The sequence below is a fragment of the Ovis canadensis genome, chromosome 12 (genome assembly GCF_042477335.2).
Source record: "Ovis canadensis isolate MfBH-ARS-UI-01 breed Bighorn chromosome 12, ARS-UI_OviCan_v2, whole genome shotgun sequence".
NCBI lineage: Eukaryota > Metazoa > Chordata > Mammalia > Artiodactyla > Bovidae > Ovis > Ovis canadensis.
Window position 1 is genome coordinate 35,240,239 of NC_091256.1, and position 144,179 is coordinate 35,384,417.

The window sequence follows — 144,179 nt, forward strand, 5'->3', positions numbered from 1 at the left end:
TAAGGGTCTGCTATTTACAAGATGTTCCAAGCATGTTCCATGTGTTAATACACTTAATCTTTTCAGTGCAAGGACTAGACACTATCACTATCATCTTAATTTTACAAATAACACAACAAAAAGATTAGACGAACTGCTCAAGTTCATACAATGAGTTGGAGGCAGAACTAAGATTCAAACCCAGGTAGTCAGGATCCAACTCCTGGAATTAATGTGATTTACATTTTAAAATGATGCCTCTTGTAAGAAATCTCTATAGAAGAGCAAGCACGAAAGCAACACTTTAGAAGCTATTATAGGACTCTTGAGGGATCCTATAATTATTTTAAAAATCATAGCAAATCTGATGGATAGAAATGATATGTCTGGCATTTTATTTGCATTTTTAAAATTAATAGTGAAATTGAATATTTTTCTCAGTGATGTTGAATATTTATATTTTTTTATTTTTTTCTTTAGGCCATGCCTTGTGATATGCAGGATCTAGTTCACTGACCAGGGATCAAACCACAGGAGCACAGAGTCTTAACCACTGAAAGACCAGGAAAGTCCCTGGATATTTGTATTTCTATGGTTATTTGCAGGTACATATTCTTCATATGATTTTTTCTGTTGGGATTGTTTTATATTTATTTCTGAGAACTCTTTGTATATTAGCTATATTAGCTTAAATGCGTAAATTCCTTTATATAACATAATTTGCTGAGGTGAAAATATAGTATTAGTAAAACTTCCCAGCTTGTTGTCTTTGGTATTTTGACTTTGTTGATTTCTTTTTTTCATACATTTCATCTTATTTTTATGCAGCAAGATTTCATTTTATTTTATGGTTTCTGAATTTTCTGTTATACTTGGAACAGCTTTCTCCATCACAAAATTATAAAAGTACTCACCCATATTTTCCTAGGGCTTTTATGTTTGCATTTCTTTTTACTTAAATATTTGATTCATTTAAAATTTATATTGGAATCAGGAGTGAGTTGAGATGCGGCTTAATTTATTTTATAAATTACTAACAGATTTTTCCAACATTATTATAAGCATACTCCATCTTTTTTTGCTCGGATTTGAAATCCCATATTTGATATAAACTAAGTTTACATATATGTTGGTATTATTTTTATATTCAATTCTATTCCTGCCTGAATACTAGACTGTTTTAGTGATAATGATTTTATAGTTAATTTCAATATCTGTTAAGATAAATATACCTCTCTCCATTAATCATCCTTTTTAGAATTTTCCTAGCAATTTCTGCTTGTTCATTCTTTAGACTACATTTTATAATAATTTTTTTGGCTAAAAGCATTTTGTTGAGATTTTGATTGGGATTGTAGAATTCTATAATTTTTTTGTAGAGTGATTTAGAGAGAACTGATGTCTTTCAAGATTAAATTGCAGCTTTAACTGAAAGGTATCATCATTTCGTTAATTGTGCAATATTGCTGTTATGTAGCTACTAATATGTTGCATGGGGGGAATTTCCTTATTATCATCTTGTCTTCTCTTCACTCCTCTCCTCTCCACCCATCTCCACCCTCCCCTCCCACAGAAATTTCAGAGCATACTAAAATAGGGACTTTTCAGTGCATTCTCTTGAACTTAAGCTTTCTTCTTTTACTTGCTCTGCTTTATCTACTCCCCAGAGCTGGGGGAATGGTTATTAATAAGTTCCAAATCTTAGTTCCCAGAAGAGGAATGTGTATAAAAGAGCAGATTGGTCCTTAACATCTGTAACTTTCCAGCTCATTGTATGATTAGTCTATGAGCAAGCCACCGGGCATTTTTTTTCCAATCTGAGACTTACTTCACGTTAGCGCACTTTTGTTTTACAACACTGTTTCCAAGTTTATGACTTTCTTGCTTGAGCCGCTTGTTTCAATCGCATCTAATATTTCATCAAATATGGTAAAGAAACCATGAGAATGAATTGATGCTCCTTGCGAGCCGTCTGAAGCAGACACCGCCAGATTGCTGTAAAATGGCTTTTCATTTTTAGCCCTTCTGAATTGTAATATGTTTCTGAGGCCAAATTCTTTGGGGAAACATTATGACTTTTTAAGGTCTCCAAACTTTATGCTTCAGTACAAAAGGCCTAAGGGTGAGGATTTTAAATGGATGAAGTGGAGAAATTTGCACTTCCTTAAGCAAACATATAGCATTTCCTATCATGTGTCAGAAATGAAAACAAAAAATACAAACTAATTTGTCATGAAATTTTCCCTTTTATAATTCCCTCTTTGGTGCTTTTTCAACCTAACAAGTCATATTTTCTCTTCTTTCGTGTCAGGTTTATAGCTTTGCTGGTCACAGTTTCAATAACCATGATGGACGATCTTCTGTTCTATATATCATGTACAAGTATTCGGCTTAAAAGTATCTTTGTGTTCACAGCTTGCTTTCTGTCACCTCCCCGATCCCTCCTCCCCACTGCATATGCACATGGCGTTATATTATATGCGCGGAGAGCTTTGGGGAAAGCTCATATTTAGGAACATTAAGTAAGCAGAGGATGGCTGCTTATTTGGGTTGAGACTGACCTCACTATGAAATGAGGCAAATTGTCATATTTATGACTCAGGGTAAGTCAATAATATATTGGCGTTCACATGTGGAAACCCATTTATTCCCCAACATGTGGCCTCACTTTGCTTTTCTCCCAAGTAGTGGTTTTCACCTAAGTATGTTTTTTTATTTTTTGCTCTTTTTCTTTCTCTTCCTTCTTTCATTTTTTTCTTTATTCTTTCTCTGTCCCTCCCTTCCTTCCTTTCATACTTTCTTCCCCTTCTCTCATTCGTGAGCCCCCAAGTAAACTTGGTGGGATTTACAGCATTTCTATATAGCATAAAAAAAGCCTTCTCTTCAGATAACTGAAACTATTATTTCCTTTACCCTCTTATTTCCACCCTCTGTTTGTTAGACCCAGGCTTACACACATACACACACACACTGAAAAGGAAAATTACATGGTGGATAAATGCTATTCACAACTATTGCCTGGAAATCTGATCCTTGGGTTCTTTGGAATCTGAGTCAGTATCATTTGTTTTTCTTGCTATACTGCATCTCTGTAAATTACAGCAGGAGAAATGAAGGTCATGTGGTTTCTGATTTACTGTAGAGAATATTGAGAAGGGAAAAAAAAAAGCATCAGAGTAGTCATTGATAATCAAAAAACAGAAAAACCTCACTGTGAAAGTCTTTATTCTTACTAAATTTGGTCAGCTGTACCTTCCTGGTCCCCCAGCTACAAGGCCCCCATTATCCTTAAATCTATTTTTATAACAACTCTATTTTGCAAGTGGGGTTTTGGTTGGGAAGGCATACAGAAAACTTTACATCCCTTCCCGTCTTCCCAGTGTGTCTTGGAAATCAAGTTTCTCTTCCTCGCTTTTCTAGTTTGGCAGATTTGTGGGGTTTGGGGGCAACTCTTTCTGTACCATCTTTCTCCTCCTTGTATTTAGATTCTAGTTTGGATTCCACAGGCTGTTTGTGGCCAGCCACCCTCTTCCCCTGCAAATCGTGATGTGCAGATGTCTGTACTCATTTAGGGGAGAGAGTCTTGCTCTAGGGGAAGACCCAAAAATGCTGAGATGGTCTTTGTTAGCTGCTATCATTCTTGATTTTCCTCACCAAGCAGACAGCAGTGCAAGGTATTGGAACAGCTGTCCAGACTCTGAGCATACTTAGTGTTGATACTAAATGTCGTAAACACATTCAACCACCATTGAAATCAACAGTGACTTCTTTATTTTGCTCTAAGCAATTCTAAGTAACTGGTTGGGGTGAATTTTCCACGTTTACCCCTTAGATTCAGGAGGATTAAATTGTTAAGCATAGAACTGGGCTGGGGGAGATGGGTTAAAACATTCATCTGTGTTTACTCGCAGAGTTAGAGAAGGAACTTATGGTTACCAGTGAGGAAGGATGGGGGAAAGGGAGAGTTAGGGAGTTTGGGATGGACATGTACACATTGCTATATTCAAAATGGAAAACAAACAAGGACCTACTGTATAGCACAGGGAACTCCGCTCAATGCTATGGGGCAGTCTGCATGGGAGGGGAGTGTTCAAGGGAGTGGACACATGTATATACGTATGACTGAAACTAGCACATTGTTAATCAGCTGTACTCCAATATACTTCCCAGGTGGCGCTAGTGGCCAAGAACCCACCTGCCAATGCAGGCGACGTAAGAGATGTGGGCTTGATACCTGGGTCAGGAAGATCCCCTGGAGAAGGGCATGGCAACCCACTCCAGTACTCTTGCTTGGAGAATTCTATGGACAGAGGAGCCTGGAGGGCTACAGTCTGTAGGGTCGTAAAGAGTCGGACCCAACTGAAGTGACTTAGCCTGCATGCATACCCCAGTACAAAATAAAAAGTTAAAAAAATCATCTGTATTGCTGCCTTTCTGGTTCCTGGGAGCTATCTCTCCCCACAGCCTCTGTTTCCAATCTGTGATTTCAAAGAATTGATTCTCTCTGAGGTCATTTCCTGTAATAGCCCTTGATGCCCTGTTTTTTGTTGCTTGGTTGTTTCAGAAGGGAATTGGGTAGGATTTTCTTCCTACCACATTTTCAACTCATCCTCTGACTGCAGCAAAGAAGAGAACTATCTGGGGAGAATAATACTCAGGAGAGACCTAGTTCCCCTAATGCTGAAAAGAAGAGAGAGTAAGGCCGTCTCCACAGATCATAAAACAAAGCAAGATTTGGCAGCTCTCCAGCTCATTCGATCTGAGTTAAACAGGGGTGAATTTTTTATGTTTTATTTTTGGCTTAACAATCATAGAGTTTTTGAGAAAGTTGATTATGGTGCAATTACTGATCATTCTAAAGACAATCTGTTGTGTTGTATCATGTAGCTTAAGAAGCAGATATGAGTCTCAAGAATTTCAGTTGTGTGACTAATTTCTACCTAAAGATTTTGCATGTGAGTAAAGCAAAAAGCTATCTTATCATGAAGTATGCATTTGTTAGGGCTTTGGTTAATTTGATTGAAAGGAATAATCAGGCTTGTAGAAGCTGAGCTCAAGCTTAGTTCAAGGACTTGATTTACCTGTTTGCTCTCATTTTGAAAATTCACATTCCTTGGCTAATACAATCTAGATTCACGCTCAAAAGGGCTAGACTCGGATCCTTGATGACAGGAATCATATTTTAGTTTTTGTGTCAATAGCATAGTGCCTGAATGTAGTAGGTGCTTAGTAAATATATTTTGAAAAGGTATGTAATTAAATAGTGGATCAATTCATTTTTACCACCTTTTTACTGTGATAAAATATACATAACATGGGCTTTCCAGGTGGCGCTAGTGGTAAGAACCTGCCTGCCAATGCAGGAGACATAAGAGACACAGGTTCAATCCCTGGGTCGGGAAGATCCCCTGGAGGAGGGCATGGCAACCCACTCCAGTATTCTTGCCTGGAGAATCCCATGGAGAGAGGAGCCTGGCGGGCTATGGTCCATAGTGTCACAAAGAGTCAGACATGACTGAAGGGACTTAGCACACACTCACACATAACATGCTAAGTCCCTTCAGTCGTGTCCGACTCTGCTCCACCCCCATATATGGCAGCCCACCAGGCTCTCCCATCCCTGGGATTCTCCAGGCAAGAACACTGGAGTGGATTGCCGTTTCCTTCTCCAATGCATGAAAGTGAAAAGTGAAAGTGAAGTCACTCAGTCGTGTCCGACTCTTAGCAACCCCATGGATTGCAGCCTACCAGGCTCCTCCACCCATGGGATTTTCCAGGCAAGAGTACTAGAGTGAGGTGCCATTGCCTTCTCTGCATACATAAGATAACATGCACTGTTTTACTTATTTCAAGTGTGTAGTTCAATGGTATTAAGCACATTCACACTGTCATGCAACCATCACCACCATCCATTTCCAGAATTTTTTTTCATTCTCCCAAACTGAAACTTTATACCCATTAAGAAATAGTTCCCCATTCCTTCCTACTCCCATCCCACTCCCAGGCCTTGGAAACCACCATTCTACTTTCTGTCTTTATGGACTTGGCTACTCTAGCTACTTCATGTAATAGAATAATACAGTATTTGTCCTTCTGAGTCTGGCTTATTTCACTTAACACATCTTCAAAACTCATCCATGTTGTAGCATGTCTCAGAATTTCCTTTCTTTTGAAGACTGAATCATATTCCATTGAATGCACAGACCACATTGCATTTATCCAGTAATGAAAGTTTGGATTGGTTTTATCTTTTGGCTATTGTGAATAATGTTGCTGTGAACTTGGCACATGATAAAAATTTTACCATTTTTATAAGAAATAAATCATTGGTCAGAAAGAATTCACATTATAGGAATCACTTAAATCTATTAATGTAGCTGAAGTGCTTAAGCCATTTTCTGGTCAGTTTGGTTTGTCCTGGGACGTCCACCTACCCGAGAGTGAACCCTATCAGGGTAACATTCTTGTCATGTCAACCTTTATACTTTCAGCATCTGACTAGAGCCTGGCCAAAGATGGCTGAGCAGTGTTGTTGAATGGAGTTACTAGAGTTAATGATCAGATTTGTACTTTCAGCCTCAGAGAGAAAAAAGAAATTAAAGCTGGAATACTGAGTATATTTATTTTTATCTATGCTTTCTTTCTTTCCCACTAAACTGGATATTTTCTCAGCATAGAGACCAGTTTGAAATCAGATAACTTCTATCTTTTTAAATTACGTGTTTTCATAAGAATGTCTAAAACTAATGTCATTTGTTCATCTTTATACTGGCACCTAAAGTTTTGCATAATATGTTAAGCAATACTATGAAAATTACTTGCGTGTTGCAGGAATTGACAGTTAATATGAAATTGTTACCTCACTATTTTGGCATGCCAAGTTGCTTCAGTCGTGGCTGACTCTTTGCGACCCCATGGACTGTGACCCTCCAGACTCCTTTGTCCATGGGATTCTGCAGGCAAGAATACTGAAGTGGCTTGCTATTTCCTTCTCCAGGGATCTTCCTGACCCAGGGATCAAACCTGCATCTCTTTTGTCCCCTGCTTTGACAGGCCCATTCTTTACCACTAGTGCCACTTCCAAAAGTATATAGCATAAAAATTTGATTCTACCATCACCTACTTACCTATAGATAATTAAGCCCTATTGTGACAGTTGGGAATTCTAGAGGTTCTTCTTCTTCCCTTAATTTATATTATCATTCCACTTCTCTCACAGAATTTTGAGCTAATTTAACAGTTGTTTTATGGTTATTGAACACCATACCACTCTTATTAGCAACACCATATCTTTCAAATGTTTAATTTAAATTTTCAGTGCCCACAAGGCTCCATGTTGGAAACAATTTCTGCTGTGTTGAATCATTCAGTTATCACAAACATGATTAGTGCATAGTCAATCAAAAACCACAATTATATCACAATTTTAAAATTACTTATGATCTTACAATTTATGATTATTACTCATACAGTAATACAAAATTTTATGGGATGTAAATTTCTTAATGATAGGAGATTTAAAATTCTCTATTTGTTCTCTTAATTACCAGACAAATGGAATTCAGAATCAATACTATTTCTATTTTTTTATTTTAACAGATGTAGCATTGAGATATTTTGTTCTCATAATAAATTAGATGGGAATGAATGCTTTTTGATTTAAGTGTTAAAAGGCAATTAAGAGATCTATCATCAAAAAATATTTTAAATAATTAATCAGATGACAGTTCAGTTAGGTCCTCCTTCATTTTCTTAGTTTTTTGGAAGTATAATTCCTTACATTAATTAATATAAATATTAATTTAATTATATTAATTAATATAATTAAATGCTAATATTAATAATTTCATATTTTAATTAACCAAATTAACTTATTCAATCACTGATTTTTTGACAGCCATTTCACTTTTGAGTTTTAAAGATGAATTAAGAAGGCAGGAAAATGTACCATGACTTTGTGCTTGGGTATTACAAAGTTGCAGTTGCCTTCAATATATAATTTTTTAATCAGCATTTTTTTTCTTTGCTCTTGCAGAACTCCTCCTTAGGAGCAGTTCATTTATTTATTTATTTATTTTTTTGGAGAATAGTTGGAGGATGGAAAAGAACAAGATCATTATACAAAAATCTTTACCTCACTTGCTTTTGCACTCTAAAATATATCTAACTTCAGAACATCCTAAATGGGTTGGTAATACTTAGGGTCTAATGCCACACTTTGCTTTTATGCGCATAAGTACGTAAGATAGGAAAGCATGAGGCACCCTCTCACTGGTTTAGGTGTCTTCTACAGGCACAGGAGCCTTCACCAACGCCAGCATTTCAAATGGTCTGTTTGACGGGGGAGGGCTGAAGGATTTCACACCTCAGGAAGACGCACCATCATAAGGTTCAGGATCAGAGGTGTGTCTGTCTTTTGTCAATTGGCAGAAGGAAGAATGGACAGGAAATGCCAACTCCAGACATTTCTTCAAGCAAAGAGATTTTTAAAAACCAAATATGGAAGCTGAGAAACGGAAAATGGATTCTCTTAAAATTACCCAAGTCAATAGCCCCTCGGACAGTGTATACCTTCAGGGCTACTTATATTCCAGCTTAATCGCCACTGTCTTCTGTTCCTCTCCACCATCATTTAGCTTAATAAACACTGATACTTATGAGGGCGTCACAGCTGTAAATTCCTTACTGTCATGATACTATTTCTCATGAACTTGTTAGCTCCATGAGTTACTACAGATTGCATAGCTCTGGGTGACAGACACTTCATTCATTCATTTTTTTTTTTTTCATTTGTTAATTCGGCAAATACATGAGAAATACCTACCATTTACAATTCATTGTAGCTTAGCTAAAGATAATAACGAAATAAAATAAGGAGCTCCTATTAGGAATGAGAAGGCTTGTACACAAACAACAATTATACAAATCAGGAATTGTCACATTGTTATGTGGGGAGTTGAGAGGAAGAAACAATTACGGCTTGAAGAATCAGATCTCAAGAACGACAGTGTGCGTGTATGTGGATAGAGGCAAAGCCATCTTGACTTCTAGAAATGCTACTTGAGGGATCTGTTGGCTCAGTCTTCCTATTTGAAAGGCAGCACTTTATTTAACCTTTGTAATTTACATGCTCAAGCTAACATTTGTGACTATGTATATAAAACCTTGAAAGTGAATTCACTTAGTCCCTACTTATGGAGTCAATTGAATCATGTTTTATTTCTTTTTCAGCTGAGAATAGGCATATAGCATCATAGTCTGTCAGTTTCATATTTATTGGGGGAATATTTTCAGATCAATCTTTCCTCACTGGCTCGAGAACACATTTACTTTTATTTCATGAACTCTACTTCAACCAAAAAAAAAAGTATGATGCTGACTCAGCACACAGAGCTACATTTTATACCTGCCAGGCTGTATATAGATTTTTATAAGGTGAACAATGGTTGTATTTAAGTACCGATGGGGTAATCATGAAGTCTTCTGGCAGTATCCTTTGGAAACTGAATCCATAAATTTTATTAGTATTAAATGTTTCTAATGGGAGTTGACAAATAGTTGAATGGGATAGTCTTTTCTCTGTTCTTGGCAAAGAGAGAGGGAAGAAAAAGTCCCTATTACACAATGAGAAATGCATTAATGCTCAAGCCCATTCATCTCAATTTTGCACAAATATAATTTAAGACCTTTTACAACTGTTGGTGAAATTACAGTGTGCTGTGGGGAAGTTGCAAAATTTTTATGGACCTAATAAAATTGTCATTGTAATACCATTATAGGGTGCTGGGACAATATAGATATTTGTAATATCGTACTCCCATGCCAAACTGAAAAGGGAGATAGTAAGTTTGATTGGAGGCAAATGCTGAATAGGGCTAAAATCCAAGTTTGTTTGATAATGAAAATCTCCCTATTAGTGTTTGGTATCAAACGAAATTGCATGAGTGATTAGGCATTTTGACTGGCTGGTTTTATAATGGACCAGATAAACATTATCAAGCACAGTCTATAAAATAAGTTATTGTTGAAATAATCATGTACTATCTTCGGAGAAATTTCAGAATAATTTCCATTTGTGTAGTTTCTGCTTTTTTACCCAAGTGTGATTTCAGAAATACACTCAGTGGCCTTTTTCTACTCTCACGTTTAACACACAGCCAAAAATCTCCTGATGGTCTTTAGTCAGACTAAAAGCTTTTGAAAACATCTGATAAGAAATCCAGTCACTTTGATGCATGAGGTCAAAATAAACAGCCCTTCTTGTTATCAACACTTCTGGTGATGTCAGTTAGGAGAGCGCAGTATAAAACAGCTCAACACTAAAATCTTGAAGACTGAGAAGAGAATTTGCAGCGCGTGCCCCTACTGGAGCTGTGGCGTTTTTTATATGACCACTGCCTATCCTGGGTTCACGTCCAAAATCCACAACAGAATCAAATGGATCAAACATTCAGTTTCTCCAAGGTGGAGTGTGACATACAGCATGCACTCTAGCTGTGAAAGACATGATGTTTACTCGTTTCTGTTGATGGACCTCAGCTGAGGAAAGTGATACAAACACAAGCCATTAATACATCATTGGCAAAGTCTTTCATTTGAATCCCAACAGCCTTGCCATTCCTGAAAAAAAATTAGTTTGATCTAAACCTGTTAATCCTATTCCCCCTTAGTAGTGATTAGTCTAGGAATGGGCCCATTGACCCACTGCCTTTCAGTGTTCCTTGAAGATAAGTGTCCTAGTACTTTCTGGGGTGACCCAGGAAGGACAGTCCCTTTCTCTCTTGTGTCCAAGTGTGACCCATGGAAAAGCTGCAGCCATCTCACTACAGCTGAGGATGAGGCAAAACAGAGAGGAGACTGGAGCTAGGAGAGACACAGGGAAGACCCGGGACAGAGCTTGACATGATCTACCTGCCTTTTCTCTCGTGGGCAGACATCTGGGGCAGGAAAGAAACTTGGCCAGGAACAAATTTGTAGAGCTATGCCACTTGTCAGTCACAGAATCTTTTGGAAAAGTCTCACTCTCTCTGAGCCTTGGTCTCTACGACTATGAAACAAGGATACAAAAAGTACCTACTTTATAAGGCTGATTGTGAGCCTTAAGTGAGTGCATACACGTGGGCTGCTCAAAAGAGTGTCTGGTACACTGTGGATGCTCAGTAAATCCCCACTATACTTATTATTTTTGTTATGTGAAAAATGGTCTTCCTTTATTGTTTAAACCTTTATGAGTCAGAATTTTCTGTCATTTTAAAACAGAAATATTTGGCAATTTCACATAGCATCACTGATACATTGGTTTTGCTCCAAGGTCATATTTTTAAGGAAGACTCAGCTCACCAACCTATTTCAATGACACCTACCTCTAGCCTTGCCTGCCTCCTCCCCTGACTTGTTTATCCCTAAAGAACCTATTATCAAATCAATAATATACTTTACTTATTTATTTGTTTGCATGTTGTCTTCCCTCATGAGGATGTAAATGTCACAGGGGCAAGGGTTTTTTGCCTTTTTTTTACAGCTTTACTCCACAGTGTCTAGGTTGAGTACCTGGTGCAGAGGAGGCACTCAATAAACGTTTGTTGACTGAATAAATGTTGTATCATGTGCAGTTTGGTAACACTGCCACAAACAGGGCAAGCAAACCTCTACACCCTTGGATCATAATGGTGACAGACAGGCAGTGAAGTCAATGCTTCTTCCTCCAAATAGAAAAGTGAAACAATTTAGGTAGCTTAGGGCTTCCCTGGTGGCTCAGAGGTTAAAGCGTCTGCCTCCAATACGGGAGACCCGGGTTAGATCCCTGGGTCGGGAAGATCCCCTGGAGAAGGAAACAGCAATCCACTCCAGTATTCTTGCCTGTAGAATCCCATGGATGGAGAAGACTCGTAGGTTACAGTCCACGGGGTCGCAAAGAGTTGGACACGAATGAGCGACTTCACCTTCACCTTCGAAAGTTATTGAACACAACACTCACTTTCTGGGTCAAGCCTCTACTCTAAGGGAGAAATTATCAGCATCTTTAAGGGTGGATACATCATATCAGTTTGTGTGGGCTGCTAAATCTGATATCCATTGGGTAAGGCAACAGTCTGGAAACTGGGGCAGAAATTGATGACAGAGTTTTAGGCAGAATTTTTTCTCCAAGAAACCTATTTTTGTTCTTAAAAGCCTCGAAACTGACTGCATGAGGCCCATCCACATTATTGAGGTAATCTCCTTTACCTAAAGTCAACTGATTGGAGATGTCGCCACACTGCAGGAAGTAAGTGGTAGGCATAATCTATGCTTCATCTGTATTTACGGCCACTCCCCATTGCTCACATTATCACCTGAGCTCCGCTTCCTGTCAGATCAGTGGCTGCGTTAGATTCTCATAGGAGTGCAGACCTACTGTGAACTGTGCAAGTGAGAGGTTTGTGTGGTGTGCTCCTTATGAGAATCTAATGCCTAATGATCTGATTCCACGCTATGGTGAGTTGTATAGTTATTTCATTGTATATATCAATTAATAATAATAAAAGTAAGGTACCTAAAAATTAATGCACTTGAATTATCCTGAAACCAACCCCCTCACTGCCCTGATCCCAGGAAAAATTGTCTTCCACAAAGACAATTTGTCTTCCACAAAGACACTGGCCCCTGGTGCCAAAAATGTTGAGGATTGCTGCCTGACATGATTTATCTCATTTAATCCTCACTGAAATCCTGTGAGGTGGAAGCTACTGCTGCCCTCATTTTACAGTTTAGTCTCTTGGGCCACAAAGCCCTTAAGATCATGAAGCATTTCTAGTCCTTCCAGTGTACTCAAGTTCAGAGCTTTATTTGAAATGGATTCTAAAGAAGGGCCAACTGTTAGACTGGCTGGGATTCCTTAAAAGCTTTGCCTTCCTTTTTTTTTTTTTAAAAAAAAAAGGCCTGAGAGGGCTCACTTTGTCTATCCAAAGAGCAATAAACCTGTGTCCTTTCATTTCAACCCCTTATTGTAATGCTGCCAAGACCAAAACACCTTGGGTTGGAAACCTGACTAGGAATACATTATGATCAAAAGTGGCTCCATCTTATATGTCACAAGTTTTAAATTTAGGGTTCATTTCAATGTTCATTTCAATCTGGAAAAGCGTAATTTCATTTGAAGGAAAAAGAAAACAATCACTTTAATAAAAGTCTTTATGAACGAGGTTCAGAGTGCTTCTTGGACAACAAATGACTCAGAAAACAATGTTGTGGTGAGTTAAGTGTAAATGGGTCAGAAACATGCAGATTAAATTTCCCTGGAAACACTCAAGGGCTTCCAAAATTAATGGGGGGGAAATACTTGGACAATGTATAGTTTAGACTTTATGCTTTTAATTCTTTTTTCCCCTTTTCACTCTGCTGATTTAATTTTCTTCTCCAAAACACTTCCTAGGGTGACTTCATTTCTTGCGGTCAGGATGCTGTCAGGCCAAATTGTCATTAATCCTGGTGCGTTCTGGGTGGCCCAACCTGGGTATCAGCTGTATTCTTTCTCTAACCGTAGTTCGCTTTTCTCTCCACTACGTGTCTTTCAATACAAGAAAGGTATAAAAATAAAAACACAGTTCAAAGTCTGTGCCAAGCTTTGGGGCCTTGTGAAAGTCCACCATTATGACACTCGAGAGATAAATGTGTGGGGTTCTCATATGTTAAAAACTGATAAATCTTTTGTGCTTTAACTCAGAAAATACAGCTGTGGATATGGATGTGATAGGAGGATACATAAATCAAGATTTGAAGATTCATAGGAGGGACTTTTGAAAGGCCCTCTAACCCATTCCCAAGCCTCAGACATATCTCAATATAAAACATGACAGAAACATAATTATAGTCCCATTTCTTAAATGATGCCTGAGATAAATTTTCTTCAACATACTTTAGAAAAATATCCCTATATATTTTTCCTCCCCAGAAGTCCCCATAAAACTAACCAAATTCCATTTTATAGGAATTTAGGTTTATTTTCTTTTTTCCTGTCTTTGAAGGAGAACACACTCTGCAACACTGGATTGGTGTCCATGACTTTCCTTGCTTGGGCCTTGTCTGACCTTAGTCAGTGAAGCTTGTCAGACATTTCTTTCTTTCTGAAGATAATAATGCTGACAATGCTTGTTTTGCAATTCTTCCTGCCATATCTACAAGCAATATCCTCTCCAACATCTATTAAATCCTTTCCATCACAGCACATTATATGATAGAAAAAAGCAATTTACTTTATTTAATGAGTGTCAAAGTAATGGAAAATATGGTAGCTGCCTCCTAGAGCTTAGAGTTTGGTTGGGGTTATAGAATTCACATGCATGGTTGTGTGACAGGGTTGGCAAATCTCTCTAAAGGCAACCATCAAGTTGGACAAAACTGATAAAAACAACTACTTCTGGAACTCAACCAAAGGTATGCAACAGTATGATTAAGATGGCAACTTACCACAAATTGGTGTATATAATCAATGCAGTCTCTATCAAAATACAAGCAAATATTTTTTGCAAAAATTGACAAAATTCTCTTAAAATTTATAAGGAAAGACAAAGGACCTAGATAGCCAAAATTAGTTTTGAAAATAAGCACAGACTCAAGGCATTATTTTACCTCATTTCAAAACTTACTATAACGTCTTAGCAAAAAACAAAAAAATCAGTGTGTTATTGGTGCAAGGATACACTTAATAACCAATGGAACAGATTTAAGAGTCCATAAATAGTTCATTTCATTAAAGGGTAATTGATTTTTAGCAAAGAATGCCAAGACAATTAACTGGGAAACAGTAGTCTTTTCAACAAGGATGCTAGGATTATTGTAATCCTTGTGGAAAAACCTGGACATGGAACCTTCATATCATATGCAACATCGACTCAAAATGGATTATAGATCAAAATGTAAGAGCTAAAACTATACAACTTCTTGAGGAAAATATCAAAGAAAATATTTGTGATCTCGAGTAGGAAAAAAATTATTAAACATAACTCCAAAACATGATCCATAAAAAAACCGATAAATTGAGCATTACCAAAATTTAAACTGTTTGTATTGCCAAAGACACCATTATCCTAATAGAAAGACAAGACACACAGAAGGAGAAAATATTTGCAAGTCATACATATTTTTTCATAAAGGACTAGTACCCAAAATACATGAAGAACTCTTACAACTCAGTAAGATAAATAATCTGACATAAAAATAGGCAGAAGATCTGAGTAGATATTTTACCAATGAAGATATTCAAGTTACTAATAATTATTGTGAATAAAAAAAGTTGAACATTAGCTTATGAGAAATGCAAATTAAAACTACAATGGTATACCTCTATATATTGATTAGAATAACTATAAAAAAGATAAAACCAAGAGTTAATGAGAAAGTAGAGAGACTGGAACCATTATGCATTGTTGATGGGAATATAAAATGCATAGTCACTTTAGAAAACAGTTTGATAGCTTCTTTAAAAGCTAAACATAAATTTATATGACTCATCAATTTCACTGTTAGGAACCTACCCAAGAAAACATGTCCACACAAAGGTGTGTATATGAACATTCAAAGTATAAAATGGAAAAATCCAAATATCCATAAAATGATGACTGATGTCAGTATAAGGCAGTACTTATTTATCAATAGAAAGGAAATAAGGATTCTACTAACTGACATGCATGAACCTCAAAAAATGATGCTGACTTGAAGAAGCCAGATATAAACAGCTGCATATTATATGATTCTATATACATAAAATCTCCAAAAAAGGCACAAGTTTAGCGACAGGAAGCAGGACATTAACTGCTTGGTGCTGAGGAGAGTGGTGGGAATGAACTACAAAGGGCATGAGTACACTTTTTGGAGTTTAAGGGAATGTTCTAAAACTGGATTGTGGTGTTGATTGTTCAACTCTATAAATGTGACTTAAAAAATCATTGAAATGTACACTTATAATGAGTAGATTAAATTGTAATTCAATAATGCTCTTAAAGAAGCAAACGTGATATATATACCATTTATCAGACATAGTACTAGGTGCTGGCAACAGAGAGAAACTAAGTCAGAAAAAAATCCTGCCATATGGGGGCTTATAGGCAGCCAGCGTCTCTAAGGATTGTGAGCAGGTTGGCCTGCCTTTGCAGTTTCTGAAACAAACGAACCATGTTAAATGCACTATATTCTTCCTGCTTTCATGGAAAGTGAAAGTGAAGTCGCTCAGTCATGTTCGAAAGTGAAGTCGCTCAGTCATGTTCAACTCTTTGCGATCCCATGGATTTGTAGTCTACCAGGCTTCTCTGTCCATGGGATTTTCCAGGCAAGAGTATTGGAGTGGGTTGCCATTTCCTTCTCCAGGGGATCTTCCTGACCCAGGGATCGAACCCAGGCCTCCTGCATTGCAGGCAGACTCTTTACCCTCTGAGCCACCAGGGAATCTTACGTTCTGTTTGTAGAGGTTTTGGGGAAGATGGAAAATAAGGACATAAACATGTAAATATATAACATTTTGCTGCTGGTGCTAAGTTGCTTCAGTTGTGTCCGACTCTGTGCGACCCCATAGATGGCAGCCCATCAGTCTCCCCCGTCCCTGAGATTCTCCAGGCAAGAAGACTGGAGTGGGTTGCCATTTCCTTCTCCAATCCATGAAAGTGAAAAGTGAAAGTGAAGTCACTCAGTCGTGTCCGACTCTTAGCCACCCCATGGACTGCAGCCTACCAGGCTCCTCCATCCATGGGATTTTCCAGGCAGGAATACTGGAGTGGGGTGCCATTGTCTTCTCCCAGATAACATTTTAGGAGACAATAAAAGATGTTCATAAAACCTGATCAAAGAAAGGAAATAAAAACTGTTGAGAGGACCAGGAAGAGGTGTTATTCTCAACAGGATGGTAATGGAAGGTCTCCTTAGTAGGGTAATATTGGATTAGAGAGATCCTGGAGAAAGGGAAGGAGAGCCACACCTTGTCCAGGGGAAAGAGCATTCCCGGCAGATGGAACTGAGTCCAGGACATTCGTGTCTTCTTTGAGGACTGGCAAGGAGAGTGTGGCTGGAACACACTGAGTGGAGAGCAAGGAGATACAGTTAGGGAGCTGGGGCAGATCACTTAGGACAATGATATGCATTGTAGGACTTTAGATTCTGCTCCAAGTGAGCTTAGAAGTCATGGGGAGGTTTGTTTGTTTGTTTTGTATGTCTCTCATTAAAGCTGTAAATAATGAGAGACTTGGGAAGATTTTGAACAGAGAAGTGAAATGATTTCACACACTCCAGTGGTTCATTTTGGGCTTCCCCTGTGTCTCAGGGGTAAAGAATCTGCCTGCAATGCAGAAGATGTGGCTGGAGACCCAGGTTCTACCCCTGGGTCAGAAAGATCTCCTGGCGAGGGAAATAACAACCCACTCCAGTATTCTTGCCTGGGAAATCCCAAGGACAGGGGAGCCTGGCCGGCTACAGTGCGTAGAGTCGCAAAACAGTCAGACACAGCTTAGTAAATAAGCAACAACAATGGTTCATTTTGGCAGCTGGCAGAGAATAGGCAGTAGATTGCAAGGCTGGAAGCAAGAAGCCCAACTTGGGGAATTGCAGTCTTCCAGGAGAAAGATGCCAATGGCTCAAATCAGGTCTTAGCAATTTACACGGTGAGAAGTGGTCCTGGTATACTGGGACTCTAGACCCAACAGGATTTGCTGGTGGATTGGATGACTGGTGTGGGAGGAGGAGGAGAGGCAAGGATGGCCCCCAGGTTTCTGGTTGGAGAACTGAACTAGGTTATGAAACAAATGTTCTTTGACTCTGTGCGACCCCATAGACAGCAGCCTACCAGGCTCCCCCGTCCCTGGGATTCTCCAGACAAGAACACTGGAGCGGGTTGCCATTTCCTTCTCCAACATGTTGGGTAGGATTCTACAAAATTAATCATATGAAATAGATACCCAAAATCCTAAAAAAAAGAAGAGCAGAATGGGATGCCAGAGCTCTCTTTATACAATATTTAAGTCTAATTATGCAGAGCTGATGACTTTAGAAGCACTGGTCTTTGCTCTTCACACTACAAAGAATTTTCCCCACTATCAGGCAAATTCCTGACATTTTAAAGATGGTGGTTGCCATCTTTATTCTTTGGCCTCAACAAGCATTTTTTCCACCAGATGGCAGCACTAAAGTTCAGAGGCCTTCAGCACAGAGCCTCTTTAATGAATATAAGTGAGCTGCTTCAGGCCCCCTTTTCAGACAAGTCAGACTTTTTCGTCTCTTGCCTACCTCTCCTCCTCCACTGAGGGCAACCCCTTCCAATAATCAGCCTTCTAGATGATACCAGAGGCTTTTAACGTCATAAGCTCTTGTCACATTACTCAGCAATCTCAAGTCGCCCCCAGGAAACCATTTCCTGGAGGCCTCTTTTTTATTTGTGTTCATTAACTCCACTCTAATACATTCTCTTGGAAACCACAGTTTAATAAATTTCATAGCGCATGACCAGCGGACTTAATGAATATTAGTCACTCGAAGCAATTTTTGTTTATTCAGCTTCTCTTGCCTCCCCTCCCTTCCCTTACCCCAGGCTTCATTCTGTGGAATGATAATAATACACAGAGAGCCGACCAGCCACAGCTGACTGAAAACAAGGAGTAAAAGGATCTTTCTGAACTCACACCTGCTTTAAGATTTGTTATCCTTAAAACGAAAAGCTGTAGGGATTCACTTGGCTCCTTCCTTGTAGCTCCCAGGGGACCTTGCTATTAAACCGCAGGGAGGAGCCCAGCCTTCAGAGCACTTAAAAGTACTTATGTCAAATCCATCCCATTCTTCCGGCCTCTGTTCCTCAATCCCGCCACCATTCCCAGGGGCTGGAGCACATTACAAGGCATTCACTTCATATGAATGGGCACAAACAGACTTTTTCACCATTTAGATATGTCTACATTTGCAGGCACATCCTGTAGGCTGCCTGAAACAGCCTTAATTTCAATTTACTGTCTCCCCATGGACCCTGCCATTCTCCCGAACGTGGAAAACTCAATGGTCGTTTCTCCTCCCCGACCTCTCACCCCCAGCCTCTTGCTACCCTCCTCCTCTTTCAAGGAAAAGGCTGTACTGGGAGGAACATTTTGCTCAAGATGAATAGAATGAAGCTTTGATGCTTCTAACAGTGCATATGATCTTTTACTTAAAAAAAAAAAAATAATGAGCGAGCAGTACCAGATTATCACATTTGGAACACGTTCAAAGTCAGTGCACAAGATCCAGTAAAAGCCATCTTGGGCCCCCTGGAGCACTGCTGTTCAAGAGAGCATGAAATCGTAGCCCTGAAATTTTGCCTTGTCCGTTTCTCCTCTGCTAGGGCTAACTCTATTTAATGTTTTGATATGGAAATTCTCAAATGTATGCAAAAGTAGAGCTAACAGTATAGAGAACCTCCATGTATCTGTTCTTCAACTCTTACAATAATGGACATTTGGCTAATCTTATATTATCTAATCCTCCCGCACACATCCATATCTTCTTTATCTGGAGATCTAAACACAAATCACAGATATTTTTTTCCCCCTGTAAACAGCATGAATTGCTAACTGATAAGGGCATTCTATGTTTATCATCATCACTGTACCCATATCATACCTAAAAAATTAATGATAATTTCTTAAAATCATTTAATACCAAATCCATACTTACTTGCCCCAGGGGCCCTCAAATACATCTTATAGTTCAGAATCCAAGCAAGTTCCACTCATTCTACTAGTGTTGCTTCTTAATCTTTTTTGTTCTAAAGAGTAGTTGTTCTGCTTTTCCTTCCTCTTCTTCTTCTTCTCCTTCCTCTCCTCCTTTTCTTCTTAAATTTTATGCTGTAGATTTGTTAGTGTTACCCCTATTTTTGTTCTGTAGAAATGAACCGCACTTTCCATTTGACTGATGGCTTCCTTGTGGTGTCATGTAACTTGTTCTTATACTGTTAGGACTATTTATGGTTGAGAAAATTTTGGCTGAGTTCTTCAATCTTTAAGTGAACAAGAAGTATACTGAAGTAGCTAAATGGATTTGACTGTTAGGGGAGATCATCATTTTGCTTTGCCATCCAAAGCTAGACTTACTGTTAATTCATTCAGTCTATATAAATTAGCTCCTAGACTATACCAAGCAACCTGCTGGGACTTGGAAATGCAGAATGACCAAGAGCAGAGGGGATGAAAGATAACTGAGAAAAAATAGGGATACTATCCTCATGGAACTTAAGGGTCATGAGTTTTAAAGTACTACTTAGACGCTTGTATTGAGTTCCCCGAACGCGTTTGTCAAGTCCACCAACTTATCGACCCCTCTCAAATGTACTGAAGAATATTGAGCATGAAGTGATGAGAACTACACTAAAAATTAGTAATAAGAAGTCAGACACCAACTCTCCTGGGCCTTTGGATTCCAATCATTAATAAATTAATTTTAGATCTCAAACGTCAACAGAGGTGGAGCAATACTTCTAAAAGAATTAGGCAACTTCTGAACCAAATTAATATATGGATGTCAACCTTTTTTGGCCTAGGTTACAAAAGAGGTTCCTTAACAGTCCCTTGATTTTGACACTCATCTCCAAGAAACTACCCATGAGTTGAAATTGGAATTACGTTGCAATGTATTGTGCACAGACTAAACACAATTGAAATGAGTTGTGCAAAACATGACCTGTCTTATCTATAAGTGTGTCATAAATGCTGATATTTCAAAACCTATCTGGTTTTATTTTTGTTCTATTTTATTAAAAAAAAAATGCTGGCTGCAACCCTGTAAATGAATTTTATGACCTACCAGTGAGTCAGGGCCTGCTGATTGAAGTGCTGACTTTGGGAATGACATAGCTTTTGGATAAAATAGAGTCATGGACCGTCTGCTTTAGTTACGCAATTGAGCCACGCTCTCTCTCAGCCATCCTCTCACAGAAGCTGAGCTTTTGTGCCTCTGAATTCACATTTGAGAAGGAAATTGGGGTTTTGAATAGTTTTCAGAAACTGTAAAGGTCATCACCGAACTTTTCTTGTTTATTTTTAAAATTTTGGATAAAAGAGCTGACAGGCAAGATGGAGGGAGACACTTGGGACAAAGTAAGATCTTTGGGAATTTCAAATGTTTTATTGATAAGAAGGAAGACTAACATTTTGCTATTTGGCTCCTGCATACTGAATGTTGTTTCAGTGTATCTTATGTAATCTGCATAACAATATGATGGAGTAGCCTTTATCATCTATAAGTCACATATGAGGAAACGAGTTCACAGAAGGTAGGTAACTTGGCTGAGCTGACAGAGTTCACAAGAGGCACAGACTAGCCAATTAAAAAAGACCATATCTCCTGGTGACTAGGGACCCACAGAAGCTGAGCTCAGTCTTTACTTCGATTCCTTGTTGTGCCACTTAGTTGACTCAATCCTTTAGTAAGTGAGGAATAAGATAAAATGTGCTAGTACTCCACACCTAGTAAGCAAAGATTATATATTGCATACATGTATATGAGATATATTAAAATATACATAGGAAGATACATATACACGTCTACATATACACGCATATATATGTATACACATAGATTTTTGTTTCTCGTGATCCCTTGCAAGAAGACAATGTTTGTAGGGATATACATTGTCTACATTTGTCTGTTAGCATGATGCATTGTCAGATTCCCTAAGTAATAAACTCTGAGTGTCAGAGCCCTGCTGGTGTGCGTGCTAAGGAGCTCCAGCTGTGTCCGACTCTTTGCGATCCCATGGACTGTAGCCAGCCAGGCTCCTCTGTCAATGGGATTCTCCAGGAAAAACTGGAGCAGGTTGCCATGCCCTCCTCCAGGGGATCTTCCCAATCCAGGGATTGAACCCACGTCTCTTTTATCTCCTGAATTGGCAGGCAGGTTCTTTACCACTAGCGCCACCTGGGAAGCCCTGCATGGACTAGGCACTATAGTAAACTTTGAAGAGCAAACTAAGAAACATACAAATTCAACAAAATGTGTCAATCTCCAGTAGAGAAGTTTAATAGGAGTCATAATTTTGAGCACTTGCTCATGTCTCATCAGTACTATATTACTTTTTAAAAACCCAGGTATTTTGTTGTTGCAATAGCAACATTGGTCTGAAAATGTTTTAATTATGCATTGTATCAAGAGGCAATAATATGTTGTATTTAAGAGCAAGACCTTTCAAGCTAGGTGCCTGTACCCAAATCTTGGATCTGCATTCACCTGCTATGTGTCATGGATGAGCTAATTAACCTCCCCTCCCCCACAATATTCTTATTTGTAATACAAGGTTGATGATGTTGATTCATGATGATGATGATAAAAGCGTCCACTACCTGGGTTGTTGTGAGGATTAAATGCTTCAGAATGCCTTAAGCACTTGAAACACTACCTCGAATATAAGAAATATTGGCAAATATTATGTTATGGTGGCTCAGTTGGTAAAAAACCTGCCTACCAATATAGGAGGAACAAGATGCACGTTTGATCCCTGAGTCACGAAGATCCCCTGGAGAAGGAAATGGCAACCAGCTCCAGTATTCTTGCCTGGAGAATTCCATGGACAGAGGAGCCTGCAGGCTATAATCCATGGGTCACAAAGAGTCAGACACGACTGAGCACACACGCACACATGATGTTATGAGTTAGGGAGCATTTCCTGTACTTTTGAGAGTCAACTTTCCCAATCTCAGTTGCGAATGAGGAATATCATATTATTTAGTGACATTCTCCAGATAAAAATATGAACAAGTTTATGATTAAACATTTTTATTTCAGGTCCGTCTGTTTTTTTCCCCTTTTCCTTCCTCTCCTTCTGCCCTTTTCTCTTCTTCCTTCTTACCTTTTTTTCCCCTTGTTTCTCTTGTCTTCCTCCTCCTGGTTAATCATTTGTAACAACTTGTCAAAGAGGCAATGCACCTCCCAAGTTGTTTGCTTCAATTCAGTCTCACCTCTTGGCAATGATGATTGAAGAAGCTTTACTCACTTATTCTCTTCTCTTCCAGTGAGGTAAGTAACTTCCATATCTCTGTACAGTCTTTCCCTTGATATTTAGGAGGACCTTTGACAATTCTGAATCCATTATTTCAGTCCTCACACAGGTCACTCTATCTCAAAATCATTGCTAATTGAAAATTGAAAGCCATGTTTATTTGTGACATTAATAGAGCCCCCAAAGGGAAACCAGATGCCCAGATGTCTTCATTCTCTTTTAATCAACTGTTTGTCTTCCTCTGAAGATACATATCTTCTACAACAGCAAACAGCATCATTCATTTTTAAGCAGTTACCCTATGTTTAGCCATATAATAGGACACTGACTTATTGAAACGTTGAGAGCCTCCATAATGCACCACATGTCTCATTAGCAATATAAAAATCTGCTCCTGGGCAGAAGTATTAACTAATAGCAAAATGGACAACTGTCTGTCATATGAATGCACTGCCGGAGTCAGCTACTACATGTTGTATTGTGAAAGGTTTCCTTTAGAACAGGGTACAAGAGGCATATGAATTTGTTTTCCTATGTGGTTCCTCAACATGGGTGGATGCAGACAGCCTTAGAAATGGGTTGTGTTTAAAGAGTTCATTTATAAGCTTATTATTTGCAAATAAAAAGCCATCTTCCAATAATGACAGTGGACAATAGTCCAGAAATCACCTATGAAACCTATTGAAAGAAAAGCTGAAATTTGATAATTTATACCCATTAATCTACCTAAGTAACCCTCTGTCCCAGCATTGAGTTCCTTAGGCCCCAAGAGTTGAGTTACTGCCAAGTTAGTAAAGAAGTTAGGGCTTCCCTGGTGGCTCAGATGGTAAAGAATCTGCCTGCAATGCAGGAGACCTGGGTTTGATCCCTGGATCAGGAAGATCACTTGGAGAAGGGAATGGCAACCCACTCCAGTATTTTTGCCTGAGAAGTTTCCACAGATGGAGGAGTCTGGATGGGCTACTGTCCGTGGGATCACAAAGCACTGGATATGACTGAGTGACTTGCACTTTCACTTTCATGCTTTAGTGAAGAGGGATTGGGATGAGTGGAGGAGTGCATGGCATCCCCAAAGGTGGAGAGAATAAAAATTGAATTTCATGGCTCCTTCTGGGGTCATTGGTAAATCAGAGATCTGTACTCTAAAGACCCTGTATTTACCATTATGTAGTTTTCTATCTGGATTTCTCCATAAAAAGTCTTAGGTATTTGTAATTGAAAAACCTTGTCGTTAAAATTTTAAGAATTTATGGCCACAACTAGAACCCCCCAGGAATAGACATATAGATCTATGAATCGGGGAGAAACAGAGAGTGCAAGTTGCTTGGCATCATATATAGATGGCTTTTAACATTTATTACCTTAATACTGTATTTGGTGAATAGTTGGACTATGTAGTTTATTGGGATTAGTTTGATTATAACTAAAGCCCACATCTTTATGAGGATTCTATTAGTTTGGTTCAGTTCATTTGCTCAGTCATGTCTAACTCTTTGCAACCCCATGGACTGCAGCACACCAGGCTTCCCTGTCCATCACCAACTGCTAGAGTTTGCTCAAACTCATGTTCATTGATTCAGTGATACCATCCAACCATCTCATTATCTATTGTCCCCTTTTCCTCTTGCCTTCAATCTTTCCCAGAATTAGGGTCTTTTCCAAAGAGTCAGTTCTTTGCATCAGGTGGCCAAAGTATTGGAGATTCAGTTTCAGCATCAGCCCTTCCAATGAATATTCAGGACTGGGTTCCTTTAGGATGGACTGGTTGGATCTCCTTGCTGTCCAAGGGACTCTCAAGGGTCTTCTCCCACACCACAGTTCAAAAGCATCAATTCTTCGGCACTCAGCTTTCTTTATGGTCCAGCTCTCACATCCATACATGACTCTTGGGTAAACCATAGCTTTGACTAATCAGAATGATGGCTTTGTGGAGCTGAATCATGAACAGTGTCCTGGAACACAATTCCCTCATTGTGCACTGACTCGTTGGGAAAGACAGTCTCAATCCCACATGTGTCTGATGAGGTGAGGGATGCAGTGTGCACCCACATTCCTGACGCACATTCACAGGCGCAGCCTCTGCCAGGTGATGGCAGTGTTTTTCCAAAGTTGGTACCATGAAAAAGGAGGTGTTCTCACAGTAGACTGAAGGTTGATCAAGTGGTAAAAAGTGCTTTCTGAATATATTTAAGTGCCTCAACACTGCCCTAGAACTAAGTATGTACACTTTACATTACCTGCCAAGATACCTGTGTGCATGCTCAGTCGCTAAGCCATGTCCAACTCTTTCCTGGACTATAGCCTGCCAGGATTTCCCAGGCAAGAATACTGGAGTGAGTTTCCATTTTCTTCTCCAGAGGATCTTTCTCACCCAAGGATCGAACCCGTGTCTCCTGCATTGCAGGTGGATTCTTTACCACTGAGCTGCCTGGAAAGACCTGAGATATTTAATTAGAAATAAATGTAATGTTTTATATGCTAAGAGGAACTGGTGTTTCAGATATTACATCTCTACCCTTGGGAAATTTGTAGTCTATCTGTGCTGAAATGTAGTCCAATAAATACCATGCAATGGGACATATGCTGTAATAGACATATATCCCCACAGGAGGGAGAAATTAATTCAATTTTGAGGAAAGTTGGGAAGACATCATAGAGGCTGTGACATCTAATTTATACCTTGGGAAAAATGAAGGGTTGTTGTATATGGTAAACGAAGTGAGGGACATATTAGCTAGAGAGAACCATGTAAGTGAATATCCAGAGGAAAAGAGTCTAACTTGCTTGGGGGATAGCTAGGGCCCCTGGCATGGCATAAATTTAATGAGGGACAATGAAGTAGGAAAGATAAACACAGGCCAAAGTATAAAAATTCTTCAATGTTATATGCCATGCTAGGAAATTTGGATTTTAGTCCATAAACAATAGAAAGTCATGAAGGTAATATGCTGGGTAAAGCTCCAGAAATGTTGACAATAGAATAGAATATTAAGGAAAGTAAAAAAGCCGATAGGACTAAAACTTTCTGGATTTGGAGCCCCTTGAGAATGGTCAAAAGCAGTTTAAAAGAATGCTTTTGAACTGTGGTGTTGGAGAAGACTCTTGAGAGTCCATTGGACTGCAAGGAGATCCAACCAGTCCATTCTAAAGGAGATTAGCCCTGGATGTTCTTTGGAAGGAATGATGCTAAAGCTGAAACTCCAGTAATTTGGCCACCTCATGCGAAGAGTTGACTCATTGGAAAAGACTCTGATGCTGGGAGGGATCGGGAGCAGGAGGAGAAGGGGACGACAGAGGATGAGATGTCTGGATGGCATCACTGACTTGATGGACGTGAGTCTGAGTGAACTCCGGGAATTGGTGATGGACAGGGAGGCCTGGTGTGCTGCGATTCATGGGGTCGCAAAGAGTCAGACACGACTGAGCGACTGAACTGACTGACTGAACTGAGAACGGCCATGGTCTTCCCCGGTGGCTCAGAAGGTAAAGAATCTGCCTGCAATGTGGAAAACCTGGGTTCGATCCCTGGGTCAGAAAGATCCCCTGGAGAAGGGAATGGCTACCCACTGAAGTATTCTTGCCTAGAGAATCCCATTGTCAGAGGAGCCAGGTGACATACAGTCCAGGGGTTGCAGAGTCGGACATGACTGAGTGACTCACTTCAGTGAGAATGGCCGCATCCCCTAATTAGGCCTATCTAGAAAGCAAAGAAGCCTGGTTCTTGGAGCTGAACTTTGGTATCACCAAAGGCTGTCAAGGCATTTCCATCAAAAGAACAAAGACTCGTCTCCTTCAAATTCGGATTTGAGATGTGCTGATGTTCTGTGGGAAATGGTCCAGATTCTCTGCACCTGCCTCTTAGCAAACTTCTTTGACTGCCTGATAAATTTCCTTCTCCTTCCTTCTCTCTCTCTCTCTCTCTCTCTCTCTCTCTCTCTCTCAGATGTCTGGCAACGTTGATGAACCAGAGGAAGATGCAGGCTTTCTAGCAATTTAGTCAGTAAATTTTCATGGAACAAACGTTTGTTGAGCATCTTCAGTGTGCCACACCCTGAGAAAGGCCTTATGTCTGGTTATAAACAAGACTGATGTGATTGGCTGCTGAATTTTGGGGACACATCATTTATTCATGACTCCACTTTGCTGTCTTATTTTTCCCGTGTCAAATGTATGCATCCATCAAGGCCACTCATGATCTGACTCTATACCTATAACTTCTTCTATATCAGTTGTAATTCTGAGCAACGTGTTCACACTTGTCAGTGTACCCCCTCTCCTCCAGTCAAGTGTGTGCTAGACCTCTTTCCCTAATCCAACCTTCTGGTCTCTCCGTATGTTTTCTCCTTGCCATAAGTCCCTTCTCTTTGCTGAACCAAACCCCAGTCACCATTCAAGTAAACATGTCCATTTTTATTTCCAAGGGCTAGCATCCTTTTGGTTTCTTTGGGATACAGTTTAAGGTAGCAGTTAAAAAGTTGGACTCAGTTAAAAAGTTTAAAAGTCTGATTTATTCATAAGTTCAACAAAGTTAGCCTAGGAACCCAACTAACGTGATTGTCTAAATAGTATTGAACTGTAAGAGGTTTTATAATACTTTTCACACAAATAATACATAAAGACAATAACAAAAATAATGAAAATATTTTAAATCTTAGTACAGTACTTGGAAAAATACAGTAGTACCAGTTACATCACTGCTGCTTTTACACTTGCTTCTGGACATCTTGGGCCTGAAATAAAGATACTATACTACAGTAGTCTATATAGTACTGTTCAGTAAAGTCCACAAAAGCACAAGCACTTATAGAGGATGCATGCACGGGATAATGTATGCCAGACATGGGAACTAGCTTGTGATTGGACATGTGAATGCATGTTCACATCTTTGAAAGATCTTAACATGAAGGTTCATACGTAGAGGACTTACTGTATTTAGGAGTATGGTTAATTCTAGAGGGAGGAAGAAGAGGTGTGTTTAGAGAAAGATGTTCAGAGGGCTTCATCTAGTAACGCATGCTTAGTCGCTTCAGTCTTGTCCGACTCTTTGCAACCCTGTGGACTGCAGCCCGCAGCTCCTCTGTCCATGGAATTCTCCAGGCAAGATTACTGGAGAGGGTTGCCATTTCTTTCTCCATAGGGTATTCCCAACCCAGGAACTGAACCCATGTCTCTCTCATTGCAGGCTGATTCTTTACCACTGAGCTTTTGGGGAAACCCCACGTTGGTGGGAGTAGAGGCAAAAAAGGAAAGTGATTTACTCTGAGATATTTGAGGCTTGCAGCTACACTCACGCAATAACATCTCTCTGGAAATATCTTCACTGTTCAAGAACTTTTCCATGTTCTCAACAGGAAATGATTGATGAGGGATCAGAGGACACTGACAAATACTCAAGAAATGGACTCCCTAAGAGTCTTTTACTGAAGTAGTAGGCAGTGACTGCTGTCTTAAATTTGATCTCCTGTGAATGATTTTACATTCTCTACAGAACTGTAGGCACAGGAAACTCGAAAATGCTACTGTTGAAACTCAGGAACAAGACTGTGTTCTCAGTTCTGGAGGCTCAAGTTGTAAAGAAGAATGGAGAGTTACCCAGAAAGCAGTTTCTATGCTGACGTGCAGCTGAGCAAAGAGCAGGGGGTGTCCCTTTGTGTGTGGCTATAGATTTGTGATAAGAGATTCCTTCTTCAAAGAAACCTGACTTTTATTTTCCTAAATAGTATTATCCACCATTCTCCTTTTCATTATAACATTTGTATGTGATGAGAAACTCATGCAAAGATCTGATGACAGCTCAATCTATCACCAATTGCAACATAAGCCTGAAAGAATGGTGAGCCTCAAGAAATTGCCAGAGTGGCCTAAGAGCCAGGATCACTCTGTTCAACCGTCCTGACAGCAGATTTCACAGTGTCCAGAAGATATTTAGTGTCCAGTGGATATTATCTTCTAGTAATAACATCTCTCAAGCTGGGTGATGGGTATAATGTATTGTTTTTAACATAGTTTTTTATATCTTTTTGTATGACTGAATTATTTCACCCCAAAGAAGGAGTATGTCATTCAATAAGTGTGTACCCTGTAGGAGTTATTTAACTTCTTTATGTATCAGGACCTCATTTGTAAGATGGATATGATGATAGTTTCCACTTTATAGAGGGTTGCGAGGATTGACAATGTAAGTTAATGCCTGCCAGGTGTTTATTTACAAAGTGCTTGACATATACGAAGCACTGGATAAATGTTAGCAATTATTGTCCTCTCTCTCTCCCTCCTGAATTCCCTAGAGTACTTTTGCTGTAAATGATATAATTCAACCAACCATTGTGAATTTTCCTTTACCCTGTGCTCTGTAGCACCCTTAGTATATTCAAATGGGTTAGGAAATACTTATAGGTTGATTGATTGGAATAGTATTTTCAAGAATTAGCGACGCGACCCTCATGGTTTATCACTCTCCTGATGTCTGAATATTAAAAAAGAAACCTGCGAATGTTTGTTACTCTTCTCCTGTAATATGACCCAGGAGATGGCCACTTTGGGCCCAGATTTAAAATATACGAATAAGCAGAGGCCATGCTCATTCACAGTCTTTCCAAAGCCCACCCACCACTTCCTTTTTCCAATGAGTACTGGAACATCACCCAATAATTCAATAAGCATGCACACTTCCCCCTTCTCAAAACAATATTTCTGAGGGCTATAATCTTCTGTTTCACACTTTAAGGAAAATCTGAGTGAACCAGTTGCTCCACAGCCAAGTTCTGTTGGTGATAATCATCCTACTCTTTGTGAGACTATTTTAGGGGTTGCTTAAAGCCACAGGGTGGTTTCCAGAGCCTAGGGCAGAACTAAAATCTCATCCGGAGCTGACTGCTGGGCATCACTTTACCCAGCAGTATTCCATCTCCCAAGCTGTTGCCTGTCTCCGGGGTGGATCCAATCCAACACAAACAAAGGCGGTCCAGAAAGACTGGTGTGAACCCCTCATGTGTGCTTGCTGATCACTCCATTCATTACAGGGGATCTGAAGGTTCTAGAAGGCCAAGTATTTCCACAGGTGTTCCTGGGTTGGAGACCACGTCTCTGTTTCTACCTCTTTTAGTTAGAGTTTGGTAACCTTCTAGTCCTGGGTTCAGTCTATCTAATTTCAAGGAAGCTGCTTAGTTGCACTGCCTTTGCTGGGCCTCATGACTGGGCAGCCAAGGACAGAGTGGGAAAAGGAAAGGCAAGGGGTCAGGATAATGAAGATAAATAATTTCAAGAAGAAACCTCACTTAGTATGATAATTAGGTCTCTGAATTGTGACTGTAAATGGATTATAAATTATGCTAAAAGGATAAAATCAAAGGACACTCAAATGAGTCATACCTAATTTTATGTAATGAATTTGTTGTCTATAAAGCAGAAGCGTTTAAGTAGAGCAGGTGTAGAGAAAGGTCGTGTGCAGCTTAAATCATAAACACCTCATATACTCTGACTTCTCCCATCTCTGCCTCTGTCCTCATCTTCTAAAGTGCACCCCAGTTACATTGAAAACCGACAGGCACATCACTGACAGCAACCACAGAGACCTGTTCGGCCTAGGAATTCCATGCAGTCAGGCCTGACTTCTGTCACTTACCCCAGATGCTAGACTAATTGGCTTGATTCTCAGATGAAAGAATCTACCTCTAGAAAGGCAGGAAAAGTCCTCTTCTGTGACCAAAGTCATTAAACCTCAATTAGGACATAGACAGGGAAGGTGTAGATGAGTCTGGGGTAATTACCAGGCATTGTCTGACAGCTCAGTTCCTGCAGCCTGGGCCAGAGCAGGTGATTTGGAAATGTGATCCCCAGACAGCTGCACATGGTGCAGACTGATTGTACTGCGCCAGCTGAACCTCCCCATTATGGACAGTTCACTGCAGTGTGTGGGCCCCTCACAACTTATCACCGCCTGAAGCTAACCCCACCTATTTCTGAAATAGGTGTTGAACATTTATTATATGCCAGATACTGTGTAGTTACTGGCAACACAGAGCTGAAAATGACAGATTGCTGTCATAGAGCTTGCATTTCAGTGGAAAGGGAAGGTCACTAAAAAGGAAAGTGAATCAGTTAATTTAATTTTTAAAGTTTTTTTTTGGGGGGGGGGAGGGTAGGGTGGCTTTACAATGTTGTGATATTTCTGCCGTGCAAGGAAGTGAGTCAACTGCTTGTATACATATATCCCTTCCCTCTTGGATCCCCTCCCCATCCCACCTCTCTAGGTCACCGCAGAGCCCTGAGCTGAGTTCCCTGTGTGATACATCAGGTTGTCCTTAGCTGTCTATTTCACACATGACTTGCACATATCTCAATCCCAGTCTCCCAGTTCATCCCACCCCCACCCTTCCCCAGTGTCCACCCGTCCATTCTCCATGTCTATGTCTGTATTACTGCCCTGCAAGTAGGTTTGTATGCACCATTTTTCTAGTTTTCACATAGATGCATTAATATACGATCCTTGGTTTTCTCTTTCTGACTTTACTCTGTATGACAAATTCTAGGTTCATCCGCCTCTCTGGAAATCACCCAGTATCATTTCTTTTTATGTGAGTAATATTCCATTGTATATATGTGCCATATCTTCTTCATCCACAAGTTGGTTTTCAGGAGTGGTTAGTGTGATGAAGGAGCCAAAACAGGGCCATGTAATGGAGCGTGTGTGGGGGCAGCTTTAAACAGGGCATTCAGAAGGCCTTTCCAAGGCTTATATTAAAGCTGGGAACTGAGAACAAGAAGATATTAGACATGCAAAAATCTGAGAAGAGTATGCAAAAGCAATGGGGCAGAAACAAACCCATGTCTTTGAGGAACAGAAAGAGTGAGAGAAAAGTGGTTTCAGGTGGATTTACGTCAACTGGAAGAAAGCCATAGAATGCCCTGGTGCAGACCTCTGTACACAGCCCCACTCTCCTCAAACTGGCAAGGATGGTTGAGAGTCATAAGTTGAAGGAGATTCATGTAGAGGTGAAAGACACAGAGAAGAATTCTGAGGACTGAATCTAAGCCCTAGATACTTGGTTGGTCCAGAACAGTGGTTCTCAATCTGATCACAGTCAGTGCTTCTTTTTGTAGCAAATATTTCATAAGATTCTATTTACTATCCTGAAATTGTCAAAAATAATATAAACTGGGGATTCCCTGGTGGTCCAGTGTTTAGGGCTTTGTGTTCTATCTCTGGTCAGAGAATTAAGATCCCATAGGCTGCATAGTACAGCCAAAAATAAATAAATAGTAATATTAACTATTTATATGGAATCAGGAAGACCACAAGAATAAAGCAGCCCCATCTTTTATCTTGGCTACCGTTGCCTCCTCCTGAAACACTGTCTGTTGTTGTTGCTGTTCAGTCACTAAGTCAAGTCCAGCTCTTTGTGACCCCACGGACTGCAGCATGCCAGTCTCCCTTGTCCTTCTATCTCCTGGAGTTTGCTCAAGTTCATGTCCATTGAGTCGGTGATGCTATCTAATCATCTCATCCTCTGCTGCCCCCTTCTCCTTTTTATCTTCAATCTTCTCCAGGACCAGGATCTTTTCCAGAAGCATTGTCTACACTGGACAAATCATTACTCTTCTGAAAATAAGCATTCAATGACTAAAGGAAGTAAGATGATGAAGAACCTCACTAATCACATTTTATCCAAACACAATGTTATATGTCAATTATGTCATCATAAAGCTGGAAAAAAAATGATAAATAAATTAAAGTATCAAAAAATAAACACATAATTAAAAATCAGTGTAATGCCCCAATTATAATAAGAGAAATATTTATAATAAAACAATTTCAAATACATAGTGAACATTTTCTTTCAGCTTTGTAACTTTTTTCAGTCTTTACTGAATTGCTTCTTTACAATATTGCTTCTTTTTTATGTTTTGGTTTTTTGACTATAAGGCATGTGTTATCTTAACTCCCCAACCAGGGACAAAACCCAAACCCCCTGAATTTAAAGGTGAAGTCTTAACCACTGGGCCACCAGAGACGTCCCCTGAGCTTTATAACTTGTTACAGTAATTTTAGGATTTTTGTCAAATTTGGGGAAATTTCTATTAAGCCTCATTCATTTACGGGCTTTAAGATTTCTCGGTGTTACAGGTTTTCTTGTGCAACGACTAATCTTCAGTGCTCTCTGAATCATCAACTTTCATCAACCAATTTTCATACCCCTTCTGTGCTGGATTCTGCAGGACACATGCACACCTCGAGAGGACTCTTGGTCCTGAATCTACATCAGAGTTCAGGTGATGAGGAGCAGTGGGAACTTTCTGAAAGCCAATCCTCCCCTGGAATTAGTTATATAATGGTAACTTACCTATGGGCTTCCCAGGTGGCTCAGTGGTAAAGAATCCACCTGTCAGTGCCAAGAGACGAGGGTTTGATCCCTGGGTTGGGAGGATACCCTGGAGAAGGAAATGACAGCACACTCCAGTGTTCTTGCCTGAAGAATCCCATGGACAGAGGAGCCTGGTGGGCTACAGTCCATGGGGCTGCAAAGAGTTGGACACGACTCAGTGACTAAACAGCAACAACTTACTCATACATGGCAGAGTCTGTGACTCCTATAAACATATTCTACTAAACCTAACCCCTAACTTGGCTTCCCTTAAGCTGGATCACAGAAGTGCTTGTCACATGAAGAGCGGGGAAGTGTGACAGATCTGAAAATAGAGTGGAAAAAGAGATTGGTCTTGACCAATTGAATATGTCACTTTCGTAAAATTTAAGAAACTGCGTGACCGTGTGAGTGCTCTGTGGGTCCTCGCAGGCATACGCATCAGAGGCCCTGGACCTGAAACTCCATTAGCTTCACTACTCATTTTCCTCTGCTCCAGCTCAGCCTCCTTGTGCCTTTGACCCTAAAGCCAGCAAAATCCCAACTCTGAATTCAGACTTCTCCTTCCTTGACTGCTGTCCTGCTGAGCACTGCTGGGGAAAGATAATACCACCATGTATGATGTCCCCTTTCAGATGTCACATTTTGAACCTCAGTTAGGCTCTGAATCATGACTTGAGATTCCATAAGTCTTATATTAGTTCCCACTCCACTTCCCTAAACAGCAGTTCTCAATATATCTCACTGTTCGTAAATACTTATCCTAAGCTGCTTTCTCTCTCTCTCTTTTAAGTTTCTTATAAAGTTTTATCTACATACATAAAGTTTTATGTATATGTGTATATATATATATATATATATATATATATAAAATCTCTGTACCCATCCTTACCCTGTATCCTCGTTATTCAAAGTCCTTTCTCAGAAATGTTCAAGTATGGAATTACATTGCATATTTATTAATTATAATCATCATGCTGTACATATATTCCCATGGCTTATTTTCAGACTGGAAGTTTGTACTTTTTGATCTGCTTCATCTATTTTTCCCACCACCATCCTCCTGCCTCTGGTGACCATCAAACTGTTTGTGTCTATGAGCTACGTTTTATCCTGCTTGCTTGTTTTTGTTTTTTAAGGTTCCACATGCAAATGAGATCATATGCATTTGTCTTTCTCTGCCTGACTTATTTCACGTAGCATAATGCCTTCAAGCTCCATCCATTTTGTTGCACATGGCAAGATTACATTCTTTTTCAGAGGCTTTAAAATTACATATATATATATATATATATGTATATGAGTGTGTGTGTGTGCACTAAGTTGCTTCAGTCACGTCCAACTCTTTGTGATCCTATGGAATGTAGCCTGCCAGGCTCCTCTGTTCATGGGATTCTCCAGGCAAGAATACTGGAGTGCGTTGCCATTTCCTTCTCCGGGGGATCATCCCAACCCAGGGATGGAACCTATGTGTCTCATGTCTTTTGCATTGGCAGCTGGAGTTCTTTACCACTAGTGCCACCTGGGAAGCCTATATATATAGAGAGAAACCTATATATATATATATATATATATATATATATATATATATAGAGAGAGAGAGAGAGAGAGAGAGAGAGAGAGAGAGAGAGAGAATGTTGTTCATTCATCTCTTAAGGGGCATTTACTTTGCTTCCATATCTGGAAGCAAATAATGTTATTGTAAATAATGTTGTAATAAAAACAGGGAGGGGATGTGCAAATAACTTCTCAAGTTAGTGTTTTGCTTTCTTTCGTTAAATACCCAGAAGTGGAATTGTCCTGTAATTTTCTTTTTTAACGGCATCTTTGTTTGGTTTTGGTATCAGGGTAATGCTGGCCTTGTAAAATGAATTTGGAAGCATTCTTCCTTCTATTTTTTGGAAGAATTTGAGAGAGATTAGTATTAATTCTTCTTTGAGAGTTTAGAAGAATTCACCAGGGAAGCCATCTGGTCCTGGAATTTTGTTTGCTGGCAGATTTTGATTATTGATTCAATCTTTTACTAGTAATTTGTTCATATTTTTATTTCTTTATGATTCAGTGTTGAAAGATTGTATATATCTAGGAATTTATCTATGTCTTCCAGGTTGTCAAATTTGTTGATGTATAATTATTTATAGTAGTCTCATGATCCTTTGTATTTCTATGATATTTAGGGTGTTTTCACTTTCATTTCTGATTCTATTTATTTTAGTCTGCTCCTTGTATCCTTGTATAAATGGAAAGGTGTTGTCTTTCTGGCCTATCCTCTCCACCTGTACTCTGCATCATGCTCTGGGGATGTGGATTCTTTAATTATCTTTATTTTTCCATCCTCAACTAATCCCAGTCAATTGCTTACTGTTCTTACCCTATAAATAAACTCAAATATCTTTAAAATTCTTCAAATATCTTTAAAATTCTTCTTGATTCTGCATCCAACACTTTTCTGTTTCGTTTTCCCATTATAGTCAAAATTCTTTAAAAAAAAAAGAAAGAAAAAAGATTGATGCTCATTATCTTCCTTTCCTTACCCACAGTTGCCTCTTCACATAGTCAGATGTCCACTCTCACGACTGCACTGACACTCCTTTTTTCAAGATTTCTAGCTGTTAAAGAAACTTCTAGTTTCTAAATTCCAGGAGAGCTCTACTCTTTAATTCACTTGACTTTCTTGTACATTCGACAGTATTGGTCACTCTCTGATTTTTAAGAAACATTGATTGCTTTATGCCTGTGTTATCTGAATTGTTACAGAAATAATGGAAAGTGTCCTGTCAAAGTATAAATAATTTTATAAGATAAAGTAAAAAATTTTCAAGTGCTTTAAAGTTTCTCTGGGCATTTAACATGTGTACTTAAGAAAATATAAAGGTAGCTGGTATTGTTACCTCTCTTCAGATAACAGATCATCTAAGAACATTCCAATCTCTTGTAATTGTACCAATACATATAAATAATCATTATATATAATTATCATATATAATATATTTTATACATTATACTAATAATATACTAGTATATATATATAATATACAAAAATAACACTAACATCTAACATATATGTTAGTGTTATTTTTAAAAGAATGATTTATGTTTATCCACATACTTATTAATTTCATTGTACATTATTTATTTTTCTATCTTTTGCCTTCTATCTGCACTACTTCCTTCTCCTTTATTAAGTATACATTTTCAAAGTTTCTTAAATAGAGTCCTGTTGATGGCAAACTCTTGTTTTGCTTATTTGAAAATTTCATATTTTCTCTTTATTCCTGAAAGAGAATAAACAATCCTAGAACAACAGCTTTGTTTTCTCAGGACACTGAGTATTTTATTCGACTGCCTATTTTTGCTGAGAATTCAGATGTTGCTCTCCCTCTTTTACCATGAATGTTCTTTTCTCTCTGTCCACTTTTAAGATGTTCTCTTCTTCTTTGGTATATTGCGTATCACTGCTGCTGCTGCTGCTAAATCGCTTCAGTCGTGTCCAACTCTGTGCGACCCCATAGACGGCAGCCCACCCTATCCCTGAGATTCTCCAGGCAAGAACACTGGAGTGGGTTGCCATTTCCTTTTCCAATGCAGAAAGTGAAAAGTGAAAGTGAAGTCGCTCGGTCGTGTCCGACTCTTAGTGACCCCATGGACTGCAGCCCACCAGCCTCCTCCATCCATGGGATTTTCCAGGCAAGAGTGCTGGAGTGGGGTGCCATTGCCTTCTCACTAACGTGCCTTAAAACACATTCTGCTTGAAATTTTGTAGCTTGCCTGGAGTTAAAATTGGTTTCTTTAATCAATTCTTTAAAATTTTAACCATAATATCTTCAAATATTACCTCTCTTGCAGTCTTGTACTTGCCTCCTTCCATAAATTTGATTAGTAATATTTTGGACTGTGTACTGCATGTTTAATATGCTCTTTAATATCTTTAATACATGGAACATTTTGTTTTTGTTCTTTGCTTGACAACTTTAGAACATATAATCTTTGTGAATGTGAGAGCAGACCTCTGCTATTTCTGTTGATTATTGTTTCAGTTTGATGTTTACTTTGTGTTTTAGTATTCATGGTTTTCTTTTCCTTAATATGATTTCATTTTGAAACAATGTAAGATTTAGGTCACAATTCTGAATTCTTAGAAGAAACTTTTTCTCAGGGTGATATTTTTCCCCTTTTCTTACTGAAGAGAAGCAACTCATCCTGGGCAAGATTCTTGGTTTTCTCCCTTGGCTGAGCTGATTTATTTATTTTTACTCTCGTACTATAATAAGATTCTCATATTTCTAAAGCGTCTCCTATTAGACTCTTCCTCTTATTTGCTCCTGCTTTCTGGATGCTGCATGGCTCTCCAGGTGAAAGCTCAAGTTCTCAGGAGCTCAATAGTTATTCCTCAGTGCCAGCTTGACTCTCTGGATCTATACTTGCATTATGATTTTTGCTTCTGAGGATTCCTTACTGACCAGTTTGGTTCATTTGAAAATATTAAAAAAATTTTTTCCAGCATTTTTTTTTCCAGAAGGAGGATTGTTCAGGATATCTAGTGTGTCAAGTTGCTGGAAATGAAAGGCTCTCCTGATTTCTTGATAATTTTTTTTTCTCTCTTGGTTTGAGAATTTTTCTCTCCCATTTGCTTTTCTCAGCCTTTGTTGGATGCTCTTTTTCTGCTCATCTCCCAAAGGTAATTGTCTCACTGTATTCTATCCTTTACCCTTTTCTAATCTGCTTAGAAAATACATTCTGCTCACGTCTTCCACAGTCAGCTCTACACTGACTGTGTAGAGCTAACTTGGGGGAGATCCCAAGTTATGCAGTGTCTAGCCAAATCAATCTTTGAAGCTCTGGATCCTTGCATTTAAAAGCCTGCTTTACTTGGCCTTACCCATGGCATCACAAGGGCAATGTGTCCAAAGTTCACTTAATCACACTCCCCTCACCTTCCTTTTTTTATTTTTTGTTTAGAAAAATGACATCAACATCCATCCTGTTAACCAACATAGAAACGTGGGAAGCATTGAGGACTCCTCCCCCTCCCACATTTTCCATCTGCAATTGATCACTAAGCCTGTTGACTCCACTACCTTAAAACCTCACGTATACCCCTTCTCTACATCACAACTCCCACTACCTAATTAATTAAAAGCTTCATCATTTCTCTCCTAGATTGATGTAATTGCCTCCTAAATGTCTGCCATCCATCCCCAGTCCTCACTGGAGTCAAAGTAATCTCTCTAAAACACATACACAATCATCTCATAGCCTGCCCCTTCCCCTACCTAAAATTCATCAATGACTCTCTATAAGGCACAAGATAAAATTCACATTCCAAGTTCATCTCTTCTAGTCCGTCTTAACCCAGATGGGAGACAAATGGAAATATTTGCAATTCCCCCAGCACATCATACTTTCCATGATGTGCACACGAATTCCTTTGCTTAGAATTTCCTTCCTCTTCTTCTTTGACTGGCTTACACATTTGCACTTAGTAGACACAATGTTCATGTGTCTATTAAGACAGAAATCCTCAAGTCTCCCATCTACCCAACTCTACTGAGTGTTTTTCCTCTGCACCCTTGATTCATTCATTCAAGAAAATGCATTGACTTTGTATTATTTATATCATCTTTCTATGTATCACTATGGTGCTATCTTGGGCTTAGGAAAGTAATAAAAATCAAGAAACAGCACTTATTACATTGTAGTGTAATAAATACAAGGCAGAGAGCACAGCGAAGGGGAACTTGCACCAGCCTTGAATGAAGAGAAAGGGTTGTTCATAAGTTGATATAATTGCTTTCTCTTCTGGTTCCCTACAGGCTTCCTAGGTGGCTCAGTGGTAAAGAATGTGCCTGCCAGTGTAGGAGACTTAGGAGATGCAGGTTCAATCCCTGGGTTGGGAAGATCCCCTGGAGGAGGAAATGGCAACCGCCTCCAGTATTCTTCCCTACGGTTCCTCTGTTCATGGGGTTGCAAAGAGTTGGATATGACTGAGCGCATATGTGCTTGTTACCTACCCTGGATTTTTTTTTATACCCCTAGCAGCCAATCATTTGTGTATGAAATAAATTAGCATATGATTAATGATGAAATTTTTTATTTTCATAAATTTTGCTGATTTAGTTTAAAACAGCCTAGCCTTGGCTTGTTATTAGCATACTAGATATCATGAAGCTCTAAGTAATTGTGTTCATATTTTCAGTGGGGCTTTTCTAGCCCTGGGAAAATGCTGGACTCAATGGGACTAGCTAAGGCCAAATCCAAGAAATGAGATGAACATATATCGAACTATATTTTTAGAATTTTTATATGTTCATTTTTGTTTTTTCTAAAAGGCACTGTAGAAGTTTCTAAAATGTATTCTGTTCAATGGGATAAAATATATTATCAAGGGAATGAAAGAAGGGAATAAGAAAAGGGGTATTACAAATCTGGAATAAGATAAGTAGTTGGAAAGACTAGAAAAGGGCAACCAAATTGACTCTAAGCTTCCTAATGGCCAAAACAAAGAAAGATCATGATTAGAGACAGTTCTCTGTAAGAAAAATAAAACAAACCACTTATTCAGAAAGAGCACAATTTTATCAAAAATTGATTCCCAAGGAATTTCGCTCATGAGCACATAAACTGCTGTGTGATGTGGTAGACAACAGTCCTAACATGAGCCCTTCATTTGCTCCAATCACAGATGCAATGAGTCTGTCTCATTTTAGACTTGTGGGGACTTGGCAGAAAGCCAAAGAACAAGTCAGAAAAAAAGCTGTCCTACAGGGAATAATGTTTGGTGAAGCTCTCAAAAAATTCCAAGATTTTAGAATCAAACAGTGGAGGATTGAGTCTCAGTTCAGTTAAACTCAAAATATGTGAACTTGACCCTTTTACTTAGATCCTTTCTTAGATCAGTAGTAAAAACTGTGATGATAATCCTACCTTATCGGTTCTACAGGTTGGTTAAAATGTCAGATATGTAATAACAACAATCAACATCCACTAAACTCCTCCTCTGTGCCAGGTACTGTTCTAAGCACTTTACAAGGATTATCTGATTTAATTCTCTAAAGTGAAGTCACTCAGTCGTGTCCGACTCTTTGCAACCCCATGGACTGTAGCCTACCAGGCTTCTCTGTCCATCGGATTTTCCAGGCAAGGGTACTGGAGTGGGTTGCCATTTCCTTCTCCAGGAGATCTTCCCGACCCAGGGATTGAACCCAGGTCTCCCGCATTGTAGGCAGACGCTTTACTGTCTGAGCCGCCAGGGAAGTCTTAATCCTCTAAGCAAGTCCATTATGTGGGAACTGTTATTCTCATCTGCCAGCTAGGAAACTCATACTAGAAAGGTCAGGTAATTTGTTCAAAAACACAAAGCTAGGAAGAAGGGAGTTGAGATAATCAGCCTAGACAGACAGACTGTGGAGTTTTATCTCTTAAAGCATTCTGTTCTATGATATTATATATAATTTTAAGGCATCTCTTGATAAAAATCATTTCTCACAACCAGAGTCTTGATAGCAGTTTCATGTTAGCATTATCTCATGATAACCTGAAGAACAGATTTTCTCTGTGCCAATTAAGGTGAGATCCCTTTACTTTGCCAAAGGTAGGGTCATCAAGTTCCTCTAATAAAAATCAAGGAGTCCAATTGAATAAATAGTGCGGGTTACCCTACAGAGCTCTGAGACCAGAAGAGTTAATCCATGTGTCTGCTTACTGTCTGTGGCAAAGACAGCCCTTTGCTATCTACTCACCTCATTTATTCAGTTGACAGACAGCTGCTGGCTAATTGGCCTGCCGTGTTGCCTCTTTGGCTGGTGTGTGTGGGAAGTCAAGTCTGGCAGGAGGCCTTAAACAAAACTCACCCAGCGTGTGTTCAACTGCACTAAACTCTAAAAATAGAAAGCTCAAGCTTTGCAGAACTGAGGAGTTGAACATCCAACCAGGCGATAGGTTTGTCATCTCCAGGGTGGCTTGTGTTTCCTATTAAACTGGGGTTGAAATGACAAGAGGCAATCTTTTGAGCACTCGAGTCTAAACAGAATGGCACATGACTGCTATGTGCAGGGCCGTATCCTGGCTGTAAATCATAACAACAGCCTGAAACTGAGCTATCACAGGCCCTTAAATCTCCAAAGTGTGGCCTGGGTAAGCCATTAGGAGAAGTCAGCCTTTGCAGATATAGGAATTCCATGCCTCAATGCACAAGGTACACCTTCCTATAATCCATGCCTTTGTCTCACCCAAACTTTTTTTTTTCCTGGAATTTTCCTCTAAGCTTCATGACTCAATTAAGGGTTAAAGAAGATTCCATTTTCCACATTACAAGAGAGAAAAGTGGCAGCATATCAGAGAGAGGCAGTATGCACCTATGTTTAAGTCAGCCTGTCAGGATCGACATACTGGCTCCATCCTTTACTAACTTTGTGACCTTGGACAAGGTATTTAGTCTTCATGGGTTTCATTATCATGTTCAGCCTTGGTCTCATTATCTTTGAAACATGGGCAATAAAAGCACAAACTTCATAGAGCGGTTTTGAGACTAAAGTGAGATAATCCAAATAAAGCGCTTAACATATGTTTTAGAGAAAATGCTCAAAAGTTATTTCATCATAATGATTAATATCATGTATCACTTGGAAATATCTTAGTATACTCATACGGGAAGCACTTGGGAGAAAAATGGAGAAGATCCTGAATTATTAATAACTTTAGAAATCCTAAGTGATGCAAGAACTCAGTTATATTCAGGAGTGAAATACTCCATAAAACACTATACTCCCCAGGAAAAGTCTTTTTCATTTTGATAATTGGGGATTTCCTGTTTCTCATTCATGTATCTAAAGGGAAGTCTGCTCTTTAGTATACCTATCCATTCAGGTTAAAGTGGTAAAACAAACTTCCACAACACAGAGAAAATCAAAGATAGCTATCAATACCAATCATCCTTGTCATAAATCTGGATGGACAGTGAAAAATCACTTGAGTACAATATACAGTATTTAAGAAAGACATAATGAAGAAACATAATTGGAACCAGAGGAAATAGAATCACTGCAGAAGACTAGAAGACTAGAAATAAATAGAAAAAATAGAAAGAAAATAGAAGACTAGGAAAACATTCTACCAAGTAACTTCGGGAAATTTTTAATACTATTTCAGCCAAACCAAAGACATATTGTTATGACAGAGAAAATAATCAGAGAAGGAAAGCATTTAGGAAATTAAAACATTAGTGGCCTATAATCAATTTCCAGAAAATTAAATGAAAGGGGTCAGGTAAGAGAGTGGATTTGGATGAAGAATACTGGTTATCGAGAAAGCAAGTGGACAAATCTTCCTAGACTATAAGGCAGAAATTATTGGCCAGCAATTTGAAAAAGTGTAACGAAAAATAAAATTAATAACAATCTGACAACCTGAAATGAAAATTCTAGATTATATCAACAAAACTTTGAGCATAGGTGCAATGGGGGAAGCATGCTGGTGGTCTCATATATTTTAGGAGGGATGGGTTGTAGAAGCTAATATCCATATTGTTTGAAAATATGTTGAAATACAATTAATTGAAATTTACATATTATCATTAGAGGTGTATAAGGAAAATGTACAGTCAAATCATGTGTGAGAGAGAAAGAAAACTCAGACAGGAGAAGCAGCATAATCTGAAGGTTAGGATCATGGTTTCTAGAGATAGATTGATAATATCCAAGCCCGGGTTTGGCATTTAGCAGTTATGGGACCTTTACCAAGTTACTGGATATTCCTAAGACTTTCTTCACTTGCAATGTAAATCAAAAGATATAAAAATTAAAAAGTACTTGGAATATGATTTGGTACACTGCACAGTATAAAATATTCATCAGTTCAGTTCAGTTGCTCATTTGTGTCCGACTCTTCTGTGGTTCCTCTGCCTTTTCTAAATCCAGCTTGCACATTTGGAAGTTTTCAGTTCACATACCATTGAAGACTTGCTTGGAGAATTTTGAACATTACTTTGCTAGCATGTGAGATGAGTGCAATTGTGCAGTAGTTTGCAAATTCTTTCGTATTGCATTTCTTTGTGATTGGAATGAAAACTGACCTTTTCCAGTCCTGCAGCCACTGCTGAGTTTTCCAAATTTGCTGGCATATTGAGTGCAGCACTTTAATAGCATCATCTTTTAGGACTTGAAATAGCTCAGCAGAATTCCATCACGTCCACTAGCTTTGTTTGTAGTGAAGCTTCCTAAGCCCACCTGACTTTGGACTCCAGGATGTCTAGGTCTAGTTGAGTGATCACACCATCATCGTTATCTGGGTCATGAAGATCTTTTTTGTACACTTCTTCTGTGTATTCTTGCCACCTGTTTTTAATATCTTCTGCTTCTGTTATGTCTGTACCATTTTTGTCCTTTATTGAGCCCATCTTTGGATGAAAAGTTCCCTTGGTATCTCTAATTTTCTTGAAGAAATCTGTAGTCTTTCCCATTGTACAGTTTTTCTCTATTGCTTTGCATTGATCACTGAGGAATGCTTTTTTATCTCTCTCTCCTTGCTATTCTTTGGAACTCTGCATTCAGATGCTTATATCTTTCCTTTTCTCCTTTGCCTTTAGAGTCTCTTCTTTTCTCATCTATTTGTAAGGCTTGTAATGGTGCAGAGTTCTGACAAAACGTGGTCCACTGGTGAAGGGAATGGCAAAGCACTTCACTATTCTTGCCTTGAGAACCTCATAAACAGTATGAAAAGGCAAAAAGATATGACACTGAAAGATGAACTCCCCAGATTGGTAGGGGCCCAATATGCTACTGATGAAGAGTTGAGAAATAACTCCAGAAGGAATGAATAGATGGAGCCAAAGTGAAAGCATCGCCCAGTTGTGGATGTGACTGGTGATAGAAGCAAAGTCTGATGCTGTAAAGAACAATATTGCATAAGAACCTGGAACATTAGGTCCATAAATCAAGGTAAATTGGAAGTGGTCAAACAGGAGATGGCAAGAGTGAACATCGACATTTTAAGAATCAGCAAACTAAAATGGACTAGAATGGGTGAATTTAACTCAGATGACCATTGTATCTACTACTGCGGTCAAGAATCCCTTAGAAGAAATGGAGTAGCCCTCATAATCAACCAAAGAGTCCAAAATGCAGTAGTTGGGTGCAACCTCAAAAATGACAGAATGATCTCTATTCATTTCCAAGGCCAACCATTCAATATCACAGCAATCCAAGTCTATCCCACTACCACTAATGCCAAAAAAGCTGAAGTTGAATGGTTCTATGAAGACCTACAAGACCTTCTAGAACTAACACCAAAGAAAGATGTCCTTTTCATCACAGGGGACTGGAATGCAAAAATATCCATACATGTCAGCTATCAATACTACAAAAGGTGGGAAAAATAGTAATAGACAACTTCAAATCACAGCAATAAGTCCAAATATATCAGTATCCATAATAAATGTGAGTAGGTTATATTTTTATGTTAAAACACAATTTGCTAAAGTGAATAAAAATGCAAAAACTAGATATATGCTGCTGGTCCAGGTGAAACAAAATATTTCTAAAATTTTTGATATGAATATAAAGATGTACCAAACACAAAAACTATTAATAGTAGACAAAACTCAAGCAAAAATCATTAAGTGAGATAAACAGAATTCTTATGAGAAAAGTGTACATTCATTCACTTATTAATTAACACTAACATTTATTTTTTTGAGCATCAACAATGTGCCAGCTATTGTCAAATTGCTGGGAATATAACACTGATCTAGACAAACATATTTGCTGCCTTCAAGAACCTTTTATTCTAGTGAAAGAAGATAAGAAATAAATTTATGAATGTATAAATGTAATTGGTAGTGGTTAAAGTGCAATGGCACCCCACTCCAGTACTCTTGCCTGGAAAATCCCATGGACGGAGGAGCCTGGTAGGCTGCAGTCCATGGGGTCACTAAGAGTCGGACACCACTGAGGGACTTCACTTTCACTTTTCACTTTCATGCATTGGAGAAGGAAATGGCAACCCACTCCAGTGTTCTTACTGGAGAATCCCAGGGATGGGGGAGCCTGGTGGGCTGCCGTGTATGGGGTCACACAGAGTTGGACACGACTGAAGTGACTTAGCAGCAGCAGCAGCAGTAGAGTGCTATAATAATCACAAAAGAGATCAAGGAGATTAAAAATGATGAAGGCTTCTATTTTAGTATGGTAATCAGGAATACCTTTCTGAAGAGATGAACTGAATGGATTAAGCAAGTCATGTGAATGTTAGGGATGAGATGGTAGGGAAAGTGTTCCTAGGCAGAGTGAACAGCATAATGTGTTCTCTACACACAATGCACACACAAGTGCAAAGGCCCTGCCTGCTGCTGCTAAGTCACTTCAGTCATGTCCGACTCTGTGACCCTTCCAGGCAGCCCACCAGGCTCCGCCGTTCCTGGGATTCTCCAGGCAAGAATACTGGAGTGGGTTGCCATTTCCTTCTCCAATGAATGAAAGTGGAAAGTGAAAGTGAAGTTGCTCAGTCGTGTCCAACCCTCAGCGACCCCATGGACTACAGCCTACCAGGCTCTTCCGCCCATGGGATTTTCCAGGCAAGAGTACTGGAGTGGGGTGCCATTGCCTTCTCCGAAAGCCCTGCCTGAGGCAAGAACAATTCACCAAAAAGAACATCAAATTAAATAAAGCAAAATCTGCAGGAAATACAAGAAGAAATTCAGAAATTCCATGATGGTGAGTTGGTTTGTCACTGTCTCTCAGAAATTTATAAATCAAACAGCTAAAGATAATTTAAAAATCAAACTAACAATACTAGTTAAATATATATGTATAGAACTTATGAATGAAGAAACAATGCAAATCAAAACCGCAATGAGGTACCACTTCACACCAGTCAGAATGGCTGCGATCCAAAAATCTGCAAGCAATAAATGCTGGAGAGGGTGTGGAGAAAAGGGAACCCTCCTACACTGTTGGTGGGAATGCAAACTAGTACAGCCACTATGGAGAACAGTGTGGAGATTCCTTAAAAAATTGCAAATAGAACTACCTTATGACCCAGCAATCCCACTTCTGGGCATACACACCGAGGAAACCAGAATTGAAAGAGACACATGTACCCCAATGTTCATCGCAGCACTGTTTATAATAGCCAGGACATGGAAACAACCTAGATGTCCATCAGCAGATGAATGGATAAGAAAGCTGTGGTACATATACACAATGGAGTATTACTCAGCCGTTAAAAAGAACTCATTTGAATCAGTTCTGATGAGATGGATGAAACTGGAGCCGATTATACAGAGTGAAGTAAGCCAGAAAAACACCAATACAGTATACTAACACATATATATGGAATTTAGGAAGATGGCAATGATGACCCTGTATGCAAGACAGGGAAAGAGACACAGATGTGTATAACGGACTTTTGGACTCAGAGGGAGAGGGAGAGGGTGGGATGATTTGGGAGAATGACATTCTAACATGTATACTATCATGTAAGAATTGAATCGCCAGTCTATGTCTGACGCAGGATGCAGCATGCTTGGGGCTGGTGCATGGGGATGACCCAGAGAGATGTTATGGGGAGGGAGGTGGGAGGGGGGTTCATGTTTGGGAACGCATGTAAGAATTAAAGATTTTAAAATTTAAAAAATAAAAAACTAAAAAAATAAATAAATAAGTAAAAGCAAAAAAAAAAAGAAACAAGAAAAACAGATTTTCTTCAAACAGATAGGAAAAACTGGTTCTATATTTATGAAAAATATCAATAAGTTCCATAAGTTCAAATCAATAGGTGAATGTTCTCTAATTATAATGCAAAAGTAGATATTGAAAAAAGTTCAATATTATATCCATTTAGAAATTAATAAAAATAAAACTAGGATTTAAGAAGAAGTCATAGTAGTGTTGCAGACCATTTAGAAACATATAAAATCAATTTACTACATTAAAATTTCATTACTCAAATGACTCTGTGTTATTTAGTGCATTTTTTCTATAAAACAAGAAAGAATAAAAATAAAATAGCATTCAATTAAAAATCTTAAAAAGAATACACATGCACTGGTGGCTCAGTGTTAAAGAATTTGCCTACTAATGCAGGAGATAGGGGTTCGATCCCTGGGTCGGGAAGATCTCCTGGAGAAGGAAACGGCAATCCACTCCAGTATTCTTTTCTGGAAAATCCCATGGACAAAGGAGCCTGGCAGGCTACAGTTCATGGAGTTGCAAAAGAGTCGGACATGACTTAGCAAATAACAACAAAAAGTATAAAAAGTAAATGAAGGGGACTAATAAAGGTAAAGCAGAAATTAATGGAATATAAAGCTATGACATTAATAAAAATAACAATCTTCAATTAAACAAAAAAGAATTTTTTTTAAAAACATCAATAAAATAGATAAATATTTAGCTATTTAAAATCACATCATAAATCAACAAAGAAGAAAAAACAGATGTAAAATATTTCCAAATTAGAGAATATACTTATCACTTATTTTTTCTCTTTTGTGAAGGGGACCTCATAGTGTACACAATCTTAGTTCTCTGATCAGGAATCAAACTTGTGTCCTCTGCACTGGAAAATGCAGAGTCTTAATCACTGGACCATCAGGGAATTCCCCAGGGTGTGAGTGTGTCTGCTAAGTTACTTCAGTTGTCTCTAACTCTTTGTGACCCATTGGATTGTGGACTGCAAGGCTCCTCTGTCTGTGGGGTTCTCCAGGCAAGAATACTGGAGTGGATAGCCATAACCTCTCCAGGGGATCTTCCCCACCCAGGGCCTGAGCCCATGTCGTTTATGCCTCCTACCTTCCTTGGCAGGCGAGTTCTTTACCACTAGCACCACCTGGGAAGCCCAGGAATCCCCCTACTTACCACTTTTTCCATCACTGAATTTGGAATGTATGAACCTGATGACTCTAGAAAAATATAAAGCAAGAAAGACTACCATATTTCTGACACCGTAACTGAAGAGTATCAAAAATCGAATAGATAAATGTTACTCATGGTCACACATGTATATATCATAAATAAATCTATGCAAGTAAAATCAAGCAGCTTCTAAAAAAAAAGAAATACGTCATACTAGAATGGCTCAACATAGAAAACATTGATTGTAATGTAATGTTTCACATTTCTAGATTAAAAGACACAAAAATACATAGTAATTAGTGCCCACCTGAAAAATACTCCTACTAAGAATATAAAGAAGTCATCTTTAGTTTGACAAAGGATGATCACCAGGAAAGTCCTGTAAACATCAAACTACAGGGTGAAACTTTAGAAGTGTTCTCATTGGCATAAGAACAGGGTAATGCCCGAGAGGCCACTGAAATGACATTTGTCAAGAGACAACTTGTTGATTGGGAAAATAAAAAGCACTGAGTCAGTCAGCATTCCCACAGAGCATTCTTATTCCATTTGTAGCTTCCAAGTGAGCCTTGTGCATACTTTTTAACCAAAGCAATTACCTGTTTTTATTGTGTGTGTGTGTGTGACACTGTTAAAACTCTCCCTTCTAAGGAAGGAAAGCAGTTCTTTAGGAAAAGGTCTTTTTTTTTTTTTTTTTTTTTGCTTAATTGTAACTTGCTAGACACATTCCTATTGAGCATAGCTCATAAGACAGGAGTGATACTGACTGAACAAATAATAGTTGGCTTTAAGTGCATTTCTTCTTTCATAAGAACAGTTCAAATGCACAATTAGGTATTTTCATGGGCTCTTATGTTCTATGGGGCATAATAGAGCATAAGCTCTATTTTATGGGGTTCCTTGTAAAGAATCTGCCTGCAATGCAGGAGACCTGGGTTCAATTCCTTCTTTGGGAAGATCCTCTGGAGAAGAAAATGGCAACCCACTCCAGTATTCTTGCCTGGATGATTCCATAGACAGAGGAGTCTGGTGGGCTGCAGGTCATGGGGTCACAAAGAGTCGGACGTGACTTAGTGACTGAGCAATAACTATAACTCTCTAGTCTGTTCCATTGACCTGTGATTTGTTTTGTTTTTATTGCTCTAGTTCTCACTTTTAACTAATTTGCCTTTGCTCTTCATGTACATTTATTCTCCATATACCTATAAAAATCTCCAGCAGGGATTGTGATGAGGACTGTTTTAAATTTGTAGATTAATTAGGGGAGAATTGACATCTTTATAACATTCATTTTTTCATCCAAGAATTTGGACTGCCTAACTAATCAGATTTTCCTTTAGATCTTTTATTAGGATGTTGAAATTATCTCTAGAAGCTTTGTGTACTTCAGGTTAAGTTAGATCTTAGACACTTTATTAGCTTTTATAAATAATATCTTATACTTTAATAAAACATAAAGCTTTTATATTTTATAATTGATTACTGATAGTTTGGAGACATGATATTGATCTTTTAAAAGTACTGAAACTGGATCCCAAATTCTTTCAGTTCTTCTAAGAGTTTGGCTATTCTTTTTTTCCCCTATGTAAACAATCATATAATCTGTAAAAAAGAGCAGCCATATAAGTTGCAGGGCCCAGGACAAAAATGCAAATTCAGGGCCCTTTATTTAAAAAGCAGGAAAAAGTAAAGGTAGCTGCTAAGAGTACTAAAATGTACAATTTTTTTCAGTGGTCTCTCTCTCGGCTTGCTGTGGTATTTCACTTTAGCTATTGAACATTGTTCTAAGTAAAGTGAAATTAAATTTTTTAATCATCCGCTCAAATTTTACCATTTATTTTATACTGTGCAATGCCACCTTAAAAATGCAACTATGAGAGGGTTTAATTTGTATTCAGAATTAAACATTTTTTCATAGCTCATGCATGCATATGTTACCAGAACAGTGGAAACGATATGCATAGGACCAACTCAACTAATTTTATTTCACTTCCTGATATGTGCTGAACATTCTACCAACACTGTCAGCCTTCTACTCACTGGGTAATAAAGGACTGAAAGGAAAAGGAGCTACGGGTTGCCCTATCTTTACCTTTTGTTCTGTGTCATAATTTTTATCATGAGTGTTTGGTTCATACAGAGAAGTGACATGAATAAAAGAGTACAGGTTTCTTTAGCCATTCAAATTTCTTTCTTTTTTTAAATTAAAATCCTTAAAATGTATTAAAATTCTACAATAATTAAGACATTTTGAAAGTAGCACTGTAGCTACTTGGCAGGGATGTCACTCTTAGACTTACAAGCATTCTAACCTTTTGTTCAGAAGAATCATCCTCATGACTTTATTGCACCAAGTGAGACTCCATACCTTAGAAGAATATTAGGTTGTCATTTCTTGATTTCTGTTTTCTGAGTTCTCCTGTATGCGAGCTGTAAACATGAAGCCCATAGTGGTCCATTCTGTATAATCCAGCTGAGGTCCTTGGGGAAGAAATGTTGGCTTTTCATCTTATATCAGTTTCATTTACTATCTTTTTTTTTCTACCATGAGTGAGAATAGTTAATAAATAATCTTTGAGAAAAAAATAGAAAATAATTGTGTGTGTGATTTTATCTTTCTATACTAATAATATAATGAAAACTCTATACAAGTCAATAAATAAAAGATGAATACATTAATAGAATATTAGCAATCGACATAAACATGAATATATAAAAATTTTGTTGTAATCAGAACAATAAAAATTAAAATTATGTATCTTATCTATCAATTTATCAAGATTTTTAAGTCCTTTTTTTTGGCGTGGACTATTTTTAAAGTCTTTACTAAATTTGTTACAATATTGTTTCTGCTTCATGTTTTGGTGTTTTGGCTGCAAGGCATGTGGGATCTTAGTTCCCTGAGCAAGGACTGAACATGCACCCCCCACCGACACCCCATGATGGAAGGTGATGTTTGAACCACTAGACCACCAGGGAAGTCTCAGTACTTAGATGCTTTAATTTTTGCAAACATATATATCATAAAGTTTACTGTTTTAAACATTTTTAAGAGTATAATTCAGTTTCACAATTATGCTGCATTGCATTCATGATTCTTAGAATATTTTTGCCTTCCTTCTGCATTTAAAGTAAGTTCTGAGTCTGAACTGAAAGGATGTCTTCTCCTGGCTGTCAGGACCCCACTTACTTTGCCGTCAATAGTACACACTTATCTTTTACTTGTGAGTGTTGGCGAACTCTTGTGCATTGTGGGTCTGCCAGAAGTCTGTGCCCATGGGGCATCATGAACCCTATGTGCTTAGGCAGTGGAAGAAAGAGTGTACTGTACACGTCCTCTCTGATCCCATGCATGTTCCATTGTCCTATTAGTTGCACTTAACAGTCCATAAATAAAATTGTTAAGAATTCAAGCACAGGCAGAGCACTAAAGTGAAGGGTCTGAGTGGCAAGCCCATGAAGTGGAGCCTTCTGCAAATGATGCCCATTACATTTTCCCCCTTCCAATTCCTACACTTTTTATTTTCTGCTTCATCATATAATTTGCCAGTGATAACAGTAAAGTGAAAGTGAAGTCGCTCAGTTGTGTCCGACTCTTTGCGACCCCATAGACTGTAGCCTATCAGGTTCCTCTGTCCATGGGATTTTCCAGGCAAGAGTGCTGGAGTGGGGTACCACTTCCTTCTCCAGGGGATCTTCCCGACCCAGGAATCGAACCTGTGTCTTCCACATTTCAGGCAGACGCTTTACCGTCTGAGCCACTAGGGAAGCTCGATAACAGTAAACATCTACTCAATTATAGATGTCTGATAATAGTTGCAATTATATTTGGCATTCTCTTCTTGTTATTGATCACGTTTCTAAAGTTTTTGTATAAAATAACATTTTTGCTATATTTCAGCTATACAACCTTTAAAAACAAAGTTTCTTTCTATTCTAAATTTGTTAAATTATTTTAACCATAAATACATACTGAGGCTTATCCAGTGTGTGTGCATGCTAAGTCACTTCAGTCATATCTGACTCTTTCTGACCCTATGGACCATAGCAGATTATAGTTCGCTAGGCTCCTCTGTCCATGAGATTCTCCTGGCAAGAATACTGAAGTGAGTTGCTTGTAGTCATCTCCAGGGGATCTTCCCAACCCAGGGATCCAGCCCCTGTCTCTTATGTCTCCTGCACTGGCAGGTGGATTCTTTACCACTAATGCCACCTAGGAAGCCCTTACTCAATCCTTTCCCCCAACCAATTGATGTTATCCTCTGAATTTTCTCCTTAGTCTGTTAGTATGGTATTTTGCATTGTTTTCTTGTAAAACCATCCTTGCCTGAATTTTACTTAATCTTGAGTCAATTAAAAATGTACTATTGGATTTGGTTAGTTAAAAATCTAAGATTTGTTTGAGCTATGTTCAAATGGAAATAAGGTTTTTCCCCTGAATTTTTTTTTTTTTTTAAATTCTGTGTTGGAATCAATTCTAACTTCATAAAATAGCCTGTAGAGCTTTTCTGTTTCCAATTTCTGGAAAACACTACATAAAACAAGAATAAACGTTCCAGTTAAAAGTTTGTTAGAACTCAAGTAAATGGCATCATAGACTCGATGGACATGAGTTTGAGTGAACTCTGGGAGTTGGTGATGGACAGGGAGGCCTGGCTGTGCTGCAGTTCATGGGGTTGCAAAGAGTCGGACACGACTGAGCGACTGAACTGAACTGAACTGAGAGACGTGAGTCTAAGGGTGTTTTGGAGAAGAGTTTTTAATTGTTCTTAAAGTTCATTGCACAATGTTTTCCATTTTTCTTCCCTCAGTTTTGCCACATCATATTTTCTCCAGAAGCATACCTGCATATATTCATAATACTTTAAAAGATTATTTTACTACTGTTTGTTAAGTTCTATTTGTTGTTCTTTTTTTTCTTATTAGTTTTGATAAGATCCTTTTTTAAAAATTAATTCTTCCAAAGAACCTACTTATTTTTTATTTTTTATATATTTTTAGTCCATTTGTATTTATTTTTTATTTTCTATTTTATTGTCTTTTTCCCATTCTTCCACTAGTTTACTTTAATTGAATCTTATCTTTATCTTTCTTGAATTCTTCCTTTTTGTATAATTGGTTTAATTTCCTTGTTAATATATATTAGACTTTTAAAATTTCATGATAATTGTATATAAAGCTACAAATTTATCCATAATAATACTTCTTGGATCCAAGTTTCTTGCCAGTAAGATGGTATAAATTAGACACTTTTTCCTGTGTAAGTTATTTTTTCTTACTTTTAGAAGCATTTTGAATGTTTTCTTTATCTTTGATATCTTTAGGTATGCTGTGAGACTTTTAAAACTAAATTATTTCATTTCATTTTTTGTTAATTCTGAAAAGTTGATCATAATTTTTTAAATGTTTTCCCCCTTGTATTTATTTCTCTTATTTTTCACCTGCATTATCTGTACACTGATACTTCTAGTTTTTAGTGTTTTAGGTTTTCCTTTATATTTCGCATAAAGTTTTTAGTTTTTTTGTAAAAAATTTTTAGTTTTTTAGTTTTCCCTTTATATTTTGTATAGCATTTTAATTTTTTTAGTTTTTCTTTTATATTTTGTATAAAAGACAGTATTCTTTTCTTATTCCCTTCTGATTACCCAACTGTCTAAGCATTATCCATTCTGTTATTGATTTCACCTATTGGATTCCTTACTTCAGTTATTATGTTTTATATACTTAGTATATCTGCTTGATTCTTATGATCACTTGCTTCTGATTTTTACTGTTAGTATCATTATCTCTTGGAGTATTTTTATTGTGTTTTTGTTTGTTTGTTTGTTTTTACATTGTGTGTCCATTGCCAACTATTCCATTACTAGAGCTTCATGTTCTTTGGTTGCTTGTATTTGTTCTATAGTGGATATATTCCTCAGGTAAATAAGTATATCAGTCTGAAAACTCATGTTTTCCAGGGTGTGTCACGTACCCAATCACGTATCATTCTTCAGAAATAGGGTAAATAGTCAGGCACCTCCTATTTATCACTAGTTTATCACCCTACAGAGTCTTTATACTCCAATGAATGTACTTTGACAAATGGCCAGGGCTTTATTGCTTTTTATGGTCACAAGACATCCAATTATTGTATGAGGCAAGGAGGGAACTTAAAAAGACCTTCTGAAAACTAGCCTTTCAGAGCTAGCCATATTTACGTCAAAATTTTCTTGCCTGGTGTGTAGATACATTGACCTCTGAAGTCAACTGACCACCAAATTTAGCATTCAGAGCTTATGGAGACCTCATTGTTTCTGATGGCTTTTTAATTTTGTCAGAAGTAAGGAAAGAATGCTATGAAAAGGTCAAAGACAAACAATTTAATGAAGGGAGAAGCTCAACCCACAGAAGCAGCCAATTAAGACTGAGACCAGGCAAATGATTGGGGCATATCATCTGGAACGGATTTAAAATTTTCCTTAGGACTGTCTTGCCTTGGAAGAGTTACCTGGGTTTGGGAAGTACAGTTGGTATGGTACTTGAGAGAACTTTTAAATTTATGAAGTGCTTCATGCAAACACACATGATCTCTTTTAATCCTTACAATGATCCTATATAGTAGGCCTGGCTGGCAGGATTCTCATGTCACAAATGGGTAAGTGAAGGCTTGATGGCTTCCTTTTGCCACATTATTGGTACAGCCAGAAACAGTACTTGAACACAGGCCCTTCTGCTGCTGCATACACAGTCCTTTAAGGGAGAACATGATCTCAGGTGGCTTAGTGGCAAAGAACCCGCCTGCCAATGCAGGAGATGCAGGTTCAATCCCCGGGTGGGGAAGACCCTTGGAGAAGGAACTGGCAACCCGCTCCAGTATTCTTGCCTGAGAAATCCCATGGACAGTGGACCCTGGCGGTCGACTGTCCATAGGGCCGCAAAAAGTCAGACACAACTCAGCGACTGAGCACGCCCCTTCATCAGCAAGCAAATAAACACAACATTGGTAAAGGCTTGCTGACTCATTTAAGCAGAAAGGAGTACACAGAGTATAGAATTACCCTATTAAAAATATCTGCCTGGATTAGGGCCAGCTGGGAATTTCGCCTTAGGTCTGTGGAGAGGTATGGAACTCAAAGGAAGGCAAAAAAAGAGAGAAAGAGTGCAGAAAGAGTGATCTCAGCAGAACTATTTTAGGAGCCTCCTTTCCTGTGAGTTTTATTCCACAAGATTATAAAAGCTAATCCCAGGCTGCAGATTTTTAAACAGGAAAACAGGCCCTTGGTTTGCTTTCTGACCTAGTCCTCTTTCACATAACTCAGCTTGTCCAACACACAGAGCACCAAAGTTACATTTCTTGGAGCAAAAACCATAACATATTTCTGGTCTTTCCCAAGCGGTTTGTTTACTGGGTTACGGTTGGTTTAATCTTATCAGTTCTGCTGAGCAAGATGCTCTGAGCAATCTCCCTGAAGTTTGTCTCTCAGCAGGCAATTCTCCACTCCTTGCTACCTCATTAATGTCAGAAATCCCGAGGTGAGGTGTTTGCCAAACTGTAGCTCTCCGCAGAGAGAGCGAGCCCTCCTCATTTCCTGTAGATACACATGTAGAGTACATTTTTCCTCTTCTCCCTCCAATCCCTTCAGAAGGAGGAGGAATAATGTCCCTCAAATAGAATTCAGCCTAAAGCATAAATCATAGCCCTGAGGAGAACAAAAGAAACACTGTAAGGGAAAGTAACAAAAACGCTTGGACATTATGGTCAGAAATGACTCCAAAGATAGGTCTTGTGGGCCCAGGATTAACTTCTTTCCTCTTGATCTACTTGTGATTGAGGATTTATGTCAGTTGTGGTGGGAAGAGGAAGGCTTGGACTAGAAGGAGTCGGGGTGTAGATGTGAGAGAGGATGGGGAGAGGAAAGCAAGAAAGAAATGATTGTGGATTTGAGTCTTCAGTGATGCTGCTTTAGATATACGTGTGTGCATGCTCAGCCATGTCTGACTCTTTGTGACTCCATGAATTGTTGCCCACAAGGCTCCTCTGTTCATGGAATTTTCCTGGCAAAGATACTGGAGTAGGTTGCCATTTCCTCCTCCAGGGGATCTTCCCAACCCAGGGATCAAACCCAGGTCTCCTGTGTCTCCTGCATTGGCAGGTGGATTCTTTACCACTGAGCCACCTGGGAAGCCCCTATTTTAGGTCGTGAACATCTAAACACCAAAAGGATGACAGTGTCATGGAAAAAGGAGTCCAGATAATTGGACGTCATGTTTGTCACCTTTCCAGTATCCATATCTGCACCCAATGTGGGGGATGAGAGATGGCTAATACTCTGAAACAGGGAAGTATATTCAATATTCTGTGATAAATCATAATGGGAAAGAATATAAAAAGAATGCATAATCAACAAGGACCCACGGTATAACATAGAGAACTCTACTCAATACTCTGTAATGAGCTGTAAGGAAAAGAATCTAAAAATTGAAGGCTTATATGAATCTAAAAATTGAACTCTACTCAATACTCTGTAATGAGCTATAAGGAAACGAATCTAAAAATTGAGGGCTAAAACTGAAACTAATGACATTATAAATCAACTAAAGTCAAATATAAAATAAAAATTAAATTAAAAAGACAAAAAAGAATGCATATATATGTATGACTGAATTGCTTTGCTGTACAGCAGAAATTAAGTTGCAAATCAACTATCAGTTCAGTTCAGTCGCTCAGTCGTGTCTGACTCTCTGTGACCCCATGAACTGCAGCATGCCAGGCCTCCCTGTCCATCACCAACTCCCAAAGTTCATTCAAACTCATGTCCATCGAGTCAGTGACGCCATCCAGCCATCTCATCCTCTGTCGTCCCCTTCTCCACCTGACTCCAATCCCTTCCAGCATCAGGGTCTTTTCCAATGAGTCAACTCTTTGCATCAGGTGGCCAAAGTATTGGAGTTTCAGCTTTAGCATCAGTCCTTCCAAAGAACACCCAGGGCTGATCGCCTTTAGAATGGACTGGTTGGATCTCCTTGCAGTCCAAGGGACTCTCAGGAGTCTTCTCTAACACCACAGTTCAAAAACATCAATTCTTTGGTGCTCAGCTTTCTTCACAGCTCAGCTTCTTCACAGAAATCAACTATAATTCAATAAAAATAAGGAAATACACAAATGCTCTGAAAAATCAGTATGAATGTTTCAGAAATAAATATCATCCCTGAAACAGTCATCCTGAAACATACAGGGTGATCCTGGATGAATTAGAGTAAAATTAAGCAAGCTTATCTCATTATATTATAGCAATCAATGATTGTATAGCTCTTATGATACAGTAGGTGATATCTTAAGGTTCTAAAAACTTTACATACATTAACTCATTAATTTCTAATCATACCTCTTCAACTGAGTACTATTATGACTGCATTTTACAGGTGAAAAAAAAAAGAAACTGAGGTGAAAGAAGTTAAATAATTTTGCCCAAAGACACATGGCTAGTGGTAGACCTAGGATTCCAACTTGGGCAGTCTGGCTCTGGAGTATGTGGTCTTCACATAACATTTTACTACCTCTCTGGGATAAACTAGGATGTTCATACCTGTGCTACTGAAAATATTGAAAAGTTAATAATAAACTCTTAGCGAAAGAGGGAAACTAATAAACTTGCAACCTAAGTTTTAAAGCCATGAAAATTTATATTTTAAAATAATATTTAATAGCATGGGAAAACCTTCATGAGACAGTATGGAGAGAAAAAGCACAATGCAAAGCAACACCAAGTGTGACCCCCTACTTTGTTTAACCATAACAACTTTCATGCTTACGTCTGTATCATCTTTCTCTAAGTAGATAAGCACAGGAAAAAAATAATGGAAAGAAATATACCAACTAATAACAATGGTTATTTACAGGCAGTGAAATGCATGGCAATTTTTATTTTCTTCTTTATACTTTGCATGTTGGTTACTTTTAAAAATATCTATCTGCACATAAAATATCTATAACAAAGAAAATTTTTTACTGCAAAGGCAAATTATGTGGTTGAATCTGATTTCTTCCCCACTGAGTGCATTCCATCCTGAGATTGGTCTCATTGCTGGCTGCTCTAAGTCAAGGGTGTGGGGTTTTGTTTGTACCCTCTCTACCCATCCCTTGAATTCCCTCCTGCTCCACACTGATGCTCTATAAACTTATCTTCATCTACAGAAAGGAGCCCTGTGGTGAATTCTGGGATGGTACATACTTCTTTGCAATAAGTTTAACCACTTCCTATATTATGACGTTTTGAAATTTGGGTATTGTGCATCAGATTTCTGTTCATAATGTTCATAGTGTTACCTGGGGGCTGCATTAAAATATACATGATGATTTAATTAAATAATTTAACATTAATGGTAGAGAATATATTTATATGTGCATGGGAGGGGAAATGAAGATTTTAATAGAAATGTCCATACATACCTGTTCATTTTTAAATAGTTGAATGGATTATTTGAAATACACTTTTGGATCTTTTGCAAACTGATTATCATACCATGAATATGAACAATCCTCTAGTCTCAAATTATCTCTTAAGAAAATATCCACTCTCCCCACCCTTCGCCTTCTATTGAATATTTCTTTCTTAAAAACTGACAAAGGACTATTTTACTATCCTTGCTATTTGCAGAATTTTCATTTTAGTGTTATATTATAACCTGAATCCTTCCTCTCATGATTTACATGTTTTTCTCTTGTTTTAATCAGTGAAAGTATATCCAAAGGGCTTTTGGCTCTCTGAGATGAACTAAGACATTAATGAATGGATCTGTTCTATAACTCTTCTAGTGAGAAATTCAAAAACATAAACCTTTAGGATCCAATAGGACTCTGACGAATTCTAGAATTCCCATGCCACTCACAAGGTACTCTGATGACTGTTGGTGTGACTTCCACCATTCTCCAGATGACAAAACGGAAGTCCAGGTGAGGAAGAGGGAGGAGGGTTGGGGTCTGGCTGCAGACAGACCCCTAGACCGACTGTGACTTTCCAGCAAACTGGCCCTATACCTACTACCAGCAGGGCCTGAGATTTACCTAGATCCTACACCAAAACGGCTGATATTACAGGATAGAGGAAAAACGGAAAAAAAGGGGGGCGAGGGAGGGACTGACTGCGAGTCTGCAGAACTCTTTTCCACTTACTGGTAGGGCCAAAAGAGTCCCACCCAACCCTCGGTGACCCAGCATCATGAGTGTCCAGATGTGGGGCCAGCACACCCTGCCTCCGGGCAGCCCATGAACCAAAGTCCTCAGTGCCTCTTGGGCCCCAAGGCATAAATCATTGATTTTCTCTGAATTAGGGATTACTGCTAAATCGTGTGCTTTCTATTAATAGATCTTCATAAATGCTGCAGGTGCGGCCAGAGCTCGTCTTTGAAGTACTGCTTAATCGTCCCCTTTCCAAATCCTCATAATCCAACCCTCGTAAAAAACCCCGGGGATTATTGATTGAGAGGGCCTCGGGGATCCCTAAAGGCTCTGCAGCTCAGACGCAGGCCTGCCCCCGAGGTGCGGCTGCAGCCCGGGGAATGCGTGCCAGGTGCGGCGGTGCTGCCGCGCCAACCTGGAGGTCGGGCCACGCCCCAAGGCAGCGACGGGGGCGGAGCCTCAGCGTAGAGAAAGCTTGTCGGGGAGGCGGGCAGGCACTGGCCAACAGGCCGCTGCTTCTAACTCATCAGCCTCAGCCTTCCAGTGTATGGATTTCCTCCCCCACCCCCCTTATTAAATCTTACTTTAAAAATATTCTTCGGAGCTGTAATTAGAGACACATTTTTAACTCTAATTAATGAATTGATTAAGGCAATCAATGCAAATTAAAATACATGTTCATTTGTTTAAATTTGTTAATTTTGCTTACTTTATGTTAGTTACTTAAAATTTATTTTTATTTAGTTCATGGGTTTCTTTACTGTAATCACATTTCTATACTTACTTGTGCCTCCTCTTCAGGCATTGTTCAGCCTCTTAGGCCAGACATGTTTAATACACGTGTCGGACATGTATATGAAATTCCTGCACCTAGAATGTCTTTCCCTCTCCTATTTCATGAAATCCTGGCTCTAGAGTCACATTCCTTGTGACGCTTTCCCAAGATTCTAGGTAGATTTAGTCATGTTCCCCTTTCTGTTTCCATAAAACTTTGTTCAAGCCTTATTTTAGCACTGTTAATATTTGAGTCTATTTTATTAGCATAATTGTTGTTTATTCTGCACATCTCTTGTCTCCCGGGTTCCAGGCACTTGGAAGAACGCAGAAGATACAAAGTTGAGTAAGACAAGGTACCTGTGGAAAATTCTTAAAGAGGTGGGAATACCAGACCACCTTTACCTGTCTCCTGAGAAACCTGTATGCAGGTCAAGAAGCAACAGTTAAAACTGGACGTGGAACAATGGACTGGTTCAAAATTGGGAAAGGAGTACGTCAGGGCTGCATATTGTCACCCCGCTTATTTAACTTCTATGCAGAGTACATCATGCAAAATGCCAGGCTGGACGGCTCACAGTCTTGACTCACAGAATTGAGACTGCCAGGAAAAACACCAGCGTCATCAGATTTGCAGATGATACCACTCTAATAGCAGAAGACGAAGAGGAACTAAAGTGCTTCTTGACGAGGGTGAAAGAGGAGAGTGAAAAAACTGGCTTAAAACTCAGCATTCAGAAAACTAACACCATGGCATCTGGTCCCATTACTTCATAGCAAATAGATGTGGAAAAAAATGGAAACAGTGGCAGATTTTATTTTCTTGGCCTCTAAAATCACTGTGGATGGTGACCGCAAGCCATGAAATTAAGATACTTGTTCCTTGGAAGAAAAGCTATGAACAACCTAGACAGCATATTCAAAAGCAGAGACATCAAACTGCCAACAAAGGTCGGTCTAGTCAAAGCTATGATTTTCCCAGTAGTCATGTAGAAATGTGAGAGCTGGATCATAAAGAAGGCTGAGTGCCGAAGAATTGATGCCTTCCAACTGTGGTGCTGGAGAAGACTCTTGAGAATCCCTTGGATAGCAAGGAGATCAAATGAGTCAATCCTAAAGAAAATCAACCTGGAATATTCTTTGAAAGGACTGACACACTATGAATATCTTGAACTATACCTAGCCCAAAACTCTCATTCTTCAATCTAAACGACCAAAACAAACTAAAACAAAACATTTACCCTAGTTAAAGTATAGGAGATAGAAATTCTAAACATGGCGCTATAGAGAAAGTACCGTAAGGGAATGATGAAAGAAAGAATCAAAGATGCTGAAGCTGAAGCTCCAGTACTTTGTCTACTTGATGCAAAGAACTGACTCCTTTGAAAAGACCCTGATACTGTGAAAGATTGAGGGCAGGAGGAGAAGAGGGCAACAGAGGGTAAGATGGTTGGATGGCATCACTGACTCAATGGACATGAGTTTTAGCAAACTCATGGAGATAGTGAAGGACAGGGGAGTCTGGGGTACTGCAGTCCATGGGGTCACCAAGGGTTAGACATGATTTAGCAACTGAACAACAACAACAAAAAACCTGATTTTGAGGAAATCTCAGAGTCCTAGGAGAAAGAGAGGAAAATAACTATATGAGTAGAAGATGCTAAGTGTTATAATAAAATGCACTCTGTACTCTGAGGTCTTATAGAGTAGAGAGTCATTAGTCCTCTCTGGGCTGTGAAAACTTGAGAACTGCCTTAATGAGAACACCCAGTAGGATGCCTGGCTTTTGCCCAGTGCTTGAAAAACCTTAATGGAATTATTGGTGCAGTTGAAAGATGTCTAGATCTGGACTCCAGTTACTCAAGTTGTTTCTGTCAAAAGCTGTGTAGCCCAAGACAGATCACTTGAACACTTTCTTTCCTTTCTTATAAATGCACTGGGTGTCTAATACCCACCTTCTTCTAGCCCTGTTACCAGAGGCAAATGAGGAAATGTAGATATTAGCAATTTGAACACTCTGAGGAGGTAAGTGAAGGCCATCCTCCACTGTGAATGCTGTTATCTTCATGTCACAGAGTCAGGATTCCTGCTACTGGAAGCAACTCTGTCCATGAAACCCCATGGACTAACCACATGATGTGGAAGACTATAACTATGACCCATGTCAAGACAGTCAGAAAGGGACAGGATGTCCTGTTCTTTCACTCCTCCTGATCATTGGGCCCTCTGATGTATATGTTTCCATGGAAAACTTTGGGTTCAGAGACTTGAGAATACCATAAAGTAATCCTTGAGATATGGGTGATCATTTCTATTTTATGGAGAACAGAAGCAGTGCATGGAGATATCCATATGTTCAGGGAGAATTTTCCCAGTCGCTTTTTGTGATCTGATAGAAATAACTCTTTTTTGAAGCAAAATCAGCCAGACCCACATAGCTGTCATCGGTGGGTCTTGAGAATAGCTGTCCTGTTCAGATTTCTTCTCAGTGCCTTCGTACACGTGGTCAGGAATGAGCCTGTCAGTGTGAGTCTGAGGGTAGGTAGACAAATCTGTCATTGATTTAAGCAGTTTTGTACAACACTATAATGCTAAGAATCACATAATTCCTCAGCTGGTAGAAAGACACCCTTGGTGGTAAATGGGTAAAAAAAGAGGTGAATAGGAAGGAAGGAATATGGGCAGGGCTCTATTTCTCATTGTGCCTTAAGTGCTTCCTGGGCTTGTAACAATATGGAAATTTGCATGATAGGGTGGAATTTACAATGAAGGGAGGCAAGGACTTCCCAGGAAAGAGAGAATGCTTTGCTTCTGTCAGTAATATCATCCCAACTGAAATGTATTTGGCAAAATGTTGGGGTATTCTTCCCTCATGGAATGGTGCTCATTTAATGAGGTAATATACAATGAAAAGCACAGCCCCATCAGTTCAGTTCAGTCACTCAGTCATGTCTGACTCTGTGTGACCCCATGGACTGCAGCACTCCAGGCTTCCTTGTCCATCACCAACTCCTGCAACTTACTCAAACTCATGTCCATCGAGTCAGTGATGCCATCCAACCATCTCATCCTCTGTCATCCCCTTCTCCTCCCGCCTTCAATCTTTCCTAGCATCAGGGTCTTTTCAAGGAGTCAGTTCTTCGCATCAGGTTGCCAAAGTAATTGGAGTTTCAGCTTCAGCTTCAGTCCTTCAATAAATATTCAAGATTGATTTCCTTTAGGATTGATTGGTTGGATCTCCTTGCAGTCCAAGGGATTCTCGAGTCTCCTCCAACACTGCAGTTCAAAAGCATCAATTCTTTAGCACTCAGCTTTCTTTAAAGTCTAACTCTCACATCCATCCCCTACTACTGGAAAAACCATAGCTTTGACTAGACTGGAAAAATCTAGCTTTGACTAGACTGTGTATTGTCACCCTGCTTATTTAACTTACATGCAAAGTATATCATGTGAATTGCCAGACTGGATGAAGCACAAGCTGGAATCAAGATTGCTGGGAGAAATATCAATAACCTCAGATATGCAGATGACACCACCCTTATGGCAGAAAGTGAAGAAGAACTAAAGAGCCTCTTGATGAAAGAGAAAGAGGAGAGTGAAAAAGTTGGGTTAAAACTCAGCATTCAGAAAACTAAGATCATGGCATCTGGTCCCATCACTTCATGGGAAATAGATGGGGAAACAGTGGAAAGAGTGAGAGAATTTAGTTTCTTGAGCTCCAAAATCACTGCAGATGGTGATTGCAGCCATGAAATTAAAAGACACTTGCTCCTTTGAAGAAAAGCTATGACCAACCTAGACAGCATGTTAAAAAGCGGAGTCATTACTTTACCAACAAAGGTCCTTCTAGTAAAAGCTATGGTTTTTCCTGTAGTCATGTGTGGATGTGAGAGATCCCTAAGGCTTGCAAAAAAAAAAAAAAAAAAAAAACACACCTTTTTGATTTACTCCTCAATGTAAGATTGAGTAAGAAGCTGGGTTTAGTCTGTGGATGCATGCTCACTTGTGTCCAATTCTGTGTGACACTTTGGGCTGTAGCCTGCCAGGCTCCTCTGTCCATGGGATTCTCCAGGCAAGAATACTGGAGTGGGTTGCCATTTCCTTCTCCAGGGGATCTTCCACAGCCAGGGATCAAACCTGTATCTCCTGTGTCTCTTGCATTGGCAGACAGATTCTGTACCACTGAGCTATCTGGGAATTAGCCCCCAAACTTGCTAGCCTCATAGGGGTGAACCTGAGAAGCCAGGCAGTCATGGCTGAGCAGCTCTAAGGTGCTGTGGTGTGGGGAACGGAGCCTGGCTTGTGTCTGGAAACCACCGCTTTTCCCTGTATCTGTTATTCTCTCAGTGGGGTCCAGCTCTTTGCAGCTCCACGGACTGTAGCCTGCCGAGGTTCTCTGCTCTTCCATATGTGCCTTTCTACCCAGCAAGTCGGTGCAGTCATCCTTATGGCTGAGTGTCCCCCAGCTTTTGTTAACACTGCCCTATACTCTCTGGAGCAATCTCCGCATGCTGACCTTTCAGGGGCAGCCACACTGCATCCACTCACTAAATGGCACCCACATTTCCTTCAGTTTAATTTCCTGGCCACAGAATTGTTGGTGAGCCTGATGTAGATATTTTTGTTATAAAGTTTTTAATACAATTTGGCTTTTTTAAAGTTTGTAAATATATTACATTTTATAAAAGAAGCTAAAAGAAGTATCAAGTACCCATATCTATGGTTAAGTTATATATTTTACTCAGAGCTTAATGCAAGATATTCAGCTATGGATGATAATATCATACTTAAGCCTTTGTAATTTAGAGAGTACTCTATTTTGGGAGTAAAAACTTTCTGGACCAGCTGCTCCTGGTGGGTCCCCACTAGGACTCTTATCCGAGTGAATAGAATGGCTGCCTCCCTTATCAACAAGATACTGAAGTGGTGCTAATTTCAAATTCAAAGGAATATGCTAACTAAGTAGAATATAGTGGAATTTGGAAGATGAATACTACTGGAGGCCAGTCTGATGACCCCTGAGGAAGGGACTCACCCTGGTAGTTGTCAGTGCTCCCTGTGGTGCTCTCTGGAGAACAGCTGGTCCCTAAGGAATCTTCCAGCAATCCCAGTTATAAATCTTTTCTGTAGGGTAACAGGCATGAGAGACTGAACCATGTTTTCCCAGAAAGACAAATAAAAGTTAAATGAAAGATTTGATCTCTTGATGTAACCCTGCTCTGTGATTCCCTGATGTGTATGCATTTTCTTTGTAGTAAAGAAAAAACTCCAGCATATGTATACCTATGGCTGGTTCATGCTGATGTTTGGCAGAAACCAACCCAATACTGCAAAGTGATTATCCTTCCATTAAAAAGAAATAAATTAGAAAAAGAGAAATAACTTCAAAGAAAAATCTAGTAACAATTTATAATGCTCATAGCAAACACTTGTAAGTTTTCTCCTTTGAGTTGCCGGGGAGAATCCATTTCTTTTTCCCCAGTTTGCATTGAAAGGTGAGCAGCTAGAAGCACTCATTCAGCTTCCTGATACCATCCGGGAGGGCTTACAGTCTTTCCGCCAGCACTAGTAATTAAGGACAGATTGGGGTCCTCAAGGGAGTCGCGCTGCCCTCTAACACCATCCAGCACCACTCAAGAGGGAGGCAGGACTCTCTCATAAGCTGTTTGCCCCAATTCACCCAACAGAGGTGGGAAATTCCCAAGGAAAGTATCAAATGAATTTGTTAATGAGCCAAACATTAGGAAAGAGCACAAGGGATCTGTGCACATCCAGGGACTAAGTGAAGGAGTAGGGGGTTTATTTATCTGGTTCTTAAATGAGTGTTACTGTGAGGATCTTGATTGAAAGCATTTTCAAGCCAAATCTTTCACTACATTAAAGGATCTCAGATAAACCAAGGGCTTCAGAGTTTACTTTCTGAAAAACAAACAAAGGCAATTTGAACCTCACAAGGGTGAATATTTTAATGTGAATTATGGTTATTAGTCATCTGCAATGAGATTTTTAAGTAAGAATTTGTCCTGAATCAAGCCCTGGAAAAAGAAGGAGGGGAAAAAAAAAAACAAACAAAAAAACCTAGAGAAAAGAACTTAAAGGTTCATTTGTTTAAACTCTATACTTTGTAAAGGAAATCAAGGACTGATCCAACTTTGTACATCCAGTTAAGGATTTGACATGGACTAAGCTCATTTCACTGAGAAGGCAATGGCACCCCACTCCAGTACTCTTGCCTGGAAAATCCCATGGACGGTGGAGCCTGGTAGGCTGCAGTCCATGGGGTCGCTAAGAGTTGGATACGACTGAGCGACTTCACTTTCACTTTTCACTTTCGTGCATTGGAGAAGGAAATGGCAACCCACTCCAGTGTTCTTGCCTGGAGAATCCCAGGGACGGGGGAGCCTGGTGGGCTGCCGTGTATGGGGTCGCACAGAGTCGGACACAACTGAAGCAACTTAGCAGTAGCAGTAAGCTCATTTCATTGTGCTACAGTGATGCGATTTCTACTATTAATTCTGTATTTTCTATTTGTCCAGTTTTATCTTTCTTCTTCCCTCTGCCATCCCCTTGTCTTGCTTATTTTGAATATATAGAAATGTCACGATCCTGCAAATGTACTGCCTCATGCATTCTTCCACTATCTACTATTTCAGAAACTACACTCTCTGTTTCTGTTCTTTTAATGCTTACTCTAGAAATTTTAGCATATATATTTAACTTAAACTTTATAAGATTAGTATCTGTACCCTCCTTTAGTTATGAGATTAGTCAGATAGTTTTACCTTCCTTCTAAGAGACTTTGGGCTTCCCTGGTGGCTCAGTGGTAAACAATCCACCTGCCAGTGCAGGAGACGAGGGATCGATCCCTGAGTTGGCAAGATCCCTGGAAAAGGAAATGACAACCCACTCCAGTGTTCTTGCCTGGGAAATCCCATGGACAGAGGAGCCTGGCCAGGCTATAGTGCATGGGGCTGCAAAGAGCTGGACATGACTTAGCGACTAAACAGCAGCAACATAAGAGACCTTAGAAAATGTTCAATTTCCATCACATTTATGTTCTACTATAGTCCAGTATTTGGCTCTCTCTTTATTTTTTTAATTAATACAAACGTAGTAGAGTGAAGTACACAGATTCAAGAGGGCAATTCTGTGTGTTTTCATCAGTACTCAATGTTTGTACTGATGCAACCCCACTCTAATAAAGATATAGAACATTTCCATCAAATTCCTTATTCTTCTCCCAGTCAACCCTCTCTTTACATAGGCCACCACCATCCTGATTTTTGTCACTGTAAGTTATCCTGCCTAGCCTGAAACTTCATACAAATGGAGGAACACAGTCTGTAGCTTTCGCGTCTGGTTTCTTCAGCTCAGTATGTGTTTGAAACCCATCCTATTGTTTTGTATACCAATAGTTTAGTGATTCCCAAAATGCGTCATTAGGGCACCTTAAGACCCTTTAAAGAGGGTCTGTAAAGTAAAAAATATTTTTATAATGATTAAAAAAGGTGCTATTTACCTTTTTTTCTCTTATTCTCTCATGAGAGTATAGTATAATTCTCCCAAGGATAAATGAAGTACTGGTATTGCATAATATTGAATGAAGAATTGATAAGATAATCTTTTACCTTTTCTTAAGCCAGACACTGAAGATCCAAGAAGTAAAACAGTATCACTGTTCTCACTAAATGTTTTGTTTTGAAAAATATTATTTTCATAGGCATTTCATTTATGTTAACCTGTAATAAGATTATTATTGTTATTTTAAAGTAAATAATGACTACACACATTTTTAAATTTCTCAGTTGGTAATACGTTAAATATTGAGAGCTATAAGCCACATTTGAAAGGCTATTTTTTGGCTCTGCAATGTGTTTAAGAGTAGAAAGTTTTCTTGAGACCAGTATATTTGGTAATAACTTCTGCAGTTCATTCTTTTTTATGCTGATAAGCTTTCCATTATATATAACACAATTTGTTTATACTTTCTCTTTTGGGGTTATTTCCAGTTTGAGGCTGTTATGAATAAAGATGCAAGAAACATTTTTGGATATATCTCTTATGTACCTATGTTTTTATTTGTCATGGGCAAGTATTTAGGAATATGATTGCTGAGTCACGGGAAAGATGTGTTTTCTACTCTATTTAAGGCAGCCACATTATATTCCAAAGTAGTTGCACCATACTACACCCCACCAGGTGTAGATAAACGTTCCAGTTTCTACACATCCATCCCCAATTTTGGTGATGTCAGTTTTTCTAAATTTAGACATCCTAAAAGGCATGCAGTATTGTCTGTCTGTGGATTCTGACTTTCATTTCCTCATGACTAACAAGTGTTAAGTAACTTCATAATAATAATTTGGTCGTTCGTGTATTTTCTTTTGTGAAATATTGAGTCCAAGGCTTTCTTTTAATCTGAGTTTTGTTGTTGTCTTTTTAATCTAATTATGGAAGTTGTTTATCCAGTTTGGATAAATTTCAACTGTCAGAAAAGTGTATTGCAAACATTTTTTGTACTTTTCTGTTTTTCTTTTTTTTTTTTAATGGTGACTTTTGATTAGCAGAACCTTTTACTTGTAATGAGGTTTGATTGCCTAGTATTTTTATGGTTAGTGCTTTTTGTACCTGGTCTAAAAAAATCATTACTTCTCTCAAGGTCATAAAGAGACACCTACGTTTTCTTATTTTAGAAGTTTTACAGTTTTAACTTTTATATTTAGGTCTGTGTTGTATCTCAAATTAATTTTTGTGTGATGATAGAGAGGGAAGCCTCTTTCCCTTAGCCCAAATTTAACCTCCAGGGGAACTAGAATCAAGTGTTCTAGTGTGATCCTGTAGGTATCCTCGGCCCTGTCTTATGGAAAGAAGAAATGCATCCAAACACATCACTGAAGCATTTATGACACTTTTCAGGACGGTGGCTATCTATTCTTTCACCTTAATCTTTTGTTACTTTTGTGCATATACCAGATAGTCCAGCTAGCTAGCTTGTTTTCATCACCATATGTTAATAATTTTTTATGTTATCCTTTATTTCTATAAACCCCAATCCCTTTTCTTTATCTTCTGATAGCCTACTTATCCATCAGGTCCTAGCGCAAATGCTATTCAAATCCTAGCTCAAATGTTATTTCTTTCAGGAAGCCAATACTGATTTAATTGCCTTATTTTCTTGCAACATTGACTTATCATATACATCTTCCAAGTAGGATTTTGCCTTATTCACTTAAAAGCCACCCAAATAAACTACTCTAGCAAGTTGCACACAGCAGATGCTCAATAAAGGATTGCTGAATTTAATTTTGTTGCAGGTTAAGGGTTTATTGAAAAAATATTCTACTGTCGAAGACTTCCCTTTACATTCTGACTTGTCATATAATGTGCTTCTTAATATAAAATAAACCACAGTAGTATGCAAGCACATACCTAAGGAAAAGACATTCTGGAAAAAGCCCCTTTCTAATAGACAAACCCAGACTCTTCAGATTTTCAGCCCAATAGACCAGCTAGATAAAAATTGAAGTTTCATGCACTAAATGTTGCACTGTTGATAGACAGTGCTGGCATTTTTAATGCAATATGAGTTTATTGATAGATTTTGCTGTTTATGGGAAAAACTCTGAGTTGTTTAAATAAAATACATATGCTATAGCTAAAAATCGATCTTCACTCAAGGGTTCGGTGGAGGTATCCTGTTTTCTCAGACTCTCACTGCAGCTTACTGATAAAATCTTCCCAGATGAAGAAGCCACACATAAGCTACAGTTTTGTCTTTCCTTCCTTTATTGAAAGTAAGTATATTTTCCAAGGTCTTATCATTAGGGATGGATTTGGTTGGTTAAAGAAGTCCAATTATTCATCCTACAGTCTTGGGTGCATATGATATAAATCAACCTTGGTTAACTTAAGTAAGAAAGAAAGAGGAATTCATTAGAAAGGTAGAACTCTCACAGAATCAATGAAGTGTCAGACCAGGGTTCAGAAATTCCAGGAGCAAGGGGTTTAGGGAACAGGAGCTGATAGAATGTTTATTTGGGCAACCACCAATAAGATGAACTAGCTCCAACTTTTTTCTGGCTTTATCTTATTCATCACTAGATTAAATTCCCCGGAGAAGTGAGATGGGCTATTTTGACTTGGAGCTCCTGCTTCGGCCTCACTGGGGGAAAGAAAGTTCTCTGTGATGAACTGAGTGATAAGGAATAGTGGGAGGATTTGTTCTCTAAGGAAAATCTGGGTACCAGTATCAGAAGAATGGGGAGTGGTTGGTGGATGGTCACCAACCACAGGTGTACAGTGTGGGCGTTTAAGCCTCAGTGTATGTCCCTCATCTCACTCATCTCACACGCTAGTAAAGTAATGCTCAAAATTCTCCAAGCCAGGCTACAGCAATACGTGAACCGTGAACCTCCAGATGTTCAAGCTGGTTTTAGAAAAGGCAGAGGAACCAGAGATCAATTGCCAACATCCTCTGGATCATCAAAAAAGCAAGAGAGTTCCAGAAAAACATCTATTTCTGCCTTATTGACTATGCCAAAGCCTTTGACTGTGTGGATCACAATAAACTGTGGAAAATTCTGAAAGAGATGGGAATACCAGACCACCTGACCTGCCTCTTGAGAAACCTATATGCAGGTCAGGAAGCAACAGTTAGAACTGGACATAGAACAACAGACTGGTTCCAAATAGGAAAAGGAGTACATCAAGGCTGTATATTGTCACCCTGCTTATTTAACTTATATGCAGAGTACATCATAAGAAACGCTGGGCTGGAAGAAGCAGAAGGTGGAATCAAGATTGCCAGGAGAAATATCAGTCACCTCAGACATGCAGATGACACCACCCTTATGGCAGAAAGTGAAGAGGAACTCAAAAGCCTCTTGATGAAAGTGAAAGAAGAGAGTGAAAAAGTTGGCTTAAAACTCAACATTCAGAAAACGAAGATCATGGCATCTGGTCCCATCACTTCATGGGAAATAGATGGGGAAACAGTGGAAACAGTGTCAGACTTTATTTTTCTGGGCTCTGAAATCACTGCAGATGTTGATTGCAGCCATGAAATTAAAAGATGCTTACTCCTTGGAAGAAAAGTTATGACCAACTTAGATAGGCTACTGAAAAGCAGAGACATTACTTTGCCAACAAAGGTTCATCTAGTCAAGGCTATGGTTTTCCCAGTGGTCATGTATGGATGCAAGAGTTGGACTGTGAAGAAAGCTGAGCACTGAAGAATTGATGCTTTTGAGCTGTGGTGTTGGAGAAGACTCTTGAGAGTCCCTCGGACTGCAAAGAGATCCAACTAGTTCATCCTAAAGGAGATCAGTCCTGGGTGTTCATTGGAAGGACTGATGTTGAAGCTGAAACTCCAATACTTTGGCCACCTCATGCAAAGAGTTGACTCATTGGAAAAGACCCTGATGCTGGGAGGGATTGGGGGCAGGAGGAGAAGGCGACAACAGAGGATGAGATGGCTGGATTGCCATCACCGACTTGATGGACATGAGTTTGGGTAAACTCCAGGAGTTGGTGATGGACAGGGATGCCTGGCTTGCTGCACTTCATGGGGTTGCAAAGAGTCAGACACAACTGAGCAACTGAACTGAACTGAACTGAACTGTATGTCCCTCTGGACTTCCCAGGTGGTGCTAGTGGTAAAGAACTTGCCTACCAATTCAGGAGATAAAAGAGATGTGGGTGCAATCCCTTGGTCGGGAAGATGCTCTGGAGAAGGAAATGGCAACTCACTTCAGTATTCTTGCCTGGAAAATCCCATGGGCAGAGGAGCCAGGTGGGCTACAGTCCATGGAGTCTCACAGAGTTGGACAGGACTGAAGCAATTTAGCATGTATGACCCTCCTGTGCTAACTGTGTGCTTACACTTAGTCAGAAACAAATGCTTTCTCAATAATAAAGGGGATTTTGGAACTTGTATTAAATAGTGGCGCATATGCCTTTCCTGGTGTATATTTAACTATAGCTTCATAGAATGAAGTCCTTTATCTCTGCTAATGTTTCCGACAAAATAAAAATGCTGCTTAACACAAGAGGTGATCTAATCCTCCACCTCCATTCAATGGAAATATAAATTCAAGATGGTATAGACAGCTGTCACAATAGCTTATTGTCATATACTTTTGTGTTCTTTTACTCACAAGTGCACGAGTTGATCTAGTGGTTAAGATTTTGCCTTCCAACGGAGGGTTGTGTTGGATCACTGGTCAGGAAGCTAAGATCCCACATGCTTCAGGGCCAAAAAACCAGAGCATAAACAACAGAAGCAATATTGCAACAAATTCAATAAAGACCTGAAAAAAAGAGAGACAATAAGGCTTCCAGGGAGTCCTTGCACTTCCTTTGACTCAACTTGCAGTCTTGAGAAGGCCTTTATTAATAATGATAATAAACAGTAATAGTAACCATATATTCAATGAGTATTTACAATATGCGAGAAATATGTGTACGTACTTGCAATGTACCATGTCATATAATCAGTAAAGAAAGCATCTAAGCCTTTCTTAACATCCAAAGCCCAGCTCATGAAAGATAATGTGGGGACAGGGCAGTGGATTGTGCTTAGAGCTTTTGTTCATCATTGTATACTGCGATATATCACCCAGCCCAACCCTTTCCCTTTGGGCCTGATATAGGCTTATTCTTAGACTGTTGGGAGTCCTGCTGGCTGGCAGCCTTCAGTTATCAGTCTTCTCTGTGAATGGCTCTTGTTTAGTTACTCAGTCGTGTCCAATTCTTTGCAACCCTATGGACTGTAGTCTGCGAGGCTCCCCTGTCCATAGGATTTTCCAGGCAAGAATACTGGAGTGGGTTGTTATTTCCCCTCCTCCAGGGGATCTTCCTGATGCAGGGATCGAACCCACATCTCACTTCTCTATATTAATTAGCATCTTTGAGTCAGCACCTCAGGGAACTTGAGCTACACCATCGTAAACCGAGGACTCCAGTAAGTGTAGTTTTGGAGTTTTGGGTCCAAGTGGTAGAGTTATTTCTGACTGGGCAGTGAATATGGAACTTGGAATGATCCCCTGACCACCACCATCTCCTCTAGTATCTCCTGATCAAGCCTATGCCATTTCTCAGCCCAGGATAAAGGGAGGATGCACATAGCCAGCACTTTATTCTTCACCTTGTCTTGGGCCTCAGGAAAGATCCTTTGACTGCTTTGTGGATATCTGGACTTCATTCTGGATCAGTTGCTAGGTCACTGCAAGACCACAAAGCCTCTCACCATAAATCCTTAAACTCTCTGGTAGTGGAAGAGGAGAAGCTCAGATTTTCTATTTGAGGACATTGAAGTAAGATATCTCATCAATTTCTTAATTTAAAAATTCTATGATTTTACAAAAATAATAGTGCTTACACCTATGCAAATTACCTGAATCTCAGTTTCAAACTGCAAATGGGACAATATTCATCTTTAAGGTCTGATGCAAGTGTTTAATAATAGAGGGAAATGTGCTTTAAAAATCTGTGATGGTTACTTTTTTGTCAACTTGACTGAAGCACAGGATGTCTAGATTAAAAGTCATTTCTGGATGTGTTGGGAGGGTGTTTCTGGATGAAATCGCCATTTGACTCTGTGGATCAGTAAAGTTGGTTTTGTTCTCTACCTGAATGGGTGCCATCCAATACATCAAAGGCCTGAATAAAGCAAAAAGCCAAGGAAGGAGGAATTTACCCCCTTTTCTGCCTTCCTGCCTATTTGATCTGGAACCTTCTGAGATTTATGCTATCAACTCCTCTGGTCCTCAGGCCTTTGAACTCAGAATGAATTATACTGCTGGCTTTCCTAGGTCTCTAGCTTGCAGATGGCAGATCATGGAACTGCTTAACCTCCAGCAATCATGTGAAGCAGTTCATTAAAAGAAATCTCTCTCTCTAGATACCTCCTGCCTTCTTATCTACATAAAGAAAAAGTCTCCAGGCTTCTTACAGAGGGTATTTGAGCTAACCAGCCTCTTTGTTCTTGTCCTTGAAAGCTACTTTGATATAGTCCCATTGTTCACAGACCCACATATTTGGGTGGTGTAATTTTAGTTTGGTGAGTTTCCCAGTAAATCTCAGGCTCCCTTGTTTTCACTCCTTAGTGAGCATTAGAAACACTGGAAGAAAGGACCCGCATGGAGATACTGGGCGTGATGGACCAAGTGCCAGCATGCAATATTCGTGTCTCGGGCTCAGCCATTGCTTTACATAAACCCCGTCTGTCTTCCTAGTCTCAGGGGAACAGCTGAAGAATTTGTTCATGCTGCAGAGGGCCAATGTCCTACCCAAGGGAAAAATTTCTCCTAAAGCCAATGTTCTCAAAGGATCATGACTCCCCTTGGCTTCTCAGCTTTCTTTTTTTAATATTTTTCAATGAATAACTGTTCATTTTTTTTCAAAGCATTCTTCCCATCTGCTTCTAGACAAGGTGTATAACTAAATTACATTCTGCAATGCATGGTGACTGCAAGCTAATAAAAGAATAACCAGATAAGTAGTAAGTAGGTTTTTTAATCAGAAGACTATATTGAACTGGAGATAGTAAAAGCCCACATAACTACCTACAGATGCTAAAAACCTATAAAGGTATAGTCTGGGTCAGTGTGGTTTACCTCTCTAATATGTCAGCCTTTGTTTTGTACTGAGTTTTATTATTCAACTTAATAAACTATCAGTTTTATTATGTACAGTACATAACTCCTAGAGTTTTACTATAGTAAGTGTAATCCCAGCAGAGCTGAGAAAGACAGAAGATATCATTTCATGGGTGGATACTTTGAAATACAAAGCTAAAGACAAGTTTATTGAAAAAATTTATTTTCACTAAGCAATTTGACTTTTGATAAATGTTGAATACATCATTATTGAAAATAATGTTTCACCTCCCAATTCCTTAAGGTGGTGTCTCCTATGATATAGACCCAAATGGATCCTTGAATCACTGAGGCATTTTACCAGTAATATTCTTATGACTTCCCCAGAATCGGTGTGGAATGAAACCACAGGAAAAAGATGGGCAGTAAGGGAAAGTGACAGCCTTTGCACTACCTCTGACTTCTTGTAGAAACCCCAGCTTAAAATTTCAGGAAGGAGAGGAAATATCTTGGAACACCTTTGGGATATTGATGAATTTTGCAGACTTTCCTATACTCAATGGTATATGTAAGCCTGTGATTCTGGCATTTGAGTGTCTGATGTGGTTTAGAAAAAAAAATAAAACATTTTATTGTCATTCTGCTTGGTGTTACTGTTAAGAATGCTCAGCTTAAACTAGATTAACTTGATTTGAAGTCTAACCTGACTAGACAAGAGCCAGAGAAATTATCAGTTTATCACTAGTATCCTGCAAGGAGAGGTTTGCTTTTGGTTGAGCGTGAGACTTTAGTTCACCAGAGGGAAATAATGCTTAGAATTGAGTCTATTTTCTGAGAGAGGCAAAAAGTGATCAGCACTACCCATGTTAACCCACATTAAGCCAAAGAGCAGAACATTTAGGTTAAACTAGATATGACTTTTGCTTTTCCTATCTGCATTTTGAAGTTATAAAGCTGATGATGCAAATTTAAAGAACTTTTTTTTTTTTAGACCAACGTGCCACTTAAAATTTGAGTCATCTCTTTCTTAGACCTACCTTTGCCACCCAAGCACAAACTTTTTGAGGCAAGAATCCTGTTTTACATTTATTTGGCCCCTTCTCACATCTCCTAGCACCCACCATATAGGAGATGGCTCCATGGCACTATCACAACTCATTTGGTTTGCCTGGAACACGACAGGACACAATAAGGGAACAGCAGAGATGAGGCCAGAGACTCAGCATCAGAGGACCTGCACACTGTCCTGGTACTTTGGATTCCTTGGAATTTCAGTAGTACTTATAGTGGGTCTTGCCAATTTCACATCACAATCGTTTACCTTGTTTTAGTACACTTAATAAGTGCTTATTTTCATGAGAATGTGAATGCCTTAAGGGTTGAGGCTGAAATGGCTTATTCTTATCTGGATTCCTCTTAGAGACTGATATCTTGGGAGAGGATGACAAGGATGTGATGACTTTATAATGTGAGAACCATTACTGAGCATTCCCCTCAGCCGTTGGATTACCTATACTTTGTTTCTCTGTTCTGGAGGCTGGTTGGAACAGGGTAAAGGGTACCTTAGGAAACTGACTTCCTATGTTATGTCATCATGCTTCTATCTCTGAGGTTTATTTTTAAGTAATTCTGGCATTTTGAGAAATGCTGCAAATGACCCAGCAGTTCATTTGAACATGGGGCTCCTAATCTTTTGATCCAAGAGAAGGAGAATTCAGTCACACTTACACATTCATAATCCTGGAACAGGATAACTTTCTTGTTTGTTCCCATGAGAAATCATCATTCTCCAAGATCTGGAGGACTTGATTGTCAGGAGGGTGGAGGATGACTTGTTCACAGTAGATACCAGAAGAATAAGGGACTTCACTCACACTTGGAACGTGGCAATTTAAGCAATTTAAGGACCATCAGTATCAATAGTAGATGGAATGTGTAATGGAAAAAGAGGGGGGAATGAAATTTCAGACAAATAATTCAATTTACTATTGTATTCTGACCAACTCCATGTCATACATACATTCCAGGTTATATAAATACTTTTTCTAGCAGCATACTCAGACTCACACAAATATTTATGAATGAATTGTTTAAAGCTAGATCATTCTAATACAGATGCATTCTAATACAGATACATTCTAATATAGAAAGATGAAAGGACAAATGTCAAACTGCACTCTTTTCCTGTGAAGCGGCCAGGAACGGCGCATCATTACCCTACTGTACACTTTGAGTTGTTTCTTCTTCACTGTTCGTGTCATTCACACAATTTACAGCCTATTTTTATTGGCATTTTTGGTTTGTGACAAATAGCACAGCGTGGTGATTCTGCTAAGATTAAGACTGAAGTAGCCATAAACTTACTTCTCTCATTGAAATGCCAGGTCGTTGTCAACGATAGGAGCTGAGAGGAGTATGGCAACCTGGCCACGTGCGTCTGGGAAAACGAAGTAGAACTCTCGAGTTCTCAGTTGCGACCCAGGAGAGGGATGTTGGGCATCTTTGTAAGACCATCCTTGAGGAAATCAGAGCACCGTGGAGTTTAGTCAAAAGCACCCATAATATCTTCTCAAGAAGGGCACAATACGGGACTTCCCGGTGGGCCAGTGTAAGACTCCATGCTTCCACTGCAGGAGATGTGGGCTCGATCCCTGGCTGAGGAACCAAGATCCAGCATGCCGTGCAGCATGGCCAAAAAATAAGTAAATCAAATGTGTATATATATATATATTTTTTTTTTCTTTTCTTTCTTTCTTTTCTTTTTTTTTTTTTTTTTAAGAAAAAGGCTCAATAGGCTGAACTGAGCTGATATCACTACTGGTCAAAACCATGGTGACTCTGGACCTGTCTGGACCTGTGTAACTAAAAGGCACTGTGAACATCCTTGCTTTAGGAGAGAGATAAGAAAACTGGGGAAAGTCTCAAGTAAGGTGAACACCATCTGCACAATGATGGGACATATTCAGGAAAAGGTGTTACGTCTCAGGTCACAGAATCAGAAGACTGTTCTCTTGTCAGGGTGCTCTTGCTTTGCGCACTCACTCTGCTCTCTCCCTCCTTAAGCTGGGTCTCTTTTCAAATATTACCTCTGGGAGATGTCCCTCAGAGCCACGTCTGAAATAATAGCCTCTTCTCTTTCTACACTTTCCCCTTAGTTTCCTTTATTTTAACCCCACCACTAACTATAGTGCTACAGCACTTGACACCTTATCATACACATGTTTATTGATTGTCTCTTATGAGCTGCTTATTTAACTTATATGTAGAGTGCATCATCCAAAATGCTGGGCTGGAAAACTCACAAGTGGAATCAAGATTGCTGGGAGAAATATGAACAACCTCAGATATGCAGATAATGCGACTCTAATGCAGAAAGCGAAGAGGAACTAAAGAGTCCCTCAGTGAGGGTGAAAGAGTAGAGTGAAAAAAACTGGCTTAAAACTCAACATTTAAAAAAAATGAAGAGCATACATCAGGTCCCATCTTCTCACGGCAAACAGGTGGGGAAAAAGTAGAAACAGTGGCAGATTTTATTTTCTTGGGCTCCAAAGTCACTACGACTGCAGCTGCAAAATTAAAAGACATTCCTTAGAAGAAAAGCTATGACAAATATAGACAATGTACTAAAAAAGCAGAGACATCACTTTGCTGAGAGAGGTCCATATATTTTTCCTTTAGTCATGTACAGATGTGAGAGCTGTACCATAAAGAAGGCTGAGCACCGAAGAATGATGCTTTTGAACTGTGGTGCTAGAGAAGACTCTTGAGAGTTCCTTAGACTGCAAAGAGATCAAACCAGTTAATCCTAAAGGAAATAAAGCTTGAATATTCATTGGAAGGACTGATGCTGAAGCTAAGCTCCAATATTTTGTCCACCTAATGTAAAGAGCCTGATGGTGGGAAAGAGGGGCTTCCCTGGTGGCTCAGAGGATAAAGCGTCTGCCTGCAATGCAGGAGACCTGGGTTTGATCCCTGGGTCAGGAAGATCCCCTGGAGAAGGAAATGGCAACCCACTCCAGTATTCTGGCCTGGAGAATCCCATGAACAGAGGAGCCAGGTGGGCTACAGTCCACAGGGTCGCAAAGAGTCGGACATGGTGGGAAAGATGGAGGGCAAGAGGATGAGATGATTGGATGGCATCACTGACTTGGTGGACATGAGTTTGAGCAAACTCTGGGAGATAGTGAAGGACAGGGAAGCCTGGTGGGCTGCAGTTGATGGGGTCACAGAGCCAGACACAATTTAAGAGTGACTGAACAATGAGTTGGAATGCATAAAGGACAGGGGCCCTGTTTTGTAGTCTGGGGATTGATAACAGTCTCCAGCACATAATGGGTTTTGCAATAAATATTCGTTGCCTCTATTCACTGTCTTTTATCCAACAGAACTGCAGACGTGGAAGTATATGCGCTTCTGAGTGCCACAATTTTGTGACTTACTCAGGTTTTATAGGGCAGGTGAGTGGTTGAAAAAGGGATGCTGACTCCCTGTCAAGTGCTCCTTCTATTTCCTCACACCACCACCCAGTAACCACAGCTCTTATATAGCCCTTTGTCAGGAAAACAGCTATTTGCGGGGTGGAAGCCTATGAGATTTTCACCAGGAAATGATCTGAGGTCCAAAGTGAAGCTGGTCCAATACACTGCCCTGCTAGGAATCGCATTCTGCCAACCTTTGACTCCTTCTTCTGAAATATAGCCATAAAATAATGGATCTGTAAACTGCTCTGGGCAATTATGGGGCTCCTGGAGTGAAAGTGGGCTGTCGTTAGCCCTGCTTATGGAGACCAGCTTGCCGCTGTTGGCTCTTAGCCAGGTCGCGAAACTGCCTTCCAGTGAGAGGACACAGGTTCAAGGGGGATAATTAGGCAGAGTTTGGTGCAAGCTTGTTGATATAAATGTGCTACAGATTAGCCTTTTCCCCTCTCCCGGCTGAGTAGAGATCAGAAAGAACAGGTGGTAAGCTAATGGGGGAACATGAAATTAATACTTTGTTTCCTGGTCCCACCTTTGTTGTTTTTGTACAGAGGATTTCTTCAGAATCTTCAAACACATTGCAAGCACCTTTTCCCTCCAAGTTTTATTTAGTTTAGTCTAAAACGTCTGGCCCAAAGGAATCTGACACATCCAGGTTTTCAAAAGGAGTTCCCCTATTTTTGTGGGAAATGATCTAGGAATCAACATCTGGAAAATGGAACAATTGAAAACAACACAAAGTAAAATACAAACCTTTCGAACTAGTTGTTAAAACCCAACCCATGGCACCTTCTCAGACACTAAATTTCAGCTCAGCCTTAGTCCAAGCAATTTGTACATGCTTGAAAAGATGCCAGGCTGTAAGATTGCAGCTACTCATTCCTCGCTAATGACAGAGTCTCTTGCGTGGTGAGCGATGGGTTTTCATTATGTTTAAGCCTCCACAGGTACTGAAGACCCTAGAGCTTACTTCTAGATATCAATTTTCAGTCTACAAAAACAAAATGAAACAAAGCAAAGCAACAAACAAATTGGCCCCACCCTTTACTATGATGAAACTAATTTCCTTTCCTCATCTTGTGGAGTCAAAAAAAAAAAATCTCAGAATTATTTTAGAAGGATCTGGAGACTCAGGGTTTCTATTTTTATTGAAGGTCCTCAACAATAAAAGCTTGTCCCGTGAGATGCATTTGAGTGTGTGTTTGTGTAAGTGTGTGTATAAGGCTCAAGCTAGTTACCCTTTATTCCATGAAGTTTCTTTTCACTATTCTAGCTTTGATCATTTCTCTCTGTGCTCAAAACTTGCGCTGCTTCAAGGCTTTTGACTTAACTACGCTAATGGTTTAAATGGCTCTGTTTTGTATTGCTCTGACTTCATATGGGAAGCAACATAGTGTAGTTACAAAATCTGGACTTGAGACTGATGTCAGCAAGATGGCAAACTAAGAAGATTTGAGCCCTTGGTCTCCAGTGGAAACACCAAGTAAACAGCAACATACAGACTTAAAGTAGCTTTGTGAGAATGCTAGAAATAAGTGAAGAATCTGCAGCAGTCAAGCAAATGCCTACCCCTGGGGAAAATAAAAGCATATTCAAAATGGTGAAAAAAAAAAAAAGTTGCACGGTTGCTCATCCTTGTCCCATTGCTTCTCCAGCACAGCTGTCACAATCAGGAGAAAAATCACCTGATTCCTAGTTCCTCTGTCAGGATGGAGAGAAAAGAATGGAACTTTTAAGCAATGTTCTTGCTTGTCTAAAAACTACCCAAGGGAGTAGCATCTGTTTGGACTGACTCAGAGTGCTAATGGGAACAATGGCATAATTTTGAGACTATATTAGAGGACGATGAAGGTGGTTGCTGCAGCCCAAGAGATCTGCAGGGGGGCCGAATATCTGTGGGCATCTGGGAGCAGAGATTGTAGGGTGGAATAATATGATAGAACATCCAAGACCCTGAGAAGAAATAGCTGTGAGATGTGGGGAAATTAAGATTTTTAAAAGCAATCACGTATGCAAGGGGGTTGGGAGTAAAATGCATATGTATATGTCCAGGGAAAATGCATACGCATAGGTCCACAAAGGCCTGAGAAGACCTTCAGCCTTCATGCCAGGCTAACTAGTGAAGATATTCTCCTGCACAGAACTAGTTCACATAGACTGGGGGCAGTGACTGGGTTTTCAAATGTTTGTTTCAACAACAAATCACAAAGCATACAAAGAAACAGGGAAACATGGATCATTCAAAGGAATAAAATACATATCCCAAAACCAAACTACAGGAAAGCAAGCCTCAGGTTTGCTTGAGAAAGATTTTAAACCAACTGTCTTAAATATACTCAATGAGCTAAAGGAGAACATGGACAACTAGAGGAAATCACAAAAATGGCATGTGAGCAAAGTGAGATTGTTAACAAAGGGATAAAAATTGCAAAAAAGTATCTAATAGAAATTCTGGAACAGAAAAGTGCAATAGCTAAATTGAAAAGAATCATAAAAGTTGTTCATCAGAAAACTTTAGCAGGTGGAACAAAGAATAAATGAACTTACAGACAGATAATTTGAAATTACAGTGTCTGAGGAACAAAAAGAAAAAAAAAGAATTAAAAAAAGTGAGGAGAGCTTAAGAGACATGAGACACCAACAAAAGGACCAATATACGCATTATGGGAACCCATAAGAAGGGAGAGAGAGATTGGAAGAGAAAGGGTAGGAAGCTTGTTTGAAGAAATAATGGTTAGAAAGTCCCCCAATTTGAGGAAAGAGATGAGTTATAATGTAAAAATTTCAACAAATTCCAAGTAGGTTGAGTCCACAGACATATTCAAACTGATGGAAGTTAAAAACAAAAAGAGAATCTTGAAAGCAGTAAGAAAAAGTGACTGTGCTGCACAGGGATCCTCAGTGAGATTTTCAGCTGATTTCTAACCAGTCCATTCTGAAGGAGATCAGCTCTGGGATTTCTTTGGAAGGAATGATGCTAAAGCTGAAACTCCAGTACTTTGGCCACCTCATGTGAAGAGTCGACTCATTGGAAAAGACTCTGATGCTGGGAGGGATTGGGGGCAGGAGGAGAAGGGGACGACCGAGGATGAGATGGCTGGATGGCATCACTGACTCGATGGACGTGAGTCTGAGTGAACTCCGGGAGTTGGTGCTGGACAGGGAGGCCTGGCGTGCTGCGATTCATGGGGTCGCAAAGAGTCGGACACGACTGAGCGACTGAACTGAACTGAACTGAACTGAATGTTGTAGGTTGCAAGGCAACAGGATGATATATTTAAAGCATTGAAAGAAAACACACACACAAGAATTCCATGTATGACAAAGCTGTCTTTCAAAATTGAAGGAGAAATTAAGACATTCTCACAAAGAAAAGCTGGAGAAATTATTTAACTAGACCCGCCCAACAAGAAATGTTAGAGAGCTCCTTCAAAGTGAAACAAAAGGACAGTAGATACTTACTCAGGAAACACACAAAATATAAAGTTTCCTGGCAAATGACAAATATAAAATTGTAGTTATCGTAATTTTGTTTGTAATTCAACTTTTTTTGTTTGTTTGTTTTATGGGATCTAGAAGACAAAAGCATAGATATAACTATAAACCTATGGTGATAGGTACATAATTTATAAAAATGAAATCTGTAACATTATACAAAAAATTGATGACACATGCTACAACATTGATAAATCTTGAAGACATTATGCTAAGTGAAATAAGCCAGTCACAAAAAGATAAACATTGTATAATAATTCCATTTATATAACATGCCTGGAGTATTCAGGCTTATAGAAACAGAAAGTAGACTGTGGTTACTAGGGGCTTGGCACAGGGAAGAATGGGAACTGTTCTTCGTAAGTACAGAGTTTCAATTTGGGAAGATGAGGAATTTCCTGAGGTTAGTTGTGCAGCAATATGAACGGGCTTAGCTCTATTGAACTGTATGTTTAATAATGGTTGAAATGGTAAAGTTTACTTTAAAGAATTTTTTGATGTGGATCATTCTTGAGGTCTGTATTGAATTTGTTACAAAATTGCTTCTGTTTTATGCTTTGATTTTTTGGCTGCTATGCATGTGAAATCTTCAGTCCCTGACCAGGGATGGAACCTGCACTCCTTGTTTTGAAAGGCAAAGTCTTAACCACTGGACATGGAAAGGTCACCTGTATCATGTATATTTTATCACAACTAAAATTTTAAAATATGGGCTTTGTAGCCAGATAGTCATGCGTTTATATTTCAAGCTCCTTTAAAGTATTAGCTGAGTAACCTTAGGGAAGTAACCTATATATCCTGAGTTTTAGTTTCCTCTGGGATAGTGTGTAAATAAAGCCTCATGGATTGCAGTGAAGACAGAATGAGCAAAATGATGAAACGGAAAGCACTTGGGACAAAGTAGAGAGAGTATCCATTCTATATAGCAACTTCCTCAGTGGCAAGCCTCAAGTCTAATACAAGTTCAGCATGCCCAGATAATTGCAACTGTACTTTAGGAGTTTGGTTTTGTAAATGTTCATGTAAACAAAGGTTTTGGAATGGAAAGAAGTCACAGGTAAGTCATCACAGTGAAGCAGAGAATGGCTTTCTCACTTTTGTTTCTGTGAACACATTTTAAAGGGCTTCACTGGTAGCTCAACTGGTAAAGAATCCTCCTACAATGCGGGAGATCCTGGTTCGATTCCCAGGTTGGGAAGATCCCCTGGAGGAGGGCATGGCAACCCACTCCAGTACTCTTTGTCTGGAGAATCCCATGGACAGAGGAGCCTGGTGGGCTATAGTCTATGGTGTTGCAAAGAGTTGGACACGACTGAAAGACTAAGCACGCACACACACACACATTTTACAATAGAAAAAAAGTCAGTTTCCCTAAACCAATTTTTAAAAGTCTTTACTGGAGTGAGGACGGTGGAAACAAAAGGGCTAAAAGAATATATGACCATAAACATTTTTCCACTCTATAAACAATATTTTTATAGAATGTCCCAACTGATGGCTTTGTGAAAACCCACACTTTGTCCTTTCCCATCACCCCTTTGTCTTGAGGGACCACACCCCACAACATGCACATGGTTTCAGGCAGATTCAGCATCCATAAAGAAAAGACCTGGGACACCTTCTGTTCTTGCTTATCCAGCCTCCTCTGACAGCTGAAGAGGAAGACTACAGAATGAGAATATAGGGAGAAAGGGTTTTGGATTATTATTTTTTTCAACTGCAGCCTATCTTACCAGAATCCAGCCCAGCAAACCCCAGCCTTGGTTTTAGCTACCGCCATGAAGCGTAGCTTTTTGATGACTAGCTTAGGTTCCAAAACCCCTTGTTTATATGGATTTATTTGGAAAAATAAAGCCTTAAAATAGAAGTCTGGGCTTATCATGTGAAGGCCTTTTCCTACCAACCTATAAGCAACAAACTGTTTGGTTTATTTTTCCCTTCTCTTGCAGATAGAATACATTCCAAGAGGAAGTTGATGTCAAGTATTTGGACAAACAGTTAAGATTTGAGCACCAGTTTTCCTGGGATGGGGGAGGCTTTATTTTAAACACAAAACAAAAACTTCATCAGACTTGTGAACTACAGATTGGTAGCAATTCTTAAGAAAAAGGAAAAATAAAGAAAAAGAGGCATTTTCATCCCATAGGAAAAAGATGTCTAATAGAATACAGGGCACATAGGTCCTGGTCTCTGCAACTAAGTTCTCTAGGGTACCCCTTTGCCCTAGGACACCACTCAGGAAGCCTGTTGGACAATCTTCCCAGGGGAAACTGAACTAACAGGGTGATCAAAGAGGGCCAAGACAGCTTCTCAGCCCAACTAGGGAAGCCGATGACTGAATGAGGAACAATTACTGAATACAAATGCTTCTCTTTTTGTTTGTCTTCCTGCGAGCAGTTTACACTGCCATCCAGGGTGCAATGCTTCCCTGTGAGTCCCATGGGGACATGACATCTTACAACTGACCCATCTAGTGACGCACAATCTATCAGTGGTGTCCACTGACTTGCCCAACAGAGAGAACGTCAGTGAAAAACCATCTTGTGTGTGTGTGTGTATGTGTGTGTGCGCCTGTGTATTCCAGATGTCTGGGAGGGCTCTGTAGATTCTTACTCAAATTGCCACTAGCTAATAAGTGCTTGAACCAGAGCTCAGATGCCTATGTGGAGCAGAAGGAAAAGACTGAAAAATCCACTCTGGTGATGAGCCAGTTTGTACAGCAGTGAAAGCCAGAGAACTCAAGGCTCCTTCCTCAGAGTGTGAGAGATGGAGAAAGATAACATCAGAGCATCAAAGCCGCCACATTCCTGTGGTTAGATGCAGATTACAGTACAGAGGGAAGAGATAGAATGTTAACGATCTTCAACATTCCAGTGTGACCCAGCAGCCCCTCCCCTTTCTGGCCACAGGAACAGTTCTCTTGGCCAGCACTGCCTAGAGAGGATAAATCAGTTAGCCAGTGGCCTAAGGGTTAGGGCGTTGAAAAAAAAAAACAACAACAATAAAAGCCAAACAAGTTATAAACCCTGAGTCCACAGGCACTCCAGGGAGACTTGCTTCTGTATCACAGCCATTCTCCTCTTCTTCCCGGGCTGACTGGAGGAGTGTCTGTGCAGCCCAGTGCTCTCAGTGCCAGGAACAGGGAACAGCTCTGCTTGTTGCCAAAATCCCAATTGGTTATTTAGGGTGAGGTGCATGCTAAGTTGCTTCAGTCGTATCCTACTTTTTGCGACCCTGACCCTATGGGACCTTAGCCCGCCAGGCTCCTCTCTCCATGGAATTCTCCAGGCAAGAATGCTGGAGTGGGCAGCCATTCCCTTCTCCAGGGATTTTTCCTGACCCAGGGATTGAACCGGTTGCTCTTTATGTCTCCTGCAATGGAAGGTGGGTTCTTTACCTCTAACACCAACTGGGAAGGCCTAGGGTGGGGGTAGGTAGAGAAACAAAACTCGTTCATGGGCTGGGACCTGAAGGGATACAGAAGGAGTAATTGTCCTATCATCCAAGCAGGGCGAATCTGGGTCATTTCATCAACTGTCTTCTCTAGAAAAGCTTCAGAAGCAACCATCAGTGGAAACTGGAAACTGTTTTGGGCTAGGAATGGAAACATTGGCACACAAGGCAACTGCTGGAGTCACTAATTCACTCTACAGACAACTTGTTTCATGATATTGCTCCATCTTCCTTCTCAAAACACATGAGTGTTTTTCCAAGTCCAAAAGTCACTAGTTCTTTTCCCTCTTATTTACTCATCTTGACCTTCCCCCCCCCCCCCCATAACAGTTTTTGTGGTTTTTTTTTTTTTTTCTGATATCAGGATCCAGAAAAAAATTGAAATCTGTTACCTGACATAGTCAGTCTTGGAGTACTGGGCACCCCTTTCCAGCTCCTTCATTGGTGTGATCTCTTGGGGGCTGTTCAACATATAAATTGAGTTCAAGGCTCATTTCTTATTCTGCAAAATAGCACCTTATTCTTTATGTTCTCTTCATATTCAGAAATCAAGGTTGCTTCTCATAGAGCTCTCAGGTCCTCTGTGTCATATGGGACCCATTTTCTGAAGCATCTTTTAGTCACCAAGAAATCCAGAAATAGTTATTTTAGAGTTCAGTTTTTGGTTCTCCTCTATGCCACAGAGTAATAATCAGGCATGCCTGCTGTGAACTGTTCTGAAGTGCTTAAAGAAAATGATTTTGAAAGTATATTCTATGAGCTTCCTGGCTGACAGTTGTAACAGGTAAAAGCTATCCCTTTTATTTGTGAATATGTGTCTCTTCCTCTAGGGCTGTCTTAATTCTACAGAGACTGTTTAGTCTTTTCTAGAACTCTAGGTTACATTTGAAAGAAACACCAGGCTTTATATTAATACCAAGGCTTTGAAACTATGGTGGTTAATGACTCGACCAGCTGCCTTTCCTCGTCTTTAATACTGATCTCTTTTTAGGAATAACTGCCATCCAATACCTCCCTGTCAAATACTGGGTCAACAGAGAGTCATTTGGCTGATTTTTCCATCAACAAGCTGGAGAACTGGGGGTTGGCACCAACCGGTTATATCCATTTCTTTCTTCAGCCTCTCGCTGTGCCTGGATCTTAATATTTCTCTGATGAATACTAGTTGCCTCTGGTCACAATATAATGATGGTGCTATTAAAATCTTGCCCTACTAAGTAAATGTACTGACCTTTTGCCCCACCTCCCAAAACATAGACACACAAACCAGGTGCTGATAGCATCTTTTCTATAAATACAGTCTCAATATATTTAAATGTTTGTGTTTAGCTTTCATCCTCATTCATCACTCTTTTCCCTTTGCTCCATTATGATATGCCAACAGTTATGGTTAATTTCAAGGCATCCAGCCTGTTAGGAGGAATGTTAGTCAGGCTAAGGCTTTTGTTCCTCGGGTAACAAACTTGCTAGGATCAATACATGGGAGCATCGGGGACAAGTATCACCAGAGTGTGAGCCCGTTACTCAGAGGAAGTAAACTCCAGAGACGGCTCTCCAGAAGAAATGACTAACTTAAATCGGAGGTGGTTCCAAACTGTTTATGCCCTGTTGGACTTTCTGCCTATTGCTCCTCTGGCAGATGTCCTTCCCATTGATTTCAAGATTCAGACTCTAGGAGGAAGAAACTTTCAATTGGGGTTGATGGCTGTCGTCTTGTAATCATGGAGCCTAAAGGTCATGATAACCTCATCACAGTTACAACATGGGCTTCCTCACTGTTCTACTTTGTGTCTATGGTTTATGTATTATATATAACCAATCATAAATCATTAGTCAGTGTATCTGTAGGTGAAGTTAGGTAGTATTTAAGATCACAGATTTTAAAACTGGATTCAAATTTAGTCTCTGCCATTTACTAGCTGCTTGGCTAGAGGAGGGTTACTTACCTGAACTCAGGTCTCTTGTCTGTGAGATGTTGATAATTACATCTACTTTATGGAGTTAGTGAGAAGCTTCCAAGAAATAATGTATATAAAACGACAGACATGATATTTCTCATCTTTTAAACATTCAAAATAAGTACTTTTCTTATTAATAACATTGATATCTTATGATCTGTAAAAGTACTCAATTTTCAGAGGGACATACACGGAAAGAGAGGGCATTCTGACCCACAAGATAGTGTGTTTTCCTTTTTGTCTGAGGCTGAGGGCTTCATATCTCTGAAGGTTTCTTCATCCATAGACTCGAGTTTGACAAGGAGTCTTCCTCTGAGGTTGAATTTGTCTTCTGTGAAGTGAAGGGCATCTATGTTCATTCCATTGGCAGAAAAAGGAAGTCATATTGAATTTTTTCATTCAACAAATATTGAGTGCTGACATGTAACAGGCACAGAAGATATAAGCAGTGAACAGATCACATTAAACATAACAACCAGAAGCGTAGACTTTGAATACATTTTAAAATTCGAAAAGAGACTTTTTAAATGGCATTAATAGAAAAAAGCTTAAGACTTTCTTAGGAGGAAAAGCTGATCCAAAGTGAGCCCTGAAGGGTCAGCAAACAAGAAACAGACCAGCCCCCAGACTACAAACAATGTTACCCTTTCAGAGAGGGGGGTTCTGTGGGCACAGATGTGCCAGCTTGTGCTCACTGTGAGACTAAAACCTGATCCTTAGGACTTTCTATTATAAACATTGATATGCTTCCAAATGGCACTAGTGGTAAAGAACCTGCCTGTGAATACAAGAGATGTAGATTCAATCCTTGGGTTGGGAAGATCCCCTGGAGAAGGAAATAGCATCCACTCCAATATTCTTACCTGGGAAATCTCATGGATAGAAGAGCTTGGCGGGCTACAGTCCAAGGAGTCTCAAAGAGTTGGAAATGACTGAAGGGACTTAGCACACAGGAGGGCTTAGGAAGCAAGCTAATGGTAATAAAAAAATTTTTTTTGGTCATATTTTCAGCTCCATAGATATGATTCCACCCAGGTTATTAGGATTTTCCTCAACAAATTAATTGCTGCTCAAAGATTCTCATAACATAGGATCCATTTTGTCTTTTGAGTAGTGCCAATCCATTACTCTTATCATCAGATACCAAATTCAGCCCTCTCCTTTTCCAGCCTTAATTGAAACTGTTGATAATTACCCAGCATTGTTTTCTGGTGGAGAAGGTCTAAGGCAAAGTCATAAGCAAAAGTCCAAAGTGAAATAGGAGGTGGTTATTTAACAATCTGGGGCTTCCCAGGAGTCTCAGCAGTAAAGAATCTGCCTGCAATGCAGGAGACCAGAGTGGGGAAGATCCCTTGGAGAAGGAAATGGCAACGCACTCCTGTATTCTTGCCTGGGAAATTCTGTGGATGGAGGAGCCTGGAGCCCCACCATGGGGTCATAAAAGAGTCAGGAATGACTTAGCAACTAAACAACAGCAACAATCTAAACATCTATGCTTCACTGTAGATGGTATGCAGCCATCAAGAAGATAGAATTTTTCATTTTGTACTTAGCTTATCTCCCTGCCAAATGGTACAGATTTGAAAGATTGAACAATGTAGGCAATAGGGAAAAGAAGTTTCTTTGATATATTCCTGAGGAGAAAGGTCAAAGATGCAGTATATTTTGTGTGTTTTAAGAGGTCTGTGTGAGCATGTAAACTCACACATACTCACACATATTCACACATGTGCACCCATGTACAATGGGGAAACAATTCTTGATGATTTAGGGCTGCTTACAAAGCACATTTACAATTAACAGCCCCCATCCCCTGCTTTTTGGCCATGGTCTCACTTTCCAAAATCCATATGTTGTAACTGATATGAGGCGCCAACTGCTTGGCTGCACATGTGAATTTAATAGGGGCAAATTTAGACGAAATTGCTCAGATCTACCAGTCTATTTTCATCAGGGGCAACAGTACCATGCTAATTCTTTTTTCCAAGCTGATGGTGAGGCTAGGCTTCTCTTAATGGATGATGGATCGTGCTGACTGCAGTCTGGCATGAGGATCAGAAGTGCTGGATTGGAAGCTGGCCCTCTGAGCTCAGCCCATGAGACTTAACCTCTGGGCTACATGGTTCCCTCTTGAATTTTAGTCTTAATGTTCCTTCCATCACAGAGCTCTTGTCTTTTGTTGTCTCTACTCTGTGTAGGTGGATGGATCCGAAGAGATCATGGTGCCGGGGATTTCTATTGCGTTTCCAACCCCACAGCTGGGGGCTGACATTGGTGCGCTGTTGTGCTCATCACTGTTTGCAACTCTGCTCCTTCCCCGGGCAGTTGCTTCAGGGTTGTTTGCTTAGTTCTTCTACTTTTCTAATCTTTCAAATAATAGCTTCTTCTAAGTTTCTTTATTTCACTCAAGTATGGTTCTTTTGCCTGCCTTGTTCACTTTAATTTTGCTTTTAAATCACCTAGTATCAGCTGTTGTTGTTTAATCGCTAAGCTGTGTCCAACTCTGTGACCCCCATGGACTGCAGCACACCAGGCTTCCCTGTGCTTCACCATCTCCTAGAGATTGCCCCAAATCATATCCATTGAATCGGTGATGCTATCCAAACATCTCATCCTCTGTCACCCCCTTCTCCTCCTGCCCTCAATCTTTCCCAGCATCAGGGTGTTTTCCAGAGTTGGCTTTTCGCATTGGGTGGTCAAAGTATTGGAGCTTAAGCTTCAGCATCAGTCCTTCCAATTCAAGGTTGATTTCCTTTACTATTGACTGGTTTGATCTTGCAGTCTACGGGACTCTCAAGAGTCTTCTCCAACTCCACAGTTCAAAAGCATCAGTTCTTTGGCTGAGGGGCATCCTACTACCTGCTGTTACCTACGAAGACCAGAGGCGCAGATTTTTGTTTCTGTAAGATCCAATTCAAGCTGCTTCAAGTGCCAAATAAGAGTGAATACTGCTTAGAAAGCGTATTCATACATCTTATTCTTTTGTGCCTTTGGAGAGGTTTTCTGGACCTAATATTATGTTGTCATTGCTATTATATGAATGAGGTTACTTAAAAAAAGTTGAGCTTGCACAAGTTCACCCAGTCACTGGTTTAGCCAGCAGTTGAATCCAGTCCTTTGTCGCAGAGTGTTTGCTGATTCTACTGGACCACATCTATTTCTGAATCTGGGGTCCTGAGTTCCACCAGCAGACTGCTGTGGAAGCATTTTTATGGTTCCTGGTGCCCCAGACCTCCTCTCCAGATCTTGGGGTGAGGTAGAAGTGGAGGAAGAAACAGCTACCAAAACTGTGGGAACTAGTGAGGGTAACAACCAAAGGGGATCAGAAGGTCACAGATCCTAAAAGGAATGGGACATTCTCCAAAGCCAAGGAGGCTGGGAGATGCATCAGAGATGAGGAGCGGATAGAAGAATGGGTCATGAGTGAGTAGACGAGAGTAAAAGCAGCAGGTTGAGCATACGAAGGGAGTGGTCCAGGACAGATATCTTGAACCAACTTAGTTGTCTAGTCGTAACTATAATTCCATGGATGGGGTTGATTGCTAAATAACCAGCAACTTTCTGAGCTGATATTCTCATACTGTGACATTGAAGTGTGACATTGATTTTACAGTTTCTTAAAAGGAATGGAGGGTTGCCTCTCCTGCCAGGTTATCCACTAAAGTTCATTAGAAGGTGCTCGAAATGTGAAGAGTCAGTGATCTGATCCCTTCCTTCCATTCCCCCATTTGAGAGATGATGAAAGGGGAGTATTTACCGAAGTCAGACTATAGGCTGTACACTTGCTTTTGTGGGATTCTTCAGGTTTCTTGTGGTTCCCAATGTGTGGATTTCAACAAGGTCTGGCACACAAGCCCAGCCACTTAACTGGTAGAGGTTCTGAGAAATGAATACTGTTCAACTTGTGTCATCTAGAATTCTAAAGGGCAGAGAATTTTCCAGGACAGATTCAGCTTTGATTTCATTCCTAGAGAGGCAAGGTCTGATGAACCTCCAGTTTCACTTAAGGAGAAGTCTTCACTATCTTGCCAGCTTGCAGTCTTAGGAGGGAACAGTGCCTCTTACCTCAAATACTGCTAATGAACTAAATTTAAGACTTGAGGCCCCCAGATTGATCTCCTCTTTAGTGGGAACCCAAGAATTCCTCAACAAAGACTGCCCCAGCCTTGTTTTCATGTGTGACTTGTTTAAATTCAATGCATGCTAAGTCACTTCAGTCGTGTCAGACTCCTTGCAACCCCCTGAATTGCAGCCCGCCAGGCTCCCCCGTCCATGGGATTCTCCAGGCAAGAATATTGGAACATGTTGCCATTTTCTTCTCCAGGGTGCTTAAATTCAATGCTGTTTCATTCATTCATTCATTCATTTGTCCAAAAAAATTTTTAATTCCAATATTAGGCATGGGGAAACAAAATTCAATGAGATTATCTACTAAGTATATTTCTCTTTTGATTTGCACTGAAAAGTGTTTTTACTGCTATTATAGAACTTAACCTCCATTATGATGATATTCTGTTTATTTATCTACTAATTAAAATGTAATCAGTATAGGTATAAATTTTTATATCACTGGTGAATATTGTACCTAACAGATGCAATACATTTTCTATCTAGCATGTGAAACAAATATTGATTTAATGAAAATTGTAGAAAGAGATATAGATAGTACTAAAATTAATTATTAAGCAATGGTGGTGGTCAGCATTCAAGTGCTAAATTGTTTAATTCTTCCTCCTAAGCCAGAGAACTCTTATTTGTGGGACCGAAATTTATTATCCTTCTGCATTTGTTCACTTCTTAATTTAATAAACATTTATTGAATCATTACCAGGCTTTCAGATAAATCTGATGAAGTCTTTAGTGTTCAACATTTATTATTTAACTTTTTAAAAGAAAAGTATTCCCAGTTCCATTCTAGAAGTTGAGGACCACTTAGGACTTGTAGCAGTAATGAGCAGCCTTCTTGTAGCTGATGGTTAGCAGGGACGTTATACCCTCACAGTACAGGACATTAGCCAATTATCTCTCTAAGACAGCCAAAAGGGAAAGACAAGAGGTTCTGTGAACTAGGCACCATAAAATAAGCTCATCCTTTTCAAGATATTATCATTTGATTCTGAATTACATTACCTTTGAGCTTTTTGGATGGAAAACCCCCTACTACTTCTCTGATGATTATCCCTCACCTTTGTCCATCATTCACATTCTCAGTCAATTCTCAAATCTTTCAGGTTTTGAAATTATAACATTTCTAAGGGATTCTAGGATTTCTTCAAAGTCTATTTTCTAGATGTATTTGGTAAAACAGAGCATCATGATCATGATGACTCCTTATTCTAAGTTTAGACATCTTATTGCTCCTCGGCTCTCTCTCTTTCTTATTACCAGATTCTGGCTAACTTTTGCCAATTTTCTTCATATTCTTGTTGCAAAATAATAACCCAGGGCTCTTATGTTTTGAAAGCTCAATTTGTCATTTGGCAATTCTCTGACTCCAGAGCGAAAAGTATTCTTCAGAATTAGAGGTGAGTCAGTATCTAATTTCCAAAATGGAAGCCACGGAGCCATAGATGTATGGAACCACTCTTTGCTTTAAAACAGATTTTTAGTAAGACCACAAAACTCCTTTGTTTCTTGCTAACCAGTGATTGAGGCTGAACCCTTTGAGCCATTGTGTAGATCAAAGCAGAGGAATGAACTCTGATGACCAAACCTTGGGACTAAGTTATAGAGGAAAGGTGCAGAAACTGCCAAATGTCTAAGGAAGTTGAGATGACAGTGGATTCAAATGGGTGCTGGGGCCTGAGGGACCCCAGGGAGTTCTTATTTACACTGGAAAGATCACAGGTGGTTAAGATAGAAGCAAAATGTCCTTTACACCCTGAGTATTTCAGGATCCCTGAGTATTTATTCTCTTTAGAATCCTCCAACTTAGGAACTGAATAGAATATACCTGCTTTTGCTATAAATTCCAGTTGTAAACCCATACTGAAGGAGTTCAGAAGCTAATTTCAGAGGTTTTAACATTCACATTGGGGTTCCTCATGTCCAATGGTGCCAAGGTGAAAAATATATGAAAGAGGAGACAGAGAGGATGAGAACGGGAGAAGGTGTCTATCGTGGGGTGAGAAGTCATTGCTGCTGCTGCTGCTAAGTCGCTTCAGCCGTGTCCGACTCTGTGCGACCCCAAGGACAGCAGCCCACCAGGCTCCCCCGTCCCTGGGATTCTCCAGGCAAGAACACTGGAGTGGGTTGCCATTTCCTTCTCCAATACATGAAAGTGAAAAGTGAAAGTGAAGTCTCTCAGTCGTGTCCGTAGTGACCCCATGGATTGCAGCCTACCAGGCTCCTCCGTCCATGGGATTTGCCAGGCAAGAATACTGGAGTGGGTTGAAGCATGCTATTGTTACTTTCCTAAGTGTGTTAAGTAAAAAGCAAAAGGAAACAATGTCTATTATAAATATTTCTTCTCTGTCCTGCACAATACCAAACTCGCCCACTGTGAGGAGGATTTAGACTGGTATGTTGGTCCATGTTCATCTTATTTGTAGGCTCATTTGAGCGAGAAACACATGGTGTTAATTACATGCAAATGAATTGACTATGAGGCAGAATAGTAATGCTGGTTTCCTATTCTTGGTTCCTACTGCTGCCAGAGAACTGAATTACGTGGCAGAATTTCAGAGTCTGCTTTACTTGACCTGCAAAATGGCGATGATGGTCATTTCCTCAGTTGAGACAAAACATCTCAAAAGGCAACTGTGGCATAATGGAAAGAATATAGACTTCGGTATTTAAAAGATCTTGGCTACAGTCAAATTTATGACATTTATTAACTATACACCCTTGTCCCAATCACTTAATCTCCCTAAGCCTTAATTTCCTCCACGCTTACATGGGGATAATAATACCTGCCTCACAGGATTGTTATGGGGATTGTTATGTTATGAAAGGACATAAAGTACATAAAAGTGTTTTGCAAATTTAACAAACATTTAAGCTTGAGTCAATTTTTGTGCCAGGAACTCTGCTAGGGGTTGATGATAAATTGGTAGAGAGCACAGTCTGTGTTCTCAAGGAATGGGAAGTACAGAGTTGTAAATAAATAAATATAATGATATTAAACTCCATAATATAATATAGTTAATGGTGTTAAGCAGAAAGTACAGTGGGATAAAAGCCTGAGCTGAGAAATAAAGGATGAGTTAAAGATTGCATAAGCAGACACATTTATAAAAGTTTAAAGGAAGGGATTGTGCAGGCAGAGTAGGAGGATGTAGGCCTCACCTCCCTCCATGAGCAGATCCAAAACGCATTTATACGCAGAACAATTCTCACAGAAAACTAACTGGAAACTGAAAGAAAGCACCCTGTACAACCAAAGCTGAAAGAAAGATCTGCATGGAATCAAGTAGGAAGGGAAAAGACAGGGACAGGAGGTTGGGACCTGTGCCCCCAGAAAGGGGGTTTGGAGGAAAAGGGAGATTACATGGGTGGAGATCCTCCCTGGGAAGTTAGCATTTTGAGCTATCGTATTGGGTGCCCCAGCCCTGAGATCCAATATGGAAAGACACGCCCCCTTGGCTGGTTGGAGGGCTGATGGGACTAATGGAAAGACTATAGGAAGAGTCCCCTTGGGAGGAGCACCAGAACATTTGCTTGCTCCTGAAACAGGGCAGAGAGGACAGATTAAAACTGCACAGATGGCTGACTCTTTCCTGAGAACGTCTCAGCCTAACCTGAGTGAAGGCCCCAGCCGCCCTTTCTTCACACTGCAGCTCCACATTTAAGCAAGAACCACCATGACCAAGGAAAGAGCTCAGGCATCAGAACAAAGCCAGATCAGGCTCAAAGCAGCATCTGAGCTGGGGACAGAGGGCACAGCCATTACTGGCACTTACAGGCGATGCCTCAAAAACAACCCTGACCGCTGGCTGCAGCCAGACTGCCACAGCTTGCCCTTGATACACTCCAAGAGTCCACATGGGACCTGCCTGCCCTACAGCACAGCTCCACATGATAGGGGAACAGCAGAGGCTGCGGGAAGAGACTGACCGTGAGGGATAAAGCAGACTCAGACATGAGTGGCATCTGAGCAAGGCAGGGGCAGCCATTCCTGACACACAGGCAGCATGCCAGAAGCAGTTCTGAACTCTGTCTGTGGAGAGATGGCCACAACCCACACACCATCACATATTCAAGAGTTGCCATGGCCCCTCTGCTTCTGCTACTGCTCCTTTCAAGGGCAAGTACGCTGGGGTGCTGTGCTAAGTCTCTCAGTCGTGTCTGACTCTTTGTGACCCCATGGACAGTAGCCTATCAGGCTCCTCTGTCTACGGGGATTCTCCAGGCAAGTATACTGGAGTGAGTTGCTGTGCCTTCCTCCAGGGGATCTTCCCAATTCAGGGATCAAACCTTCATCTCTTATATCTCCTGCACTGGCAGATGGGTTTTTCACCCCTACTGCCACCCTGAGAAGGGCTATGCTGGGGTAGTGCTCACACTTAAAGGGAACAGAACCAGCTTGGACCTGAGCCTCAGCGCTTCTGCTTCATCAACTTGCTTCTTAGGCCTACCCCTGATAGGGTGGGGACAGCCACTGAGCAGAGTAGAAGCCTGGGCTCACTCCTACCTCTGGTTCTAACCACTCTTTCCATAGCCCTATCTCCCAGTGAGGTGATGGTTGCCAGCACACACTGAGGAAGGATGTGACTTGGGTTCATGTCAAAATCCAGCTCTCCCACCAAAACCATTGGGCACATTCAGACTCTACAGGGATGCTCCAACATAAGGACATGCCTTCAAAACTTCATGCAGTCGGTAACGCCTCATCTAATCATAGAGGCAAAAAAAGTTACGCAAAATAAGAAGACAGAAGAAATTTTTCTTAGCCAAAAGAGCAAGAGAAAATCCATACAAAAATGAAACAGAAACAAACAATTTAATAAATAAACAATTAAAATCATTAATAAAATGATGCTAAGTGAATTAAGAATAAGAATAGATGAACAGTGAGAATTTTAACAAGGTACAAGAACATATGAAAAAGAAATAGAACTGAAGAATACAATAACTGAAATGAAAAACACATTAGAAGAAATTAATAGCAGACTGCGTGATACAGAAGAATCGATAAGTAATCTGGTTGACAGAATAATGGAAATCACCAAATCTGAATGGAAAAAAAATAAATGAATAAATAAAAAATGGATAACACGAAATATACTAAAAATTGCATTATGGGGGTCCTAGAAACATAAGAAGGAGAAAAGAGGGGAGTCAAAAATATATTTCATGATATTATAACTGAAAAATTCCTAAACCTGCAGAAGAAAACAGATATCCAAGTATAGGACACCCAGAGGATTTCAAATAGAATGAATTCAAACTGCACTAAGAATTATAACATCATAATTAAAGTGTCAAAAGTGAAAGATAAGCAGAGAATTCTAAAGGCAGCAAGTGGGGTTGGGGGGCGGGGGGAAGAGGCCTTCCCTGATGGCTCACCCAGTGAAGAATCTGCCTGCAGTGAGGGAGACCTGGGTTCAGTCTCTGGGTTGGGAAGATCCCCTGGAGAAGGGAATGGCTACCCACTCCAATATTCTGGCCTGGAGAATTCCACGGACATAGGAGCCTGGAGGGCTACAGTCCATGGGGTAGCAAAGAGGCACACATGACTGAGCAACTAACACTAAATAAGTAAATAGGTTATCAGCTGATTTCTCTGCAGAAACTTTACAGTCCAAAAGGGAGTGGTGTGATATATTCAAAGTGGTGTAAAGGAAAAATTTGCAGCCTATTCAACATGGATACTCCACCCGGTAAGATTTAGAATAGGAGAGATAAAGAAATTCCCAGACAAGCAAAACCTAAATATAATACTTCAGTACTAAAACTTACCCTAAAAGAAATGTTTAAGGGTCTTCTCTAAGTGGGAAAGAAATGGCTATATCAAAAAGTAAGATACTAAGGGAAAGCATTGTATTAAATTCATTAGTTGTTGTTCAGTTGCTAAGTCATGTCCGACTCTTTCGCGACCTCATGGACTGTGGCCCACAAAGCTCCTGTCCATGGGATTTTCCAGCAAGAACACTGGAGTGGGTTACTGTTTCCTTCTCCAGGGGATCTTCCCAACTCAGGGATCAAAACTGTGTGTCTGCATTGGCAAGAGGATTCTTTACCACTGAGCCAACAGGGAATAAAAAGGAACTACAAAAAAGGAAAAATCCCACAAGTAAGCTCAAATATATGATAAAGGCTGAGGATCAACCCTTAAATACATTATTATGAAGATTACAACACAAAAATTGCAAACTATAATCACAATAAATTAACAGTGGAAGGAAAAATATAAAGATGTAATAATATGACCTTTAAAGCACAAAATGTTGGGGAAGGAAATAAAAAGGTAGACCTTTTAAAATGTGATTAAACTTAAATGACTGTTGTAAATAAGTAGTTATAGCTATTGGTCAACATATATAAACCCCACATATGGTAAGCACGAATCAAAACCTATAATAAATGTGCAAAAACTAGAAAGGGACATAAGGATACCACTAAAGAAAATCTGCAAACCTCAAGGAAAAAACAAAAAGGAGGGAAAAAAACCCAGAACTATGAAAACAAGAAAAGAAGTAAATTTAGAACTGCAATAAGTACATGTTGTTGTTTAGTTGCTAAGTCTTGTCTGACTCTGTGACCTCATGGACTGTAGCCCGCCAGGCTCTTCTGTTCATGGGATTTCCCAGGCAAGAATACTGGAGTGGGTTGGTATTTCCTTCTCCAGGGGATCTTCCTGACTCAGGGATCAAACCCAGGTCTCCTGCATTGGCAGGCGGATTCTTTTTATAACTGAAGCGCCAGGGAAGCCCAATAAGACCATACCTATAACTTATCAAAAACTATGCTAAATTTCAGTGGACTAAATGCTCCAAATAAAAAGACTGATCATAGCGTATGATCACTTGAATGTGCTGTTGAATTTGGTTTGCTAGTATTCTGTTAGAATTTTTGCATTTATATCCATTAAGAAATTTTTTTTTTTTTACAAATTTCTTTTCCTGTGGTGTCCTTATCTGCATTTGGTATCAGGATTAAGCTAGGCTTGTTAAGATGGGTTTGGGAGTGTTTCCTCTTCAGTTTTTTGTGAAAGACTTAGAGAAGGATTGGCTTTATGCTTCTTATATGTTTTGTAAAATTCACCAGTGAAACCATCTGGACCTGGACATCTCTGTTGTTGTTGTTGTGAGGTTTTGGCTACTGCTTCAATCTCTTTAGTCATTATTTGTCTTCAGGCCTGCTTCTGAATGGGTGTGTCTCCTACCAAGTCTCTGGGTATACTAGACTGTCCATGACTGTGTTTGAAGGGCTTGGAGCCAAATAGAGGGCCCTTTCCGGATCGCTGAGGCTCAGACATGGGTGTCTCCTGTCTGGTCCGTGTGCAGGAGAACTGTTTGTGGACCGTGGCTGAGAGGGACTGAAACCATTTCAGGATCTTCAGGGCTACAGATGGGAGTGTATCCCAATAGTTCCTTGAACCAGCAGAACCACGTGTGTGTGGACTGCAGCTATGGCAAGGTTTGAGATCAGTATAAGGCTCTTCAGGATCATTAGAGATACAGCCTGGAGGGTTTTCTGTTGTGTCTCTGAACCAGTGGGCCTGCTCATGAACTGTGCCTGGGAGGGGGTTGATTCATTCTAAAGTTGGAGGGGAACCAACAAAGGGAGGTAAACTTTGCTTTGAAACCTCCTGCAAATCTCTGTACTTACCCTCAAACTCTTGAATTCGAATACATGTGTTTACTTGAGGATCACAAAGGAGCGGCAGAGGGATTGGGACAGGCCTCCAGAGATTTATTTAAGTCTCTCAAATTTCTGTGAATGACAAATTGGGGTTAAAACACCATATTCCGATGATTTAAGTGTAAATGAGCAGAAACATATGGATTAAATTTCCTTCCAATTGCGTACAAGGTTAACAAACACAAACGGGTGCTTGGGGTAAAAATCTTACTGGGGCTTTATTAGATCCAAAACATGGGAGCAGTGGTTAGAGAGTCAGCAAGTTAAGCAAGCAGCACAGCCTTGCCATGAGAAATTGAACCTGGATTTTACTGTTTCTCTCCCTCCATCTCTCCAGGTTTCTCTCTGCCTCTGTCTGTCTCTCCAGGTCTTCCTCCCCTAACCAGCTCTGTGTTCAGGCTACCATCTGGGTTCTCTCAGACATCTTGAAACCACATTTTCCAGCTGTCTAAAAGCCATAGCCAGGCCCTCTTCTGTTTGTAGAATTCCACCAATAACTTCCAATTTGAGTGGAGAAAAATCAGTAGCAGGTGTCACAGTTCTTCAAGGAGAATGTTGTTTTTTATGGCTGTTCTCTAAAGAAATGTTAAGGCCCACACTACAGTACATAATATATTGCTTCATATAATTTCGCATTATAGCCTTTCTGTTATTTCTTTCTCTAGTCTTTCTACTCTTACCTTGGCCCCCAGCTTTCTCTTGCTAGATAAGCTTAATGCAAAGGAATTAAAAGCCATTTTCCATATGTTTTTAAGCATGTCTGAAGAATGTGTTCATACATTGGTTAAACACTGTTTGATGATAGAAATTACATAATGATTATGGAGTTGAGCATGGGCTGTGGTCAGGGTGGTTTACCTTGTTCTAAAGTTTTTGATGAAACAGTGGTAGGGACTAGCATGAGAGGGTGGGCGGATTAGAGGCCAAAGCCAAAACTAAGTGGATATATTTGTGATTGCTATTTTTGTTTAAAAGTGGAATGTTTTTGCTTTCAAAAGAAATGCTATAGCCTTTCAGAGAAAAACTGTAAATAATTAGGGATTAGGGAAAACTATGCAAGCTAGGAGCTTTGAACAGAGCAAAGGGGCAAACTTAGACATTGTCCCATTCCTTCTCACACTCTATGGGACAGGTGACCATGAAATGCTGAAATCCAGGGTTCTTAATATGGCACAGGAGAAAGATGAGTGATTTTTTTTCTAAATTATCCAGTTTAATGGCTTTCCATAGGTTCATACAGTTGTATAAATATGGCTACAATCAATATATAAAGCAATTAATACATATGACAACATCAAAAAGTTTCCTCCTATCCCCTTTCAAACCCACTCTGATTCCCATCTTCAAATAACCACTGACTTTACTTTCATCACTGGGGTTTGCCTACTTTTAGAATTACATAGATAGAGTGATAGAGTGTATATGATTTTTCTATGTCTGTAATTCTTCACTCAGCAAAATTATCTTGATATTCTCCAAGACATTTTTGTTCATTTTTATTGCTGTGTAAATTTCCACAGTGTGTGTGTGTGTGTGTGTGTGTGTGTGTACATATCCTTTCATCAGTTGGTGAACATGTGAATTGATTTTGTTTTCTGCTTTTATGAATAATACTTCTATGAGTGTTGGAATTTGAAAGAAGTTTATTAGGAATTTTTTGCTTAGGCCATGCCATGGGACATGTGGATCTTAATTCCCTGATCAGGGATAGAATCCATGCCCCTTACTATGGGGGCTCAGAACCTTAACCACTGGACTGTCAGGCCCCTATGAGCATTTTTAAAAAATCTGTGTGTGTACGTCTGTTTTTGTTTCCCTTCAATAAAAACCAAGGATAGCTGAACATGTGTTTAACTTTGTAAGATATTGTCAAACTGTTTTACAAAATGTTTGTACCATTTTACAATTCCATCAGCAGTTTTGTTTGTTCTACGTCATTAATATTATTTTTAGCCATAGAAATTTTACCTGTTTTATTAAAATGGTAGTTTGGGCTTCCCAGGTGGCTCAGTGGTAAATAATCCACCTGCAATGCAGGAGACATGGTTTAATCCCTAGGTGTGGAAGATCCCCTGGAGAGGGAAATGGCAACCCACTCCAGATTCTTGCCTGGGAAATCCCATGGACAGAGGAGTCTGGAGGTCCATGGGATCACAAACAGTCAGACATGACTTAGTGACTAAAACAGCAACAAATTGTAGGTTATTGTGGTTGTTTTTATTTATTATGGTAAAATACACATAATAATAAATTTTACTATCTTGATCATTTTTCAATGCACAGTTCATTCACAATGCTGGGCTAACATCACCATTATCCATTTTCAGAATGTTTTCATCATCATAAATAGGAACTGTGGCCATTAAAAAATAACTCCCCACTGTTTTCTCCCCTGAAAACCTGGTCACCTCTATTCTACTTTATGTCTATGAATTTGCTTGCTGTAGGTACTTCAGATATATGAATTCATACTATATTTATCTTTTTGTGTCTGATTTTTTTCACTTAACATAATATTCTGAGATATCATCCGTGTTGTAGCATGTATTACAATTTTTACTTTTTAAAGTTTGAATCATATTCTGTCGTCTCTCTCTCACTCTACAGATTCTGTTTATCTGTCCATTTTCAACCTTTAAAGTACATCATTTGGGTTGTTTTATATCTTGTGAATACTGTTGCTATGCACGTTGGTGTACAAACATTTGAGTTCTGTTTTCGATTTCTTTGATGCATATTTAGAAGTAGGACCACTGGATCATATAGTGATTCTGTTTAACTTTTTGAGAAACCACCAAACTGTTTCGTAGTGGCTGTAAAATTTTACACATTCACAAGCAAACCCTGAGGGTTCTGCTTTTTCTGCATCTTCATCAACACTAGTTATTTTCCATTTTGGAAAAAAATAGCCATTCTAAATGCTAAGTAGTATCTTCCTGTGTTTTGATTTTCATTTCCCTAATGACCACTGATGTTCACCACATTTTCATGGTCTTCATTTCAGTTCAGTTCAGTCCCTCAGTCATGTCCGACTCTTTGCGACCCCATGGACTGCAGCATGGACTCCAGGCTTCCCTTTTCATCACCAACTCCTGGAGCTTGCTCAAACTTGTGTCCACAGAGTTGGTGATGCCATCCAATGTCTCATCCTCTGTCATCCCCTTCTCCTGCCTTCAGTCTTTCCCAGCATCAGAGTCTTTTCCAGAGAGTCAGTTATTCATTCACATTGGGTGGTCAAAGTATTGGAGCTTCAGCTTCAGCATCAATCCTTTCAATGAATATTCAGGACTGATTTCCTTTAGGATTGACTGGTTTGATATCTTTGCAGTCCAAGGGACTCCTAAGAGTCTTCTCTAACACCACAGTTCAAAAGCATCAATTCTTCAGCTCTCAGCTTTCTTTATGGCCCAACTCTCACATTCATACATGACTACTGGAAAAACCATAGCTTTGATTAAATGGACCTTTGTAAGGAAAGTGATGTCTCTGCTTTTTAATATGCTTTCTAAGTTGGTCATAGCTTTTCTTCCAAAAATCAAGTGTCTTTTAATTTCATGGCTACAGTTACCATCTGCAGTGATTTTGGAGCCCAAGAGAATAAAGTCTGTCACTGTTTCCATTGTTTCCCCATCTATCTGCCATGAAGTGATGGGACCAGATGCCATGATCTTAGTTTTTTTTAAATGTTGAGTTTTAAGCCAGCTTTTTCACTCTCCTCTTTCACTTTCATCAAGAAGCTCTTCAGTTCTTCTTCACTTTCTGCCATAAGGGTGGTGTCATCTGCATATCTGAGATTATTGATGTTTCTCCTGGCAATCTTGATTCCAGCTTGTGCTGGAGTCATGGTCTTACCATTTATATATCATCCTTGGAGAAATGTGTATTCATGTCCTTTGCCCATTTTAAAAATTTGGCTTATATTTTCTGTTGTTGTTAGGTTGTAATGAAGGATTTTGATATTGGTCCATCTAGTGTGTTTTAGGACAAATTTAATAAATACATGCTTATGTAACTATGTGCTTACTGCTTAGTTACTCAATCGTATCTGACTCTTTGTGACCCCATGGACTGTAGCCCACCAGGCTCCTTTATGTTGATTTTCCAGGCAAGAATACTGGAATGGGTTGCCATGCCCTCCTCCAGGGGATCTTCCCAACCTAGGGATTGAACCCAAGTCTCCTGCTTTGCAGGTGGATTATTTACTATCTGAGCCACCAGGGAAACTTCTATGTAGATATACTGTAGCTAAAAGTAGATAATATAGAGCTTCAAGCCTTTGATCCTCCATTTCTGAAATTCTGACCTGATTTTTGAAGCTGTTATAATTGAAAAGTGAGAAATGTCAACATTCAAGCTGTTACTTGATATCTCTGATATAAGGAAATCAGTGCATTGTTTCGGAGGGGTGTTATGGAGAATGACATAGAATGACACAATTATTAAATTATTTAATAATTTAATTCCACTCTTTTGGATCATTTAAATGTATATTTTATACACTAGCCCAACAGAGAGTACTCTTAAGCTGTTCATAATGATGCTATTCTGCTTTTTATTACTCTTTGGTGAAACAGAGAGCCACACATGTAACTGTTAATAATGAAATGTATATGACCTTTCATTTCAATGAAATATGTGTTATTTGATGAGTAGTACTTAAAAATATGTTATTTGATTTGTAGTACTTAGAACTAAAGAGCTTCTTTATGAAGGTGAAAGAGGGGAGTGGAAAAGCTGGCTTAAAACTCAACATTCAAAAAACTAAGATCATGGCATCTGGCCCCATCACTTCATGGCAAATAGATGGGGAAAGATTGGAAACAGTGACAGACTTTATTTTCTTGGGCTCCAAAATCACTTCAGATGGTGACTGTAGTCATGAAATTAAAAGACACTTGCTCCTTGGAAGCAAGGTAAAACCTAGACAGCATATTAAAAAGCAGAGACATCACTTGCTGACAAATGTCTGAATAGTCAAAGCTATGGTTTTACGAGTAGTCATGTAAAGATGTGAGAGATGGACCATAAAGAAGGCTGAGTGCTGAAGAATTGATGCTTTTGAGCTGTGGTATGGGAGAAGACTCTTGAGAGTCTCTTGGACTGCAAGGATATCAAACCAGTCAATCCTGAAGGAAATCAACCTTGACTATTCATTGGAAGGACTGATAATTGAAGCTGAAGCTCCAATACTTTAGCCACCTGATGCAAACTGCCAACTTATTGAAAAAGACCCTGATGCTGGGAAAGATTAAAGGCAGGAAGAGCAGGGGATGACAGAGGATTAGATGGTTGGATAGGATGTTCAACTCAATGGACTGAGTTTGAGCAAACTCTGGGAGATAGTGAAGGACAGGAATGCTTGCCGTGCTGTAGTCCATGTGGTTGCAAAGAGTTAGACATGACTGAGCGGCTGAACAATAATAACTTAGAAAAACAAATTTTCCTTTCTTAAAAGAGTGAGTCTAAGACTTTCCTAGCTGTCCAATGATTAAGACTGTGTTTCCAATGCAAAGGACTTGGGTTTGATTCCTGGTCAGGAAACTAGGATCCCATATACTGTGCAGGATCCTAGCGGGAAGGGGAAGGAGCCTCATGAGGGAGGGGATCTATCTTTAATTATGGCTTAGTCATGTTGTTGTATAGCCGAAACCCAGATAACATTGTAAAGCAATTTTCCTCCAATTAAAAAATAAATTAAAAGAAGTAAATTCAGAAGGAAAGACTATTTGGATAGAAATTTTATGATGGAAATAGATAAGTTCTAGATGTTTTGTGTAAGCCAAATTTATATCTTCTAATCATGTTCTTTCTTAAGCATTTTTAAAAGACAGTGGCAATCAAGCTTACACTAGTATGATTCCATTTATGTTAATAATAATAGATAAGGCAAAAGAAATAATTGCATGGCAGGTGAGAGAAAATTATAAGATACTGTCAAGAAGAAAAAAAAGAAAGATAAAAGAGTGAGTCTAAATTTAAGGACAGGAATTAATACATAGATAAATTCAGGCCTCATATAACTTAGTAGCTTAAATGTTAAGTGAACTACAATTTTAGAGGAATTATGACAATCTACCTATCCCCAAATATCTCAGAATACCTAGACGTAATTGAAATACAACCATTTAAAATGCATGATCCCTTATTAACATGTAAATGCTTCTGGTGCAGATATTCGTGAACTAAGGTCAGCTGTCCACATGTCAGTATTGACACATTAATTTCATCCTCTATAAATATTTAAACTCATAATAAAAAAAATATAAAGTCACCTTAAAACCATGTAAAAGAGAGCATAACTTTACAAAACTCTTTAAAACAATTTCTTGAGGATCACTGTTTCAACCCCATAAAAAAAACGTCTTCCTAAACTGGCCCGCCATTCGTCATTTCCTCGTGCTCAATACTAGTGGCACAAATGGCAGAGAGAAATTGTTTCCTCTAAGCCATTTCCCATCGTTTCCCTTAATTTGTGGTTGTCATTGTTGTCTTCTGTCCTTTACAGTGACCTAGTAGTTCGGATTTCTTACCTAAAATCCTTTCCAGTAATGTGGCCTTATTTATGTCCTCATGGAAGTGAGGATCATTTCAGCTCTCTTCAACAAGCTTCTCTGTGGATACGGTCCATGAACTAAGAGTGGTTTTTATACTCTTCCTACACATTTTCTGAATTTTACTGTGCTTGTTTTGGTTTCCTTTTTGTTTCGTTTTATTGAAGTATAGCTGACTGACAGTATTATATTAATCTCAGCTGTACAATATAGCGATATGATATTTTATAGATTATACTCCATATAAAGTTATTATAACATATTGGCTATATTTCCTGTGCCAGATATTACATCCAGACATGAAGGGAATTACACTTGGTGAAATAAGTCAGACAGAGAAAGACACATACTGTTTGTTTTCACTCATTGTGAAAGTGTTAGTTGCTCAGCCGTGTCTGACTCTGCGGTTCCTTGGACTGTAGCCCGCCAGGCTCCTCTGTCCATGGAATCCTCCATGAAAGAATACTGGAGTGGGTAGCCATTCCCTTCTCGAGGGGATCTTTGTGACCCAGGGATTATATCTGGGTCTCCTGCATTGCAGGCAGATTCTTTACCCTCTGAGCCACCAGGGAAGCCCCTTCACTTATATGTGGAATCTAAAAAATAAAACAAGTGAACAAATATTTAATATAACAAAGCAGAAATGGACTCACAGATACAGAGAACAAAGCAGTGGGGAGAAGGGTGGGGAAAGTCAACATGGGGGAAGGAGATTAAGAGCTACAATTTATTAGGTATAAAATAAGTAAGTTGTGCTCATTTGTGTGTGTGTATTTAATTCAGTACAATTTTATGACATGTATAGGCATACAGGCATGTATATCACACATATATATAATGACATATAAGAGTCTATTACCTCAGTGTTTTTCACGGTCACACCTGCCTGCCTCTCACTTACTTGGGAAACCACTCACTATACCTGCTCTCTATTTCTATTTTTCTTTTAATAAATGTTATATAGATGGAACATATAATACGTAACTTTGGAGGGTTTCTGTTTTCACTCACCATAATTCTCTTGAGGCTTATCCAATTGCTATTTGTATCAAGAGCACAGTCCTTTTATTGTTGAGTAGTATTCCATAATATGGATGGATGTACTATGTTTTGTCTAACCATCCATCCACTGAAGAATATATGAGTTGTCTTTATTTTTGGCTATTATAAGTAAAGCTGCTCTGAATATTTGAATACAAGTTTTTGCATGAATACAGGTTTTCTGTTTCTTTGGGATGAATACACCAAATGCAACGGCTGGGTTGTTTGATAATTTTACGCTTAGTTTTATAAGAAATGGCTGAACTATTTTCCAGAGTGGCTATATCATTTTATATTCTGTCAGGCAATGTATGGATTGTCTAATTTTCTCACGTACAGCATTTTCTGCTATTACTATTTTTCCTTTTAACCAGTGTAAAGAGTGTATAGAAATAGCTCACTGGGGTTTTAACCTGGAACTCCTGGATAGCAATTGATGTTATTATTTTTCCATGTGCTTACTTGCCATATCAGTATTCTCTTTACTGTAATATTTGCATATGTCTTTTTCCCTTTTTGAAATTTGATTTTTTTTCCTCTTTCTTGACTGCTGAGTTTTGAGAGTTCATTATTGGTTCTAGACACAATTCTTCTGGCACACATGAAATTTGAAAATATTTTATCTCAGCTTAAAATTCATTTCTCCATATTCCTAACAGCAAAATCTTGAATTTGATAAGGTACAATTCATCAAGTTTTTCTTTTATGGATCATGCTTTTGATATCAGGTTTAAGTAATATAATGTTTGTTGTTGTTTAGCTGCTAAGTCGTGTCTGACTTTTTTATGATGCCATGAACTGTGTAGCCCACCAGGCTCATGTGTCCATGGATTTCTCGGGCAAGAATAGTGGAATGGGTTGTCATTTCCTTCTCCAAATATTATATCTGCCTAGCCTTAAATCCTAAAGACTTTCTCCCATGCTATTTTTCCTAAAAATTTACATTTTTGCATTTTGCATGTAGGTCTATAATTCACTCTGAGTTAATTTTTGTATGAGGTATTAGGTCTACTTTGAAGTTGGGTTTACTCTATTTTTTTTTTTTTTCACCTTTGAATGTCCACTTTAAACCACGAGAGACAGTGTAGGGTATTTTTGTTTTGGAGGCGGGGAACTGATGCTATTATCTCTAAATATATTTGTAAGACTGACTTTATAAAATAAATTGGTAAATGTTCATCCCTCTTCTGATATCTAGAAGAGATTGTGTAAAACCGGTGTTTATTATTTAAAAGTTTGGTAGAATTCTCTAGTAACACCATTTTGGTCTGGAAGTTTCCTTTAGTAGAGCTTTTAAATAATGAATTCAATTTCTTTAATGGTTATAGGAATGTTTACAATTTCTAATCTTGGTTGGGTTTCTGGGTTGGTGATTTTTCAAGGAATTGGTCTATCTCTTAAAAGGTATTAAATTTATCACTGCAATGCTTTTTATACTATTACCTTATTATCCTTTTAATGGTTAGAGGGTCTGCAGTATTATAATATTCCCCTTTATTCCCATTTCTTTCCTCCACTCCAAACCCAATCAGTCTTTCTAGAGGTTTTAAGCTTCATTAATATTTTTGAAGAACAAGCTTTTGGTTTTATTGATTTTTTTCTGTTTTACTTTTTTAACGTTAGATGATTTCTCTTATCTCTATTCTGTTTGTTTTTTAAATTTATTTTGCTCTTATTTTTCTAATATTTTGAGGAAGGCACTTAGATTATATTAAATTTGAGATATTTCTGTTATCACTACTTTTCCTTTTAACCAATTTAAAGCGTGCATAGACATAGATTACTGTGGTTTTAATCTGCATCTCCTTAATAACTATTGATGTTATTATCTTTCCATGTGTTTATTTTCCTGGTCAATATTCTCTTTACTGAAATATCTGTTCTACTGGCATTTAGTGCTATACACTTCTCTCGGAACAGATTTACCTATATTCTGAATATTTGACACATTATGTTTTCATTTTTATTTCATTATTTGTATTTTAATATTTCAAATACATATTTCATATTTCAAATATGCATTTGAAACTGCTCTTTCACCCACAGATGACTTAAGAGCCTGAAGTTTAATTTCCAAATGTTTGGAAATTTTTCTCTTGTCTTTCTGTTACCAATTTCTAGATTTGTTCCATTTTGTTCAGAGAACATATTTTATATAATTGCAGTTCTTTTAAAAATGTTGAGATTTGTTTTATGGCCCAAGATATAATTTATTAATATCTTGGTGAACATACACTTCTCATTTGGAAAAAAAGTGTGTATTCAGCTATTATTGGGTTATACGTAGGAATTAGATCCTGTTGCTTGATTGTGGTGTTCAGATCTTTCATATCCTTGTTGATTTTCTGTGATGTAGTTGTATAAATTATTACGTTGACCTGAAATAAAGTGTCAGTTGCTCAGTCATGTCTGACTCTTTTCGACCCCATGGACTGTGGCCTGCCAGTCTCCTCTGTCCATGGAATTCTTCAGGGAAGAATACTGGAGTGGGTGGCCATTCCCTCCTCCAAGGGATCTTTCTGACCCAGGTTTCCTGCATTAAGGGTGGATTCTTTATTGTCTGAGCCACCTGCCAAATATTTCTCCAACAAATATAGGTTTATTCAGGATCAGCAGAAAATTGCAATTTGGGGTCTGCAACCATGGAAAGCCATATGCAGGTCCCTACAGCACAAGGGAAGGAGAGCATTTTTACCTAGAAGAAAAGAAGTTGGGAAGAATGTAGTAAGGAAACAGGCATTTCATTGGCTGAGACCTTGCCAGGGAAGGAGTCTTCTTGTTGGGCTTGGTTATCAAGGTAGGGCATAAGAGCTCCCCCTTCTGGTTTCCCACCTCCACTTAACTGAGGTTACTGTTTATGAAATTTTTAAAGCTAATACGTGAGTTTTGAAGTGCCCAGTGAGAACTTATACATTTCTCCTTTCAGCTTTATCAGAATATGCTTTATGTATTTTGAAGCTCATTTTTTTGGGTGTATACACACTAGAACGGTTGTATCTTCCTTATGGATAGATTCTTTAATTATTACTTAATGTTCGTTTTTGTTTTTTTTTTGGCCGCTAGTAAATATCTCTGCTGAAGTCACGGCTATACAATTTTAATATTAATAAGACAATCCTTGCATTTTATTATGAGTAGTGCTTTCATGGAATATCTTTTTCTATATTTTTACATTAGTCTAATTGTTGAATTTAAAGTCAGTTTCTTGTAAACAGCGTTTGGTTGGGTTGGTGTATACTTTTTTTTCTTAAACTCATCTTACCAATCTTTGCCTTTTAATTGACCTATTTAGCCTTTCTGTCAATACATTTAAAGTAATTGTTGATATATTAGAGCTTTAGTCAGCCATTTTATTATTTGTTTCCTTTTTTTTTTTTTCCTTCTAGATATCTTTCCTTGCCTTCCCACTGGTTACTTGAATATTTAGGATTCTGTCTTAATTGATGTACAGTGTTCTTATGTTGTTTCTCATTCCATACTTTTTTTAAGTGCTGAGCATATGACTTGTGAACAGCCTACAGATATAAACATTTTCCCACTTCAGGTAAAATTTGGGACTTACTTGCATTTGTGTCCCTTTTATAGTAAGTCTAGTGAGGAAACTTTTAGCTTTCTTTCACTTGAAAGTGTCTGTATCCCCCTCATCATTTCGAAAGGATAGTTTCCCAGGACACAGAATCTGCACCTGACAGGGTTAGGGTTTCTTTCACCACTTGAAAAATGTGCCACTTTCTTCTAGTTTCTATGGTTTCAGATGAGAAATTTGCTGTCACTGACATCAGTTCAGTTCAGTAGCTCAGTCGTGTTCAACTCTTTGTAACACCATGAATCGCAGCACGCCAGGCCTCCCTGTCCAGCACCAACTCCCGGAGTTCACTCAGACTCACGTCCATCGAGTCAGTGATGCCATCCAGCCATCTCATCCTCTGTCGTCCCCTTCTCCTCCTGCCCCCAATCCCTCCCAGCATCAGAGTCTTTTCCAATGAGACAACTCTTCGCATGAGGTGGCCAAAGTACTGGAGTTTCAGCTTTAGCATCATTCCTTCCAAAGAAATCCCAGGGCTGATCTTCAGAATGGACTGGTTGGATCTTCTTGCAGTCCAAGGGACTCTCAAGAGTCTTCTCCAACACCACAGTTCAAAAGCATCAATTCTTCGGCGCTCAGCCTTCTTCACAGTCCAACTCTCACATCCATACATGACCACAGGAAAAACCATAGCCTTGACTAGATGGACCTTAGTCAGCAAAGTAATGTCTCTGCTTTTGAATATGCTATCTAGGTTGGTTATAACTTGTCTTCCAAGGAGTAAGCGTCTTTTAATTTCCTGGCTGCAGTCACCATCTGCAGTGATTTTGGAGCCCCCCAAAATAAAATCTGACACTGTTTCCACTGTTTCCCCATCTATTTCCTATGAAGTAATGGGACCGGATGCCATGATCTTCGTTTTCTGAATATTGAGCTTTAAGCCAACCTTTCACTCTCCTCTTTCACTTTCCTCAAGAGGCTTTTTAGCTCCTCTTCACTTTCTGCCATAAGGGTGGTGTCATCTGCATATCTGAGGTTATTAATATTTCTCCCGGCAATCTTGATTCCAGCTTGTGTTTCTTCCAGCCCAGCGTTTCTCATGATGTACTCTGCATAGAAGTTAAATAAGCAGGGTGACAATATAAAGCCTTGACGTTGTTTTTTTTCCTAATAGGTGATACACTCTTTCAGAATGCGCTCAAGATTTTTCCTTTCTCTTTATTGTTCAGAAGTTGTTTTGGTGTGGCTTTCTTTGAGTTTGCTCAGATTGTTGAAATCAATCGATCTATCTATATTTCTATCTATATTTCTCCAAACCTGGGAAGTTTTCAGACATTATTTCTTCAAATACTCTTTATGTTCCATTTTGGTTCTCCTCCCCTTTTATGATATTCAATATTAGATCTTTTCTGTCATTTTTGCACAGGTCACTGAGGCTCTGTTCAATTTTTCCCCCAGTGTCTTTTATCTCTATTGTTCAGACCAGGTAAATTCACCAGTTCTGTGCTCTGTCACCTCAACTCTACTACTGAGCATATCCAGCAAGTTTCAAAATTTTTATTAGTGTATTTTTTCACATAATTTACATCTGGTTTGTTTATGATACCTTCTATTTTCTCATCACACTTTCTAGTTTTTTTTTTTCCCATTTGTCTCAAGATAATTTATGGTTGTGTATTAAAGCATTTTTATGATGGCTGCTTTAAACTTCCTCTCAGATAATGCTGACATTTCTCTCATTCTGATGGCAGCATCATTCAACTATGTTTTGCCATTCAAGTTGTGATTTTCCTGACAAGTGATTTCCTACTGTATCCTGGACATTTGAACTATCATGTCAGAAATCTGTGGCTTATATATAAATCTTTTATTTTAGCAGGTGATTCTGTTTAGGTTTAACATACAGATTGTGGCCTACTTTTGTGGCCATGACCCACTGTGGGCTGTGGTTCCAATGGCAAGCTTATTTCACTTTCGCTGTGTTACTTTGGTCTGCTTGGTGTATCTGATGCAGATGAGACTGTCATTGGTTGCTGCTTAGGAAATGTACAGATTTTTCCAGGCTGCCTGTACCATGGTAAAGTAAGGGAGTGTCTGGTCCATTGGAAAGAAGAGGCTTCCTGGTCCAGGACACCTGTCGTGCCAAGGTTCTCTCTTCCGGATGCTGCCTGGTTACCTGTTGTCTTAGGGGCAGGAGCTGCAGGGAGTCTCAGGTCTGTGGGGACAAGGAGCTTCCCGAGTTGGCCTCTTATTGTGGCAGAATCCCCTTTGCAGGCATTCCTAGCTGCCTAGTATCTCTTGATGGTAAGGAAATGCTCAAGTCCAGAGGAGATATAGAATGTTTCTTAAACCAGAGTGATTATTGTGGTGAGATTCCCACTTGATACACTGTCAACCATCTCTGGGCAGGTGAAGAGAATCCCAGTCCTGGTGAAAAGGACAGTGTTTCCCCTGGCCATGTGTCATCAGTGGGGATCTCTTGCTAGAGCTGCTGGTCTTGCCTCCTAGGTAGGAATGAATCTAAGTGAACCACCTTTTTTGCTATATTAGCTGTGAGGAAACAGGCTCTGGGTCGCCTTCTTCTGCTGGGTGGGAGTTTGTAAGAGGCACTGGGACTGTGTTATGTTTTTCCTTCAGTGCTGGAGTCCCTAACCAGGTTTCCTTCATGTGTCTACCTTCCAAGGTTCTCTTTTGGTTGTGTCTTAAATTATTTCCAAGGTTTTAAATTGAATTTAGAGAGGAGAAGCAGAGAGAAACAAACCTATAACTGTCTTCTCTGGACGTAATTTATGTTTTAGACAGAATGACTAAGAATACATGGAATCTTGGCTAAACAAATTTTCTCTGGGAGGTCAGTAGTTGACAGGACCATGTACATTTCCAAATTATTTACTGAGAATTGCCTGTAATAAATAAACCGAGGTTCTGGTTGTTGAAAAACACACTACTCTTCAAGAATCTACGTTTAAGCAGAAATTGATCTGCAACTAGAACAAAACTGACACATAATAGATCTCCATATGTAATTGGTGAATGAATGAAATGAGGAATGAAAACTAAAGAATCTCTCCCTTAACAGCATGATAATGCAGATGGCCAAGTAAGGGCTAGATGTTTAGAAAGGAATATGACATATATTTTTGCAGGATTTGTCTGTAGGTTTATTTTCTTGATTCTAGTCACAGAAGAGCTCCCTGTAAATACAAAATTAACACAGCAATAAGAAAATCTGAATGTTTTGTTATTGTACGAAGGGCCAGAAAGTTCTTGAAAAATGAATGAAGAGTAGATCCAGAAATGTCCAGAGTTCATGTGAAAGAGACTGAGGAACCTCTGTGGTTTGAAGGACTGGTCCAGGACAGGGGATTGAGTTGAACCATACATTAATTACCAGCAACTCCAGGATGACATGGATCAGAGATTTTAGTTAATGTTCCCTTAGCAATTGGAGCTTCTGGTGTTCTGATAATGCAGAAAGGACAGAAGACAGTGTTCAGACTGTACAACTCTTCCCAAGAGAGCACCCTGGAGAAAGAAGAATGTCCCATCAAACACCAAGCTTCCACTCCTCTCTGGGGACACTTCTGAGGGCAAGAGCTCAGAGGACATCTCTGAGAAGTCTCTACTCTAGATCCTCTTTTGCCCCTTATCTATAAGGCTCTGTTTTCCATCTTCACAACCTGACTTGCTTTTCCTCCACCTGACAAACAGACCCAGTCACAGCCCTTCACCTCATGGGCACCTCTGCCAGCCCCCTTTCGAATTTCTTGCTGGTGGGAGACAGCTGGGTCATCTAGGGCATGCACTGCCCCGTCCTGGGGACCTGGTTTTGGTTCCTGACAGCAGGCCGTAGCCAGGGGCTTAGTCTCTCTGCATTCCACAGCTGATGAGCTCCAGCAAGAGAAATTAGAGGGGAATGGCACCAGCCTCTGTCTACAGACTTCAAACACTCCCAGCAGATGAGGCCTGGTGCTGGTTAAGGGCCGTTTGCAGTTGTGACTCTGGGTTTCAGCTGTACGTTTTTATGTTTCGCATTACCCCATTCCACTCCGCCTCCCTCACACATGCCCTGGAGATGGATTGTGCAGGCAGACACTGTCTGCTGTCCCTCAGCGGGAGACTGAGGCCTGCCTTCGCTTTGCATATGTGTCATGTTGTGGATGTGAGGCGACTGCACGCGACCCCTCATCAGTCAGATACGGCGCTGTTGTTCCTGCCATGGATGACACTGGGCAGAACAGAGCCCAGCACTTTCTAGTCTTCCCCTCCTGAGCCATAGCACATTTGGCAAATCTACAGTCTCTTCCCGGGGAATAAAGGAATCAGTTGTGCAAAAAGCAAACAGTTCTACTCAGGAACCTCATCTCTGAGCAGGACTAACCCAGACATATATTTCTCAGAGGACAGTGATATTTCAGAGATGAAGTACCACATTCTGGGTTACTGTCTTCCCAGTAGCCCTGAGAATATGGACAGCTGCCTGTAGGTCTTCCCCAAGAAGGTGGCTAGACTGAGTCTGTAAGCTGAGTTGCCCAGGAATCCCATCAGTTGCTTGGAGAGTTTGTTGTTCAGTTGCCCAGTCATGTCCGACTCTTTGTGACCCCATGGATGGCAGCATGCCAAGCTTCCCTGTTTTTTCACTGTCTCCCAGAGTTTACTCAAACTCATGTCCATTGAGTCGATAATGTCATCCAATCATCTCATCCTCTGTTGCCTCCTTCTCTTCCTGCCCTCAATCTTTCCCACCATCAGGATCTTTTCCAATGAGTCAGCTCTTCGCATCAGGTGGCCAAAGTATTAGAGCTTCAGCTTCAGCATAAGTCCTTCCAATGAGTATTTAGGTTTGATTTCCTTTAGGACTGACTGGTTTATCTCCTCGAGATTAAACTCTATGAGATCAAACTCCTTATGATCAAATTCTATGAAAAAGAATTTCCCTACACTGGCTGTTCCCTCACCTAACTGTACTATTTTCTAGAATTTTGTTTTTAAGAGATCTTATTGAAATGCAAGGCCCTCAAGGAGAGAGAATTTGGGGACATAATTCTTAAGAAAGATACTCTTGGGTTAGGTGGAATTGTGGGGAGAGGGAGAAGGAGAAGATAGCTAAAGCAAAACTATGGTTCATTTTGCTGAAAAAATAATGATTACTAAAATTTTGTCTCCATTTAAAATTTTTTGTTTAAAAAAATCATAATATATATGGAGTCAAATGCAAAACTTATTTGCATTTTGGTCATAAACTAGGGTATGTCAAAGACTTTTAGACTTTAGGCTGCTCTGATTTGTGTTTACCTGAATACCAGTCATTTGGTCCCATCACAGGGCACATAAAGGGGTCATTCAGGAAGCACTGTACCTGTGCTTCTTAAAGGATGACCAGTTCAGACATGGGGTCCTCTGTGGAGGTGAGTGGAATTGAATGGAGGAAAGGGGACCTCACAAGAGATGGGAATCTTACCTTAATAAAGCGTTGGGCGAATCATGAAGATACACTTACTAAAAGCTTATTCCTTCAGTTTGAGTGTCTAAATCTGGCTGAGGAGTTCACCCATGAATGGATCTGTGTCTCTTCTTCTACAAAAATCATGAGGACTCAATCAGCAAGTCAGTCTTTCACCAAAGTTGCTTTTTTGGAGGGGTTTAGATATGAATGATATATACTAATTTTTTAAATCCATTTTTTGTCTTTATTGAATTTTTTACAACATTGCTTCTATTTTTTGTGTGTGTATGTGTGTGTTTTGGCTCTGCACTATATAGTATCATAGCTCTCTGACCAGGAATCAAGCCTGTACCCTCTGCATTGGAAGGTGAAGTCCTAACCACTGGACTACCAGGGAGGTACTAAAAGATGCATATTCATGATTTTAGAATTTCATAGAGAATGTTTAATGTATTCTTTTTAATTGCAGTGTAATTGTTTTACAATGCCATGTTAGTTTCTGCTGCAAATGAAGTAATCAGCTGTAATGTATATATATATCCTCTCCCTCTTGGACCTCCCTCCACAATACCTTTTCTTTTTAACTTCAGAGGTAAGTAGGGCATTAAAGTCATTTTTTAAAATTTGAGATGAGAAAACTGAAGTTAAAGGAGCTAAGAAACTTGCCCCAGGAAACCTGGCCGTTAGGGTACAGCAGAGACCGTCCTTCCAGTTTCTTTGTGTTTCATACACTGTCTTTTCGCTACTACACTGCGTGGCCTCCAGCTGAAAGGTGTGCAGCAATTCACTTCCAAGCCATGTGGTTTAGTACATTATTCACTATTAAAAATGCAGATATAGACTGGTACTAAGAATGCAGTGAAGAGTTGAGAAATGCTGATATCTGCTTATTTAGCATCTTGCAGTACAAACCTGGAATTCAGCCAGCTTTGAAACCTAGATTTGCATCTAGTTTTAAAGTCTAAGAAAAATTTAAAAGTTTTCGAAGTATCCTGTTTAATCACTGAAGTTCACCTAAGTTTTCTTTTCTACCCTATAATATATACTATTTTTAAATAAAAATTTCAAAATGAAAAAATCTTTGAAAAATATTGATTTTTTTTTCTTTCAACAAAATCTCTCATTAGCTGCCTTTGTGTGTAAAATAAGGAGTCATTTATGTTTGGGTAGAGGAAAGGGAGAAAAGCATAGTGACCACTTATTCTCAGAAACCATTGGAAGTTACTTTTGCGGGGGTAGGGGTAAGGAGCTGTGTGCTGCCAGAATAGCTGTGTTAGCATGAGGGGATATCTTACATGCCAACACTGTCTAGGGGTAGTATGTTTCTCCTTTTTGCCTCTCTGCTGACAGTTATGGCTGGGATGCCCGTCTCTACAGAGCTCAGATCTTAGCACCTGTTCAGTGTTCTACCAACTTCTGGTTCTACCAACCCATGGGACAACCAAAGCATGAATAGTAGAAATCAAGGATCTCAAAGCAATGTATCAGAAGGATATGGTTCAGAGCTCAAAGCCGTTGATTTCTAATCCAGTCCTGCTTTCACTTGATTTTATGGCCCTCTGAGATTTAAAGCAAAGTGAGCAGACACACGACCTAAACCCAAGACATGTTCTGGCCTCCGAATTGGTTTCTGGGAATTAGCTTCTAAACTGAGAAACACTTCTTCATTAGAGACAAACATTACAGCTGGAAGGAGTCCTTAATCAGAACATAGGTATGACATTCATTAGAGACTGTCACTTTTCTTGTCTTTCTGCCCCTTATTTAAGTCTAAGTCAATCTGTTTCTCTTTATATTTCTAAATCAAAGGTGTATGATAGATTTTTCATAAGGCTCCTTTTAACCAACAAAACTTTCTCTGGTTCATTGACATTGTAAAGTTTTTTGGTTTTTTTTTTCACTTAACATGCACTTATTTGAAAAACAAATCTTGAATTTTTTGCCATTAGGCTCACTGCCTATAAAACCATCTGTTTGGAGAGCCCCTCTTGGGGTACCCTGCAGGTGCCAAAGTCTCCACAGCTGTGGCAGTTACACACTGATGAATTTGGGGAATGGAATGGTCTTCAGATCAAGATGACCAATGAGATAACTATACAACTCAAGCCGAAGCTTATGTTTAAAATTAAAAGGCCTGTATAGATGGCTTTTGTTTCTCCCCTGAGTCTTCTAAATCAGGAAGACAGCTTGCAACAGCCCTTGTGCTGGATATTCCTTGCATGGACAGGCTCCCTGAAAAACCAGAGGGCCAAGACATGGGGCCCAGTTGAGTTTGGAACAACTGGGAAAGGATTGCTATGACGGCTGCTGTGGAGGTCAGACTTCTGCAAATGAGGGTGGATAGCTTTTCCAAGTGGGTTTTGGCAACCATTGATGTCACCTGCACCTCCAAACTTCTATTGTGACTTGTATTCTCCTAACCTAACAGCTCCAACAAATGTAGAAGCTAATGAGATAAGGTGGGTCTGGCTATCCTTCAAATAGACCTATCAGCAAATAATTCCCTTGTGGTATAGACAAGTTAACTCTAAGTTGTTTAGGAAAGATACTCTAACAAAACTGAAGTTGTGGTCCTATCGCAAATTAGGATCTCTGATTTGCAGCAACCATGAGAAGGTTTCTCCACCTTATCAACCAGTGTTCTCATGCTATTACACAGTTGCAGGACTTCTGGGTTGTATGTAGATTGTTTCTTCATGATCCAGTCACAACTATGACTAAAAGGCATAGGACAAGCAACCTTAAAGGGTTTTTTTTTTTTTTCCTGAAAAGAAAAAGCAAAAAACTTGTGTCCTTTATTTCAAATATTTTAATCATATTAAATAACATAATTGAAAATAAGTAGCATTACTGAGAAACAAAATAGTTAATTCATCCATGTGTCTTTTAAAAATAAAAGCTCATCTTTCATGTTCTAATATTATCCTTCCAAGTATTTACAGTACTTTATAAACCACCATCCATCAGTGCAGAACATGTGGGGCTGGTGTTACCAGAGCATGCAGTGTATTTGGAACATTCTCTACACAGCAGCCTTGCTGGTAAAGGTCAATAGGGGAACATGCTCCTTTCAACAGCACATCTCTGAAAGAGTCTATGCAAGATCTTTGAAGATTTGCATGTTTACTAGCAGCAGAGAAAAATGGAAATGTTGAAGAAGCTCTAGATGGCTAAACTCCCAGGAACAAGCAAGTCTGGATCTTGAGTATAAGTTTCTTAAGAGAAGGACTTTGAAGTTTGTTTCAATCTGTGATATTCTGGTAATGGTCTAAATTTGCCCCTTTACATCTGGTGGAGATAACTGTAACAAATGGTATAGATATGTCCACTTGTTCAGTTATTCATTCATTAATTCAAGACCATTTTGTTGAAAGCCTCTTATGTATAAGAAAATCATCTCTGCATTTCAAGGAATAGAGATGTAAGAGAGTTTTTGCTCTCAAAAACCTTTTTTTTTTTTTGGAGGGAGGGATCCATAAGTACATAGTGGTAACATATGGTACACTGAGATAAACCTCAAAAACTGTATCAGATTCAGAGATATTTTATATGATGGCATATAAGACACTGAGGAAAGAAACCGAAGGTGACACAAACTATACTGTGCTAACTGACTAGAAGAATTAATATTAAAATGATTAAAATATAGTCATTAAAATGACTATATTACCCAAGGCAATCTACAGATTCAATGCAATACCTATTAATGCCAAAGGAATTTTACACCGAACTAAAATAAATAACCATAAAATCCGTATGGAAACACAAAGACCCTCAATTGCAAAAAACAATCTTGAGAAAGAAGAAAAACCAAGAGGTATCATGAGCCCTGATTTCAAACTATACTACAAAGCTTCACTAATCACAAAACAGTATGGTACTGGCATAAAAACAGACACATAAATTAATGGAACACTATAGAAAGCCTAAAAGGGATTCACAGTTAAAAGGGCAATTAATCTACAACAAAGCAGGTGAGAATATACAATGGGGATAAACAGCCTCTTCAATAAATGGTGTTGAGAAAACTGAATAGCTACATGCAAAAGAATAACAATGGGCTACTTTCTCAAATAATAAACCCAAAACACACCTCAAAGTGGATTAAAGAATTATGCACTTATGTGTAAGACCTGAAACCATTAAACTTCTAGAAGAAAATAGACAGAACATTCTTTGACATCAGTCTTAGCAGTTCTTGTGCATATTTCTCTCCAGGCAAGAGAAACAAAAGCAAAAATGAGCAAATCAGGCTGCATCAAACTAAAAATCCCTGCATAGTAGAAAGAAACTACTACCAAAACAAAAATGCTGTCTACTGAATGGGAGAAGATATTTCCAAATGATGCTTCTGATATAGAATTAATAGTCAAAGTATACAAAGAATTCATACAACTCAACATCAAAAAAGCAAACAATCCAATTAAAAATGAGCAGAATATTTGAATAGACATTTTTCTAAAGAAGACACGCAAATAGTAATAAGCATATGAAAAGATGCTGAACATCAGAGAAATACAAATCAAAACCTCAATGAGATGTCATCTCACACCTGTCAGAATGGTTATTATCAAAAATAAGTGTTGGTGAAAATGTGGAGAAGAGGAACCCTTGTGCCCTGTTGGCAGGAGTGTAAATCAGTGCAGATACTTGGAAAACAGTCTGGAGAATCCTCAAAAAAAATAAGAATAAAACCACTATAGGGCACAGAAATTCCACTTTGGGGATTTATCTGAAGAAAATGAAAATATTAATTCAAAAAGATATGTGCATTCTTATTTGCTGCAGCATTCTTTACAATAGATGACACATGGAAGCAACCTATGTGTCCATCGACAGGTGAATGGCTAAAGAAAACTGTATATATATGTATATACACAATAGAATATATATATATATTATATATATACACACACAATGGAATATTACTCAGCCTAATAGGATAAAATCTTACCATTTGGGAAAACATGGATGGACCTAGAGGGTATTACGCTAAGTGAAATCAGTAAGACAGAGGAAAAGAAATACTGTACAATTTTACTTATATGTGGAATCTAAGAAACAAAACAAATCAACAAATATAACCAACGATAAAACAAATGAACAAGTGTAACAAAAGTATAGATAAAGAGTACAAATATGTGGTTGCCAGAGGGATGTCACATAGGGGGAGGAGAGAAATAGATGAAGAAGATTGTGAGCTACAGACTTTCAGTGACAAAATGAATGAGTCACTGGTATGAAAAGCAAAGTGTGGGGAATATAGCAAATCATTATGTAATATCTTTATATGGTGACAGATGGTAGCTAGACTTATCATGGTAATCCTTTCAAAATGTATGGAAATATTGAACCACTATGTTGTGTACCAGGAACTAACATAGTGTCATAGGCCAGTTATACTTCAAAAGCAAACAAGCAAGCAAACAACAAGCTCATAGAAAAAGAGATATTTGTGGTTACCAGCGGAGGGGCTTTTGGGGTGGGAGAATTGAATGAAATGAAGGTTGTTAAAAGGAATACACTTTCATTTACCAGATAAATAACTACTAGGGATCTAATGTATGATATGATAAATACAATTAACATTGCTGTACATCATATATAAAACTTTTTGTGAAAGTAGATTCTAAGAGTTCTCATGATGAGAATAAATTTTTTTCTATTTATTTAATGTTGTATCCATATGAGATGGTGTCAATAAACCTGTTGTGATAATCATTTCATAATATATGTATGTCAAATCATTATACTGCACACCTTAAACTAATACAGTACTGTATGTCAAATATACATTGCTAAAACTGGGAGAAAAAGAAGTTTGAAAAATAAAAGATGGACAATGGCATATTTTAGGGACTAACCTAATGGAAGGGTTTATAAAAGGATTTGGGTTATAATGAAAGAATGAGTTCTGTATCTAAATAGGTCTGGAGTTCTGTATCTAAATAGGTCTGGAGGTTTGGGAGGATATTTCAAACAAAGGCACAACCTGAATAAAAGCATAAGCATGGGAAAAATGCAAGTCAGACTTGGAAACAGTGAGAAGCTGGATTTGAAACTATAGTCTACCTTTGGATTGGATTCCTGAGTAGCTCAAATGGTAAAGAATCTGCCTGCAGTGTGGAAGACCTGGGTTCTTTCCCTGGGTCAGGAAGATCCCCTGGAGAAGGGCATGGCATCCTACTCCAGTATTCTTGCTTTTGGAAAATCAGAAAAGCCTGGTGGGCTACAGTCTATGAGGTCCCAAAGAGTTGGACACGACTGAGTGACTAACACTTTTACTTTCACCCTTGGATTATCCAAGAAATTGATATTTCCAGTTGTCTCATAATCTATTTTCTCTAATTCATTGCTTTGTTCTTTACTCATTCATTTATTGATTTAAAAAATAGTTACTAAAAATTTAATATAACAAATATTTCCAGCACTGATTAAGTGTTGAGGATATAATGAACTAGATTGATTTAGATTCTACTCACAGATCATCTAGAAAGATGGACAAGAAAATAAGAACACTACCTGTCAATCTCAAGTTGCCAGGGATCCAGTGCACCCTCTGCTTGGATAAGGATCCAAGAATTCAGGTCAACCCTCTCTGTTTTTTCCCCTTTCCCTAAAAGTCACTCTCACTGGGATTTCCTCATAGAAATCTGCCTAGTTTCTGACTCCTCCCCATAAAATCGGATGTTCTGGACTTTTCTAGATGCATCAATAAATTCATCTGCAATATGACCACTGATGGGCTTCCTGGTGATTCAGACAGTAAAAACTCTGCCTGTAAAGCAGGAACCTGGATTCAATCCAAGTAGGGAAGATCCCCAGGAGAAGGGAATGGCTTCCCACTCCAGTATTTTTCCTGGAGAATCCTATGGACAGAGAACCCTGGTGGGCTACAGTCTATGGGGTCACAACAAGTCAGAAACGACTAACGATTTCACTTTTTTTCATGAATACTAACAATAAAAAAGTAGGAGGAGCAGTAAGTATGTTTATCTGGATATTTCGGGTTGACATAAGTAGAAATTTAAGGATGCCGATTTGAGAATTCAGCTGCATATAGATGAGTTCAAGAAGGCAGACTAAAATTCTTTCCATGATGCTTTTAGAGATATAGAAATAAGTCAACTGAGAATAACACTTGGAATAATGTAAAGAGTTTGCCTGAGTGTAGACTGTGCTCTCTGAAACAGTCTTCAGTGTCTGTGATTTCCCATGGGAATAAAAGTCTAAGTAAATTTATTAGGTGATCATTTATTTTTGAAAAAAGAGTTAAATTTTGACTTTCATACAAACATAAAATGAAAAGTGTCAAGGGTTTTACTTAACTTATTAATTAATGAGGCAACTAATAAGATGCTAAAAACTTGTTCAAAGAAGAATGGAAAGAGCAGGCAATCAATGATGCTGAAATGAGTTTGTGTAACAGATGCAAAATTGACTTATGACATGGGCGCAAGGTTATATGAATTTCACCTCCACAGGAAGAAAATTTCATTTGAATTCCTATGAATAAGAAGGGTTAGCATTAACATCTGTTTTCTAAACTGATTGAAAAACAGCTCCAAGTCAATGAAAAATGCAGTCTTCATACATTCATATAGCCCAGAAGGACACATACTAAACAAAGCTTAGCTTTCTTTTGAAAAGAAATTCAGTAATCTTCATGGCATATTTAAAAGCCTTTCACAATTTTTCCTGACTAAGTCTTACTGTCATCTCTGATAACAGAACAGTTCAATGGTTCAGTTACATTTGGCGATGTCTTCTTCCCCATTTAGATGACCCATGTATAGTCTAATTAGAAACATCAGCCATGCCTCTGGGAGAAGACATTCAAGTATGCAAATTTATGGCTACAGACATGCGCAAAAGCAGTGCAACTAGTTGCACCGGGGTGAGCTAAATCAGAGGATAAGTAAGTTTCCTGGTTTGAGCGACAACTCCAACCACAAGAAGCCAGGAATAGTGCTTCTCTTAACACAGAATTAGCAAATGACTCTAAGAGACTAAAGAGAGTCCTCAGAACTTTATTGTGTTAATCAGTGAAAATGGTAGTCAAGAGCTAGAAGACATGGTCCAGGGAGAGAAGAAGAAATAAAGCAGGAAGCCACGCAGTCTCAAGTACGGCGTTGTGCACTGTGGTAGGAGTTTGAGGAGAGCTAGTTATGCCCCACAATATTGAAAGCAATTTGTTCACATGTGGTGAATGGGAACAAAATCAAGGGGACTGATTGGCACAGAAGAGGGAGGAATCGACTGTGGGCACATGTGACAAACAGATTTCTGACTCTGACATATAATAAGCTAAATATGGAATATGTTATTATATAATTACATTATTATTATACAACAGAACTGGCAACATGCTGCTATGGTTCATAAATAAGGGTATGACATATAGGTAATCATAAACACCCCCATCTCTATAGCATTTTGTATGTGAATGTTCTCATTAATAACCCTTAGAGGTATATACTGTTATTTCTGCATTTCAGTGGAAGAGCTAAAGCTCTTGTCAATGGGAGGCGGAGGCAGCACTTACACAGCTTCTTCTGGTTTCCATCAGAAGAATGGAAAAGCTGCTTCTTCTGTTCCGCGAGCCAGTCTTCCTATCGTGCTGCCGAGGCCAGATCCCACATAGATTTCTGTGTAGAACCAGAGGTCAGGCAATAACTATCCAGAAGCCCAAACTATAGGAAAGCAAGACCCACCAACAGTGTCTAAAAGATCTGTGACTATACCATGTCCTTAAGAGACCAGAAGTCTGTGGGGAACAGAGCAGGTACATTGTGGATGAAATGCTGAATTTTAAGTAGTGGCCAGAAGGATGCCTGAGGGAAGATGCAAAAATGAGAATAAACAGCAAACTTCTTGGGAGAACTGACCAGGCCGGGCATTGGCTATGTAAGTTACATCAGCTTTCCCCTTTGTTCTTTACAACACGCTTAGAGGTAGGTACTATCTCCATCTGTCAGATGTGGAAACAGGCACAGAGATGTTAGAGGAGGCCCCAACTTCCCTCGGGGCTTCCCAGGTGGCGCTAGTGGTAAAGAACCTGCTGGCCAATGCAGGAGACATAAGAGATGCAGGTTCAATCCAGAAGATCCCCTGGAGGAGGACATGGCAACCCATTCTAGTATTATTGCCTGGAGAATCCCATGGACAGAGGAACCTGGTGGCCTACATGGTCCATAGGGTCTCAAAGAGTCGGACATGACTGAACCGACATTAGCACTCACAAAACAGAAGCTACAGGCAGATTTGATTTTTTAATGCTTTTCTGGTATGGGGGACTTCCCTGGTGGCTCAGCTGGTAAAGAATTTACCTGCAATGCAGGAGACCTGGGTTCGACCCCTGGGTTGGGAAGATCCTCTGGAGAAGGGAATGACTACCCACTCCAGGAGTCTGGCCTGGAGAATTCCATGGACTGTGTTGTCTGTGGGGTCACAAAGAGTCTGACACTACTGCACAGCTTTCACTTTCACTTTCAAGGTCCCTACCTTGTAAATGTTAAAGTGAAAGGGAAGTCGCTCAGTCGTATCCAACTCTTTGCGACCCCATGGACTGTAGCCTACCAGGCTCCTCCATCCATGGGATTTTCCAGGCAAGAATACTGGAGTGGGTTGCCATTTCCTTCTCCAGAAGATCTTCCCAACCCAGGGATCGAACCCAGGTCTTCCATATTGTAGGCAAACGCTTTACCGTCTGACCCACCAGGGAAGTAAATGTTAAGGCTGATATTAAAACCTAGGTCTGTCTGATCCTAAGTCTGCCACTGTTTTCCACTCAGCCCTATATACTCTTTGCCATAAAAGGGATTATGATTAATTGGGGCTTTTCAGGCTTCCCTGGTGGCTCAGAGGTTAAAGTGTCTGCCTGCAATGTGGGAGACCTGGGTTTGATCCCTGGGTTGGGAAGATCCCCTGGAGAAGGAAAAGGCAACCCACTCTAGTATTCTTGCCTGGAGAATCCCATGGACAGAGGAGCCTGGTAGGCTGCAGTCCATGGGATGGCAAAGAGTCGGACACGACTGAACGACTTCACTTTCACTTTCAAGGTTAGAAGAAATGTCTGAGAGAATTTGGAAAAAATTTCTTTGGAGTAAAATCAATTATTGGACCCAAATCTTGTCTGATATATTAATAGTTTGCACGAAGTGAACAATTAAAGATTACCGAAAAAAAACCAAAAAGATTATCTACGATCTAAAGAGAAAATTCAGAGTGACCTAAAATTGCAGCTGTAGTTGCTATGGGAGGTCAGGCTGACAGTTGAGGAGGGAATGGTGTAATTGAGTGGAAATTGTATTCTACCAGGTTTTAAAATAGACTGAAAACTATTCTAGGTTAATGTGTTAGTCACTTAGCTGTGTCCAACTCTTTGTGACCCCATGACTGTGGCTCACCAGGCTCATCTGTCTGTGGAGTTTTCCAGGCAAGAATACTGGAGTGGGTAGCTATTCCTTTCTCCAGGGGATCTTCCTGACCTAGAGATTGAACCAGGGTCTACTGCAGTGCAGGCAGATTCTTTAGCATCTGAGCCCTTAATGGCTATTAGATGAAGTATAAATAAATACTAATATGGATGGTATTTAATCAAATAAGAAAACAGAATTATTTCTATTCACAATAAACTATGTTGCACAAAACCTATGAAACCTTGTGGAACACAAAATTCATTTTAAAACAGCTATTGCCTTTAGATAGAATTCCAATTAAACACGAAGAGCTTAAGGATTTCCCAAATGCTGTATGTGAACACTACATTGGCCTTCACTTATCATCTATTCTGAGTCAGTGGCATCTGACTTGAGGAGATAGTACCATTTTCCCACAAATTGCCTCAGATGAAAATCTAATGCAGTCTTTAAAAAATGAAGTTCAGAAAGGCCAAGCTGCCAGAGATTGCTTCTATTTCCTTTGACTTCAGTTGGATCCTTGTCCCAGCTGTCTCTCTCATTTGCCCACTTTGCTATCAATACTGACTTTGAATTGAGCTCTTTGTCCTCAGCTCTGCTTAAAACCATTTTGGGGACCAGGGCTCCCAGATGTTCTCCACTGAAATACCAGACCTCCAGCTAGCACTGTGGGGTGAGTTTTCTATAATATCCCATCATCCATGGCACATTATTAAACAAAACACAACATCATCAGAGAAAAAGCTTGCATCTGGATTACTTTATGGAAGCCCAACAGTAATACCAAGGATAATGAGAACTTAATTGACCAAGAGGCCTCACAGAAGCAGCTAACGAGACTGCCTGACCTAGAATTTCTGTTTCTACCTTCATAGTCAAAAGGGGATTTTTTTTTTTCCCCTAGGAATTTTTGAATAGCCTTCTGTCTTTCCCTCCAGTCATCCAAGCTTTAGAAATATTGAGATAACATCTTGTTGAAATAACATCATAGAGCCTTGAAAGACTGAAATGACATCATAGAGCCTTGGGCTTCCCAGGTGGTGCTAATAGTAAAGAACCCGCCTGCCGATGCAGAAGATATAAGAAATGTGGGTTTGATACATGGGTCAGGAATATCCCCTGGAGGAGGGCATGGCAACCCACTCCAGTATTCTTGCCTGAAGAATCCCATGGACAGAGGAGCCTGACAGGCTATATAATCCATAGGGTTGAAAATAGTCAGACATGACCGAAATGACTTAGCACAGTACAGAGTCATACAGCCTAGCCTGAAATGGGGACATTTAAAATTTGTATTAAAAATAAGATTTATATGACCTATTTTCATAATTTTACTAGACCAAAAGTTAAAACATCAGTTTGTCCAACTCAGTTGAAGGCATGGAGCCACCCTAGTGACGGATGGCCTACAGTTCCCCATCAGGAAAGTCCCCCTTACTAGCCCTGATCCTGGGAAAGAGCTCTCCTCCCATGGTGGAACTTTGCCAGGGAAATTATGTTCCAGCCAGTATTAGTTGGGAAATCCATTTGTTTCGAGAATTTGGCTCTTCCTAGAGGCAGGGCGGTTGGTCAGATCTCCCATTCTTCTTCATTTTTTTTCTGTGAGTGATACTTTGCTTTCCTTCAGGGTAGTTCTTGCTTTTTCTCCAGCACTCTCTGCTTTCCCTAATGACTGATTAATGTGCTGGCATTTTGCCTTTCAAATTTTCTGAGATGTTGTCATGGCTCAAAGCGGCAGTAACTATTTTATTTCATTTTCAAAATCATCTCTGAGGGCAATGGAATGGTTTTAATTCGACTCATCCACAACCTTCTTTTTCCCCAATAGATTTTTTTTTTTCTATTGCCTTGTTTGGCACAATTCCTGATTTACTCTTGGCTAATTTCAAGGACAGGCAAGAGAGATGTTTACAGGTATCCTTAAGTTCAAAGTTGATAATAAATAATGTAGTTATTAAACTTATCTTGCAGCCAAAGGCAAAATGAATAAAGATGTTAGCTCCAATGAAGATAACTGTATTTCTAGTCTTTTCAGAATCTTGCCTGGATCTGTAGGACATTAGCACATTAGAGAAAATCTTTAGCAGTGACTAAAGATCTCCAGCCCCAAATTATCCTCAGCCTATTGCTTAATCACTGCTCCTTGGAGTCAGGGCTCAGAGGAGAAGCACACTTAGGAAAGAATTTATAGATAGAAAACTACGAAGACAACTCAATGGAATGAGCCAAACCATCCCAAAGTAAAAACCAAACAAAAACAAATTATTTGGGGGAAAATGCTATAATCCAAGGACTTATTTATTTTTGATAGCATTGGCCATTGGCTGCATATTTTTGCTTTCTGTTTGATTTCTTTTATGATAAAGATATTCCTCCAAATTCCAGAGGTCCCCATTCTTCTTCTTATGCAGACTTTCTATATGTGAAGACTAATTCTACCCACTCTCCATGTTTCCCTACTGCTGTTTAACCAACCCCCCCTTCTCTCTCTTAGTTCCAAAATCTCTGGAGGAAACCTCTATGATGGTTGGTTCAAGACAGGGCCTGGAGAAAATGACAAACTAGGGAAAATTTCTTTTTAGTTTTCTGGTTCCCTTTCTAAATCACCAAAGCTAGCAATGATGCAGTCTTACTGGCAACACTGTGCAATCTGTTAGGAGTTTAGGTATGTATATAGTATTCTTGGAAACTGTTTTAAAAATATGCATAGATAAACATCGCATTCATACATTTTGGCTCAGTAATTTTAACTTTGCATATTTATCCCAAGGAAATAATCTGAACAACAACAAAAGTTTTGTACAACAAGATATCAACTTCTTCATTGTTTACATTAGTACAAAATTAATAGCAGTCTAAATGTCTAACTGTCTAACAAAGAAGAACTGTACAAAAAAGATCTTCATGACCCAGATAATCGCGAAGGTGTGATCACTCACCTGGAGCCAGACATCCTGAAGTCCAAAGTCAGGTGGGCCTTAGGAAGCATCACTATGAACACAGCTAGTGGAGGTGGTGGAATTCCAGTTGAGCTATTTCAAATCCTGAAAGATGATGCTGTGACAGTGCTGCACTCAATATGCCAGCAAATTTGGAAAACTCAGCAGTGGCCACAGGACTGGAAAAGGTCAGTTTTCATTCCAATCCCAAAGAAAGGCAATGCCAAAGAATGCTCAAACTACTGCACAATTGCACTCATCTCACATGCTAGTAATGTTTAAAATTCTCCAAGCCAGGCTTCAGCGATACATGAATTGTGAACTTCCAGATGTTCAAGCTGGTTTTGGAAAAGACAGAGGAACCATAGATCAAATTGCCAACATCCGCTGGATCATGGGAAAAGCAAGAGAGTTCCAGAAAAACATCTATTTCTGCTTTATTGACTATGCCAAAGCCTTTGACTGTATGGATCACAGTAAACCATGGAAAATTCTACCAGACCACCTGACCTGCCTCTTGAGAAATCTGTATGCAGGTCAGGAAGCAACAGTTAGAACTGGACATGGAACAACAGACTGGTTCCAAATAGGAAAAAGAGTACGTCAAGGTTGTATATTGTCACCCTGCTTATTTAACTTACATGCAGAGTACATCATGAGAAAAACTGGGGTGGAGAAAGCACAAGCTGGAATCAAGATTGCCAGGAGAAATATCAATCACCTCAGATATTCAGATGACACCACCCTCATGGCAGAAAGTGAAGAGGAACTCAAAAGCCTCTTGATGAAAGTGAAAGAGGAGAGTGGAAAAGTTGGCTTAAAGCTCAACATTCAGAAAACGAAGATCATGGCATCTGGTCCCATCACTTCATTGGAAATAGATGGGGAAACAGTGGAAACAGTGGCTGATTTTATTTTTCTGGGCTCCAAAATCACTGTAGATGGTGACTGCAGCCATGAAATTAAAAGACATTTACTCCTTGGAAGGAAAGTTACAACCAACCTAGACAGAATATTAAAAAGCAGAGATGTTACTCTGCCAACAAAGGTCCATCTAGTCAAGGCCATGGTTTTTCCAGGAGTCATGTATGGATGTGAGAGTTAGAATATAAAGAAAGCTGAATGCTGAAGAATTGATGCTTTTGAACTGTGGTGTTGGAGAAGACTCTTGAGAGTCCCTTGGACTGCAAGGAGATCCAACCAGTCCATCCTAAAGGAGATCAGTCTTGGGTGTTCATTGGAAGGACTGATGTTGAAGCTAAACTCCAGTACTTTGGCCACCTCATGTGAAGAGCTGACTCATTTGAAAAGACCCTGATGCTGGGAAAGTTTGAGGGCAGAAGGAGAAGGGGATGACAGAGGATGGCATGGTTGGATGGCATCACTGACTCAACGGAAGTGGGTTTGGGTGGACTCCGAGAGTTGGTGATGGACAGGGAGGCCTGTCGTGCTGCGGTTCATGAGGTCGCAAACAGTTGGACACAACTTAGCGACTGAACTGAACTGAACTGAAATGTCAAACACTGAGAGAATTATCTGTAGGTTGTGATATGATCACATGGTAGAATATTATGCAGCTTTTAAATGTGCTTTAACATGCAGAAATGTGTATCATAAGGTTACATATTATGTTAAGTCAAACGTGCAGTATGAGCTCAACACATAATTTATATGGAAAAAATAAAGGAAGAGAATACATAACAGGGAGGATAAGACATTTCTGGGTGATGAAACTGAGTACAAATTTTTTGTTTTCTATTATTCATCAATTTTGCAAAGTGATGTAACAAGCATATAAAATTTTGTAGATAAGAAAATTAAGAGGAACATTGCGTTTTCACTGCTTTAGCCTACAGAGAGAAAAAGAAAATCCACATGGTAGCTGCCCATGATCCCTCCTAGAAAGGGGATGGATGCAGGAAGTTATCCTTCTCGTTGCAACTCTTTAGGTGTCTAACACCACACCCTCAGCCTGGACTTAAAGGGCTCTGTACTCTGATGGAAGGAGACCTATGGAGACCCTGAGACTTACCAAGTTTAGAATTAAGCCCATCTGGATAAGAGCCTTTAGTAAACTTGCAGGAGAAAAGGGGCCTCGATGTATATAATTTGGAGGATTCCCTTGGGTGAAAAGTTGCCAAAAAGACAAAGGAAAGCCAAGAGTGTTTTTGCTCTCTTCTGTATCTCTTTGAAGTCTTGGTTTAAATATACCCCCTCCCAACTTCTTCAGCTTTCAAAGTATAAGTTCTAAAGTCAGCATATTGACTGTTTTTAAGTCCTGGTCTCAACCCCTATCATCAGTTAAACTTTGGGGAAGTCTCTTAGCATTGTTGAGTTTCAGTTTCCTCATCTATAAAAAAAGGATAATAATTGTCCCTCTTTCATAAAGTTGTTCTAAAGATTAAATCCACATAAAGTGTTGAGGATGGTGAATGTAGAAAACAATAAATTCAGACTTTCATTATTGCCTGGTATTTATTCATTGCATGTTTTTATATTAGTTATATGAATTTACCTTATTAATTATTAGTTTATTTGCTTATTATCTACTTCCTTCACTCAAATATGATTTCCATGGAGGCAGGGGCCTTATTTATATTGTTAGTAACTTGTTTAAATAAAGCCTGAATAATAGTGTGTGCTCAGTAAATAATTATTTGATGGCAGAATGATCACGTGTGCATCTGATGAGGATCAATATTCTTCCCTGGGTCTATGGGCATGACTGAAAGTGAAAGTGTTAGTCTCTCAAGTGTGTGTGACTCTTTGCGACCCCGTGGGTTGTAGCCCACTAGGCTTCTCTGCCCATGGAATTTTCCTGGCAAGAATACTGGAATGGGCAGGGGATCTTTCTGACCCAGGGATTGAACCTGGGTCTCCTGCATTGCAAGCAACTTCTTTACCGTATTAGCTACCAGAGAAGCTCATTTCATATGGACCATTGGGAATATGCTCAAGGCAGGAGGATTACTCAGCAGAGGGGATCCATCAAGGAAGTGCAAGGGATTGCAAGATGATAGACTGGCAAGGATAGAAGGGATGAGGGTGAACAGTGCCAAAGTAGGGGATTGGAGCAGAATCTGATGCTAGAGAAGCTAAGGCATCCAAGGGCCAAGGAGAAAAATGCAGGGAATGTGGTTCTAATGCAAAAGATGGGGAGCAGTCTAGGCAAGTTGTGGAAACAGGCTGGCTGCATGTGAAGCAGGCTTTGGTAGCACTCCCAGCAATGGCACAAGCAGACAGGCCAGCTTTATTGCAAGCATTAAATTCTTGCCTGGATGAAGTTATTTACAAAGCAGAAATAGAGACACAGACATAGAGAACAAACCTATGGACACTGTGGAGGAAAGGGGGTGGAGGATTGGGAGATTGTGATTGACACATATATATATATATACATATATACATACATACTGCGTGCATGTGTGCTAAGTCGCTTCAGTTGTGTCCAACTCAATGGGCTTCCCAGGTGGCTTTAGTGGTAAAGAACTCACCTACCAATACAGGAGACTGGAGATGCTGGTTTGATCCTTGGGTCAGGAAGCTCCCCTGGCATAGGAAATGGCAACCCATTCCAGTATTCTTGCCTGGAGAATCCCATGGACAGAGGAGCCTGACGGGCTATAGACCATAGGGTTGCACAGAGTGGGACATGACTTAAGTGACTTAGCTTGCACATGTATAAAACATGTAACTAATAGGAAATTACTGTATAGCACAGGGAACTCTACTCAGTCCTCTGTGGTGTCCTAAACGGGAAGGAAATCCAGAAAAGAGGGGTATATCAGTGCAGTTGATTCATTTTGCTGTACAGCAGAAATGAACACAAAATTGTAAAGCAACTATACTCCAATTTAAAAATGCAATAAAATGTATTAGAGAAAAAACAAAACAAAAAAACCCCAAAAACAAACAAACAAAATTCTTGCCTGGAAGCATGGCTTGGACTTTTGTTGCCAGAAATTCGTTAAGGAGTAAATAAAATGGAAAGATTAGGAAAATTAAATAGCCATCCCCAAAATGATTCCCAAGCCCATATCAAATATTACAATACTTTCATTAAATTTTCTCTAATCATTCCAGCTAGCTATTTATATGGCATTTAGCTTTCACTGACTTGTGTTTTGAATAATTTTTGTTTAGTACTTACCTGGACTACTAGACTGTAAACTGAACTTTTCTCTACCAAGGATGGTTTTTCCTAATTTGGTGAAACCAATACCACGAAAGAAAAGGTACATGAATTGTATCATGTTTCAAATATCATTTGCAAAATGTTTCTGAGTAATAGTAAGTTGATATACTCTTAACTCAATCTCAGCCTCAAACTGTGATTTCCCTGAACAGTTCTCAATTCCAACTTTCTCTTTTTTTTTTTCTTTTTCTCTCTCACACACTATTACCATTTTTGTCCTGAATTGTTATGCAATGTATGTTATCTTAATCTTGGGGTTTTTTTTTTTTCCATATATTTATGTGGATTGCTGTTGTCTAAAATTGTAGACTGTTAGGAGATAGACACTGGGTCTCATTTGTACCTCTCTCTTTTGAGTTAGAACAGTCATACCAAGCCCAAATTTTGCAATATCCTGGAGGTATTTGTTAGTGATATCCACTTTTCCCTCTCTGGGATCTATATCCAAATGACTAAATTCTTAAAATAATTTTCAAGTAATCTTAATCTAAAAATGTAGTGTTCCAGAAAATACTTCTTAAAGAGTTGTTGGGAAAAAATACACACATTTGCCACAATTCCCCAGAGGTGGAAAATGGATTAAAGAAAAGATAACAAACCTAATAGCGGTATTATACATCTACATAAAAGTGACTTAACTGAGGTTTAGCAGTAGGACAGGCTAAATGTTTCCTTTGATGAAAACTGTTGTTTCCTGACGTGCCTCATTTTCAAGAAGTTGATCAGACTAGAAGTTGAATTATGACTTCATTGCCTGTGACTCACGTGGAATGCACCCATTCTGTCCAAACCCTGTGTTCCAGTAAGATTTCTACTTCCAAACTCTTGGCAATGATTAAAACCAAACACAGGCATGTAACACAGTGTGCCAGGCATCAGAGTATTTATGCTTTCTCTCTCTTTTTTTTAGTGCTCTCTTTTTAACAAAAGTTGCTTTTGACAAATTTTGACTTTGTTCAAGAAAGGCACTAAGTCTTAGAAAAAATATGGTGTTGTGAAATCAAGGACTTTCAGTGGAAATAAATCATGTGTTAAATGATAGCAGCCAAATGGCATCAATTGGTACTCCTAATATGGAAGCAATGTTTCTTCTCTCTGAGGAAGGATTATCCATAGAAATGCTAAAGCCAAACTGACTAGTGCACTCTTATTTCCTTGCCCAACCCTGAAATATAAGGTAACCAATCAACCTTAAGGTCATGAAGGGGCCAGTGCAACTATGAGCTGCTTTGCTGTGATAATAATCTCAATAAATCTCTTATGTGTGCCTGCGTGCTAAGTCGCTTCAGTTGTGTCTGACTCTTTGCAACCCTATGGACTGTACCCACCAGGCTCCTCTGTCCTTGAGATTTTCCCAGCAAGAATACTAGAGTAGGTTTCCCTGCCCTTCTGCAGGGGATCTTCCCCACCCACGGATCGAACCTGCATCTCTTGTGTCTCCTGCATTGGCAAGAGGGTTCTGTACCACAGCTGTCACCTGGGAAGCCTAAATCTCTTATAATCTACAGAGGACATTCATGTATTTAACCTCACTTGATCCTAGTAGAGATCCCTTGTAATGGGCAAGGCTGATATTCTTGTTGCTACATCCAGGCTTCTCTCAGTGCCTACTCCACACATAGTTACCACTTTATAGTTCTTTATAGAGTCGAAGTTGTTGAATTCATATTTTTATAATAGTAAAGAGTATTTGATGATTTCCCCAAACTCAACCATACCAGATAAAATTTCTAGAACTTAAAGCCATAAATTACGCATTGTGTTTAATGCTCTTGTCATCGGTACCTGTGAAAATATTTCTGTTTCTCAATTGACTGTTTACACCATTGCAAACAAACGATTCTTGGTGTCCCTGGACTGCAAAGCCCCTGGACTTCAGAATAGGCTTAAATCTAATTAGCTACATGCTAAAGAGAGAGAGAGAAAAAAAGAAGGAGCTGTGAAGGAGCAGAGTGATGATAAAAGTTTTGGGCGTGGACCAAGCGGTATTTAAGATAAATACAATAAAAGTTATTCTATAATCAGTAAACAGCAATATAATTAGAATTTTCCCCCTATTTACTTCCTTTAACATGCAATGAGGGGAAATGAAAAAAAAAAGTCAAGGACTCAATCAAACAGATGGTTCTTGAGTTATTATCTTCCCCTTGATGTTGTTTACAAGAATAAGAGGCTCATTTAAGGAAAGGTGACTCCTGGGTTCTAGCGAGACAAGCAGTTCTTTACAAGGACAGAGACAAACAGTGCAAAGAAAAATTCAGATTATAAGTTTTTATTATGCACATTATTATGCCTCATTAATTAACTCAACCACTGTCCTGGTGACGTTCTGGTCTCACTTCACAGGAAAAAAATTCGTCTGGATTGCCAAGTCAAACAGACAATTACAGGAAGATCAAATTATGCCTACATTGCATTCTGTCGGGGCATCAAGCCAAATTCATGTTGAATTCATAAGACTGGAATATCCTCACTCAAAACAGTTCCGAAGAACCAACGTCACAAGCCATTTGACGTCTACACAGAGGATGTATCGATCTTGCCTGAGTTTCCTTTCTCATCATCATATAATAGACTGAGAGAGAGGGGGCTTTTTGAGCATCACCAGCTGGTTAGCTCCTTTGTTATGTCTGATCCAGCACAATGTGGCAGGGAAACACCCCCACCTCAGGAGCTCCTGTCTCCTGTCCTGGCTGGCAGCTGTCACAGCCCTTAGAGACAGCTGGGACATTTGAAGAGAATGATGGGAACTCCTAGTGTAAGTTTTCCACTGTGGAATCCTTTGTTCTTTCTGTAGTCTTGAGGAAAGCTTTGCCAAGGAAGAATGGCCAAAGCAGGAGAAAAAAAAAAAGAAAGTCCACTCACTGACCTGGAACGTCTGATGTTTATAGCATCAGAAATGACTCTTCACTGGGATAAATAATAACAATAGCTAAAATGCTGGTTTTTTTTTTTCTCTTTCTCTTTTTTTTAAGTTTATTTTTTAATTGGAGGAAAATCGTCTTACAATATTGTGATGGTTTCCACCATACAACAATGCCAATCATCCATAATTATACATGTCACCTCCTGCTTGAACTACCCTCCTCTCCCCCTAACCCACCCCTCTAGGTCATTGCAGAATGCCAGGCTGGGCTCCTTGTGTTATATAGCAACTTCTCACAAGCTATTTGTTCACACATGGTAGTGTATATAAGTCGATGATACTTTTTCCAGCTGTCCCACTCTCAGTTTCTCCCATTGTGTCCACAGTCCATTCTCTACATCTGCATCTCCATTCCTTCCCTGCAAATAGGATCATCAATACCATTTACAGATGGCAAACCAACACAGGAAAAGGATGCTCAACATTAGTAAAGATTAAAGAAATGCAAACCAAAGCTACAATATTTTAAATTAGAGTTGATTTACCAGTGGTCCAGGACTCAGAAAGACAGAGTAAAATGTGCTTTATGAGCACTAAAGAGCAAAAATTTTTAAGAAAATTTAAGTTTAGATGTAATTTAGAAAGCTGCTTCCTGATCCCATTCAGGGCATTTCTCATTTGTAATTGAAGGCAATTACAAACCCAGGCTCTTTTCTAGATCATTTCCCTTTTTAGGCAGAAATTCTTCCACTCAGAGCCTTTCATTTCTATTTTCTAGTATATGTGTTGAGTACATAGATACAATTTTTGACTTTACATTGGAAGCAAAAGTTCTAATTTTTTCTTATGACCATTCATCCATTGGATGAGCATTCACTATATGTACATTTATAAGGCACAAGATACAAGATACAGCTTCCCAAGTGGTGCAGTGGTTAAGACTCTGCCTGCCAATGCAGAAGACACATGAGAAGTGGGTTCGATCCCTGGGTCAGAAAGATTCCCTGGAGAAGGAAATGGCAACCCACTCCAATATTCTTGCCTGGGATATTCCATGGACAGAGGATTCTGGTGGGCTATAGTCACAAAGAGTCAGACATGACTGAGTGACTCAACAGCAACAACAAATTAATTACTTAGGCTTGTATCTGGTGGAAAGAAAAATACAGTCTCTGCTATTCCATTTTCATTAGAAGTAGAAATCCACTGGACTGGAAAATGAATAACTGTTTGTTATGAGTTTGTCACCCAGAATATGGATTTAAGTTGAACACAACCTAAAATCTATGACTTGTTTTGCTTTATCTTCTGATCCTCCCATTTTTCTCAATTTGATGTACACATTGCTTCTTTTAGCTTGTCCCAGAAATTGTAACATCAGTTTTGCTCCTTCAAGCTATGAAAAGATCTCTTTGGAGCTTCCAAACTCTCCATAGCTTCAGGAACTGGCTATTCTCACTGAAGCTTATTAATTCAATTATTTAAATGAATCAATGATACATAAATGGAAATGTATCTATCTGCCTACCTACCTACTAAAATATATATGTCATTCAGTCTGATGGCAACCCACTCCAGTATTCTTGCCTGGAAAATCCCATGGACAGAAGAGCCTGGTAGGCTACAGTCCATGGGGTTGCAAAGAGTTGGGCATGACTGAGTGACTTTCTTTCTTTCCAGTCTGCTAGTCAGCGTAGTATAAAGAATATAAACTATCTGGCATATGTATTTTCTCTCTGATTGACAGAGATGTCTAAAAGCTTTTATCTACTAGCCATAAAATGTTTAATGCTCAGTCTTCTTCAGAGTATTTCTTTTGAGAAGCTATGATATGGTCTGAGATTTCTTTCTCAAAAGAATTGTGTCCTGCTGAGTGGCTAGATTAAGGAAAGTTATTTACAAGACTTCTGTGACGGTACTAGGTGGAAGGGATGCTGCTGTTTCACAGCATCCCTTTGTCTAGCACACTTGTGAAAGCCATTATGGTGCCTGTCACATGCTTGGAGGAAGAGGTAGTATCAGAGAGATGATGAAGATGCTGTCTGCAGTAAGGGACCTCCAATAATCTAAAAACATCTGTCACCAATATTTCTACTTTTTATGGCATTTGCAGCTTTTCTGCTCTTTGTGTATATTACCTGCAGACTTTGCTTCACTTTTTTCTTTCTCACCTGCTTAAAATATAGACATTCTGCAGCAGGATTAGGACATGTCTAAGTGTGCCTTTGTATGATTTAAATTCTTGGCCTTACCATCTGAGCCCACATTCTAACCAAGACAAGCAAGTCACATACTTTCTTACATTATTTTTAAAGCTCCAACATTATATTCCCATTCTGAAATACTTTTCTCCTTCACTGCTTCAATATTATCACCCTATAAACTCCTGGACTTCTTCCTAAATTCCATACTTGACACTGTGTATTATCCATAACCAGAGGAAAGCTAACATATGGAATCACATCGTAGCTGATGTTTAGTGTTAATAGCTAAAACAAACTAACTATAGTGATCAACCTCATTCAAAGAATTCTGGATCAATAGTCATCCTACATTTTAAGTTTGAAAGAGTCATAGCATAAAGAAGGAGATAAAAATACCAATCGAAAAGCCCAGGGAGTTTTGGCCACAGCAATCAGAACAAAAAAAGAAATGAAAGGAATCAAGATTGGAAAAAAAGAAGTAAAACTCTCACTGTTTGCAGATGACATGATCCTCTACATAGAAGACCCTAAAGACTCCACCAGAAAATTACTAGAGCTAATCAATGAATATAGTAAAGTTGCAGGATATAAAATCAACACACAGAAATCCCTTGCATTCCTATACAATAATAATGAGAAAATAGAAAGAGAAATTAATGAAACAACTCCATTCACTATTGCAACGAAAAGAATAAAATACTTAGGAACATATCTACCTAAAAAAACTAAAGACCTATATATAGAAAACCATAATATACACAATGGAGTATTACTCAGCTGTTAAAAAGAATACATTTTAATCAGTTCTGATGAGATGGATGAAACTGGAGCAGATTATACAGAGTGAAGTAAGCCAGAAAGAAAAACACCAATACAGTATACTAACACGTATATATGGAATTTAGAGAGATGGCAATGATGACCCTGTATGAAATACAGCAAAAAAAGACACAGATGTGTATAGCGGACTTTTGGACTCAGAGGGAGAGGGAGAGGGAGAGGGTGGGATGATTTGGGAGAATGGCATTGAAACATGTATACTATCATGTAAGAATCGAATCACCAGTCTATGTCCAATGCAGGATACAGCATGCTTGGGGCTGGTGCACGGGGATGACCCAGAGAGATGTTATGGGGAGGGAGGGGGGTGGGGGGTTCATGTTTGGGAATGCATGTACACCCGTGGTGGATTCATGTCAATGTATGGCAAAACCAAAACAGTATTGTAAAGTAAAATAAACTAAAAAAAAAAAAAAAAGAAAGAAAGAAAACCATAAAACACCGGTGAAAGAAATCAAAGAGGACACTAACAGATGGAGAAATATACCATGTTCATGGATCAGAAGAATCAATATAGTGCAAATGAGTATACTACCCAGAGCAATCTATAGATTCAATGCAATCCCTATCAAGCTACCAATGGTATTTTTCACAGAGCTATAACAAATAATTTCACAATTTGTATGGAAATTAAAAAAAAACTCAAATAGCCAAAGCAATCTTGAGAAAGAAGAATGGAACTGGAGGAACCAACCTGCCTGACTTCAGGCTCTACTACAAAGCCACAGTCATCAAGACAGTATGGTACTGCCACAAAGACAGAAATATAGACCAATGGAACAAAATAGAAAGCCCAGAGATAAATCCACACACCTATGGACACCTTATCTTTGACAAAGGAGGCAAGAATATACAATGGAGTAAAGACAATCTCTTTAACAAGTGGTGCTGGGAAAACTGGTCAACCACTTGTAAAAGAATGAAACTAGAATACTTTCTAACACCATACACAAAAATAAACTCAAAATAGATTAAAGATATAAACATAAGACCAGAAACTATAAAACTCCTAGAGGAGAACATAGACAAAACACTCTCTGACATACATCACAGCAGGATCCTCTATGACCCATCTCTCAGAATATTGGAAATAAAAACAAAAATAAACAAATGGGACCTAATTAAACTTAAAAGCTTCTGCACAACAAAGGAAACTATAAGCAAGGTGAAAAGACAGCCTTCTGAATGGGAGAAAATAATAGCAAATGAAGCAACTGACAGACAACTAATCTCAAAAATATACAAGCAACACCTGCAGCTCAATTCCAGAAAAATAAACGACCCAATCAAAAAATGGGCCAAAGAACTAAATAGACATTTCTCCAACGAAGACATACAGATGGCTAACAAACACAGGAAAAGATGCTCAACATCACTCATTATCAGAGAATTGCAAATCAAAACCACAATGAGGTACCATTTCACACCAGTCAGAACGGCTGTGATCCAAAAGTCTACAAGCAATAAATGCTGGAGAGGGTGTGGATAAAAGGGAAGCCTCTTACACTGTTGGTGGGAATGCAAACTAGTACAGCCACTATGGAGAAGATTGTGGAGATTCCTTTAAAAACTGTAAATAGAACTGCCTTATGACCCAGCAATCCCACTTCTGGGCATACACACCGAGGAAACCAGAATTGAAAGAGACATGTGTACCCCAATGCTCATTGCAGCACTGTTTATAATAGCCAGGACATGGAAGCAACCTAGATGTCCATCAGCAGATGAATGGATAAGAAAGCTGTGGTACATATACACAATGGAGTATTACTCAGCCATTCAAAAGAATACATTTGAATCAGTGCCAATGAGGTGGATGAAACTGGAGCCTATTATACAGAGTGAATCATGCAGAAAGAAAAACACCAATATAGTATACTAACGCATATATATGGAATTTAGAAAGATAGTAATGATAACCCCATATGTGAGACAGCAAAAGAGACACAGATGTATAGAACAGTCTTTTGGACTCTGTGGGAGAGGGAGAGGGTGGGATGATTTGGGAGAATGGCATTGAAGCATGTATAATATCTTATATGAAATGGTCAGTCCAGGTTCGATGCATGATACTGGATGCTTGGGGCTGGTGCACTGGGACAACCCAGAGGGATGGTACAGGGAGGGAGGTGGGAGGGGGGTTCAGGATTGGGAACACGTGTATACCTGTGGCAGATTCACGCTAATGTATGGCAAAACCAATACAATATTGTAAAGTAATTAACCTCCAATTAAAATAAATAAATTTATATTTTTAAAAAAGCCCAGGGAATTTTTTTCTTTGAAAATAAAATATGTTTCATTTGGAAGCAATCACACTTTATTATACTTTTTTTAAGGTAGCCTTATATTCTAATAAATCTCTTATTTTGAGTTTTCAAGTCATGAAGTGGATTTCCTTAGGATAGCATGATGAAATCAGAGGGTAGATCAGAACATTAGACCTCAATCTTTTGCTTTATGCATGAATCATGTGCTGCAGTGGTATCTGTGTCTGAATACCTGGACAGTCATATGAGGTGAAGGGAGAAAAGCTTCTTTCAGGTGAAGTATATGCTTATACTTCCCTTATGCTTATCATGAGCTATAGTATATGCTTACCCTAGAGTCACCCATACCATTCCCATGCTTATCATACTTGCACCCAGCACTACCCACAGTGATGGAGTAGCCATGTCTGAGGGAATGGAGTGTAAGGCTCTACTTACACCTAACATAATTCTGGCCAAGTCCATCCTAGTGAATAGACTCCAGACTTGGAGAGGACTTGGGAGTCAATCACTGAGACAGCAATGGAGGAGACAGGTTAGCATCTGGGTTGACAACAAATCAAGAATCAGATTAAACCCTATCTTCACCACTTTCTAGCCGTGTGACCATGAATGCTTCTCCCTTGCCACGTTTCCTTCCATCTGGAAAGAATTTATAATAGGTTGTATAAATGGCCACAGATTCTTTCTCCTTCCTGTCACCATCTAACTTGGAATGCTCTTCTGTTCTCAATTGGAATTGGCCACCTGTTTTCTTTGCACAATGAAAGTATAGCAAACCTGATACAAATAGAAGCTGAAAAACACTTTCATGTTTGGTCAGATGTCTCCTGGAGCTCTTTGGAGCCATTTAATACTGTACAGAAGAAAGGCACCTCAAATAGGACCCAATGATGGGGCTGCCGTTATGACAAACTTCCCAATTTCACAAGGGGATAGCAATGTCATAAATGCCTTTTGGAGAAAGAGAGGGCAGAATGCATGTCAAAATTTCATCCTCAGATTTCCTAAAAATTTTCTTTCAATTGACTTTGAGTTTCTTGGCTATTAATTCTGACAACTTGTAATGTGGTATGACTGAAGAAAATGAAATTTCCATCTATTCTAATTCCATGATACTCTTTGACCATACAGGTCTGTAATTCCTTCTCCCAGACCTTCTGTGTTTCTGAATTCAGAGTTATTCAGATTATATCCAACATCACAAAATACTTCAAATACTGTCTGCAGAAGCACCCCATAATCTAACATTCATATTTTTGCCACAAAATATGTAAATATTTATACTTGGCATGACACGTGAAAACTATAAATCACATCAGTCAGTTGACATGAATATTTGCCATGAAATGCATTTGATTTTTGGAAATACAGATAAGGGACTGTGAATCACTACACCTTTTGGGTTCTAGGAATAAAATTTTTCCTATGATATTGCTCTAGAGCTGGAGGGAGTTTATTTTCTAAATTTGGTAGGTGTGGACTAATCCTACATAATCTTGTGTGTTCTATTCACTCTTGAATTTATTAAAAAGGTAAAGTATTATATTAAAAAGGCTAATACACTGTCTAATACACTGGGCTAATACAAGCCTGGCTTAGCTACTGTTACTCCATTGAGATGCAGCCCAGACTTTATCAGCCATAGGAATTCTACTTAGGGAGTAGAAACCCTTCTGTGCATGCGTGCTAAGTTGCTCAGCTGTGTCTGACTCTTTGCAACCCCATGGGCTATAGCCCACCAAGTTCCTCTGTTTATGGGACAAGAATACTGGAGTGGATTGCCACGCCCTCCTCAAGAACACTTCTGACATTGAAATGAGTAAAAAGCTGTGGGAGAATTTGAACTTCCTTGGACTTTTGACTCACATTTGATTTCTTCTCTGGATCTTAGGTCTCAAAGAGCTTTAATCGTTGAATCTTAATTTCTCCCTGGAATTAAATATAAAAAATCATAGCTGGACTTTAAATCTCTTAATCTTGAATGTTTTAAGT